Source organism: Tiliqua scincoides, chromosome 3, assembly GCF_035046505.1.
Source record: "Tiliqua scincoides isolate rTilSci1 chromosome 3, rTilSci1.hap2, whole genome shotgun sequence".
Classification (NCBI taxonomy): Eukaryota; Metazoa; Chordata; class Lepidosauria; order Squamata; family Scincidae; genus Tiliqua; species Tiliqua scincoides.
Genome location: NC_089823.1, coordinates 230,246,441 through 230,368,336, shown reverse-complemented (window position 1 = coordinate 230,368,336; position 121,896 = coordinate 230,246,441). Strand labels below are relative to the sequence as shown.

Genomic DNA, 121,896 nt, shown 5'->3' with positions numbered 1-121,896 from the left:
TATTCGCTTTCTAGCATGTGTGTTAAAAAGCCTGTTGCTCCTTCAAACCAAAAAGTTCAAACTGCTAGAATGTTCCTTATCTGTAGCACACAAAGGCTTGTTCATTCAAATGTATCAACATTGTTCTGCAGAGAGCATCTTTGGCAGGCTGCCCAGCTCTCACAATCGGCCTGACTTTAAAAAGGAAACCATTTTTTTCTCTCTAGTCCAACCTGCTTGGACATTTCTTCTTTACAACTTACCGAGAGATCAAAACCATGCTGCTTACATTTCAGGTAAGCATCCTATACCATAACTAACAGTCCTTTTACCCTGTATCACTGGTACTGCAGCCTCCTCTCCTGCAGCAGTTTTCCCTCAGGTCCTCCTCAGACTGAGCCCAAGTTTTACACATAACACTGTTTGTTCTCAGTTGTGCAAGACTTCTGTTTCCTGAAGGAAGCCATTTTGTCCTTTACAGCTTCTGAGACTGTTTGCTAATCACACTAGCTTGCTTCTGGAGGCGGCACCATTCCTAATTTGTGGCATGCATTCTAGCTGCTGTTACTGTGACTTTACATAATCTCCATGCCATTCTGGAGAAATTTGACCCTTTTGACTTTCCCACTCACTTTCCTTCTTCCCCACTCCCTTTCCTTTTCCACTCACTTTTTCCCTTTTTCCCACTCACTTTCATTTTTGAGCAGTTCGCTCTTTTGAAATGTGACTATGGACTTCCTTGGCATTTTTTCATCTACATCAATGTTAAACTTGGTTGAAATGTGGTCACTGTTTCCAGTTTGGATTAACAACATTTACAACTTGCACCAGGTCCTAGCACCACTCAGGATTAAGTTCAGTGTCAGTTCCCTCTGGTAGACTCCATCACCAGTGGCGGGCCTGGAGGGATGGGGGCAAAAGCCCCAGGCGCTGTGTCTGTGGGCCCTATGGGGGCAGCACCTCAGCGCCCACTGCAGTGACAGCTCCACCCACACCTGCACACCACTACTGCCATCTCTATCCATCCTCCAGAGCCATTCTGGGGGGCAGGCAAAGCCCAGCAGGACCTTACCCGTGGTGTTCCACAAGGCTTCTGGAGTGCCCTTAATAGTACTTTTAATGGCATTCCAGAAGCCTCAGATGGCTTTTGGAGAGCCGAAGGCAAGGACACTCAAGGCTCAGTGCAACCAAGTAAGTATTGAGGGGGGTAGCATACTGTAGACCTGGCCCAGGCAATACAGGTCCTTAATTGTCCATCAATAATTTTTAGATTATCTTGAAATTTGGCCTCTTGGTTGAAACTCAGCCATGCATTTTCCAGCCTGTGTGACAAACAGTGACATTTCTCTTCCATTTCATCAGTTTCTCTTGTATATCTTCCTGATTTCTTTCAAGATTATTCGCAGAGGTTTTTTTAGGAGGACATATTTTCTCTATATACTCGTGTGCTGCCCTACCTCCTCCTATTCACAGAACAGAAAGAGATTTAAAGCTTCCGCTTTCAGTTTGAATTAAATCACATTTTCATTTTATAGACAAACTGTGGGAACTGAGACTTTGAGCTGTGTTAAGCCTTGACAGGTCATAAGCTCTGCAGGTCTGCTCTGATTTCTTTAACTACTTGTCCTTGTACCCAGTTTGCTCTGTAATAGGTTTACTTTTGTGAAAATTGTGCACGTGTGAGACAGAGAGAACACCCACACTATCTTAAAATTATTTAAAATGGGCAGAGGAAACGTTAAAAAGAAGAACCAAAAAAACAGTAATTACTATCATTGGAGTATCAATAAGTTAATTTCATGCTTTTATGAGAACATAGAAAAGCATTAAGACATGATCCTACATTATTAACTGAAATCGATAAAGTCAGTTTTGCTGCCATTGTATGTTTAATTATCTTTTCCCATCTTGCTCCTGTACAATAACAGATAACCATTAGCAGAATTTCTTTGTTGTCTCTGTATATTTGCAGAAATGGAAGGGCCCTCAGATTTATTTGAAACCATATAATGTGCACTGAGACTTCATAGAATGATCTGGAATCTATCATACCTTTTCCCAGTGCTTTTTTTGTAAAAAAAAAAAAAGGTGCAAGAACTCACAACTTGTTAATCTTTTATTTATTTATTTATTTTTAAACCATTTTTATCCGAGAAATAAGTAATAAGATACAACTAGTAGTCAATAACCACACACACACATCCATCCATCCATCCATCCATCCATCCATCCCGTGTGAGCTCCCTGATAGCAAAAGCACTCCTGCTACAGCTGGAGTGAAACACCCCATTTATTTTAGGTGGGGAGGGGCTCCATTGGGCTATAGGAAACTCTCTCCATTGGGCTATAGGAAAGCCTATAGTTAAAGTGTTCATAACTAATATATAAGGTGTTGAGCCCAGCTGGTGGCCATCAGCGCCTCAAGTATTCCAAACACTTTGAGCCTAAGAGCTCTTATGGCTCAATGGCTAAAATGCTGGTCTGTGGGGTTCAAATCCCTACAAAGAGGATTTTTTTTTTTTGGGTGGGGAGGTGCTCCATGGCTGCAAAATATAAAGGTTGGTTGTCAGTTGCCAAAAGGGGGGCCAGTTGAGGCTGCAAAACTCCTCAAAGTTCAGTCCCAGGCAGGCTTTTTTTTTTACTTTTTTTTTTAAGTCCCAGGTAGGACTTAACCCACAGTTAAGCTCCTGGAGTGAGCCCCCTGCTGGAGGCTGTGGGTTAAGTCCTACCTGGGACTTAAAAAAAAAGCCATCAATGGACAGAGCAACAGAACTTAAATGGAAATGAGAAGAGGGGATTGGTTCAAGGTTTTGAATATGCCCAGTGGCATAGCTATTGGGGGGGAATGCAGTAAGTATTGCAGGTCCTGCAACCACCTTGTAAGTAGCCCCTCTCACTCACTGTCAGAGCCATTCTGGGCAGTGATGGCAACACAGTTGCCATCACTGCCCAGAATGGCTCCAATGGCAAGTGAGGAGGCCACTTACATGGCATGTTGCAGTGCCTACAATACGCATTGCACTACCCCCCCCCCGGGTAGCTATGGTACTGGATATGCCCTGAGACACTTGGCTGCCAAGGCATTCCCAGATTACAGTGATGGCATAAGGGACCTCCTGGCCTGAGATCCAATTTGTAGCTAGTGTAACAGAGAGAAATCTCAGTTACTACATAAAGAGAAACTGAAGGGGACTAGGAGAAACCATTCAGATTGTTATGGACAGGGGTGATGCATGCTTCTGTGTGACCTGACTCTGTTGCTCACTTCCACCTCTGTTCACACATGCTTGCTCATGCCCCTCCTATGGAGGGTGGGTGGGCAAATGAGTGGACATGCTTCAACCTCCCCTTCTTTTTATTTACACAGCATGCACCATGCAGCCTCCTCATCTATGCATCTTCTGTTTGGAACAAACAGGTGCAGGGGATGCTGGAAACCCAGCATGTGCACTGCAAGCAGAAGAGGTGTGGAGCAGGAAAGCTGCATGCAGTAATTTTCCTAAGCGTAGGGAAGGTGCAGGTGCTTGGTGCTTCATAAACATGTAGGTGGACAGCTCATCTGTCCACTGCATCTCCAAAGGTGCAGATCCACATGAACACTTTAGGTGCCCTTGTGATTGGCCACCCCAGCTACAAAATCAGACCAAGCTATAGAGGCTGCAGATAGCAGCATAACTTCAAAGGCACAAGTCTGTGAGACTACAATAGAAATTAGCACTGCTACTGGGAAGTCATGGGGCTAAGACCTCTAAGAGCTGAGCGGAGGCATGAGAGCAATGCAGCAATTTGAATGGCAGGGCTCATAATATCTCTGTCCTGCCTGTTTGTGATAGGAAAGAAAACCATCTCCCATGAGCGGTATGTGACATCTCAGAATTCATCACAGTTTTGTGGACAGGGTAAACAACAACTGACTCTCTCTTTTAATTGTAGTTTGACCTGTGTGGTTTGTTTTTTCTTCCTCCTGGCCAGCTGACAACCTTAGCAATGGCCCGTAAAGCTCTTACGCTTTCCTGACAAGAAAACCACTGTATCTTTTGTGGAACCGACTTGGTAATACAGACGCTGTGTGCGTTTTTTGTGTTGTAATGGGGGCTGCTGTCTTCCCAGCAGCCATAATTCTGTCTTTCCCAGAAGCAGAAGTGGTAACAGAGCACTTAGCAATTCAGGCTAGTTCCTGTTTCCTCTCCCGCCCCTGTATGTTGCCATCTGTTTTAGGTACTTTTGTGCATGAAGATGACCCTGGAGAATTCCAGTGCTGTTCTTCCCGGAGAATCTTCCTACAGTGTACTCCAAGTAAGGTTGCCAACTGATCAGCCTGCTGTCGACACCAAGGGAACTGTTGGGGGGAAAATCTCCTAGCCTGGCTCCTAGAAACTTGAGAATGGTGATGTTAGCAAGTCTACAAACACGTTTTGAACAAAGCATCCCCCAAACTTGCACAGTAGGGGCAAAACAGAGACAGTGATTTTCCAGGGTCTGATAAGAGGAAATAGGAACTGCCCCTGATAAATATAAACCATTGAAGCTTATGTCAAATCTCCCAATAGTTTGTTTGTAGAGTAAAGGGTTCCATCTGGGCTCTCAGCATGTCCACATTGTGGTGGGAGATGGTTTATTAATACATATATAGAGATTATATTTTCTGTGATGAAACTTGCAGAGAAATTCACCTTCACAGAACCCAAGCTTCTTGTTTTAATCCAAGCTGCTGCTGCAGCCAAAACTGTTATCTGTCAGGAGTAGAAGTATCCCATTGATATGCAGGGAGTGTTGCATGCATCTCCAAGCTGACAAGCTATTTTTAGCCTCAGATGTAGCTTAATATAGCAACGGAGCAGCTCAGTCCCTTTCTCATCTCGCCCCCTGAAGCCTTCAGATCTTTCTTTTTTTTAAACTGCAGATGGTACCTGAATGAAGGATGAAAACAGAGAAAGGTCATGATTGCACAATGTGAGAGTGTGCCTGCTTGAAATCTTGGTGATTTATTTATAAGTGAACTGTTTTGGGGAGGGTAAGATTGTAACCAAATGTTCTTCCTATTTCTGAATGATGGATGGATCTGCATGGCTAAATATTTAAAGCATCGCATGAACTGGAGATGTGCTTAATGCATTCCTGCATACAGAGAATGGTGCCTTACCTAAGCCGTCCTAACCTAACCCTTGCCATCCAACCCAGTACTGATAGTGGCTCTCTGGTAGATGACTTTCCTAGTTCTGTGGCCTGGAGATGCCAGGTTTTGAATCTGGCACCTTCTGCATGCCTTTTGTACATTTCTACAAATTTGTCACCTTTGTAAAATTAAGGGCCATCCTGGACATGGTATGGACATTGCATAAATGAAACTTCCAACATTCTTTTTCTTTTCCCAAAAGCAGCCACTGAGCAACCAATTTGGATCGGGGTGTGGTGTAGGAAGAATCTAGTCTTTCCCCCTACTATGCCACAGCATCAATCCATATCTGCCTCCCTGAAGCTATTAGCTGTACAGGGAAAAATTAGCTGTACAGGCAAAAAATTCAGCCTCTTGGTTTATCTGTCTGTGGCTAATAGTAGCTTCCATGTGTGTGTGAGTCAGGGAACCAGAGCAGGAGCAAAGGATTAAAAAAAAAACAAAAAACAACTCTCTGTGCTAGAGCCCTGATATCTCTCTCTCTCTCAGGAGCTGCTTTGGGGGAAAAGAGGCATCAGTCATAGACTTCTCATACCACATCTTGTTTGATCCAAATAGGCACACACCACTTATTTTCTCCATTGAGTTTTGAAAGTGAATGTCATGCTTGAGCATCCCATCCAGTGCTATACCATGTTAGAATGTGCCATCCAGTGAGGATTGCCAATTGATCCTGCTCCTGTGTCTTTAACAACAGCCAGACAGGCAACAATTTAGTTAGTAGACAGAGCTTTTTCTGACATGGAGACATGGTAGGAGAACCAATTACCTGCTACAGTCCAGGATTTTAGGCTGCAATCCTAACCACGCCTTCCTGAGAGTAAGCCCCATTGAACAAAATAGGACAAAGTGTGCTGTTAAAAGGATAGGTCTGTTTAAAAAGGTCATTGTTACTTGTACTTGTTGGCAGGGCTGGCCCAAGATCTCCTGACACCTGTGGTGGCATGCCAAAGGCTACCCCCTTCCCCAATGATGTGCCAGCCTCTGCTCCTCCCACTATGTTCAATATTCTAGCTCAGCACTCTCTCCTTGTACACATTTTCTTCTCCTCTCTATCCTCCTCTTCCTTTTCCAATCCAGGAAGTCAAAGGAGAAGGAAGAGCAGTGGAGGCAAGTTTGCTGTCAATCTGCTATATGAGGTGACCACTTTGGTTGGCTTCATGCATAGGTCAGCCCTGCCTGTTGGGGTGTATGTGTCTGCAATGTCTTTAACAGTGACACACAAAATGTTAGCAGGTGAAGCTTTTCCTGGCATGGAAACAAAGGGATAGGGAAAATGTCATCTAGTTCATATCTCCAAGTCAGACTTATTGAAGGTACAAGAGTAGGTCTAGTTATAAAAAGCTGGAACCCCAATTCATAGGTACAATAGACAAAGGGGTAGTTGCACATATGACTCCCTACTCAGTTTTTCCCTGAAGGACTATGGTGTTATCCAATTTTCCATATTACTGCTGAGCAGGAAGGGTCAGTCATAGAATTTTGATAATGCATCAATAGTGAGAGAAGTTAATAATAACTTATTTGTCAGGGGTGGGAAAAAGTGATGTATGATATGAGGACAGGAGAGGTAGTGTACTGTTGAGGAAAGGGGCAGAAGGGTTGAAAGCTAGAAAGCATGGCAGAAGGGTCAAGAAGAGATCAGAAAACCCTTACATATAGTTTGGTTATGGTGCTGTATAGAAGTGGGAAGAAATGAGTGCAGTAAATCTATTGGCATTAGTTGCAGCTTTCCTCCAGTGCCAAATATTTGCCACTGGGTGGAGACCCTGATTGGGACAACACCAGGTCCAATGGGTTAAATCCCCCTCCCTCACCCCCCCCCCAGTCTGGGCCACCCACCCACCCCCCTTATGGCATCTATTTATTCCCCATTCCATGCACAGAAAATCCAACAAGGGGTAGAGTCACATGACATGTTTAGGCTGCAGTCCTCTGCATTTTACTTGGAAATAAGTAATCCTATTAAAAATAATGGGACTTCCAGGTAAGTTTGCATATAGGATTCCACTGCCAATGTTTATTCCAAAGATCTAGCCAGGTATTTCTCTGCAAGTATCTCCTTCTAATAAATGCACAACTCTGGAGTCTTTAATTTGTACATCTGCTGTGCCCTTTCTTCCTTGTTTTGAAATCCTTGTTGTCTTTGATGGAGAAGCACTGTCATGTCAGTATCCCAATATGTTCTTCTTTGAAGACGCCACCACCCACCCTCTGTGGTGAGCAGCACATTCCACCGCCCCTGAGCACTCTGCTCTGCTGGTTATTTTTATCGCCTGCTGTTTCTCTGATGTGGGTGCCCCTCCATCGGGGCTGGTTGCTAGCCTTTTGGCTGTCCCAGACCATCTCTTTCTAACTTGGTGTTTGACGTCACTGCAGCTTTGAGGAGCATTTGTTATTTTCTATGTGACTGATAAAGCAAGGCTTTATAATAGAGCTTATCAAAGAACAAGGGCAGAAGTGACACAGTAGGAGTCTCAAGGGGATGCCAGCTTTGATGATTGAGAAAGAAGGAACTTTTCATCCACACGTGAATATTTTGAGAGGAGGCACACAGCTGTGTTACACGTGTGTCCTGGCCTCGTGGAGATTACTTGCTAAAACTCTAAAACTATAAGACCTGCTGCACAGTAATGGCAAAAGCAAATACAGCACTTCAACAATGGGCCACTTCGTATGGGGTGTTATCCTAACATCATAGGTTATCATGCATACACCCCTGCTAATTAACCCCTGCTAATTGGGTAAGAGGCACTTTTTCAAGTGGGTGCTCCTTTTTTTAGCAGGGGGAGAGTAACTGGCCCACCTCACCCCAGCACTGTCTGTTCTAGTGGCTGTCTGCTGGTATTCATTTGCATCTTTTTAGATTGTGAGCCCTTTTGGACAGGGACCCATTTAGTTATTTGATTTTTCTCTGTAAACCGCTTTGTGAACTTTTAGTTGAAAAGCGGTATATAAATACTGTTAATAATAATAAATAATAATACACATATAGCTGCAAATTTGAATGCTGGTCCAGCCATCAGCCTTGCCCTTCTTCCACCCTATTCAGCTGAATGCAGAGAATTCTTCCTCCATCCATAGATGGACATAAGAGCATAAGAACAGCCCTGCAGGATCAGGTCAAAGGCACACAGACAAGAGACCTGCATCCTGGTGTCCTCCCTTGCATTCTGAGGTAGTCTACTTCTAAAATTGCACATCCCCATCATGACTCATAACCGATGATGGACTTTACCTCCAGAAATCTGTCCAATCCCCTTTTAAAGGCCATCACCACATCCTGTGGCAAGGAGTTCCACAGTTTAATTACATGCTAGGTAAAGAAATATTTTCTTTTGTTCTAACTCTCCTGACACTTTGCACATGATGTGTATTTCTGTCAGGGAGACTCACAGGATCCCATTACTGTTTACATTTTGTCAATTGTTGAAGTTGTGGCTGTTTCAAGAGGATATTGGTAGTGGATGACAGCTGGTTATTTTTCACTATTATAGATATAGTGGGGATATTTTTGCTGATTAGTGTTTTTGTATAACTTGGTTTCTGTTCTTTCTATTTATCAGTTATGTGTTTTGAATTGTTTTTCATTTTTGTGCTGTTGATGACTTTCAATTTTCTTGTAAATAAAAAGGGGGTCATAATTTTTTTTTAAATAAACCAAGTGATTAAAAATAGGTTCATCCTTTTCCCTAAATAACCCATTCACCAAAACAGTGGCAAAACTGCTTCTGAGTTTGGTGGAAGTTTGGTATATCGGTAATGTTGGGAGGTGTGGTCTGGAAGTTTAAGCTGTTGCCCTGCCTGAAAAAGCTAAGCAGATCTGCTTATGGATGGGAGACCGAGAGACAAAGAAGCCACTGGTTTATTTGTGTGGAGGAGTATGGAGGAGTCAGCTGGAGGACATCTTTGAGAAGCTGATCTGAAACAAGGTTGCAGCTGCATGCAAGAGGCTTGGAAAATGCAAGAGTTGGCAGCTAGGATGATGATTGCACCGAAATGGTAGTTTCTATGAGGTTTCTCATGGAATAATGTTTGTAGAAATCTCATTAAAAATTTATTTATGTTCAACCTGCTATGTAAACCACTTTGAGTCTATTCAGAAAGGCAATATAGGTTGAGTCTCCTTATTCAGAGGGTTCTGGTTCCAGAACTCAAGTGGGTGGCAAAAATTGCATTAAAGCAAATCCGTTTTAAAAACAATGTCCCTTTGCTGGGCAATTTACTAACAGCCTTGCTGACATTTGTGATGTAAGACAGAGTCATTACGCAGACAAGCCATCATTCAGTCTCTCCCCAAGTGCTTAAAAAGGCTTCACTCTGAGCCAGGGACCCCTCCTTCACCCAGAGCCAAAGTGATTGCAGGTGCAACCTTGTTATACACGGATTTTTCATACATGGATTTGACTCAACAGGAATGGCCACTGCAAATGAGAAGGAATGTGCTGATCCCTGGAGAAGGGAAAAAATGCACCCCTTTAAAATGCTTTTCTTACTGTTGTAGAGATTTTTATCTCAGCATGATGAGAAGGGCCCTTTAAATTAAAGGAAAACAGTCCTTTACAATAGTTAGAAAGCAGCCAGCTGACAATCCATCAATCATTCTCTCTCCAAGTGACCCCCTCCCTTCCCCCTGAACCTATGAAAGAAAGATAATCCTCTCTAAGGGCCTGGAGAGAGACTGATTGTTGGATTGTCATCTTATGGCCCAATCCTATCCAATTTTCCAGTGCTAGTGCTGCTGTGCCAATGGGGGTATGCACTGCTTCCCATGTTAGCGAGGCAATCACATAGGTCTCCTCAAGGTATGGGAACATTTGTTTCCTTACCTCTGGGCTGCACTGCGGCTACACCAGTGCTAGAAAGTTGGATAGGATTGGGTCCTTAATGACTATCTTAACATCACAAAGGTCAGCAAAGCTGTTTTTAAATTACCTGAGCAAATGGCCTTTGTTCTTTAAACTGATTTGCTATAGTGCAGTTTTTGCCATCCACATGAGTTCTGGGAAGGGAACCCACTCAAATAATGAGACTCAACCTGTATCTTTCTTTTGCATGCTCAGGGGAAAGGCAGGGGTCGCTTGCCTTGGAGTGAAGCTGTTCTAAGTGTCTGAAGAGAGAATGATTGATGGATTGTCAGCCGGCTGCCCTCTCTCGCATAAACAAGGTTATTGTTAAATGACTTTTTTCCTTTAAGTTAAAGGGAACTTCATTGTGTTGAGATAAAACTGTGGGTGAAAAATCCTTGGATAATTAGGTTATATCTATATATAAATTCTGTAGTAAATAAATAATAAATGTCACAGGCGCTAGTCAATTGAGGCCACCCACAGCTGGCTTTTCCCTGTTCAAGTTCTGAACAGGAGCAGAACAAGTTTCTTCAGAGTTCAATGCAGGAAATAAAACAAACAAACAAGCAAAAAAAATCTGGACTGTGGTAAAGATGTATCCAAACAGACTCAACCATTCTACAGATCTGTCTTCACCAAAAGCCTATAATTTATTCCAGGTCCCAATTCAGTGCTATTCAGCATTGTGCCATTTGACAAGACATACATTTCTAAAATTTAAAGAGAGAGAGAGATATAACAAATGCAAGTCCAAAGGGAAGAAAGGCAAAGCTGTTCATATGTGACATTCCTACCAGGAAACACAGCACCATCCTCATTAACTGCATGGATATTCATGTATAATCCTATACTTAATTCTTAAAGCCAGCCATTCACTATGGCAACCGTTGGAGTTTGCCTGCACACCCACCCACCCACTCACACACCCCCACCCACCTTCCTGTTGCAGGAAAAGGGCTGCATTGCATCATATATACTTCCAGCAACTAAGAAGTGTTGGGGCATTTTTGAATTATTTGAGAGGTGGTGGCGGTGGCCAAGAGGTTTGAGCAGCATGAGGAAGGCCTCCTTAAGGAAGTGAGCAGGCAAAAGGAGAATTAGACATTACTCTCCTACTAACAACACCCCTTAAACATCTTTCTGAAACAACCGAAGCCCATTTAATTCCACCCTCCACTCCAAAAAAATTAGACTGCAGAAAAAGGTTGCTTCACTTTGTTTTGTGGGTGATGTAAGTTTCTAGGTTACAATCCAGAGTTTTGGTTTGCGTCTTTCAATCCCCCCTCATGCATCTGGAGATTCAACTTCTCCTGCCTTTCCCCCATTCCTTTAAACCCCTTCTCCCACCTGCCATGTGATACTCCCAAAGTCACTTGTCACTGTAGCAGGAAAAGGAGAGAATGCACTGGAGGACAGGAGTGAAAGACAGAAAAGGCTGTGGGCTGCCTTGTCCCCAGATCCAAAGTATGCATACAGTATATTTAAAAGTACACAGGGAGATCTCTGGTTTGGAATCCAGCAGACTTAGGGGTGATCGTGATAATCTTGATGCTGCTGCAGAGAATGAGATGTTGACATGTCTACTTGATGTTTCTATATTCTGAGAATTCTACTTGATGTTTCTATATACTCTTAGAATTCTCTCATTTTTATACTTAGGATGTGTATTGTATTTCATGCAGCTTAGGTGCAGTTTTTCAGACTTTCCAGTGCAGATTCAGCCTGAAGGACTCGCAATGATGGATGGGCTGTAGTCTACAGCAGACTGCATGCTTTGTATGTAGGAAATATCTGATTCAGTCTTTGGCAGCGTCTCCAGGTAGGGTGGGGAAGAACCCCCCCCCCCATCTGACCCCCTACAGAGCTGCTGGCAGTTACTGGGAGCTTCTACATGCGAAACTGTGATTAACCACTGAGCCATGGCCCCCTCCTCAGTTTACTTAGACAGCACCACACTTCATGCTCTTTCCAATCACTGGGCAAAAGAGCAACTTGCAGCAGAGATCCAGTGAAGGGCTATTTCCAACCTCATTGCTGGAAACACACCCATACTTTGTATATCAGAAGAGAAATTTGAAGATCTGGCCCAATATGTTGCTGTCTTCTTATCCAGAAACACACAAGTAAGGAGGTTTGTTTTTCTGACATAACGTCGAAGATGCACACTTATTTCTTTGGGGGGGGGGGGGAATTGGCATTGCTGACCAAGTCAGGAAAAATGATTTCTATTGTTAAGTTTTCAGTCCTGCCTTCCTTCCTTTTTGGGCTTCCTTTTTGTAAAGATTAAAGCTGGCAATGGAATATTTACTCCTTTTTCCTTATGTAAGCTCAGGCCGCTCCATCCAGAGAGAATTCCTGATGCTGATTTAGCAATGTGGTGGATTTCAGAAAGATTTTGAAATCTTTCCTAAACTACATTTTATTCCTTTTCACTTCCAATTTAGAAACTGTGTGCAAACCTGTTGTATTACACATGCTTAGGAGTGATCATTCCAGAAATTGTTTTAAACAAGCACCAAAGGTTAGAAGGGCTACCCTATCTCCCAAAAGCAATGCCCTATTATCATTAAACCATCTGTGATGTGTAATTACTGCCTTATGTTTTGTTTTTATTTTCTATATTTTTTTGTCAAGCTTCCATGCAGTCTGATAGATATGAATGGTGGACTAGAAATATAAAAATAAATAGACCCGATGGACATACTTAGAATCAAGAGAGCTAAAGAGTGATAAAACTGGATTTCTTTCCCACCCTCAGTTTTTCAGTGTGACCCTTCAGATTCCTGAGGATATGGTATGGGGGACACCAGAATGTGTGCATGAACCATCAGTTTGATTTCCAGTGTCACGCTGATGACTGATATGCTCAGATGTGGGGTTTGGGTTTTTTTCTTCTTGTGGTGAAGTTAAATCCAAGCTGACATTTTTTGGTGGATTTCTGTGGAATGAATATATTTGCCAGCTTTGAGAATATCATTAACTGTGGTAAAAACTTAATATTCAGATTTAACTTCTGCTTTTCAACTTGAAAGATTAGCAGTTATATCCTTCGGTGTTTCATATGATAATCAAGTTGTCAGGGAACAGGATTTTGTTAATGTAACTGTCATCTTGACAGGACTGAAAAAGAAAAGAGTCTTGAGTTACTCAGTATTTAAATAGATTAAGAAGTTAGTTTTAGCAGCAAAAAGTCAGCTATTCCTTCACAGCAAACCTTGTCTTCCTTTAGTTTTCGTCCACTGTATATATTTCTATGGCTGGGTTACTAGGACCAACCAATCAGGTCTTGTTTTGACCTGTTCATCAGCCCCCATCATTCCTTTGCCCTGCAAGTCACTCCCATTTTAGGTTGGTTGACAAGTGATAATGAACATAATATTACAGTCATTTTCACTTTATTGTAGTGTGAATGTGTGAAACTACTGTCATCTGTTGCTACATCACCCAGTCACTGCCTCTCATAATGTCAAGCCATCTAGCTATGGGTTTCAAGTTGGGAGGTGCTGGCTATTTGCTATCATCATGTTGTCTATTGCTTATATCAGTGATTTTCAACCAGTGTGCAGCAGGACTTTGATGTGTCCGAAACGTCTGCAGGTATGGCATAGGAGTTTGGAGCCCAGTGGTTGAAATTTTTTTTCAGGGTTCTGTGGTTCTGTTTCTAGGGCAACTGATTGTAGTAATAGACAGTTATCCTCCACCAGTGGAGGAAGAGGGACAGAAAATCTGTTACTACAGACAGTTCCTAGAAACAGTCACAGAACCCAGAAGAGTCTCCCAGAAGTCAGAAGTGACGTCACAAGAGGCAATGACCATAGAGAAGATCATAGAGTCAGCATGCTGACCTTGAAAATAATTGAAATACTGACTTATATGAAACCATTTACTTGTTGTTAGTGCCCTGTTCAGGGCTATTACTGACACTCATTATGAGAGACACTATCATAACCTGTAGAATGAAGCAGAGCTGTTTAGCCAGCATGATTTCTCCAAGTTCCAACAGGTGCAGGAGACTATTTTATATATGGTTTATAATATTTTTATAGCCATAAGCACCTGAGTGCTTGTTTAGGTGAGCCTTAGGTGAACCTAAACCTTAGGTGAACCTAAACCTCAGGATGTTTAGGTGCCTTAAATGGAGGTATAGGCTTAGGTGAACCTTAGGTATAGGCTTAGGTAAACCTTAGGTGAACCTAAACCTGAGGATGTTTAGGTGCCTTAAATGGAGGTATAGGCTTAGGTGAACCTTAGGTATAGGCTTAGGTAAACCTTAGGTGAACCCAAACCTGAGGATGTTTAGGTGCCTTAAATGGAGGTATAGGCTTTCCCTTCCTAGAGAGCCCTTTCATTACTTATTGTGTGAGTAATCTTACAATAATGCTTGCTGTTTAAATGGTTTCCTTTGTGCAGGATGTCCTTTTACCAGGTTCTCCATCAACAAGTTCCTTGTGCATGTGAACACTTGTGTTTCTGTGAGGTGGGCAGATGATATTGCCTCATGCTTCATGCATTGATAGGCTAGCTGTGTTCACATAGTGGGGCTTGTAGGCTCCCAGTCCAGGCTCCTCAGCATCATCAGATCCTTCCACAAGGACATGAAGGGCACTGTTGTCTTCGATGGCTCCACATCAGACCCCTTTGACATCCGAAGCGGAGTGAAGCAGGGCTGTGTTCTTGCACCAACCTTGTTTGGGATTTTCTTCGCTGTCCTGCTGAAGCAGGCCTTTGGAACTGCAACAGAAGGCATCTATCTCCAGACCAGATCAGATGGAAAGCTCTTCAACCTCTCCAGACTGAGAGCAAAATCCAAAGTCCAGCTGAAATGTCTGCGTGACTTCCTCTTTGCCGACGATGCAGCTGTCACTACCCACTCTGCCAAAGATCTCCAGCAGCTCATGGATCGTTTTAGCAAGGCCTGCCAAGATTTTGGACTGACGATCAGCCTAAAGAAAACACAGGTCATGGTTCAGGATGTGGACTCACCTCCCTGCATTACAATCTCTGCGCATGAACTGGAGGTGTCCATGACTTTGTGTACCTTGGCTCAACGATCTCCGACACTCTTTCTCTCGATACTGAGCTAAACAAACGCGTGGGTAAAGCAGATACCACGTTTTCCAGACTCACAAAGAGAGTCTGGTCCAACAAGAAGCTGACAGAACATACCAAGATCCAGGTCTACAGAGCTTGCGTCCTGAGTACACTTCTGTACTGCAGCGAGTCATGGACTCTCCGCTCACAACAGGAGAGGAAACTGAACGCTTTCCACATGCGCTGCCTCCGGCGCATTCTCGGCATCACCTGACAGGACAAAGTTCCAAACAACACAGTCCTGGAACGTGCTGGAATCCCTAGCATGTATGCACTGCTGAAACAGAGACGCCTGCGTTGGCTCGGTCATGTCGTGAGAATGGATGATGGCTGGATCCCAAAGGATCTCCTCTATGGAGAACTCGTGCAAGGAAAGTGCCCTACAGGTAGACCACAGCTGCGATACAAGGACATCTGCAAGAGGGATCTGAAGGCCTTAGGGATGGACCTCAACAAGTGGGAAACCCTGGCCTCTGAGTGGCCTGCTTGGAGGCAGGCTGTGCAGCATGGCCTTTCCCAGTTTGAAGAGACGCTTTGCCAACAGTCTGAGGCTAAGAGGCAAAGAAGGAAGGCCCATAGCCAGGGAGACAGACCAGGGACAGACTGCACTTGCTCCTGGTGTGGAAGGGATTGTCACTCCCGGATTGGCCTTTTCAGCCACACTAGACGCTGTGCCAGAACCACCTTTCAGAGCGCGATACCATAGTCTTTCGAGACTGAAGGTTGCTAATACAATACATGGTTAGTTGAATTTATGTGGTGGGATGGCAAGGGGGGGGGAGTTGTTCATCTGGGGCTCTCTATTGACTTGGATGAGTGCATTTATCTCACATCACACCTATCCTGTGGGTGTAACTTTGTACCAAAAGATGAGTTAGGAGGGAGGATAGGATTCTTCATACTAGTTATTCCAACTAGGGCCGCATCCCTGCTAAGCCCTTCCAACTCTGGCTTTTTTTCTTTCTTGTGCTGTTCCCTTGGCATCATGCTTGCATGGGTTGGCCTGGAGTGGCTCCATTGCAATGGCTTTGAGACATGGGCATGGATTCTCTGCACTGGGAAATGTGTTTTGCCTGTGCAAGTGGATTTGGTTGCAGCCCTGTCCCCATTCAGCTGGTGGAACTTGTTGAGAAGATCACACCACTTTTCTATCTTCTCTCCAGCTCTAATAATATCCATTGTCTGTCAAGTTTGGCTTTAAAAAAAGACCATAATTAAGGGAAATAAATGTAGTGTTAGCAACTGTTACCCTGCACATGCCCGATTTTGTCTGATCTTGGAAGCTAAGCAGGGTCAGGCCTGGTTAGTACTTGGATGGGAGACCGCCTGGGAATTGTGGGTGCTGTAGACTTATACCATAGTCTTTCGAGACTGAAGGTTGCCAACCTTTAAATGTAGTGTTGTGTGCTTGATATATCTGTTCTTGTAACAGAGTGCTGTAAATAAAATTCTGCTTTTTTGTCACACATTATTCCTGGTTTCTTAAAACAGGTATCTATGGCTAATGGGCCAGACAGCAGACGAAACAGCATAAACAGCAGCTGCAATGAATAACAAATGTCATATTTGAATCAGAGGAGTTCTGGTAACAATTACGCTCCTTGTTTTGGTGTTGGAGGCTGTGTTCATTCAGCCTGGGAAAGCAACAGGGTTAGGCAGCTGAGAGAGGAGTCAGAGAACAGGGATGGATGGTTGCTGATATATACTTCAAGCATTTGTACCCCACCCTCCAGCCAACAAGGATAGCAGCTTAAATAAAATCAAACACTGGAAAGTCAACAGAAGGTGTGGGGTGGGGAAGATATGTCCTGCTTGCTTTTTTTCTCTTTCTTCTCCTTCTCCTCATGGGGCAGTTGTGACATAATTGTTGCTTTGCTGGATCAGTCCAAAAGTCCATCCAGTCCAGCCGTCTAGGATTGTCTCTGTGGAGCACAAAAGTGGTGGATAATTATGATAGTAACCCCCTGCTGTTGGTTCCTAGCATCTGGTCATTAGGAAAGTTAACTGGACAGAGAACTACAATGGTGAGTGTGATGATCTGGTGAGGCCATTGAGGTCCCCTGGGTAGGGATGGAGGAGAAGCACAGAATTCATACACCTGACCTTCTCGCACACTCATGGGGTAACTATGACAGACATGTCATGCTGATATGGACATTCCCTCAAGGAGTATGTTGCTGCCACCAGGAAGAAAAAACTCAGAAAAGGGGGGTGGCCTCCCATGCTCTTCCTCCCATCTGTGTGTAGTTCAGTTACCAGAATTCCCTCATAATTCAAGTCAGGTACTAAAAGAGCAGCCACGGAGCTAATTGACCTGGCTGACCACAATATCTCTGCACCTTTTTACAAAAGGCCTTAAAGCATTTGCCACAGACAATCTATAGCAGGGGTGTCAAACATAAGGCCCGGGGGCCAGATGAGGCGCCACGGAAGCTTTTTATCTGGCCCTCATGCTCTCAGCTGCTGAGCAATGCCGAGGTGTTACTGCTGTAAGGGCAGCGCACTTGAAAATTGGGCTCTCTTATATCTTGAAATATGAGCAAGATTTGTGTATTTTCTCTTCTGTCATTTGCAGCTAATGAGTTCCTAAGTGAGAAAAATTGCTTATTTTTGGTTATGAACTGTTTAATGACATCACTTCCTCCTAATGACATCACTTCTGGCCCTCAGCAGATATCATGAATGCTGTTTGGCCCTCAATATGAAACGAGTTTGACACCCCTGATCTATAGAGAGCAAGGGGCACTAGTGATCTGCTCTAGAGCAGGGACGTGTGATGTGTGGGTGGCAGGTGAGGCAGAGCTGCCCCACTGGAATTCTTCTAAAAGTGCTGCCACTGTATGAGGTACACAACTAGCACTCAACCCATGCACCTCCATTTTGCTCTCACCACCTGGAAAGGCTCTGAAGAAGAGGAGGAGGGATTGCTTGCACGGCATGTTCAGGTACCTGCAAAAACTTTGTGCGCTTCTCTAGCTACGATACTGGATACAGCTTGTACAGGGATAGGCTGTGTGCAGAAGGCCTGATCAATGCACAGAGGTCAGAAGCAGTCACATAGCTAGAGGGGGTGCAAAGCACTAAATTTTGCAGGGAGTCTCCCCGCAGTGTGCAAGCTCCCCCCCCCCTCTTCAGAGCCATTCCAGGTGCTGGGAGCAAAACAGAGGTGGATGTCTTCTGGAAGCATTCCAGGGAAGCCTTCTGGGTGTGCACCTCCGATTTGCTCCTGCTGCCCAGAACAGCTCCGCACGCCACGGTGAGGCTCCCTGCAAAACTTAGTGCTTTGCACTCCCTCTAGCTATGCCACTGGTCAGAACTAGTGTGCCAATCCCATTTTTTTGTTGTCTGCACAGGGCACACAGTTTGCAAAAGACAAAAGAAGCCCAATGGGTGGCTAATTGCTACCCCTGTCAGTTTGGGGGTGAATCTGGTTCTAATTCCTCCAGTGCAACCATTTCAGGGGCAGTGAGTGGGAGCCCTGGGACTACGCCCTGCCAGCCAGACTAAGAGTGCCAGAGAAATCCTCCGGGCTGTGCATGCTCCTTGGAGGGAGCTACCCCAGCAGCAGCAGCCAGGAAAGCTTTCTCTTTAATGCCCTTGACGTCAGAGATGCGAAACCATAGCAACTGTCCATCACGTTGGATGGGCACACGAGGGAAGGGGGAAGTGGGAGAGGAACTGTTCCAGTTCAAGCGAGGCTTCGGAGTGGCTGCTGGGCACAATGGGCGCATTGATGTGCTGACATTCCGGGTGGATCCTTAGAGGAGGTGAACGCAGCAGCTGCCCAGTCCAGAGAACGGCCAATCTGGTAGGGATCCCCCCTTTCTCTATAGAGATGCGCTTTGGGATGGTTGGTGCTGCAGTTGCACTGCTGAGATGCAGTGGGTTGCAAGGAGCGGATGCCCTGTGTTGCATCAGGGAGTGAGGACCCCTGGAAACCCCCATCCGGATCGCCCCTTTTCCTTCTGCTGCCCCAGTTGAGGGGCAAGTGGCCAGCCTCAGGAGTGGTCTGTCCCCCCCCTCCATCCCCCCTTAACAAAAGAGGCAGGCGTGCCCCAGGCTGTGGCCAAAATCTGGCAACGCCCGTGGGTGGGGGTGGGGTGGGAAGCGCAGTTCCCTCTGATCTTTGGTAATGGGACCCCTCCCTCCCCCCCGCATTGATGATGCGAATATCTGTCTGCATTGCATGCAGTTGCGTAGCCAAAGGGGGGGCAACGATGCGAATATCTGCCTGCAGTGCATGCAGTGGCGCAGCTAGAGGGGGGCAAAGCATTGAGTTTGCAGGTAGCGTAGACAGAGGGGGGCAAAGCATTGAGTTTTGCAGGGAGCCTCACCGCAACGTGCAAGGGGCCCCTCCCCTTCGGAGCCATTTCAGGCGGGGGAGCAAAACGCTGCGGTGAGGCTTCCTGCAAAACTCAGTGCCTTGCCCCCCCTCTGTCTACGCCACCCATTGCATGCCTACAGGGTGTCTCCTCTTGCGAGCGCAAAAGGCGCTGTCCGCAGGCAGGATTGCTTGAAAGACACACCCAAGACCCACATCTCCCTGCCTCCCTCCCACTCCGGGACTTTCTCTGCAGCCTCCCGCGTTTCGCGGAAATCCCAGGGGCGGATCAGGGGACAAATGTGGGCGTGACACCGCTGGCACACTGCAGCACTGACTGGTTGTGGCCAGGCTGCATGTTGTTGATGATGGATTACAACCCTCGCCTCCCCCCCTTGTACTTCCTGGTTAGAAGGATGTTTTTGTCTTTCTTTCCCAAATTAGTTAGCAAATGTGTTTGTGGTGCTCAGAGCTTGAATAAAAGGTTGTCACTCATAATCATCTCCTGCCTGGTGGTGCATTGTGTTCATGTGTAGTACTACAACAAGTGGTTTCATATCCATGTGCCAATGAGCCAGCAAACACTTAGGTTTAGTACTGTAACTTGGATCATGCTTTTTTCCCCTTAATGTTTAGTCTTTCAGTTTTTATCTTATCCACTTGGCATCTATGCTCCAGTGCGTTTTAGACGGTGAAAGTCTGTTCATATCAACTTTCTCCGCCATTTCTATATGTGTCATGAATGAGGTTCTAAGCCAAATCTTAAGCCATTTCTGCCCAATGTTGCATTTATGCAATGGGGACCAAATGTGTGCATCTGTGGGCCAGGCAGAAATGGGTTAAGAAGAACCTCAGCCCATGATTTGCACGGAAACAGGTTTTTCACCAGTGGTTGCATATGCATTTCATGCGCAAAAAGGTGCTGCACAAGGCATGCATGTGTGTGTGTGGGAAACCTGCATCTATAAGGATGCACACATGGCTGGATCAGGTCTTCATGGGGTTCACCATTGACAATCACCTGAAGCTGCTTCTTTGTCCAGTCTCCAAATCGGTGCTAGGCTCCAGTGGAGCCAACAGTTTTTGACCACCTATTTGATAAGTCTCTGAGTGGTGGAATTCTGCTGTGCAGCAGTTTGTATGCAGACTGGAACTGTGGATTGACTGAGGCTATTGTATGGAAGCAAGTCCTGCTGAAAGAAAGGGATTTATTTCTAAGCTATGCTTTTAGGATTGAGACATTAGTCTAAGGCAGCGATTTTCAACCAGTGTGCCATAGCACATTGGTGTGTTGCAAATGTTCTGCAGGTGTGCCGCAGGAGTTTGGGGGAGGGTCATTTATTAGTAGGATCATTTGGATGTGTTAGCCCTCCCCCCCCCAACAACAGTGTGGTGTGCCTTGTCATTTGTCCAAAAAAAAGGTGGTGTGCCTTGACAATTTTAGCATCTTGCCCATGTGCTACGAGATGAATAAGGCTGGAAATCACTGATCTAAAGTATTGATCATTTTTTGTCTTTTTTGTACAACAGACCATAGTTGGTGGGTGCTCTTTTGGTATTGATAAGAATGAGAATCCTGTGTTCCAACTGCGGGTGATTAGAGCTTCCTGGAAGTTAGACATACATCACTCTTAGATTTTTTTTTCCTTGCTCCACTTATCAGATCCTAGCTCCAAAAGGCACAAGAGTGTTTTCTGTATAGTTAAAATTAAATGCATACATGGGTTTCTGAGACAGTAGGGCAATTAAATTTGCATTTTGCATCTAGTAAACAGATCAGACTTGCTGTCTGTAAATTCTTGTTGCCTGTAGGTGTCAAATGAGACCAACAAGTCAGGTTGCTTTTCAAAATGCAGAGATGTGCACGGCCAATATGGTGCCCTGCTCTGTGGATACATCGTGCACTCCTAGTACAATTCAGGCAATTTCCGCCATATTGGTTCTGGAGATTTCAGAATGCAAATTAGGTCGGGTTATTAAATTTCTATTTTTGAAGCTTCTCCAAAAGATGTTGCATTGTCTCGTGTACTATGTAGACAGAGGAGGAATCTTCTGTTGGATTTCTTAATATGATGAATACAAATGACAAAAGATCAGGGACATACTAGACAATTGTTTTATTGTTCAGTAAGGGCACAGTTGTTGTTGAGGCCATTGTGGTGGAGCATCTTTTACATCACTAGCATGCCTGTTGCAGAGAATAGCAATATTTTGTTGCTGGGGGGAAAATGTCATTTTTAGTGATGGGTGAGTTCCCTATGGCTCATGTCACACTGGTACAGAAAATGGGGGGGGGGGGGTACTTCCAAAAAATCAGAAATAGCTTGACTCAGTTTCCAAGCCAAACCAGCAGGCACCCACTCCCTTTTTCCTGTGTATCCACCTCACTTGATCCTCCAGATCTCTTCCTTTTAAACACCACTTACCCAGCTAGGACAGCAGAAGCAGCAGTGGAGGTCCAGCCAAGAGAAGGAGAGGGAAAACTGTTCTCTCCCTCCCTGCTCTGATGTGTTGGTACTACACCAAAAAGAAATGCTCCAATGGCCCTTGGGAAATGTAGCCATTACAATAGTCCTTGGGAAAATTACATTTCCCAAGAATGCTGGTGTGCTTCCTGGTGTGCTATCAGCATGGAGGGCAGAGTCCAGATCTTCTTCTTCCCCTCTTCTAGTGGCCAGAGTGCTGGCGCAGCCTCAGCTATGTTGCTTAAAAGGAAGGGGGATTGTAGAGTTGGATGGGCGTGTGGAAGTGTCAGGAAATCCTCTTCAATTCAGCTTTTAATCCAAATCAGAGAAGAATTCAGGTCTGCACAATGCTCCCTTTTTTGTTATGAGCCCCTAAAGCTTGTTTCAGGGCCTGGACCCAGCATGCTTTCCTGACATCACTCATAGTTTTCTCCCCAGCTTGTGCACCTATTGAAATAATAGAGTCTGCATGGAATGTAGTTTCCCATGCATCATGAGCGCCAATTGGATAGTGCTTCTGACTTCATTGGCAGTAAATGATGCAATCTCCCTTCTGATGCCTGTGCTACCATGTTGCCCTTAATCATTTTTATCCATTTTTTCCTTCCTTTTGTTGGCATCTGAGCACTGCCCCCAACATATGTCTCAAATGTGGGAGAACACATGAAGCATTTTAAAAAGAAAAAGTGTTCTAGTGAGACAACCCCCACTTCAATGTTTTGTGAGCATTTCCCCCCCCCCTTTGTCTCTGCCCCCACATCCCCTAATAAGTGCCTATAAAAAAAAAGACAGTCCAGTGGTTTGGATGAGTCCTCCCCGTATTTCAAATTCCAATCTTGCAGACCTTTATGATATTTTGAAATGCTTTGAGGCTTTAAACCAGCGATTTTCAACCTTTTACATCTCATGGCACACTGACAAGGCACTAAAATAGTCAAGGCACATCACCAGGTTTTTGACAACTGATAAGGCACACCATGCTGCCAGTGGGGGCTCACATCTCCCATTGGTCCTATTAACAAATGACCTCCCCCCAAATTTCTGTGGCACACCTGTGGACCACTCGTGGCACACCAGTGTGCCATGGCACAATGGTTGAAAATGGCTGCACTAAATTGTCAATGCACACCATTAGTTTTTTAACAATTGACAAGTACACTGCACTGATAACAGGCTCGCATTCCCCAGTGGCCCTACTAACAAATGATCCTCCCCAAATTCCTATGGCACACCTGCAGACCATCGACAGTACAACAGTGTGTCATGGCAGAGTGGTTGAAAATGGCTGCTTTAAGCCTTTCCTGGTCAATATAAGAACATAAGAACATAATATGTTGTTTTTATTACAGTTGTATGCATACAGTTGTATGCTACTCTATTTATTTAGTATATTTATTAATATTATTTACATACTGCTTTTCAACAAACAGTATTTCACAAAGAAGTTGATAGCAAAATAAATGGTTCCCTGTCTCCAAGTAGCTCACAATCTAAGAAAAAAGATGCAAGAGAGATCCCTGCAACAGCCACTGAAAAAGATGCCATGCTGGGGTGAAGAGGAACAATTGCTCTTCCCTTACTAAATATGAGGACACCACTTTAAAAAGGTGTTCCTTTGTCCAGTTAGAAGGGGCTTCCTCCAAGGAATGCAGGGCAGTGTACATAATCTGGTCTCTATATTTTATCCTCATAACAATCCTGTGAGGTAGAATAGGCTAAGAGAGTGTGACTAACCCAGGGCCACCCAGTAAGCTTTATACCTGACTGGAGATTTGAAATCCAACACTCAACCCAACAGTAGAAGAGTAAAAAAAATAACTTAAGCTTTTCCTTGAAGTCCTGCTTGTGGCTGCCTTAGCTCTTTAACTGTTTGATATTATGAAGTTATTGCTTGCTGTTCTAATGGTTTCTTTCCATAGCTTTATAAACCTCTGAAAAGTGGAAAAGCAGTATAAATAGATTTAATAAAAAAATATGCTAGCCTGAAGGCTCCAGTCCTATGCATACTTACCTTACTTCTAAGCAGCCAAGCACAGGATTGTTCTATCTTCAACCTTGTACAAAGCTCATGGTCAAGATGATAGAAAGGCAAATTTATCTCCTGATAACCACTGTCACACCTGAGTGATTGTTAACCAAGAACAAGGCATTAGTAAGAGCAGTAAAAAATCTAAATATACTGGCAACCAGTTTCATTGACTGACCTTGGTCTCCTGTTGTAGGAGAGGGAGAAAATCTTTTTTCAGGCCATTTTCTCCATACCATGCAAAATTTTCTAAGGTGATCTGGATTAATAAATGCAAAGTACAAGAGTGTATGGCAAAAGAAATGTAAGAAGGTGATACGGGAGGCCAAGTGAGACTATGAGGAACGCATGGCCAGCAACATTAAGGGGAATAATAAAAGCTTCTTCAAATATGTTAGAAGCAGGAAACCTGCCAGAGAAGCGGTTGGCCCTCTGTATGGTGAGGGAGGGAAAGGGGAGATAAAAGACTTGGAGATGGTAGAGAAATTAAATGAGTTCTTTGCATCTGTCTTCACGGCAGAAGACCTCTGCCCAAATACCACTGCCCAAACAGCCCCTCCCGACCAAGGAATTAAGTCAGATAGAGGTTGAAAGAGAAGATGTTTCAGACCTCATTGATAAATTAAAGATCAATAAGTCACCGGGCCCTGATGGCATCCACCCAAGAGTTATTAAGGAATTAAAGAATGAAGTTGCTGATCTCTTGACTAAGATATGCAACTTGTCCCTCAAAATGGCCATGGTGCCAGAGGACTGGAGGATAGCAAATGTCATACCAATCTTTAAAAAGGGAAAGAGGGGGGACCCAGGAAACTATAGGCCGGTCAGCCTAACATCTATACCGGGTAAGATGGTGGAATGCCTCATCAAAGATAGGATCTCAAAACACATAGACGAACAGGCCTTGTTGAGGGAGAATCAGCATGGCTTCTGTAAGGGTAAGTCTTACCTCACAAACCTTTTAGAATTCTTTGAAAGGGTCAACAGGCATGTGGATGCGGGAGAACCCATGGACTATATATATCTGACACAGTCCCTCACCAAAGGCTACTGAAAAAACTCCACAGTCAGAGAATTAGAGCGCAGGTCCTCTCCTGGACTGAGACCTGGTTGAAGACCAGGACACAGAGTGGGTGTAAATGGGCAATTTTCACAATGGAGAGAGGTGAAAAGCGGTGTGCCCCAAGGATCTGTCCTGGGACTGGTGCTTTTCAACCCTTTCATAAATGACCTGGAGACAGGGGTGAGCAGTGAGGTGGCAAAGTTTGCAGACGACACCAAACTTTCCAAGTGGTGAAGACCAGACGTGATTGTGGGGAGCTCCAGAAGGATCTCTCCAAACTGCGAGGCTGGGCAACAAAATGGCAGATGCGTTTCAATGTAAGTAAGTGTAAAGTCATGCACATTGGGGCAAAAAATCAAAACTTCACATATAGGCTAATGGGTTCTGAGCTGTCTGTGACAGCTCAGGAGAGAGATCTTGCGGTGGTGTTGGACAGGTCGATGAAAGTGTTGACCCAATGTGTGGCGGCAGTAAAGAAGGCCAATTCTATGCTTGGGATCATTAGAAAAGGTATTGAGAACAAAATGGCTAATATTGTAATGCTGTTGTACAAATTGATGGTAAGGCCACACCTGGAGTATTGTGTCTAGTTCTGGTTGCCACATCTCAAAAAGGACATAGTGGAAATGGAAAAGGTGCAAAAGAGAGCAACTAAGATGATTACGGGGCTGGGGCACCTTCCTTATGAGAAAAGGCTACGGCATTTGGGCCTAGAAAAGAGACGCCTGAGGGGGGACATGATTGAGACATACAAAATTATGCATGGGAAGGATAAAGTGGGTAGAGAGATGCTCTTTACACTCTCACATAACACCAGAACCAGGGGACATCCACTAAAATTGAGTGTTGGGAGGGTTAGGACAGACAAAAGAAAATATTTCTTTACTCAGCGTGTGGTTGGTCTGTGGAACTCCTTGCCACAGGATGTGGTGACGGCATCTGGCCTGGATGCCTTTAAAAGGGGATTGGACAAGTTTCTAGAGGAAAAATCCATTACGGATTACAAGCCATGATGCGTATGTGCAAGCTCCCGATTTTAGAAATGGGCTATGTCAGAATGCCAGATGCAAGGGAGTGCACCAGGATGCAGGTCTCTTGTTATCTGGAGCAGGTCTTGTGCTCCCTGGGGCATTTGGTGGGCCGCTATGAGATACAGGAAGCTGGACTAGATGGGCCTATGGCCTGATCCAGTGGGGCTGTTCTTATGTTCTTATGCTCTGTTCTTATGTATCTTTCCATTATCATGGTATTACCATGCTTTTTATCAATTAAAGGGAAGCGTGTTCAATGAAAGTGTAAGCAGTGTGTTACGCAAGAAAATACCATAGCATAATATGAACATAAGAGCCCTGCTGCACCAGGCCAAACGCCCATCTAGTCCAACTTCCTGTAACTCAGTGGCCCACAAAATGCTTCAGGGAGCACCAAAGACAGCAAGATACAACCTGCATCCTGGTTCCCTCTCCTGCATTTGGCATTCCAAGGTAGTCTGCTTTGAAAATCAGGAGCTTGCACATACCTATCATGACTTGTAACCTGTGATAGACTTTTCCTCCAGAAATTTGTCCAATCCCCTCTTAAAGGCATCTAGGCAAGATGCCATCACTACTTCCTGTGGCAAGGAGTTCCACAAACTAATCACACGCTGGGAAAAGAAATATTTTATTTTGTCTGTCCTAACTCAGTGTCCCGTGGTTCTGATGTTATGCAATTGATCCTATACGTCCTTACTCAGAAGTAAGCACCACTTCACTTCAGCAGGATATGCAGCACAACACTATGTGTATGTTGTGCGTATACTGGGAAAGTAAGATCTGCTGAGTAGAGCGACACCAAACTTTTCCGAGTGGTGAAGACCAGAAGTGATTGTGAGGAGCTCCAGAAGGATCTCTCCAGACTAGCAGAATGGGCAGCAAAATGGCAGATGCGCTTCAATGTCAGTAAGTGTAAAGTCATGCACATTGGGGCAAAAAATCAAAACTTTAGATATAGGCTGATGGGTTCTGAGCTGTCTGTGACAGATCAGGAGAGAGATCTTGGGGTGGTGGTGGACAGGTCGATGAAAGTGTCGACCCAATGTGCGGTGGCAGTGAAGAAGGCCAGTTCTATGCTTGGGATCATTAGGAAGGGTATTGAGAACAAAACGGCTAATATTATAATGCCGTTGTACAAATCTATGGTAAGGCCACACCTGGAGTATTGTGTCCAGTTCTGGTTGCCGCATCTCAAAAAAGACATAGTGGAAATGGAAAAGGTGCAAAAGAGAGCAACTAAGATTATTACGGGGCTGGGGCACCTTCCTTACGAGGAAAGGCTACGGCGTTTGGGCCTCTTTAGCCTAGAAAAGCCTGAGGGGGGGCATGATTGAGACATACAAAATTATGCAGGGGATGGACAGAGTGGATAGGGAGATGCTCTTTACACTCTCACATAACACCAGAACCAGGGGACATCCACTAAAATTGAGTGTTGGGAGAGTTAGAACAGACAAAAGAAAATATTTCTTTACTCAGTGTGTGGTCGGTCTGTGGAACTCCTTGCCACAGGATGTGGTGATGGTGTCTAGCCTGGACGTCTTTAAAAGGGGATTGGACAAGTTTCTGGAGGAAAAATCCATTATGGGGTACAAGCCATGATGTGTATGCGCAACCTCCTGATTTTAGAAATGGGTTATGTCAGAATGCCAGATGCAAGGGAGGGCACCAGGATGAGGTCTCTTGTTATCTGGTGTGTTCCCTGGGGCATTTGGTGGGCCGCTGTGAGATACAGGAAGCTGGACTAGATGGGCCTATGGCCTGATCCAGTGGGGCTGTTCTTGTTCTTATGAGCCTTGCAGCCTTGCTCTAATGTAAGCCCTGCATAGAAGTGCAACCAATTGTTTGCATATTTACCCAGAAGTGAGACCCTATTAACTTCAGTGGTGTTTACTTACAATTAAGTGTTCAAAATAATAATATTTAACATTTATTACATAGTGCTTTCCGAGTGTGCAAAGTCCATCATGTGTATTATCTTGATGGAATTCTTACAAGTAAAGAACGCTAAAGCATCTGGGGCTCTTCAGTCTTGGAAAAAAGTGCCTAAGGGGAGAGACATGATTGAGACGTACAAAATTATGCAGAGGATAGATAGGATGTTCTTTTCCCTCTCACATAACACCAGAACCAGGGGATATCCACAGTGTTGGGAGAGTTAGAACAGATAAAAGGAAATACTTCTTTACCCAGCACATAATTAATCTGTGGAACTCCTTGCCACAGGATATGTAGTGAAGGCATCTGGCCTAGATGCCTTTAAAAGGGAATTGGAAAGATTTCTGGAGGAAAAGTCCGTGCAAGGGAGTGGCAACAGAATGCAGGTCTCTTGTTGTCTGTATGCTCCTAGAGGCATCTGGTGGGCCACTGTGAGATACAGGAAGCTGGACTAGATGGGCTTTTGGCCTGATCCAGCAGAACTGTTCTTATGTTCTTATAACAACCCAGTACATTAAATATTATTATTCCCATATTGCAGATGGCTGAGGCTGAGAGTGGCTTGCCTATGGCTACCTAGTGAGCATTCATGGCAGAGGTAGAATTCAACTAGGAAAATCCTGATTCAATACTCAGTCACTAACAGTGCAATCCTATGCAGCACAATCCTACTAGAAGTAGGTCCCATTCTGTTAAGTGGTATTTACTCCTAGGTAAAAGTGCATAGGAATGCAGCCTTAGGGCCCAGTCCTGTCCAACTTTCCAGTACCATTCCCTTACCCTGAGGAGGTTTCCATGACTGCTCCTTTACTGCAGGCTGCAGTGCACACACCCTGTTCGCATGGCTGCATCAGTGCTGGAAAGTTGTATAGGATTGGGCCCATAGGGATAAAAAGAAGCAGGGTGACTAGATCTATGATATTTTATCAAACACAAGGCTGTCACTCAATTACTGTTTCCCCGAAAATAAGACCTAGTGTGTTTTTTGAGAATCGCTGAAATATAAGACCTACCCTGAAAATAAGACCTAGTTGTGATCAGGGCCCGGATGGGGGGGGGGCGCAGAAGCAGTCCTCGGGTGGGGGCGGGTGGACAACATGACCAGGAACGCTGCATTCCTGTGCATGCCACCTAGTGTACACCACCTAGAAAGTGCCTGCTGTGCTGCCTGAAGACACTGAGGAGGAGCTGAGGCGGGAAGCAGTAAGCTAGGCAACCCTGCCTAAAGGGCTCTGAGGCTCTCTGCACCTTCCAGGGAGTAAGTCCCATTAACGATAAAGGGACTGACTTCTGAGTAGGCAGGCAGGCAAGGATCCTCCTGGGTGCTGAGGGGATATTTTTGTGTGGTATATTTTTGTACATGAATAAATGTAGACTCTTGTACATGAATGACTGTGGATTGTTGTAAATAAAAAAAAATAAGACCTACCCTGAAAATAAGACCTAGTGTGTTTTTTTGAGCAAAAAAAGAAAAAAGACTGTCTTATTTTCTGGGAAACACGGTAAAAGAAATCTCAGTCAATCCTTTTTAAATTAATTGATTAAAGATTTCATAAACTTGCAGATGAGAAAAACTATGGTTCTAATGAAAAAAAATCATTGTCATTGGATCATGCATATATCTCAGTAGGCCTCATTTTGAAAGAGGCATGCTCCTTGCTCCTTTGCAGGGAGGAAATGCCCAAGATGACAGTTCTTGTAAGTACTTGCATCACACCATGCTGTAAGCATGGTACTTGATTGATAGGTGCACCTTTCAGATAGTCAATCAAAAATGTTTTTGAAGGCCCCAATACTAAACACACTTAAACAGTAGGACTTGCTTCTGAGTAAACATGCATAGGCTAATGTAGTGTTTCTCAATGAAATGTACTACTTCACATGGTCCACCTTTTTAAAGTACCACTGGAAGTAACTGAAGATATCATTGCCAGTTACTCCTAAGTTGGGAGGCCAGATGCTAAGTGACAAACACCAGTAGGAGGCTCAGGGTAGAAGGGAGAGCTTTTTCAAGTACAGAAAAGCATGCTTTGGAGCCTCCTACCACAAGGGTGACCAGATACAATGGAGGATGCAGTGCCCATACCTTTAACCATTGTATAAAAGAGGGAATTTTGGCAGATGTAGCTTTTTAAACCCTTCCATGCTGAGCTGCACCTGCTAAAATTCCCTCTTCTATACAGTGGTTAAAATTATAGGCGCTGTGTCCTCCTTTGCATCTGATCACCCTGCCTACCACTGTTTGTTGTGTTGCGTTCTTGGTCTTGCTAACAGGTGGCAGGTGTCCAGGGGTCCCATGAGTACCACCAGACACCACCTCAAGTATTACTGGTGGTACCTGTACCACTGGTTAAGAAACACTGAGCTAGGGCTGTAAGACTGGGCTGCAGCCCTCAGAGGTGGGGCAAAGCCTCAGAGCCCAATCTACACCTATCTACTCAGAAGTAAGTCCCATTATAGTCAAGAGAACTTACTCCCAGGAAAGCAGGGGTAGGATTGCAGCCTCAGTGAAGCCATAGAAGTCTTAGATCCACTGACCTCTGTGAGACAGTACAAGCCTATAGCCTGTCTACTCAGAAGTAAGTCCTATCATGTTTAATGGGGCTTACTCCCAGGGAAGTGTGTATGTGTGCACTATCTGGAAGTAAGAGTCTTTGTTTTGCTTCTGAGTGGATAGGAATAGAATTGGGCCCTTACTCTCAGGTAATGGGACGCATAAGACTGGTGACTCCAGCACCTCAGAGCATTAGCCCTAGGCGTGTCTACTCAGAAGTAAGCCCCACTTAAATGGGGCTTACTTAAATGAAGTAAGTAACTTAACTTAAGTAACTTACTTAAGGCGTGTCTACTCAGAAGTAAGCCCCACTTAAATGGGGCTTACTCCCAGGAAAGTGTGTATAGTGATTCACACTTATGTGGGAGTAAGTCTTACATTTTTTTTTATTTTTTACTTCTGATAGGAAGAAGATTAGGCTCTTACTCTTGAGTAGAGAGAGAAATAAGGCTGGCAACTCCAGTGCCTCAGAGTACCATCCCTAGGCATGTTTACTCAGATGTAAGCCCCATTGTGTTCAGAGTGTATGGGATTGCAGCCTCAGTTCCACTGACTTCTGTGAGACTTACAGCACAAGCCTGTAGCCTGTCTACTCAGAAGTAAGCCCCATTGTGTTCAATGATGCTTACTCCCAGGAAAGTGAGTACTGCATAGGACTGCCTGTTCACACTGTTGATTTACTTCTGAGTAGATAGGAGTAGGATTGGGCTGTTACTCCTGAGTAAAGGGAGGCTTAAGGCTGGCAAGTCCAGCGCCTTAGAGCACCATACCTAGGGGTGTCTACTCAGAAGTAAGCCCTATTGTGTTTGATGGGGCTTACTCCCAGGAAAGTGTGTCTAGGACTGCCTAGTCACACTATTGATTTACTTCTGAGTAGACGGGCAGGGCAGGGCTGGGCTCTTACTCCCGAGTAAAGGGAGGCTTATGGCTGGCAGCTCCAGCGCCACCCTTGGCATGTCTCCTCAGAAGTAAGCCCCACTGCGGTCAGGGGGGCTTACTCCCGGGCAAGTGCATCCAGGAGGGCGGGGCGGGGCGGGGCGGGGCAGCAAGAGGCCCCCCGAGGGAGGCAGCGGACCCCGCCCGACGGGGCCGGGAGCACAACAAGGCGGCCTGGGCGGCACCGCTGCGCGGGCGGGGCGGAGGGAGGTCTTCGTGCGCGCTGCCGCGGGCGGCGACGCCATTGGCTGCCGCGCGCCGGAGGGGTGAGTGGCATTCGTGAGGCCGCGCCCCTTCCCCTTCCCTCGGCTCTGTCGTGCGGAGCGGGAGGCCCCGTTCCTCGCTGTGAGGTAAAGCCCCGGTGGGGGAGGGGCGCGAGGCATTCCCGCCTTTTCTGGGGGGCGCCTGCTGCTGGGGCGGCTTCTTGGGGCGCAGAGCCTCCAAGGCGGGTGCGGTCCTCGCAGGCCGGCGGTGGCGGCAGCAGCAGCAGCGTCCGCTTCCTGGGGGAGGACCGGCACCCACCTGGGGGGGCGGTGTGGGTCGCGTGCTCTGCAGCCAGGGACGTGCTGTGAGTGGGGAGGCAGGTGAGGCAGAGCCTCCCCACTGTGGAAAGCCCCCAGCGGTGTAAGCTGAGGCACAGCCTCCCCACCAGCCTTCAAAAGCACCATCACCGTGTGTGGTGAGGCAGAGCCTCCCCTGCTGTGTAGGGTGAAGCAGTGCCTCCCCGCCAGAGTCCTTTGAAAAGTACCCCCCCCCCCGTGTGAGGCGAGGCAGAGCCTCCCACTGCCTCACCTCACAGGGCAGGGGAAGTTTTTGGAGGACAGTGGCATGGAGGCTCTGCCTCACCTCACAGGGTGGCAGTGCTTTTGAAGGATGATGGGGGGAGGCTCTGCCTCTCCGCCAGAGTCCTTTGAAAAGTGCCCCTACTGTGTGAGATGAGGCAGAGCCTCCCCACTTGAGTTGTTTGAAAAGTGCCCCCACCATGTGAGGTGAAGCAGAACCTCCCCACCATCCTTCGAAAGCACCGCCACTGGGTGAGGTGAGGTGAGGCAGAGCCTCCCCTCCAGGGTCCTTTGAAAAGCACCCCAACTGTGTGAGGTCTGGCAAGCCTCCCCGCTGGAGTCTTTCCAGAAGCGGTTCAGCTGTGTGAAGCACGGAAGTGCTCACAACCCACGTGCAAAGTGCACATCCCTAGTCTTGAATTAAGCCTGCTCCTTAATATCACATTCTATGTGATGTGTAGTTTGGTCTTTAAATGGCTCTATTTACAGTAGAACCTCCAAAGTTGACCATCTCTCTATAATGACCACCTCCTTAATTTGACCTAATTTTCTAGAGCCTTGGGTTTTTCTAGACCTAATTTTCTAGAGCCTTTCTCCTTCCCCCATGTTGACCACCCCCCTATGTTGACCAATTCCTCCAATCCCTTGGGTGGTCAACTTAAAGAGGTTCTACTGTATTTATTTATTTGAGGGTTTTATATCCCGCCTTTCCCATGCCAAAGCAAATGCCCAAGGTGGCTTTCAAAGCTCCATGGTAGGGTACAAATGAATTTATTACTATAATTGTTCTACGGGCAGGGCAGCTTGTAGAACCCTTCCCTTCCAGATGGAATTCTTCATGGTGTGGTCTTCACATCTGGTATCTGGGTATGTCTTCCGAGTTTCCAGCAGTTTCAGGTTGGCCAATCTGTAAACTGACTCCACTGTAGGATATTGATACAGAATAATCAAATTCTGCTCCTTCCAAGATGCTATGATGCATTAAGGCGTTTTATTTGTATCTGGTGGTTGAATTCTCTTTGCCTTTATGTGTAGAGTGATCTTTGTAAGGAAAGTTAAAGGCATGGTTTTAGAGTTCTTGTTTTGTTCTTAACTGTAGGTGGTCAAAAAAGAAGCCCTCACACTTTATTATTCTTTAGCTACCTTAATGCAGCATCCATTGGGTCATGCTCTCAAACGGCACGTTGATTAATTGGGAATCCATTTTTTGTGTCATACGTTTGGTGTGGGGGTGTTATGAGGTTATAAGTTTCCTTTAAGTTGCTGTGGAGAGAATAGATTTTAAGGATATTGGGCATACTTGCTTGATTGATAGGACAGTGGATGGGTGACTGGAAGAAGAGTCTTGCTTTGGCTGAAAGGGGATTCTCTTGGTTGAGAGCCTTGCTTCTCTCATCCCAAAGCCAGAAACAGGGAAACCTGTTGAGTGGCTATGTGTCACTGGGTGAAGAATGTATTTTTTTGTCAGGTGTACATGAGTGGGAGGCAGAAAAACAATCTCCACTTCTGTAAGTCTTTTTTAGGATTGGGTAGAAGTAGGTTTTGGCAGCAAAGCACGAGAAACCATGTGCCCATCAGAAGGCTTGTTAATATTCTGACAGTTATGGATGGGGTTTCACAAACACTGTCAGTCTTCTAGACATGGGTGATGTTGCAAGCCTGGTAAGGTCTGGCTGTGGGCAGTTGTGAACTGCCTTTGGTTTTCTGCACAGTTGACTGATGGTGAAGAGGTTGTTGCATGTATGTGGGAATGGGCACATACTTGGTGGTGGTAAGGACTGTGCTTAATTGTTAGTTTTTTGACATTTTAAAATGACATTTTAGCATTATAGTGTCTAGCCATGTCTACTTGAGAGAAGGTCCCATTGTGTTCAGTGGAGCCTTATAATCAGTATTAATTTGGGATTTGTTAGCTATTCCTGCCATAAAAGGTACACTATTCAGGTATGTGAATAGCCATAGCAATTGAATTCCTGCCTCCCCCAAACACATACCTCCTGACAATTCTTGGAAGATCCCATTTGCTGTGTCATCTAGGTCTGTCCCCTTACCAACTTGGCAGAGAGGAAAAAAGTGCTATTTGTTCATGTTTGGTGATTCAACTTTTGAAAATACCTAGTGAAAAATGTAGAAGATGTTGTGATGAGGAGGTGTCTCATTTCTAGGTCAGAGAATAGAAGATGGCTGGCCAGATATCAGCCTCGGTCCATTCTGTCTCCCCCCCCCCCCCGTGGTCCCATCAAATTTTAATTAAAATGATGTTAAAAAATCTCTTGCTCAGTTTCACTTGTAATTTTGCCTGTGTGGGCAAAGGATCACTGCTGATCTGTCTCTTGAGGAATTTCAGGAAACACATTTTAACCTCTGTTCCCTCCCCTCCATGAATGGCCATTTCATCTGAGTGTATGTGTCTTAATACCCTTGAGGTCCACTTTATTGTAGGGCCATTGTTCCATCCTCAAGACCAGGGGTGTCCAAACTTTTTGGCAGGAGGGCCACATCATCTCTCTGACACTGTGTTGGGGCTGGGGGGGGATTTACTTTTCAAATTTGAATAAATGTGGATAAATTTGCATAAATGTATATTTGAGATTGAATTTATATGAATGAATGAAGGTCTTGCAGTAGTTCAGAGGCCTATAAGAGGCCTTGCACAAAGCAAGGCTGGCCTTTCCTTTGCTGCCACTGCTGCATCACAGACATGAAACAGCAAGCAGTGGAGGGAGCACTCGTCCCACTGCTAACGCTGTGGCCCTCATGCTAAGAGCTGTTGCATTGGTCCAAAGTGGGCTTCAGCAAGTCTCCAGAGGGCCAGAGGCTTGTTGGAGACTGAGGGCTACCCGTGGGCCAGATTGGGGGTCCCCAAGGGCTGCAAATGGCCCCTGGGCTGGGGTTTGGGCACCCCTGCTCAAGACCATTACCAGGGCCAGTGGTTTTCCAGTGATGTTTCTATTTACTTGAGGTCCTATAGTCCTTTATGTTCAGTGCTAGTGTTGCTATGGCATATTGCTGAATGTTTGCTTTAGAGCTAGAAATGGAAAACATAATTAAATATGCAGACGCATTTGCATCTTAGAGTTTTGGGGTGAGTTTATGCTCAAACGTTATATTGATGGTACATATAGAGAATGACATCTCTACTGTATATGTTTTATCTGTGAGTCATAGCACACCAGTGTGCATTTGAGCACTTTTCACAGTTATACAGAATAGGATTTCAAATATTTACTAGCCTCCTGTCTTTTCTTCAGGAAGCTCAGACTGACTTACTTTCTTCTGGGTTATCCTATCTAGACAGTGATCAGGACTATGCCTGTATAAGCTTCAGCATTTATTTTATTGTTTTATTGAAATGTCTATCTTACCCTTAATCTAGGTAACCTCTCACCATACCTCAGATGGTGTTGGGGTAAATCCATGTGGGGTAAATCGATACCAGAGTTTTTGAGGAAGATCTCAAAATATAGGTAGTCATTTGGGAGAAGGCAGAAGGTTTTTACACATGGAAAACCTGCTTTGTAACTAGGAGTATTTTGGTGAATACTTGGAAGAGAACCAGCAGAAACAGATGAGGATCTAGTCACGGGAAATCAGATTTGGGTTGGCTATTCCAAGGAGATACAAAGTTAGGGTTCAGTGGAGCTGAGGTCACAACTGTCTACTAGATTAGGAATTGGCAAGCAAGTAACAGTCCAGGATTAGAGATGGGGAACCAGAAGAACTATATTGAAAGAAATTGAAATATGATGTGTTATAAGGAAGGTGATGGATGTGAATTGCTCCCCTTCAAGCTAACCTGTCTCAGTCATTGAGACAGGTGGGATGAGCCTAGTTTTATACAGATAGTTTGTAGTTATTTTATTCGAACAAAGGGATGGTGTGGTATGATGTCAGGTTCTTACTGCCTAATCCTGAGGTGGGTTTGACACCTTTGGTGCACACCTGCTTGTTTAGAGTGTTAAGGTGCCCAGAGACAGAGACCTCCTCTTCCTGATCAACTCATTAAGAAGCAAGGCGTTGCTGTCAAGATTTAGAGACCTCCTAGCTACAGGATTCTTCTAGCTACAGGATGCCTATTCTGCTCTTACAGGTGTAGTTGGAAGCTACTAATCCTTGAATGCATCAGGGACTGTAGCACTTGTATTCTGCCCTTGCTCCAGAGCGTTCGTAGTGGTTCTCCCATTTGATCCTTGCAACAATCCTGTGTGGTAACTTAGACTTAGGGGTAGTGACTGGCCCAAGGTTGCTCAGTGTCATGGCTAAGAGGGAAAATATTTAGGGGAAAGATGGGATTTTTCACTTTATATGTGACTTATGGTCTTAAAAATGTCTATAGTTTCTGGCTTGATACACCTTGACTTCATTTTGAGACAGTAGTTCAATTTAGTAACTTTTAATTTTTTACATTTTGGTGGCTTTTCACAACCTTTATAGAAACTAGTTCATTGCACAGCAGTTGCATAAGTGCTCCTCATTCTGTTGTACAGGATCCAGACTTCTTCCTTCAAAGAAGCACCTTAGCTTCAAAGAAGCACTTTAGCTTCAAGGACATCTCAGTTTTTCCAGAAATATAAAGTATTGGTTCTGAGCAAATGCAGTTTGTATGTTGACCAGAATCTGGTTGTGCAAATACCCATACCTTCTGATTTCGTGCTCAACCTCCTGAATGGATAATTGCAAGGGGCTGAGGCAGACAAGCCTCATGGCGAAGTCTGGAAAAAAACTTATTATTGGGTTTCCATTCCTGCCAGCTAATCAGACTTTGTCCTGAGCCAACTTTTGCTTGACTTGCTGCTGCGATAGCCAACCCTAGTCTTGACCTTGAAAGTAGCCTGTGCATGCCCCTACTTTGCAGACATTTCCTGTGCTATTATATATATATATATATATATATATATATATATATATATATATATATATATATATATATAAATAAAATAAAATAAAATAAAAATTGTGCTGAATATTGGAGGAACCACTCGCTGAACTGATATACAGAAATGACTTGCTATAGAGAACAATCTTCATATGGTTGCATTTAAAGCAGCCATGATGTGATTTGCAGCCCAATCCTACCTTAATACCCATGTGGCGATGCAGCATGCCGGAGTGGATTCCATTGTATCTTGTAGGAGATTGTTGGCTGCTGGCTGTCTCCTTGGGGTAAACCCCAGAAGCTGCAGTGGGTCAACTCAGACTTGCACAAGTGATAGCTCTGGTGCAAGTCCGTGTTCTGTGCAGGTGGTTTAGGCCTGGGAAGGGGTTTGGGTATGGTCTGCTTGCAGCTTCTGCAGGCTTCAGAATGGCCAAAAAGGCAAAAATAGCTAGTTTCTGTAGGGAAACTGCAAGTGTCGTTTTTAATTCCCTGTAAAGCATTAGGAGGCCTGGGAAAGTCCTCTGGGGCTGGGCCCAGGGAGCTCTGGTCCCCGTCCTCGGGTAGACCTGGCTCAACCTGGGTCTGGATATAAAATTCGCAAATAAACAGGTTCCACCTGTAAATTCAATGTGAATTTTTTTGAACTAGTGAAAATGTTCTGGAATGTAGGTTCACGCTCACTTCCTTTCTGTATTTTGTTTAAGTGTTACTGACTTTCTTTCTCTCACTGGTAGCTGTCTATCTCCTTGTAGATCTATCATGTGCTTTATAAGCCCATGTTACATATTAGACTTCAGCAAGTTGAGTCCTTACTGCATGGTGTTACTACACAAAACCTGTTGCCAGGCCTGCTGTGTCCAGGAAAGCTCCTGCCGTGTCTCTAGTTTCAGGAGAGGTATTACAAAAGGAACATCTGCTCATAACAGTGCTCCATTAGATACATTTGGAGTGATGCAAAAGTCATTAGTGTTTGTTGCAATCATAGTTCATTTGGAAGATTTATGTGTAACAGATTTGTTATGGCTATCTGCCAATCAGTTTTACAGTGCAGTAGCATTCAATTTATCAGTGGGAATGGACTGGAAATGAGAAAACAAAAGAGATAAATGAATATTCAGATATTGTAATAGGTATCTTATATGAGATGTTATTCAATAACATATGGTTTATTAGAATTGACACCTTTACAAATTTGGTAAAAGATTTGATTGTTAGCCCATTTTAATGCAGATGAAGCAGTTTTATGAATGGCTTCCTGAAGTAGTGTAGTCATTTCTCTTACTAACCAAGCTTTGCTCTTCTTCTCTCCCAAAACACAGATGCACCTAATTAATAATTTATACTTCTCTGTCCAGTAACAGAAACTCACACCTTTGGTGTGTATACCTATGAGTATACAGGTGTACACATTTGATCTCTGTTGCATCTATACTCAAAGAACCTGTGGAATGTTGTTAGTGGAAAGCATTGTCCCTGTATCCACAGATTCACTTATCTGTGGTTTGGGTTTGCATCCCCTGCTGCATGTACACTCTCTGGAGCTTCCTTGCCTCTGGAAGGACCTGTGAACCCAGCAGAGGCTGCAGGTATCCATCCATGGCCTCTGCCGGGCTCAGACAGCCCAGCAGTGTAAAAAATGCTACTTCTGGTTTCTCTGTGAAATTGGAAGTGGTGTTTTTAATGTGTTATAAGGCATTGGAAGGCCCAGGGAAGCCCTGGAGGCATTATAAACATCATTTTAGGTTTCACAGAGAAGCTGGAAGTAGTTGTTTTTTTTAAACTGTCAGGCTCAGTTTGAGCCTGGCAAAGGCCACAGATGGACATCCACAACCTCTGCTGGGCCCATAGAATCCTCCGAAGAAGAGGGAAGTGGAGCTCCCCTCGGCTCTGGAGGGTGGGAGGGAAACATTCGCCTATATTTGTGGTTTCACTTAACTGCGGGGGGTGGGGTGGGGTTCTGGAACAGAACCTCCATGACTACGGGGGCATGCCTGTAGTTTTTTTTCTCCTGCCAAAAATAAAGCATGCAAGGATTTTTCTTACCTTTGGTGAGTCTGTTTCATCGAAACAGGAATTGCAAGTTTTGCTTTTGATTTCAGTAGGAAGTGCCTTGCATGCACTCTTTTGTCTATTTATCTCCATAAACAACTTGTGCCGGACTACTTTGCAATAGTCTTGGTATTTCTGTTAGTTTAAAACAACTGCATAAATGTTCAGATAGCTAAGGGTAAGGAGAAGTAGTGAATGTTTAATTGGCTGTATAAGGTGGTGGCTACTACATCAAGGTTTTGGGCTTCAAGGTTAGGAGTCAGACTGCTCTCTGTATGCGAGTTGGACCAAGCTATGTGAGAAATTATCTGAGAAAGCTACTATAGTGACTAAAGAACTAAACTGTACTTGGAAAGTTGATTCAAATTCACCCATGTGAACTTGGTAGGTACTTTTGGGCACGTTCCTCTCTGCTTTAGTTCTCTAGCTGCAATATTGGTGGTATGCTATGTACAAAGCAGTTGTAGGAATTGTTGAAATAAAGGCCGGGATCCAAAGATCAATGTGGGCATTCCTAGTGTTTTCAGCTTGTCCAGTGGAATTTTTTTACCTTATTTCTTTCAAATAACAAAGCTCCATGCCATAATATAAATAACCCTTGAAACATCTTTGGAAAAAAGTTTTAATATATGAAATTGGGAGGTAGCTGTGTTTTAAAAAAACCACACCTCTAACCAACCCCCCAAACACTCAGAATCAGTTGTGTGAATTTTGTATCCCAGCAGATGTATACAAAGCTCTTTGAACAATGTAAAGTTCTGTAGAAATGCTAAATTTGCAGCAACTCTCACTCCCAAAGAAAAAAACCACCTAAAAGATTAGTAGTTTGGCTTTTCAGGTGTATGCTGTAGATCAGGGCTTCTCAAACTAGGTTGTCACAACGCCCCAGCCTGAGGGCCCTGGCCTCTGCCCCCTTAAGCTTTAAAAGTGAAAGCGAAGTGATCGCACTCCACTTCTGGTTTTGTGGAGGCGGGGCGCAATTGCTCCGCTCTCACTCTCAAAGCTTTGGGGAGTCCTATGAACAGTTGCACACGGCTCCCCGCACCCTGGGAGGCTGCAGCAGGGACTGGTAATTAAATGCCAGTCACTGCGCCCCCTTAGCAACGCGATCCTGGGGATTGTGTCGCTGCCTCCCCCTCCCCTGCAAGGAATTACTGCGGCTCAAACTCTCCCAGAGTTTGAGAACTGCTGCTGTAGATGGTTTCAAAGAGAGTTCTAAATATCTCTTTTGTGACTGATCTGTATCATGGTCCAAGTAACTTTTCCCATTCCACTGATTTACTCTGTTGCTTGTCTAAGGAGGAAAACTATTATGTAGTGTTCTTGTTTAATCTCCTTCCTGACCTAATGATACAGTTATGATTCACAGTTCAGTACTGTGAAGGATACAGGACTTGGTGTGTCTCTGGCTACCCCATACTTAGAGTATGTGACTATGACAAAAATCTGTTAGGTTCATGGCTAGATTGCTTGTTATCATAAGAACATAAGTTCTTCAGGGGCCTTGTGAGAACTTTTGAGTCATGTTGCTGTTTATAACAATAAGATTTCTCCTTGTCATGTTTATGATTCATTTAAATGTTATTTACAGGTTTGGAATATAAAGCGCATTTTCTAGTTTCCTTATTTGGGGTAAATTGTATCTTTTCAATCAGTTGTACTTTTAAACATTAATCCCACATTTGCATTTGCTAAAACTTACTTTGAAAGTAATAGGTCTACTTTTGCAAAGTAGATAAGTTTTGATTGTTATGAGGAATCATTGACCGAGGGCAGGTATAGTGCACCACTCACTTGAGGCCAGATTCCCTTTAGTTACGATGGTGGAGAGAGCAGTCTTATGTTCTCTCTCTTCCCCCTCTGGCACAATTTCTGATCTCTCCATGATTTAGCATGATTTCTGCCCCAGCACTAGATGTGATTCACATCTTAATGCTGATACTAGTTTGCAAATCCTGATTTGGAGGAAGATGATTAGCACCACATCTTTGCGTAACTGATTAAAACTGGCAAGGTGAATGGCTTCTCCCTGAAGAAGCGTGCAGCTCACCCTGATCTCTGAACCAGGTAGCACTGCATCTCTATTGGGCCATGATCTGTTTAATAATGGCTATCTCGAGAACTTTCCATGCTTCCTTGCAAAATTTCCTTAGCTTAATTGCGACCTAATCTAAATTGTTTCATCTGCAAAATGGAGTCGATTCCTCCTCCCTCAATCCCAGTCAAGAATGCCGTCTGTTCTTCAGGTCACAACATTGCAGAAAGCCTTTTGAATATACATAACATTTTCAGAATTTACTGTATCATACCAGTTCTTACATTTAGAGAGAAAGAGAGCGCATCATCATGAAACTAGGTTGAATAAATTTTGTGATTACAAGTGTTAAAATATTTTGGATTGTTTTAGGTTTGACTGTGCTATTACATAGTTTAACATATATTCAGTTATTTTACTTCTAATTCCAACCTCCAATTTCCCCTGATTCATGGAAGTATGATCTTGGCCCAGGACTATGTATGAGAATTTGCATTAATGTCTTCTCTTAAACAGGTTACTTGAATAGCTGTCTGAATGAGGTAATGCAAGTACCTTCGTGTGCGTTGTTGGAAGCTGTGTATTCAGTGTAGCAAACTCCTGAGTCTTGTGATTTGCTGGTGCACATGGGTAACAAGTTATACTGAAGTTGTCAGTGCCTCCTAGTTCATGAACTATGTTTGGCCATTCCACTGCACATAAAAGGAGTTTTGGTGCAACAGGCTTTCCCTGTTTGCTTTGGTATCAAGGGATCACTATTTACTTAATGACATTGTATGTCTTATTGAAATGAAAGGCCTTGCATGCACTGGAGGTCCTGCATAATGATAGAGTGAGCTTACATTGACAGTAAATCTTGGCTGGGGCAGTTATCACCAGGTTCATTACTAATTACAAAATTCCAGTGCCAAGACAACATTTTTAATTTTATCCATATTGGCTGCATGGTGAAATTAGGTATTAGTGTCTTTAAAAAGCTAATCTCTAAGGCTGCCAAAGAGAATTCCTGCCGCCTAATCTGTTTCAAAAAGAAAACGTTTGATTAGTTGTCCAATGTAAAGTCCACAACAATTGATCTTGTGTGTTGATGTGCTATAGCAAATTGCATTAGCATTGAAAGCAATGGCTGTTAACTTATTTTTGGATAATCAATGGTATATAAAAAGACAAGAGTTCTGTATTGTGCTTTCTGAGACATTACAGCTGTGTACTAAATGTCACAGCTGCATGATGATGCAAGCTCTCTTAATGTTGCTTCTAACGCAAGTTCCAGAATCATGTGGGTTGAAGAATGCTTTGGGGGCATCAAAAAAATGTGCTTTTACCAAACTGGCTGTAATCCAACAGCACACTGCTTCCTTTCAGATACATGACTGGTACTGCTGGATACATTTCTGCTGTTGTATCTCTAAACTGCTAGAGAATGTTAATTGCTTTGTCAAAGTTTTGTGGAAAGCAAATGAACAAGTGTTTCATAAGTATGACGCTCTTTATTCAGCGCACAGGATAATTGGGCTATCCACTCACCACTATCAGCAGCTGAACTGCAAAGTAACCCGTTGGAAGATGTGGCACTGCTGAAAGGACGGAACTAGAAGAGTCCCAATTATCATGCGAGCCATCCTTTTAGCAGTGCCATTTCTGCCAAGGCTCTGGGAGGGAGAGAAGGAAGGAGGCCTAAGAAGGCAACGAATGGTATAGGACGGGGTGTCACTTGTTTCCAACCAAGGGCCGAATAGCATTTATGATGCCTGCTGAGAGCCGGAAGTGATGTTATTAGGCAGGAAATGATGTAATTAAACAGGTCATAACCAAAAATAAGCACTTTTTCTCACTTAGAACCTCATTAGCTGCAAATGACAGAAGAGAAAATATGCAAATCTTGTCATATTTCAAGATATGGGAGAGCCCAATTTTCATGTGGACTGCCCTTTCAGAAGTAACACCTCAGCACTGCTTAGCAGATGGGAGCCTGAGGGCCAGATAAAAAGCTTCTGCGGGCCGCATCCGGCTCCTGGGCCTTATGTTTGACTCTCCTGGTATAGGAGAAGACAGACCAAGAGGGGTGAGAAAGGGAGATGTTGCTGAGGTTCTGGGAGAGTGCAGTTATCATGCAGGCTGCCTAATCAGCAGCACCTCCTCTGCGGAGGCATCACTTTGCACAACACCTCTCCACAGCTGAACTGTAAAGTGACACCTTGGCAGAAGTGGTGCTGCTGAGGGTCCTACATGTTAATAGGGCTTTCTCATATCTTGAAAATATGATCAAGATTTGCTTATTTTCTTTTCTGTCATTTGGTGCTAATGAGTCCCTAAGTGAGGAAAAAAGTGCTTATTCCTGGTCATACCCTGCTTAATGATGTCAGTTCCTGCTTAACGGCATCACTCACTAACAGCCCTCAGCAAGCACCGTGAGTGCTATTTGGCCCACTTTATAAAACAAGTTTGACACCCCTGTCCTGGAGCTTCTCCAGCCAGTGCCTGTCAAGCCTCTGCAGATCTCCAGTGAGGGAGAATCTGCCACCTCCTTTGGCAATCTGTTCTACTGCTGAAAAACCCTTACCATAAAGAATTTCTTCCTGATATCAAACCAAAATTGCCTCTCTTGCAGTTTGAACCCATTTGATCTAGCTCTACTCTCAGAGGCATTTAGAACAAATTTTTTCCTTCTTCCATATGACAGCCCTACAGGTATTTGGAGAACACTATAATATCCCCTCTCAGCCTTCTCTGCTCTTGGCTAAACATACCAAGTTCCTTCAACCTCTCCTCTTAGGACTTTATTCTCCAGTCCTCTGATCACTGCTGCTCTTCTCTGAACCTGCAGCAGTTTGGCTGCATCTTTCCTTATGTCAGGTGCCCTTAAGTGGACACAGTATTCCAGGTGAGGTTTGACCAACGCAGAGTGAAGCGAAACCATTGGGTCTTGTGACTTGGAAGCTATGGTTCTACTAATACAGGCTAAAATTGCCATTAGCCTTCTTTGCAGCTCCATCACACTGCTGATTTGTGTCCACCTTCTGATCCACTGTAATTTCAAGAGCCCTCTCGCATGTTGTGCTGACAAACTAGGCATCTCTCTATAACTGAATCTTTGGTTACTTCTGCTTGAGTGCAGAACATTGCATTTGTTCCTGTTGAACTTCATCCTGTTGATTTCAGCCCAGTTTTCCTTTCTGTCAAGGACTTCCTGAAAACTTATACTGTCTCCTGTTGAGTTTACTATTCCTCCCAGCTTATTTGCATGTGCACTACACAGAAGGGGTTGACAGTCAACAATCTACAGACAATCTTGTGTGTATGTGTCACAATCATATAATAAATCTTTAATCTGAGGAAGGATTTTGAGCCCTCTTGGCTTCTGAGACATGTTTGAAAATGTATCAAGCTCAACAGTATGAAACAAGTGTAAATTAGCCAGGTATCATTTTCAGTTCCAGTGAGCCAAGATTTTATCGATACTTATTGAATTTTAGAGTAATTGTTTCAGGGTAATCATTTCAAAATAAGATGTTACACATATAACAATGTATGCACTGATCATATTTTTTAAGTTATCTTTTAAGTTGGTGAAATGGATATGCAGACTATCGTATACAACTATAATAAAAGTTTGTTGTGCTCCTCTGTCTTGCTTTATTTCTAGTGTGTGATCTGAAGTGCTTAGTCATTTGCTCATTGCAGATCTTGGCTAGGAACATGGGCATACCCAGGCTTGCTTGAGTATCCTGTTTATTGTTCAAGTCATCTAAGACCCTCACAATGGAAGGGCAATGAGCAGAAGTATTTTTAAGACCAGGTTATGGAAATATATAAGACCAGGTTATGGAAATTAGCAAAATTTCCTCTCTTCATTTTTTAATTCCTGCTGTTTTTGTCTCTTTAATGTTTGCTTTTTAAAAAACCTTTTAATTGAAGTTTTTGTTGTAAGTCCCATTGGTAAACTGTGGTAAACATCCTTAAAGATTGTATCCTATGCATTTCTTCCATTTGTACAAGGAAGAGGAGATGCAGTTTCCCCCCTTCTGTTCTCTTCAGCTCTCCTGGTTATCTGTTCCAGATGGTCAAGGAACAGATATCTGTGTAGGTGGGTGTGTAAGGGTGCATGTGCCCAGGGGTCTGCAGGGGAAACTCCAAAGAGGAGTTCGGAGACAACTTGCCCCCCTTCTTCTTGCAGAAATGGAGCTGCTTCAGTAGGCAGAAGAAAAATTTAGGATTAACTCTATATAAAGATAGTCTACCTTATTTGCAAACTGTTGTCCAGGGATGGGTCTTGGTGCACTGTGATGAGTGTTCCTAGATGTTGTAGTAGAGCTGCAGTGAGAGAAACATGACTACAACACCCCCTGAAAGTGAATCCTCTGTTTTGGACCTTAAAGATCAAGGTTACCTAAGCCTCTTTCTTGTGTTTACTTTTGAGGGAACAAGGCTTGCTCTAACAGTAAAAGGATTTCCTCAGTTTTTCTTTTATTCAACTACGAAGAGGTTTGTGGATATACGTCTGATATTGTTTAGAAAGGCTATGGCTTCATACCAGTATGGCAACCACTCTCCATAATAAAACAAGCTCCATAGTGGAACATCTGTGCTTGGGTTGTTTGGCTGTTTTTAACTTTTGCACCTAGGGTGAAAAGATGGCAAAATAATTGGTTTGGATAAGTATGTTTGACTGTTTTCTTCACTTGAACATTAGGATTGTAGTAAAAATGAATTCTGTTATGGAAGTTAGAGAAACACCTGTGCTGCAAGCACTACAAAGCCACTCCTAATAATAATAATAATATAATAATATACAGTATTTATATACCGCCTTTCTTGGTCTTTATTCAAGACTTTATTCAAGGCGGTTTACACAGGCAGGCTTATTAAATCCACGCAGGGATTTTTACAAATTGAAAGAAGGTTCTCTCTTTCAAGAACCACCACATTCAAGATGATACACTCCGATCTGGTTTAACATTCTGGCCTCCATCCTCCCACGCTCCGAGCAGATGGAACAGCTCAGCTGCAGCTTGCCAGCTGCTTCAAGGTCGCACGGTGCCGGTGGCCTCGAACTGGCGACCTTGTGGATGTTAATCTTCAGGCAAATGGAGGCTCTACCCTCTAGACCAGACCTCCTGCCCCATATAAATGGGCACATGGGGGTGCTGTTTATATAGCATTCCCCCATATCCATGCTGGTGGGGGTGCAGAATGGAACTCCTGCGGATACGGGACCCCACCTGTATTTTAAAATTACACTTCATGTATGTATTTTTCATTCATGGTCCTATATGTTTCTAATTTTTAAAAAATTGTTTGTCCTGCCTTTCTACCTTAATATATGATGGTTGGTATGAAAGTAATGCCTCCTATTTTTTTCTTTCAAATCTGTTGCTGCATAATGTTGTGAATTTGATTGGGTGGTCACTAGATTGAATTCCTCACTGCAAAAGAAATCAATCACAACCCTTTATTTTATATGATGTCTGAGAAGTCCACCATTTTGAACCACTCGTGCAGCACACTGAGACACGTTGCACTGCCATTGCATATGGTGAAACTAAATCAATCTAATTTAGATCCATGCTCTTCTCCAAAATGTGTACAGTGACAATACCATTGACATCTTTATAGTCAGATGTTGGGCAAGATGCTTCAAGTGGAGAAATGAACATTGTTGACAAGTCTTGGTGCGGCCAGCCAGTAATGGCCATGACAGAAGACAAGAAGAGTTGAATTGACATACTCAAATTGTGGCTTCTGTGATAGAGTAAGGAATTGAATTTTGTACGGTCTGAAAAATCCACCATTTTGAACAGCTTGTGTGCCACACTCATGTGACATATCACATCTGCATATGGTGAAACACAGCAGGTGACCATCCAGTCAAACTGACAACATTATGCAGCACTGAAGAAAGAAAAAAAGAAAGTAGGAAAAAAGTAGAAGGCATTACTTTTGTACCAAACGTAGAATCTGCCGGGAGTTACTCTGCTGTCTTAACTGGATTTTGGAGGCAAACTATTTTCATCTGTGTGTGTAATTGAAAACTTGTTTAAGCCTGATTGTGTGCATTTTAACATGACTACAGGATTGCCTTAGGATTAAATGTTTAGCCACTTTTCCAAGGGCAATTGGTTACTTTGGAAACAAGTATTTAAAAAGTTCCTTTTAAAAATAATTTAAATTGAATTGTTTTTTGGAACTAAAGATTTCTTTTTGTGGGGACAGCTGTCTGTGTATGTGATTGAATGCAGCCTTATACATATTTAAGGCTGGGAGTAAGTCTCATACACTTCAAGTATTATCTGGAATACACCTTGATAAATGACCAAGTCATAGTTTAGTGCAGCTGTTAACATTAATCTGATTATATCAGGCCCAATTGTTGCTTTAAATTAGATTTATGACCTTCCATTGAAAATTAATGGTTATAGTGAAGAATGAGAAGGCTTTTTTTAATTCGAAAGGTTTTATAAAAGCAAGGATTATATTCAAAATTTTGGGTTGGCAGTTGACTGAAGTCATATCTATACTGCCTGAAGGGATACACAAGTAAGAATTTAGTTGAGCTTTTTCCAATGTTTCTACCATATTGCTGACCTGGTTAGTTTTTGGTGATTTGTTTTGGCTTCGTCTGCCAGGAGTTGGTATCATGGCTCTTCTACTCTGCTGCTGCATACCTTGAACTCCTGCTATTCGAACATAATGCTGTAAGGTGTTGTTTTGCCAACTCCCAGTCCAAGCTTTGCCTAGAAAACCTATGCCCACTTAAAGCTATTTAGCTCCCCTGTGTTTCCCAACAGTGGCCCTCATTCTGCACTGCAGTACTGTTGGATCCATCAGGGTAGCTCACCTGTTCAACCTGCAGTGTTCCTCCCCTCGCGTACCAGCAGCTTCCCAAGCCATCACAACAACTTGATTCTCTACAGGTCCTGGGAGTGACAGCCACACACCAATCTCCAGTGTCTCCAGCAGTCTGTCCCAGCAATCAGAAGTCCATTCACCCATCTGTTCGTTAGTCAGTTAGTCCATCAGTCAGTCAGCAGTAGTTCATCAGCCAGTCATTCATCCATCAGTTTAGTTCTCTCTCCTCCAAGCTCCTTCCTTCTGCTCTCTGTCTCTCCATTCCTTCTACTCCCACCAAACTCTCCTTTCTTCAAGAGCTGCTTTTATCCCTTAATAACCTGGTTGCCTCTTGTGGATGCAGCTGTGCAACACACCCACTGGTAGTTAGAGCCCTGGGATTAACCCTTTGCTTGCCTGCCAGAACAAAGGGCCACTGTTGACACCACACCCTATCTCCTTGAGGGAACTTGCACATTTCTGTTACAGGTAGAAAGTGTAATCTAGAGGTGAACCATAAGGTGGGTTGCAGGCCATAGGCAAGACTGTATTCTGCAAATTTCCAAATATACAGAATGTTATACAGAGGGGCAGGAGGTCTGGTCTAGAGGGAAGAGCCTCCATTAGCCCGATAACATCAGAAGGTTGCCAGTTCGAGGACACTGGCAGCTCCCTGAACGGCTGAGAATGGTGAGACCTTGAAGCAACTGACAAGCTGAGCTGAGTGATTCCACCTGCTCTTGGTGTGAGCAAGAAGCGTCTTGCCTGCCCTCCGTGTGAGAGAAGGAGCTGCTTGTCAGCCTGCCTGGGAGAACTGAAGGCCAGAAGTGAGACTAAACCAGGAAGATCCATCTGAAATGTTGTTGGTCCTTGAAAGAGACAGCCTCTACGTTTGTAAAAATCCCCTTGAGGAATTTAGAAATGCCTGCCTATGTAAACCACCTTGAATAAAGTCAGAGGAGTAATCTGATGACCAGAAAGGTGGTATATAAATACCTAGTTTTTGTTATTGTTATTATTATTGTTGTTGTTGTTGTTGTTGTTATTTTTTATTATTATTATTATATTATATTATATTATATTATATTATATTATATTATATTATATTATATATATTGGACACACAATTCATCTTCCCTGCATTTTAACTTAAAACAAACATGCTCCATGAGTAGTAAACCTAGGCTAAATTATGGGGGGCAAAAGCAAACTTAGGCTGATGGTGCAATTTGTGCAGAGCTCCTTTGGTGCAAAATTTGAATGTCTGACATGTTAATATTATTCACGGAATGCACATACCTTGAATGCGGCTCTGTGCACATATAGTGGCGTTTCCCTGCTTTAACACATTTTTATTATCTATATATTGAATAGGAAATATCATACAAAGTACATTCTTACCCAGTTTACTGTCTCAGAAAAATAATTGTGGCAGCAGCAAAAAAAACACCCCAAAGGCCTTCAAGTCTTCATCACGTGGAAAGAAAACAAGAATTCCCTGCAAAACATTAAAAAAAAGTTTGCTCATTGTTTGGGCATTAAAATCTTACTGCCTTTATCTTTCCTGGGGATATGTCTGAGATTCAAGGAGTGAACATATTCACACTACAGGAAGTTGACAGCCATTTATTCTAATAAATTTTAATTAAATTTTAATTTTATCTTGCTTGAGTTTTTAATTGACTTGAATTTTATTATCGTGATACTTGGTTGTTGGCCATCTTGTAAGACCATTGAAGTAGGATAGAAACTTGTCAAAATAAAGATTTGGTTTCCAGTAGCTCCTGTCTCCTAACTCTTATAGCTGTTCAGAATGCAACAGTGTGATTGTATTCATATTCAGTTGCCTAGTGTCTTCACCATTGGTTCTTTGCAAATCTTGAGGCTGAGTTCTTGCTGTGGTATCAGTTGATGCAGACATATTATATGACAGAATTTCTTCAGGATATTAATCTTAATTCTTTTAAAAAACAAAGTGGAGCTAAAGAACAGATGACGATGGAGGAACAATTGCTGCTTCCCATCATCCTTGTATTTTTCCCTTTCTGAAAGTTGTGTTGCTAGCAAAATGGCAAGGTATGTGAGCTGGAAAATCCCTGGTTGTACCTTTTTGCTTTGAAATTACCAGGTAACCTGAAGTAGCTCCATATTCTCTTGATGTCTTGCACCCCCAGTTACAACAACTTACCTTTTCAGTTTGTTGTATGGAATACCTCGACAATGGACATCAAGTGTGTGGAACCACTGAAATATGCTACAATGAATGAGAAGTATTTAAGATGAGCCCTGTTCATAATATTGTGTGGATTGCATCCACTTGATGCTCCAGTGAGTGTTGCCTCCTAAGCCTGGCAGATGTGCCTGCTAAACCCCATTTCCATGCCTACTAGGTGAGGGAGGGATTAGCAAATGCATAAGTGTGAAGCTTAGCAGGCACTGCTCTTGTTGCACCCCACTCCACATTGCATGATAGTGTTCGTGTGCTGTCAGTGTGAACTGGACCAGGGTATGTGATTGCTAATTGTGAAGGTTTGAGTACTAATTGTGGGGGTTGAAAGACATGAACAATACTTTTGTTTCATAAGTATTGAAACAATACATGTACATTTCATGTGTTACCTTTTTGACTTCTGAGATTTGGAAGGCAGTGAATATTGTATCCATAAAATTGAAACTTATAATTTTTTTTTCTTAGCAGACTTCCTTTCACCTGTACTGTAACAGTGGGAGAAAACATTCAAGAGGATGAGTGAACTGGAACAGTTACGGCAAGAGGCTGAACAGCTTCGGAATCAAATCAGAGTAAGGTGTTTTTTTTCCTCAACACATTAATCCTATGGATTAAAAACTGTTAAAAGCTGGTGGCCACAAAGATCTTGTACGGGAAGAGGGAGAAGAACATAAGAACAGCCCCACTGGATCAGGCCATAGGCCCATCTAGTCCAGCTTCCTGTATCTCACAGCGGCCCACCAAATGCCCCAGGGAACACACCAGATAACAAGAGACCTCATCCTGGTGCCCTCCCTTGCATCTGGCATTCTGACATAGCCCATTTCTAAAATCAGGAGGTTGCGCATAGAAAGAGCAGCAAGTGTTTTTTAATCTCTTTTCTCTACTTTCCTTCTGGGTTATTGCCTGAGAGTGGTGTTTCATCTTGAGAGGGGTTATTGAGGTCATTGGGGGAGAAGATGATTTGTTCATCTTTATCCTAGCACCATTAGTGATTTGTCTTGGGTTCAATATGTTAATCATGTTTATCACGTTGACTCCAAACCTTACTAGCCTCCATGCTAGTAAGGACTACTCAGGACTTACTAGCTCAGGACTGTATGGTAGGGTGTAGGTTGAGCAGGTTGAGTGTGGCAAAATAATCTCTTTAGTATTTGTTGCAGACTGAGGAGGGAAACGGTTCTCTGCCACTGTCATCCTTGAGAGCTCTGGTATAGTCAAATACCTGATCAGTTCTGGGGACAAGCTCACTTGGGTAGAAGTTGGAGATTTTACTCTTTGTGAATGTGACATTCTTAAATTTTTGTATTGGCAACCTTCAGTCTCGAAAGACTATGGTATCGCGCTCTGAAAGGTGGTTCTGGCACAGCGTCTAGTGTGGCTGAAAAGGCCAATCCGGGAGTGACAATCCCTTCCACACCGGGAGCAAGTGCAGTCTGTCCCTGGTCTGTCTCCCTGGCTATGGGCCTTCCTTCTTTGCCTCTTAGCCTCAGACTGTTGGCAAAGTGTCTCTTCAAACTGGGAAAGGCCATGCTGCACAGCCTGCCTCCAAGCGGGCCGCTCAGAGGCCAGGGTTTCCCACTTGTTGAGGTCCATCCCTAAGGCCTTCAGATCCCTCTTGCAGATGTCCTTGTATCGCAGCTGTGGTCTACCTGTAGGGCGCTTTCCTTGCACGAGTTCTCCATAGAGGAGATCCTTTGGGATCCGGCCATCATCCATTCTCACGACATGATCACATCATGATGGATCAATCATGATGGATCAATCAATGATGGACATCATGATGTCACGATGATGACATTCTTAAATAAACCTTTAGAAATAATATTTCCTGTCATAGAACGCTAGCACATGAAGAAGTTGACCATAATCCGTTTCCCTGGTTTTCACAATGGAGGGAAATAAGATGTGGAGTCCCTTAGGAATCTGTCTTGGGACCAGTGCACTTTAGCTTGTTCTTGTTGATCCAGAGTTGGGGGTAAACGGTGTGGGATTCAGGTTTGCTGATGTCACCAAACTATTCAAAGCAGATTGTGAAAAGCTCTGGAAGGATCTCTCTCCTAAACGAGTGCATGGAAAACCAAATGACAAATGTAGTTCAGCATCAGTAAGTGTAAAAGATGCACATAGGGTAAAAAAAAATCCCAACTTCACATGTACGCTGACGTCTGAGCTTTAAGTGACTAGCCAGGAAAAAGATCTTGCGGTTGTGATAGATTGCTCAATAAAAATGAGCCCCATATGTGGCAGCAGTGAAGAAGGCAACTTCTGTGTTAGGGGTCATTAGGAAAGATTAAGACTGCTTATATTTTCCCTATATAAGCCTGTGGTGTGGCCGCATACAGAATACAGTATTATATCTTGTTCTAGTCACCTCACCTCAAGAAAGATATGGTGGAGCTGGCAAAAGGTGCATAGAGCACAACCAAAATGATCAGAGGGTGGAGAACTTTCCTCATAAGGAAAGGCAACCAAGTTTGGGGCTTTTGTGTTTGAGAAAGGTGATTAAGAGGGGGGACCAAACTGATTCTTAAAAAATGTTCATGGTGTGGAGAGGGAGAGAGAAACAACGTTTTGCTCCCCATCTCACAATAATGGATTGTGGGGTCATCCAGTGAAGCTAATTAGGGAGGAAAATTAGGTAGAAACAAGGAAGTACTTCTTCACCCCACATAAAATTAAGCTGTGGAATTCCTTCCCACAAGATTGGTGATGGCCTCTAGCTTGGATGCCTTTAAAATGGGGGTGAGGGGTTTGAGCGAATTCGTAGAGATCATTGCTATCCATGGCTATATGCTTTTTCTGCATTTAATAACACTCCTTTGAATTGCCACTTGCAGGGGAGCAGTGGTGAAAGAGAAGTCTGCTTTTCTCTTCTGCTTATGGACTTTCCAGAGGCAGTTCATGGGCCACTATGGAAAAACAGGATACTGCTCTAGTTGGACCTTTGGCTTGATCCACCATGATGTTTCTCATGTTCCCTCCTACGCTATTTTTGTATATGTGGGGAGATTTTGTGTCCCCCTCCCCCCTTAAGGGAGCATTAAAACATATAACATTCCACTGCAGCCTGGAATGGCACAGTGGAACTTCTACCACTTGATTCTTTTGATTATAAAAATGACCAATCTATGGGTAGAATTCTTTCATGGTTTGATTGCTCATTGGCACCACATCTCAAAGACCCAAGGCAGTACTTTCCGTGATACCTCTTTGTTAAATTTGTTCTCACAAACCCAGAACCTGTTGATGGATTACTTACACCTACCATTCCTCAATGCATTTGACTTTCTCATGGAGTATGGCAACCAGATATGCGGAAAAAACACAAGCCCTCTAGTCATAATTCTGTGTTAGAGAATAGCTGGAACTGGTTTAGATATTTTTATGAATTCAATAAAGTGGATGCCAAGGATTAATGAACACTGTTCTGAGTTAAATGTCTGTTGTCTTGCCCTTGAGCTACTGATTGTGCAGGTGTTCAAAGATGGCCAGGCAATTTGGACCTTCTCGCTTTGTAAAAAACATTTAGTTCATAATAGTTCCCAAACTTTTTAGCACCAAGTCCCAATTTTTAAAATGACACTCTATCAGAACTCACCTAGCTTTTATGAGACTAAAAACAAAACAAATTTTTATTACCAGCTCAAGCCTTTTTAAAAAATTCTTTTTACTGTTTTGGTGGTGGTGGGGCATGTTCTGGAGCATTTGTTGAGCTCCATGTTCATTGAATTGGGGCTATTTTGGTGGCCCTTTACCTGGCCTTTAATAGGAGCTGAGGCACATTTGCCTGCTCTTGAGTAAACATGCATATGTGGCTCTGTTTTGCTTTCCATAGGCTCAGAGCATTTTCCCTGTCAGTTTGGGGGGGGGGGAGACTTTCTTCTGGAGTGTTTTTGGAGGGCCCGTGTTTATCAGATTAGGACAATTCTGGTGGTGTTGTGTTCTTCTTGTCCGCCCTTTGAAGTATGAGTAGGCAAATGTGCCTCAGTTCAAGTAAATGCACACATGCAGCTCAGTTTCATTTTTATAGCGCTCAATACATTTCCCTTGTCAACTGTCAGCTTGTCAGTTTCACAACCCACCAATAATCAGGTTGTGTCCCATGGTTTGGGAAAAACATTTTAAAGAACAATAGTAGATTTTTAGTGACCCCAAAGAATATAGGTTCAAATTGACTTGCAATATTGATTTTAATTACTTCTTTATAGACCAGGGGTGTCCAAACTTTTTGGTAGGAGGGCCACATCATCTCTCTGACACTGTGTCAGGGGCTGGGAAAAAAGAATTAAATTTACATTTCAAATTTGAATGAATTTACATACATTTACAAAAATGAATATTAGAGATGGAACTTTTATGAATGAATGAAGGTCTTGCAATAGCTCAGGGCCTGTAAAAGGCCTTGCACAAAGTAAGGCCGGCCTTTCTTTCACTGCTGCTGCGGCATCACACATGTGAAACAGCAAGTAGTGGAGGGAGCCCTTGTCCCACAGCTCACACAAGAGGTTGAACAGTCACCCTCATGCTGACAGCAGTTGTGTCGGGCCAGCATGAGCTCTAGCAAATATCCGGAGGGCCAAAGGCTCATTGGAGACTGGGGGCTCCCAGCGGGCCAGATAGGGAGTCCCTAAGGGCCACAAGTGGCCCCTGGGCTGGGGTTTGGGCACCCCTGTTAGAACATAAGAACAGCCCCACTGGATCAGGCCATAGGCCCATCTAGTCCAGCTTCCTGTATCTCATAGCGGCCCACCAAATGCCCCAGGGAACACACCAGATAACAAGAGACCTCATCCTGGTGCCCTCCCTTACATCTGGCATTCTGACATAGCCCATTTCTAAAATCAGGAGGTTGCGCATACACATCATGGCTTGTACCCCGTAATGGATTTTTCCTCCAGAAACTTGTCCAATCCCCTTTTAAAGGCATCCAGGCCAGATGCCGTCACCACATCCTGTGGCAAGCAGTTCCACAGACCAACCACACGCTGAGTAAAGAAATACTGTATTTTCTCTTGTCTGTTCTAACTCTCCCAACACTCAATTTTAGTGGATGTCCCCTGGTTCTGGTGTTATGTGAGAGTGTAAAGAGCATCTCCCTATCCACTCTGTCCATCCCCTGCATAATTTTGTATGTCTCAATCATGTCCCCCCTCAGGCATCTCTTTTCTAGGCTGAAGAGGCCCAAATGCCGTAGCCTTTCCTCGTAATGAAGGTGCCCCAGCCCCGTAATCATCTTAGTTGCTCTCTTTTGCACCTTTTCCATTTCCACTATGTCTTTTTTGAGATGCGGCGACCAGAACTAATGTTATAGACTAATGTCTTTTTTCTTTTCTTTTAAAGGATGCTAGAAAAGCATGTAGTGACACAACTCTTGCTCAGGTATGTGCTATGGTATGTTGTTCATCTCGGAGGGAAGTGTAAGACAATGTGATCCATTTCTAAGATTGAGAAAGTAGTGTAAATAAAAGAAAATTAGTATGAGATGCTTTATATCCTATTAACTGTATGCAGTTGATGAATAAAGTGAAAGGTTCTTAAGACACTTGAAATAAATTGGATATAATCCATGGGGAACTTCTGCTCAGGAGCCATTTGTTTCATTTCAAAAAGAGTCTGTGTAAAGAAATTCACTGTGAATTGTGCTTTTTGCCTAACAGAACTAATTGCTCAATTACTGTCATAATGCTGTCAGAAGTCTGTTATCACCAGGTAGTGGCTTTGAAATGCCTTTTTTAAGATGCCTCTAGACTGGAACCCTTTCACACTCGTCAGAATTAGTGTAGAGAATTCCTACTGTGTATCTCTGAAATATGCCCTAGAAATCCTTAGCAACATGCTGAAGTTCTGTGGCTGATGAATCAGCTTATGAAGTTTTTCCTTGAAAATAAAAAGTGTTGAAAACTGCTCGATTATTATTTAAAATATTTCTGTCTTTCCTCTCCAGTTAGACACCTAGGGAAAAATTGTGTGGGTGCTAGGCACTCTGATATTTAACTACTGAAATTAAGGACTCTTAGTTTTTATGGGTATCTTATTATTGCTGTTCTTGTATATTTTATTCTCTTATCCTGCTGGTTGTTCTTGAGCTATTAATTGTTTTTACCAATGTTTTAATGTTATGAATTGTTTTTATGATCTTAGTTGTTTTTCATTTTAGTTGTTATGAACTGTCTTATGTACTGTTAGTATCCTTTGTATATTTTATATGCTTTCGAAGTCACTTTGAGGCCCATCTGGGTGAAAAACAGTATAAAAATTGAATACATAAATTAAAAATAATATAACTATAACCCATTACCCCAATTCCAGGGCCATCAAAAGTGAAAAAGAAGAGGCTGATCTCTGTGCATTCTATGAGGAGTGTGGGTTGATGCAGATTGTTGGGACAGCACCCCCAGTGTCCATCTTTTGCTAGAGCTTTGGTTTTGTGGTTTGAAGATTTATTAGCAGAGGTCTCTGGCATGTTAGGGCCCAGTCCTGTCCAACTTGCTAGCACTGATATGGCTGTGCTGATCGGGTGTGGGCTGCATCCTGGAGTGTAGAAGCAGTGATGAAGGCCTCCTCAAGGTAACATTTACCTTGTTTCATTTACCTTGGGGCTGCATTGCAGCTGCATCGGCACTGGAAAGTTGGATAGGATTGGGCCGTTAGAGAAGCTGATAATAACCTAGTTCAGTGGTCTCCGAAGTTGGAACCGCTGTGCAGCGAAAAACCCTCCCTGGGGCAACTGGAGCTTACCATTCCCCTGGGAAGCCTGCTATCTTTGGTGCTGATCTCCCCCAAAGTTTGTGCTGCCCAGCCACTTCTGTGTTCTGCTGCCCTAGCAAGCTCTGGGCAGATGTGGTTGGGTAGCACAAACTTTGGGGGAGATCAGCACCAAAGATAGTAGGCTTCCCTGTGGAATGGTTATCTCTGTTCATGTGGGAGACAAATTTTAATGGACGCCGAGGTTTGGCACCTGCTGACCTAATTAGAGTTATTACCTGACACCACCAGCTCAAGGCCTTTATTCTCTTCAGCTGGAACTTCTAGCTCATGGTTTAAAACACTGATTCCAGTTCTAGATGAATCTACAAATATGATAATGATTATTTAAGTTTCACTTGTGAAATTTGCCCTCGTATTCAAGTACTCTGTGTCCTTACTGTGGCCAGGAGAAGGCTCTGAATGTTTTTTTCTTCTTCTTTTCTAGATCACTACAAGTCTTGATTCAGTGGGCCGAATTCAGATGCGCACAAGACGTACCCTGAGAGGCCATTTAGCCAAAATTTATGCCATGCATTGGGGAACTGACTCAAGGTTCGTACAAATAATTGATGCACAAGGTGGTGGGTTTTGCTTTAGGATCAGGATGCACTTTCCCTGCTTGGTCACATGAGTACCAGTATGGAAAAGCAGGTTAGAAATGTAGGATTGTATTCTAAGAAGCCATTGCACTTACAGGAAGTAGGAAATCTTAGTGATAAATACACCTGTAGTGATAAAACAATTGAGCAAACAAATCTGTTTGTGAAAAACCATTCATAGCCTTGAAGGCTTTCTTAGAGGTGCCAGAATGTGGTGGGGAGCACTTGACTGTACATTACAATTGCCTCAATGAAATGCTAGACTTGAATGCATACTATAAAAAGTTCTAGAAATTTTTAACTATGTTTATCCTTTTTTTTCCTCAGTAAGTCACAAAATCTTTGAGAATTCAACCTGTATTGAAGCATTAGATACCTGATATTTAAATAGATTTTGGAAGGTTACCATTCCATCTTCCAGTGTGACAAGGATGAGTTGTTTCATCCTGTTTAGGGATTAAACAATATAAATTTACAAGCCAGGTGGTCTTGTAAAGCCAGGTATCTTCATACCAAGAAGGTATAAACTGTGCTTCCCTCCCCACCAATAAACTCCAGATAATCTCAGTCAGGGGATAAATTTATCCCCACTGGAAAGGTGCCTGGGAATGCATCTTTCCTTTCTCCTATATGACTACCACTCACTTATGCGAGGAAAAAGGGAAACCCTGCATTTGGGAGCACCATAGCAGTGCAGAAAACTTGCCAGCCATCTTGAATGGTGGTTAGTGACCTAAGACAAGACTGAAGCCTTTGTGGAAGAGTGAGAAGCTTGGAGGTGTCATTTGTGAGCTTTGGAACCAGGCTGAGAGCGATGCAAAGTTAACTTGTTAACATGGTTTTGTGTGTGTGTGTTGTTTGTTGTGGTTATCCTTAGGCTACTGGTGAGCGCTTCCCAAGATGGAAAATTAATTATTTGGGATAGTTATACAACAAATAAGGTAGAGTTTTGTTCGTTTTTTAAATCAGTTTGGGCATTCTGATGTGCCTCTTGCTGGTGGGCCTTGCCTTTTGTTTCCACTGCTACTTTTTAAGCTTTTTTTTCTTTCTCTACCTGAAGCACTTTTTTTTTCTTGGCTCTTTCATTGTTCTGGGGTTTATTTTTTCTGCTCCAATATAATTCTTTATCTTGTTTTCATTTCTTTTTCTTTCTTTTTTTTTTGAAAACTAGCCTATTTACTCTAGCATCTCATTGTTTATTCCATTTCAATGCTCTTAACTGTGGCACACTTGCTTGGGGAAAGCAGACGATTGAGTCACTATAACGTTTCTCTGTTAACATGCTGTGCTGGAGCACTATGGGAATTTTAGCTTCCTTATTACAAACTGAAAAGGTGGAGCTTGCCAAAGAGCCATGTGGTGTGATACTTCATCCTTTATATGTTCCCCATGGAAGTGCAAAAGCTAAGTTCCCTATTGTGCACCAGTAATATTATTTGTACTGTAAGACAGATTTTTTTTTTAATGATGGACAATATCAATTGTGTCCCCCTGAAAGAAGGTTACCCTGCAGATGACAATCTTTGATATCACTTAGGGTCATGAGTACAAAACCAGGCATAGCCATGATTTGGCAGATCTGTCTGCTTTTTTCATTCTGATTTTTGGGCAGAGAAAGTGTGAGAATTAAATTTTTTTAAGGTCTGTAGTGACACACATGACAATCAGAAGTTGAAGAAAGTACAGGAGATGGGGCATTTAGTGTAAGGCAGTGGCAAATGCTGACAGTGTTGTTTGGGTAACATGTAATATTTATCAGTGTAATGTTGTGAAAGCACTCTTCTGTATTGCCCTTGTAGCTGTTCTGTGACGTATAGCTTATTGTGATTCTGTGTTCCATTGGTCTTTTGCAGACATTTGAAATTCCAGGACAAACCTTATAAAAGGGGGTACACATGGTGGATGGGATGACGCAGTTAAGCAATCTGCTCTAAAAGATGCTAGCTCCTTAGTGTCAGAGTGCTTTTTTATTTTAAAGGATTCTATTAATCACTGGACGAGGAAGTGAAGTTGTGGTTAAGGGATGCTTCCTGCCATCATCTCATTTTGCTGTTCTTCCACATGTCTGATTTGGATTTTCAAATTAAGTGTAGCATAGACTGTTGAGATTCTGTCTGAGAAACAGGTTGTTAATGCAGCTGACCAGCAAAGTTTGGATATGCCCGACTTATACAAGAAGCCAGGATCTTATAGTGTTCTTTTCCTCCCCCCCCCCCCAAGATGCATGCCATTCCTTTGAGATCTTCTTGGGTCATGACCTGTGCCTACGCACCATCTGGCAACTATGTGGCCTGTGGTGGATTGGACAACATCTGTTCGATATACAACCTGAAGACAAGAGAGGGCAATGTACGCGTGAGCAGAGAACTACCCGGCCATACCGGTCAGTTGCCTTTTGCTTCTGTTTCCTTTTTCTGATTTGTGTTGATAATCTTTCATAGGCCCTAACTAAACAGTCCAATTTCTGGCTCTCATAATTTTGTGTATTTGGTTTTTCCATGTGTTCCAGGAGCTATATAAATGTGACCAGGCAGTTTATATGCTGCACCAGAGAGGTGTGTGTGCATGTATGAGTTTGCACACAAGCATGCACATTTGGGAAGAGGAGAGAGCACTTAGTATTTTGAGCAAGTTATGCTAAAGGCGTAAGACAACAGTTCCCAAGCTTACCATGGGCATGGTGCCCTACTTTTGCGGCAGCCTCTTCCCAGCTCTCCTGGGGATCTACCATCTTGGATCATGCAAGGTCTCATGTGTTCTTGTGAGATCCAAGATGGCTGTTCCCAGGAGAGCTGGGAAGAAGGGTGCTACCATCTTGGATATTGTGAGAACTCACATGACACAAGATGGCAGCACCCAGGAGAACCAGGAAGGAGGCCACCAGCAACATCCTGTAGCGCCCTCAGATGCTGTGGCACACAGTTTGAGTATCGCTGCCTTAGGGAAGTGGTTGGGTGTGGGGGGCATCTGTTCTCAAGATAATTTCATTGTCAAGGAATTTCAAAGTGTGTTCCAAGAAAAGCTTAATTCTGCAGCATGAAATTTGCTCATTATTTGTTTTGCATAATTCTGCTTTTCTGATTCTAGGGAAATCACCCACAACTATATAAGCACTCTAACCTTGGATTCTGGATATCCTGCTTAGATTAGATGGAGTCCATGCTTGTCAGTACCTGCTGGGGAGAAGCCCTGCCAGCATTTGTATTTTGCAGTGCCTCCCCACTGTTAAAACATGCTGCTTTAATGTTCACACTTTAAAATGAACACTGTTTTAATGCACACCAAGTGGCAAACCCAGCCAACTGATCTGCATCATTTGGACCTAGTTTCACTTCTGGGTGGAAACCTTAATTCATATGTTTTGTTTAAAGCAAGGATGTTCAAACTCTGGTCGGGGGCTGGATCTGAGGTTCAGACAAACTTGTCCGACCTTACTGTTCCACTGGGCTGCCGTGTGTAGTCTTCCTAGATTGGGGGACAGGGACACTCTTGGCAGTTGTGTCTGCCCAGACATCCTGTTGCACAGCCTTCTGGGATGCCGGGCAACAGATGCGACTGCCCAGAACATCCCTGTCCCCTGCTCTAGGAGAACTACATGTGGCAACCCAGCAGAATTGTAAGATGCAGTCCGAACGGGGACGGCATTTTCACTGCACAGCAGTGGCAAGTTTGGCCACCACTGACTTAAAGCAATTGGCTGGCTGTCCTCTTCACTCGTCAGATCTTGTTGATAGAGCTTTATGCATAAAGTGCAGGGAAACTTAGGGGCGGCTTTTTGAAACGTACTCTAACATGTGGTGCAGTGTGACATAGATGTCACTGTGCCATGAAACTTTTAATCTGCCTGTTTGATCTCTTTGCTGGGTTCTGAAACTGGCCACTGGATCTAAAACCTGCCTTTGGAGCTTTCAGGGTTAAAAAAAAGTTTTGTTAATTTTTATAAAAAATGAAAACTAGAATTAGTAAGGTGCTGCATTTTTCATCTGATTTCAAACCTCATATGATGCACAACACTGCATGTATATTGGTTTGATGAAAGGGGAGCTTTTTTGAATGACGTTTGCTTTAACCTTTATACTTTTTCTGCATTTTAGGGTACTTGTCCTGTTGTCGCTTTCTAGATGATAACCAAATAGTCACAAGCTCAGGAGATACCACCTGGTAAGATTCATGAAGAGACTTGGATTATCCGTCTTTTGAGATTGTGCTAAAGCTGCCTAGGCCACATATTGAGTCTGTGTTCAGATCATTTTCTTTCACTTGCAGTGCTCTGTGGGATATTGAAACTGGCCAACAGACAACTTCTTTTACTGGACATACTGGAGATGTAATGAGTCTTTCTCTAAGTCCAGACATGAGTACCTTTGTTTCGGGTGCCTGCGATGCCTCGTCCAAGCTCTGGGATATTCGTGATGGAATGTGCAGACAGTCTTTCACAGGACACGTGTCTGACATCAATGCAGTGTGTGTAAGTGACTGATTTTTCACAAAGAACACATGGCAAAGGAGACAGTGAATTTGAATGAGCATGCACAAACACACATGAGAATACACACTACTTAGTGGAACTGTCATGGTACTGTGAAATATCTTCCAACAGCCTCGCCCTTGGAAGGATCAGTCATAGAATTTCGCCAGATGTCTGGGAGGGGAGGAGGGTACTGGTGGGCAAGATCTGCCTGGGCTGGCACAGAGGGCTGGCACAAGATCTGCCTGGGCTGGTGAAGGACCTGCCTGATCGGGCTTTCTGGATCTGCATACTTTGTAGTGTTTTAGTGTGGCCTTCAGGTGGCATCAGAGTCTTGGCAGGGGAAGGATTAGTATAGCACCCTACTTCGCTACCATTGCCAAGGCCCTCAGTTTTGCTTCTTTAGGCAGGGTGGCTTGGCCTCCTTAGCCAGTTTTCTCTTCCTTCCCTCAGCCTTGATGCAGCTGGCTTCCCTCATCATGGCATGAGTCAAGGGCTTTTCTACTGAGGCCTTCCTTGCCTAGCCATCTCTGCGCCACTCTGCCTCCGAAAGGGAGGCCCACTTGCTTCTTGGGGCCTCTGTTATTGCCTCTGGCTGCCCAGACAGCCACTCCATTCCCTAGGAAACCCCTGGCTGCAACAGGCACCCAAGACAGCTGCAGTGCAGTGGCTGCCAGGGCTCCATCCGGCTACGCAGGCACTAGAGGTGGTGTGACCTGGAACATACATACCTCAAAAGGAGGCAACACAGCCTCCACCAAGGCTCCGGTGGACCACCCAGGTTTTGGCAGCACTGCCTTGAGAGGTGGTATGGTTGCAGCTGCCCCTCCCCCACTGGCCACAGCAGCACTAATTGCACTTCAGGTGTTATTCTCTCTCCCTCCCCCCCCCGCTTCTGTTAGACAGTGCTGCCCCCTGACCTGCTGCATCACCCCTCATGGCTTGCCCCACTGGCTCCCTCTGAGATGGGCAAGTCCATTCATGGACAGTAGATTAGTGTCTGGGAGAGAAGGAAAAAGATCAGTTTGCCTGTGAGGAAGGAAGACCTCTCATTGGCCCCCTCCGGAGGGACATTTGGTGCTAATGAAGCAAGGGGGTCAATGAGGCCTTCTTCCTGTTGTGCCTTCCTCCCAGATCCAGTCAAGTTTCTCATAGGATCAAGTTAAACTTTTTACTGGAATGGAACCTCAAAGAATTAAAAAGTTGAAAAAGATTTTTTTCCATTAAGATATTTAACCTTTGACAGCAACTTGGGCTTGGCAAGTGTATTAAACGATAACATTTAACCCCTATTGAAGTCCAAGAATCTTGATGATTGTGTGAGATGCTATTATAATTTCAAAGTATAAATACTTTTAAAATCAATTAAAAGTTATTTTCATCCACTGTGAAGTTGGCTAGTCCAGTAAAGGAAATGGCCATTTGGAAAGGCAGTTCCAGAGTGTGCACTGTCTCTCCTTCTCCTTTTTGCTCCCACTACCCCACCCAACCCCCTGAGGCGTATCTGAGGTGTGACTCTTGCTTCTCCTTTTCATTCCAAGTTCTTTCCCAATGGCCACGCTTTTGCAACTGGCTCGGATGATGCCACCTGCCGTCTGTTTGATCTGCGAGCAGACCAGGAGCTCATGATGTATTCCCATGACAACATTATCTGTGGCATCACATCAGTAGCCTTCTCGAAGAGTGGCCGCCTCTTGTTGGCAGGTTATGATGACTTTAATTGCAATGTTTGGGACACCCTCAAGGGAGAACGAGCAGGTTAGTGGATGTACCCACTTGGAGAGGAAAAAGCTCCTTGGCTGTTAGCGCCTGGAAGCTGGAGGGCTGCCTCTGCACCTCGTAATTTCTGTAATGAATTCTAAGGACGCTGCTTAGCTATGAAATCTGCACCACCGTGTTTCTGTTGACCCAATTTCTGAATTAAACTAGCACTGGAAGCCGTAATGTAGAGGAAGCGGAAGGACTTGCAGTACTGACATGGGAGAGAAGCTGCACTTGGTGGTGGTGGGGAGATTGCAAGTGACGGGATGAAAGAAGTCAAAAGCCAAGTCTAAAGTGCAGAAATTGATGATTTGGTTGAATACCTCTCTTTATAAATAACTTTCTGCCAGGCTGGTCTGGGGTTTGGCCACTGCCTTGAAGCAGCATCAAATTTTGCTGCTCTGCCATGTGCACTTGCTGCCACTGCATTGTACACCCAGCAGTGTCGGTTTTTTCCCCAGTGCTGAAGGAAAAAAGCTGCTGCTATATCCAGTTGGCTGCTTAGGTATGCCACTGGAAGAGGGAAGCAGAGCCCGCTGCTCTCTTTACTTTGAGCTCTGGCACTACCTCATTCTTCCACACCATCATGTTTAAAATAATCAGGATGAGCAGAGCATGCTGGGAACACCTGCAGTGGGCTGGTGGAGGGCAGGCACAGAGGGCAGAATGCCCACCTTGCTGCTTGATGCAAGCATCTTGAGCTCCTGCCCTCTTCTCACCCTTCCTCAGTTGCATAAGCGCTAGAAATGCCATGGATGGACTACAGTACCCCTTCATACAAGGCATGTTATCAGAACATTGAGCTGCAGAATCTTCTGCTTGCGTAGTAGCAAATGGAAGTTTTGTTTGGAGGTGGGGTAGCTTTGTAAACGCATCCTGGTGGCTTTCAAGTCAGTGTCCAGGATCTTACCCACGGAACCACATTAACTAGGAGAGTTATTCTCTCGTAACAAATGGAGTGTTATAGGGAAGAGGCAATTTTGAATTCCCGCTGCAGTTGTGAAACAGATTGGGGGACTTCAGGGGCAAGCTCTTTCTCAGTTATCCTGCTTTTTCACTGGTTATTGTGGGGATATAATGGAAGAACTTCCATGTAAACCACTTCTTGGAGGAAGGAGAGGATGCAGATGGGGAAGCCTGTGTGTGTTTAGCCTTGGTTATAGCACACAGCCATGGGAATTGCTTGCCCCAGGAAATTTATTTGGTTCCCTCCCTGATAGCATTTTGCTACAGTCTGGTGACATTGTAATCCCAACAGGCCTTGGATTAAAGTACTGCCCGATTTTCACATTCTTGGCACTGTGTTTAAATTGTGCTTAGTAGCTTTATTTGCTGCTTTGTCTGTTAAATTATTTTTTGTGGGGGGGGGCAGGGGGTTGGCTACTTTGAGTATTTCAGTACTGAGCCAGAAAGATAAGGTGTAAATGATTTCATAAATAAACATGATTGCCTCTTTCTCTTCCTTTCCCCCCCCTCCCCAACCAGGTGTTCTTGCTGGCCATGACAACCGAGTCAGCTGCTTAGGAGTTACTGATGATGGCATGGCGGTTGCTACAGGGTCTTGGGACAGTTTTCTCAGAATCTGGAATTAATCTGGCAGCCAAAACACATAGACAGACACGCACACCTTCTCCACTGAGATCTGGAGAGATCAATGCTGCAGCCTATTGCTGTGAAATAACATTTCTACCTTGTATTTACAGGTGAAGTTTTTCTACTCACTGATTATTGCATAAATAGGCTTTCTGTAAATGAAGTTTAAAACAAAATACAAGTGAAGAAGTGGTGGGTGGGAGAAATCACTGACTTTTGGGGGTTTTTTGTTAAGGGGGGGAAGCACATGTATGATCGAAGCTAAAAGAGCCAGTCCGTTCTGTGTTTGGTGGTTTGGCTACATTGCCCTGGAGGGATTTCTGCTTGTGCCCAAGTTCTGCTAATTCTATACTTTTTTTTGTACATGACTCAATATACAATAGCAGCCAATCATGTAACATTTTGTCTGTAAGTAAAAAATGTTTGCATTTTTTTAAGAAATTGCATTTATATAGCTATACATTTAACCTGAGATGTGTCTCTTCCTTCTGAGTTCTGCAGTGGATCAACTAGATTGCTGTTTTAAAAGTGTGTTTAAAAAAAAATTGGTGAATTTGCTGTAGATAAAGTGTGAAATCGATGAGCTGTTTGTGGTTTTATGACCGAAGGTGTTTGAATTACTGCTTGATCTGTTTTTGTTTGGTTTTGTGTGTGTTTTTAAAAGGCCCTGATATTTCCTTGCAACTCCTAGCACCTTACTTGTTTGTTGACCTGTTGGTTTAAATGTGGGGTTTAATCCCTTAATGCTGGTGGATCCTGGTTAATTGGTTGGTGGGGGCGGCACCAAGGAGTTAAACAGGTCATAATATGCACCTCTTGAAATGGAGAATTTTTGGTGCCAGATTATGAGCTTCCTTTCATCAGTACCTAAAGTGAGTTGAGCAATAATAATTGCTGTTACTAAATGAATGGTGACTGATGGATTCTTTTTTAATGAGACAATTGTAAACTTGTTTCTCACCTACTGTAAAACCACTGGCCTGCTTGTCTGGAGTGAGATTTAATTTAGAGCCAACTCAAATTGTTAGCAAAAATGCTTGGTATCCTCCTCACTGTTTCAACATTGTTTTATATGTAGGGCGTAATCTGAATGCATGTCTCACGCTTGTATTAAAATTTCCCCAAATTTACAGAGGTTAATTATGTCAAGCAAAGACCTCCACCCCCCCCCCCCAAACATCTAGATCTGCATATACAGAGAGAGATTTCAAGTAGGGGTATGTTGTGCATGTCAGTCTTCTCACCTTGTGAATTCTTTGAGTCTTGTCAGGATGGTACCACATGCCACATCTGAATTGACTCTGTCCAGTTATCAGTCAGTCACTACAAGGATTAAAAAAAAAGCCTGGAAAGTTCATTCTAATACTGCCGGTTATGCAATAGGTTACTCAGACATTCCACAGCAGAACAGAGTTGCCTTTGATGCAAGCCTGATTAAAAAATTGTATTGCATGACAGCATTAGCTAGATGAGAATCCAGCTCCCCTTCTCTGTTGTCCCTCTTAAGAATTTTGGATCCCAGTTTTGAAAACCTGATCCAATAGTCGCTTTAGCTTTAGTCTTGTAATGGGGATTGCTGTTTATTAAAAAAGTGTAGCAGATAAACAGCTGCTGTATCTTGAATTCTCGGTCTGTTTAAACAAAGTTCATGCAGCAACAGCTCATAAGGATGGTCCTGTTCACAGAAAACTTGCAAGCTGTTTGTTTAGGTGGAAATAGCCTTTAAAAAAAAAAAGTCATTGTAATATGTTTTTGGTGCTGATGAAAATGTACCTGCATTTGTAGCAAATATTAAGTACATTTGACCTTAGGGAAAGTATTTTGGGGTTGGGGATGGATCCAGTCCTAATGTTGATGTATGTCCTCTTTCCACATTGTATAGGATGAAAGTTCATGTAATACATTGAAACAGATTTGTTGCTGAGCCATTTGCATTTGTCAAGTTTTGACCAAACTTTCCCCCCATTTTCTGCTGTTCCAGTTTGTCCATGTTTACACTGGTTCAAGTGCCAATTCATGTGCGAGATAGAGGGGATTTAGTACAGGTGCAGTCTTGTTATTTGTGAGTGTTCCATTCCCAGAACTGTGGATGGCAAAAATTGAACTAAAGCAAATCCATTTTTAAAAACTATGTCCTTTTGCTCAGTGATTTAAAAACAGCCTTGCTGACCTTTTGTAATGCACACAGAGGCAATCAGTTTCTCAGAAAGAATGGTGGAGGTGATAATGACTTGTATTCTTTCATGTGCTCAGGGGGAAGGAGGGGTCACTTGCCTGGGAGTGAGGCTGTTCTAAGTTCCTGGAGAGAGAATGATTGATGGATTGTCTACCAGCTGCCCTCTCCCCCATTATTGAGGCTACTTAAACTCTTTTTTCCTTTGATTTAAAGGGCCCTTCTCATCTGCTGAGATAAAACTGCAGGTAAAAAAATCAGTGGATAATTAGGTTATACCCGTAATTGCTAAAAATACCTAGTGCATCTGTATGTATGGAAAAAATGCATTTCTGAAGAAATGGTTATAGGCGTGCAAGGTCAAATTTACCAACTCCTAGTTGTATTTTTTCCACTTCATTTTAATGATTTGGTTCAGATCCATTATTGATATTGTCTGGCTCAGAGGATGTTATGGGCAGGCATTTTATTATCTTAATTTTTTTCTTTAGTTCAGAGCTGCCTCCAGGCAGTCATTCTGAACTTCATTGGAAACTTTCATACAAAAACAGCACCTCTCCTGAGTTTCTGTTGTAAATAAAACAAACCAAACAAAAACCTGTCATCTTTGGAGATAATCTTAAATTGTCACCCATCTGTAAAGAGGTGAACAGAAGACCTGATATTGAACCCTTTGCTAATAGTAGCAGAAGAACTTTGAAATGAAGGGTGGATGTTCTAACCAAACATGCACAGCCTTCAGGGGCTTCTTAAACATGCCAGGCATCCTGTAAAAATGGCTTCTGCTTTGTGCCAGGTGAAAAAGCAACATTGTGCAGCTGTTCAGCTTCTGGAATGAGACTCTCATGGGGTGAATACATGAAGAAACTATTTAGCATAAGGAATACTTCATTCAGATTGCTCATAGATGAACATGTAAGGCAGGGCGATCCAACTTCACAACAGCTGAGGGGCTGTACAACCCTGGTGTAACCCTCCCCCAATTGTGCAGGCGTACAAGTACAGGTATAACCTAATTATCCACGGATTTTTCACCCATGGTTTTATCTCATTTAGCAATGAGAATGGCCCTTTAAATTAAAGGATAAATGTCCTTTAACAATAACCTCATTAGTGTGAGAGAGGGCAGCCAGCTGACAGTCCATCAATCATTCTCTCTCCAGGCACTTAGAACAGCTTCACTCCAAGGCAAGGGACCCCTCCCTTCCCCCTGAGCATGTGAAAGAATGCTAAATGGCAGTGATCATCACCTCCTCCATCTCCCCCCCCCCCCCCCCGCAGATCCTGGTGAAGGGAGGGATTGCTGCTTTGGAGTGGAGCCTTTCTATGCCCCTGGAGAGAGACTGTTTGTCTGTTTGATGCATCACAAAGGTCAGCAAGGCTGTTCTTAAATCACTGAGCAAAAGGACTTTGTTTTTTAAATGGATTTGGTTTAATGCGATTTTTGCCATCCATCATTTTGAGTTCTCTCTTGCAAATAATGAGACTTAAACTGTAATTGGCTGTGACATGATTGCAGAAGGTGGTGATGGGTGTGATGGGGCTTTTTGATATCCCTGCTGTGCCAATCCTGCTTCTTGTCCTAAGAAGTTGGAACAGTGTTGTAGAGAGATTGAAATGCGTTGAAGTGGGAAGAGTCGGTGGGTAGTGGCTGCAGTGGCGCTTTTGAAGGCTGCCAAAAAGGGCCTCATAGAACTCATGTTGGACCACCCTGCTGTAAGGGGTGGCTGGATTCCTAGCTTGTACTGTCTCACAACTGTCCTGTATGCAGATGGAGAATTCACTGTTACACCAATAAGTTTTTTTTCATTTGAATCACTTGAGTAGCTATCCTGTGGATATAAATGATTATATAAGAAATGTTCCTTTTGAGAAGATTAGATTGAAAACTAGCTATCTTCTCTGCCCTTGATCTTGACTCATGCACTGGACTACTGGCTTTTTGGCATTGGATCCCAAGGTGCTCTTTTACTACTTATGCTTGGCTGTAGGCAACTGCACATTTGTGGCAATTTATTCTGTGTGTCTGTAACTTTTTGGTCCTGTAGCACAAAATGCACACCAGCAGCTATCTGCTTGGGCCGCCAGTTTTACCATGAATAGAACAGCTCTAAGAATGGTGGGGAATACTACTGGACCATACCTGTTGGTTTAGCTACCCATTAATCCTGATGTACAGATCACTGCTGTTCTAGCTCTGTTAATGCTGGTCACAACCCATTCAGCCCAATCAATGAGAGTTATGCAAAAGCAAAACTGTTTTCATTTGTTCAACCGTCCATTTGTTCTAGTGGAATTTGCTCTGAAATGGAAAGGAGTTACCGATGGCAACCTAATCACATTATATTGTAGTGGATTTTGAAACAGTACAGTATTTTAGTAGTAAGGTGTCAAAAGATTATTGCAAGACTAGTATATCTGAGAATCTAAAAACTTGAAAATTCATGTTCCTATTTGAGCATGCCCAATGTGTGATTTGAGAAGTGTCAGTGTTTGATCTTTTTCTTTGGCAGCTTCAGTTACTCAGTTGAACCTTTCATTTGGACACTGGAAATATGCGCCTGTCAACTATACAGATATTTGGATTATATCTGAACTGTTTGTCAGTGTTTGCCTGTCTTCTCCAAGACAGCCTTTAATTTTCCTCCCTCTGCGTTCTTGGTTGTTCTTGTACTGGTCTACATGTTGATCAGCATAGCATGATTTCCATCTCACATGCAGACTGTTTAGTACAACCTTCTTGAACCTTTTGTGGGTTTTGCCTATTGGTGGCTGTCAACAATGTGATGTGGAGAGTTAGGGGAACTTGTAGTTGGCAATCTCAAGTAAAGGTGAGAAAGATATCTTTTTTTTAGATCGACTGAGTTGGGGCCATCACTGGTAACCAGGGATGAGAGATGGCATGCTATGTGGATGCCGATCACTGATGATCGTAGACAACATTGTTTGAGATAAATTGTAACTGTTGGATTGTTTGCACCTGCTGGTTAACTCCAGGTCAGGCCTACCACAACAGCTTGAATTTTTCAGGGTTTGATTCTGCATGTTGGGCTTTCTTCTTTGGCACAGTGAAGTTGATATTGGATAGGAAGCAGTCTGTCCTCTACTCAAAAGCATCTCAATGGCAACTTGACCTGTTTCACCAGTATTTCCTATGTTGGAGAAGTGGGTGAAAAGTTGCAAGATCTTCATTGTGTTGAAGTGGGATTGAAAATGGTTGGGTGAAGCAGCTGCCCTCCACCTTGTAAGAGCATTCCTAGCATAACAGTTTATAGGAGTAACACAAGTGGTGTCAGAAGAAGACTCTGAAAGGTTTTTCTCCAAGTAGAAAAGTTGTATCACCTGGCAAAGCATCTTCCTGAAACATTGACTGTAATGTATTAAATTGGAGCACTTGATGTTATTTTTGAAGTAGCTTGTCAGCATAAAAGGTTCAGGTTGGCTTGGAATATAATGAAAACATTCTGAGAGAGAGAGAGAGAGAGAGAGAGAGAGAGAGAGAGAGAGAGAGAGTGTGTGTGTGTGTGTGTGTGTGTGAGAGAGAGAGAGAGAGAGAGAGAGAGAGAGAGAAGATTCTCTCGCCAGACTTTGGGTTGTGTTCTTTTTTCCAAATGTCAGTATGACTCTACCAGTAGGTGCAGTGGTTGGTATCTGGTAGCTTGTGTATTAGAGTGAATCACAAGGTAAAGCCTGGACTGATTGTGTCTCACAAGGTAAAGCCTGGACTGATTGTGTCCTAAGGCTGAAAACAGGCAACCATTTGACCTGGGGTGTCAAACATATCACATGTTGGCTGTCTGCATGGAGAAACATTCCCTTGGCAGGTTTTGGTCACATGATAAGCCAAGACAGGCTGATATTATAATGCCCTATATCAGTGGTTCCCAAACTGGTGGGTCATGACTCACCAGCCAGGGAAGCACTTGTCCCTACCCCTTTAAGAGGCGGGGAGGGGGAAGAGCAACATAATCCCCAGGCTTGTGTGCTGCTGGGGATGGGAGGGTGTGTTTTTGTTTTTACTTACCTGTAGCTTGTGCTGCAGTTTGGGGGGAGGGGTCTGGGGAGCCTTCTGCAGGGCTCTTGATGCCTGCAGAAGTCTTTAAACGGGTACTTACGGTTTTCACATAGAAACAGCAGTACCCGGTTTTTCTTTTTCTTTTCCTTTTGACATTTGCAGGCAAGGGGAGCCCTGTGGAGGGCTTCCCGGATCTTCCAGGACTGCAGCACTGGCTGCAGGTTAGTAACAAAACGCCCTCCCATCCCCGGCAGCAGTGCAAACCTGTGGATCAAATTGCTGCCTTCTCCCCTACACTTACTCCTTTGTAGAAGTTTAGGAGGCACTGCCCTATGTTGTTCAAATCTGTAATGTGACTGCATTTGGAATGCTGTGTCCAGTTCTGGCTGCCACACCCCGAGAAAATTGTAGAGCTGGAAAAGGTGCAGAAGAGGGCAGCCATAATGATTAGATGGCTGGAGCATCTTCCTCATGAGAAAAGGTTACAATGTTTGAGGCTCTTTCACTTGCAGAGGGAAGGCACTTAAGGAAAGATGCAGTTGAGACTTATAAAATTATGCATGGTATGGAAGCGGGGGGGGGGGGGGTTTCTACCTCTTTCACAATACTAGAATCAGAGTTCATCCAGTGAACCTGATTGGCAGGAGATGATACTTCACACAGCACAAAATTAGTCTGGAATTCATTGCCACAAGATGTGGTGATGGCCACTGACTTGAATGGCTTTAAAAAGGGATTGAACACATTCATGGAGGACAAGCTCCTGGCAATGGCTACGTGGTGGCTGTGTACTACCCTCCAGATTCCGCATCATTGTTCTTCTGAAGACCAGTTGCAGGGGTGCAATGGCAATAGAAAAGCATCCCTTTCTTTCTTCCTTACAGACTTCCCAGAGGCAGCTGGTGGACAATTGTGGAAAACAGGATGCTGAACTAGATGGGCCATTGGCCTTATCTGTCAGGGCTTTTCTTGGATTCTTAACTGTGGCTATACCATTACTTATTTGTGGTGGTGGTTGGAATATATAGATCCATTTCCCATGTGAGTAGGATCCAGAACTCTGGACATGCACTGGAGCTTTTTTGTATTTGCATCCTGTCCCCCCATCACCACTGCAGCCCCTCTTGAGAAAGGTGCTCCTGAAGGTTGTGGCAGGGGTTCTTGAGCAGCATTCATTGCAGCCCAAAGAGCAGCTTGCCTACTCCTCCTCCATGTATGTGCCAAAGCACTTTAAGTGCATGCCTAGGGCTTGTTGGATCCTGACCGTGGTAAGAAATGCCAGATGGCAGTTTCTGACCTTGGAAGCAGAGGATCTGTGTATACCCCTCCTACCTTAATCTGGCATGCATGCTGCCCAAATGACTTCTTCCACATTTGAGGCACTGCAGACCGGTCTTTTTCCTTTTTTAAAGATTATTGATTTGTGTAAAACACTTGCAAGACTGTTAAAAATGAAATGGTATGATGAGTATGTGAACAGTGTTACTAATGCCATTTAAATAAGATCTTTAAATGTGCCTGACTTCCTAGTGCCACACAATGTTAGGGTTTTGGCTAATATGGGCATCTTTGATATTTCAAGCCGTTTGTTTTTAAAAACCAAATGGTGCTCTATGGCTCCTTCTTGCTGCGACGTATCTGAATGTATGTCCTGCATCACCACCTGAAGAAGCTACATCTTGGTTCTCTACAGAAATGGATGCTCCTTCTTTTTTGCTTTTCCTAACACCTTGTTCCAGCCTCTTGCATCTGGAGTGCATGTGCGCATAATGCACACGTTACCGTCACTCGTTGCCAGCTTCTTCCAAGGAGAACCTTCCAAGTTTCCAGGTACCAAGTGATTCTGTGCTGCCTTTTTTTGGATTGTGTATTCAGAAAGTCTTACATTCTTATTTCACCTAATGAAAAACAAAGAACCCAGGGACTTGTGCCATTTGTTCTCCAACAGTGCTGTTGTATAGACTTCCCTGTGGAACAAAAATCACTTGCTATGAACTGTGTATAGTCTTTCCCCTCATGATGAATCTTTGTATTTGTACAGTGGCTCTGTGAAAGATGTTGCCCTGACTTGACATTGTAACCAATAAACTGCTTTTAACTAGGCGTTTTCTGACTGATAGCTTATTCTTCTCCTGCTACTCCCCTCTTCAGAAAAGTAGCTTTTTATGGAACATCCCAGGATGTATTTTCCTGTTGCAGTTCTTTTATACTAGATGACAGCACATTTTTTTAGGCTACATATTTTACTGCTCAGAGCTAAGTGTGGCCCTTTAAGCTTGCATGGGCTAACATGTGGAAGCTGTTCTGGAGAATAGAACATGTGTAAAACTGCTAGCAACTTCTGTGGCTTTATTCTCCCATGTGACATGCACTGACCAGTATCTCTGTCCATTTCATTTCTTACTGAATTGTATTCATTTGGGTATCTCACTACAAGACCATCAGAAGCCTTAACTAATGTGTATCTGTACAGCAAATGTAAGAAATAAACTTGATCAGATGTCCTCTGAGAATATTTCATTTCAAAAGTGTTGGCTCCCCAGATGATTCTGTCAACTTAAGATGGTACCATCCTAAATAACTGTCCTGCAGTCTCCATTACTGTATTTGCTGCCTCAACATAGCTGTTAGTCTAAACATCACTCCTCTGAAAACCATTTAATTTCTTTTAAGTGTCTACTTCTGCATTTAACCAGTTTTAATCTGTAAGAAAGATGATTTTGCATTTAAAATAGCATTACATGGAAAGATTGCCAATCTGGGACTCCACATACCAAACCCTAAAGACTTGAGCCAGGCAGTTCACTGTATCTGCAGGAGCTATACAACCACAGATTTATGCTAGAACATAGGCCTGTTAAATCTCCCTTGGCTTTGGACATGACAAGCTTTTTCTTGGCTGCTCCTATCCATTCCCTTTTGCCTAAAAGGATAAATGCACCAACTGTGTCTTGTTTCTGCATGTGCAGTATACTGCGGAACTAGAATGAATGCATGATAACCATGCAGCCATTTAGTTATTTGATTTTTCTCTGTAAACCGCTTTGTGAACTTTTAGTTGAAAAGCAGTATATAGTTAATAATAAATAACCTACTTATTTATTAAGATCTAGATTTACTTAAGAGTTGCAATCAGGACTGTCAAACATAATGCCTGTGGGCCAGATGTGGTTCCTGGAAGCAGTTTTTCATAAGAACATAAGAACAGCCCCACTGGATCAGGCCATAGGCCCATCTAGTCCAGCTTCCTGTATCTCACAGCGGCCCACCAAATGCCCCAGGGAGCACACCAGATAACAAGAGACCTCGTCCTGGTGCTCTCCCCTACATCTGGCATTCTGACTTAACCCATTCCTAAAATCAGGAGGTTGCGCATACACATCATGGCTTGTACCCCATAATGGATTTTTCCTCCAGAAACTCGTCCAATCCCCTTTTAAAGGCGTCTAGGCTAGACGCCAGCACCACATCCTGTGGCAAGGAGTTCCACAGACCGACCACGCGCTGAGTAAAGAAATATTTTCTTTTGTCTGTCCTAACCCGCCCAACACTCAATTTTAGTGGATGTCCCCTGGTTCTGGTATTATGTGAGAGTGTAAAGAGCATCTCCCTATCCACTCTGTCCATCCCCTGCATAATTTTGTATGTCTCAATCATGTCCCCCCTCAAGCGTCTCTTTTCTAGGCTGAAGAGGCCCAAACGCCGTAGCCTTTCCTCATAAGGAAGGTGCCCCAGCCCCGTAATCAGCTTAGTCGCTCTCTTTTGCACCTTTTCCATTTCCACTATGTCTTTTTTGAGATGCGGCGACCAGAACTGGACACAATACTCCAGGTGTGGCCTTACCATCGATTTGTACAACGGCATTATAATATTAGCCGTTTTGTTCTCAATACCCTTCCTAATGATCCCAAGCATAGAATTGGCCTTCTTCACTGCCGCCGCACATTGGGTCGACACTTTCATCGACCTGTCCACCACCACCCCAAGATCTCTCTCCTGATCTGTCACAGACAGCTCAGAACCCATCAGCCTATATCTAAAGTTTTGATTTTTAAGTTTTTCCAGCCCTTGTTATAGGTGAATTCTTATCTTGAAATTATGAACAAGATTTGCACATTTTCTCTTCTCTCATTTGCAGCTAACGAGTTTATGTGAGAACAAAATGCTTATTTCTGGCTATCATCTGCTTAATGGATGTCACTTCTGGCCCTCAGCAGACACCATGAATGCTATTCTGCCCACTATATGACAGCCCTGCTTCAGCATGACCATTCGTACTGAAAAACTAGAGCTATATACAGATCAACTAAACAGCTGACTAATGAATGAAGTGTTGTGTTATAGCTTCTATAAAAAGGTGCTGGTATGGGGTTTGCCAATTTTAAGTGTCTACAAAAACCATAGCTATAGCCACCAAACATTTGTACAAAATCTCAAATGGTTTTGGAAAACATAATCACTACCAGTTCATCTAATTTCTGAACAGTGCGTCATAAAGTTAAAATTTTGCTGGCTGCAATAATGAATTTCCCCCTTTCAGAATAAGGGTGGAAGAGCCACATTAAACACTAACTCTAATAGAGCTACTCCAGTGCACTTAAAATTATTCAATCTCATTTGTTGCCAAATAAAAAAAACTCCTGCAATCCAGCAATAATTTTATTAGCCCTTGGTGAGAAGTGATCTCGTTATCAAATATCACTACAGGAAAAGCTCTCACATCTATTTCAGTGTTGAAAACATGCATATTTTCAAGTCATCTGTCCCTTAAAACATTTGTATGAATGATGCACACCCTCAAAAATATTCATAAAAAAGTATTCGTAGATTAGAACGTACTGTCTTGAGGTGTTACTTGCACCATACCAGAGTGTGAGTGAAACGCCTACAATTTATTTTGTAGAGTTTCATCTAAAGATGGTCATAGGAAGATGTCAAAGGTTGAAAGACTCCCTTGATTATATTGACCATTATGGTCACTGTTTATGTTCACCATAGTGGAAGACTGAAAAAGCAAAGGCTGTTCAGCAGTCTCCTTAACTGTTAGAGGGTTAGCCTATGAGGGTCAGTCAAAGTCAGGACTAGCTCAGGATTGTAACCTAGAGGCAGTTTCAGATGTAAGAAAAGAGCCGGAGGGAGATGAGCCAATTGTGCATCCCCCCCCCAATTAGGAGGTCTTTTTATATATTTCTGGGTGTTTACAGAATGTTAGACTGCATGCCTGAAATTAAATACCACATTTAGACTTAGAAAGAGGGCTACTCATTTAGAACATAATGCCATATGTTTTACAGTACTTTTATTCCAGCTTCCCACACACTTAGGACAGTTCAGCTTTCAAGATTCAACCACTGTTTGGGAAAAGGATAGGTCCTATGCTCTGCTATCATTCAAGAACCCGCCAAAGGTACTTTTCAAAAAGCAGCCATTGACCACTGCCAAATTCTGGACAAAGAAGGGTGCTTGCTACCCAATAAGGGAGGTCTATTTGTGAGGACATTAAACTTACATACCATCATCTTTCAAGTAGTATTAGAAACCCACAGTTGCACCTTATACCCGGCCAAATTGATGTTGCAGCAGTCACAAATTTTAAAAATTGTCACCATGCTATACTACTTATACCTTCTTGAAGTATATACTTCACCACACCATTCTTATCTGTAACAGTGGCCCTTAAAAAAACCCAGCATTCCCACCAGAGAATTCCAGCAAACACATAACTCATACACAGGACCAGGACAGACATACTCTTTCAATTCCCTTTCTGGATGCCAGAAAGGAGGCTGTCATTTGGGGCAAACACTAATACAAAATTATAGTTTGCTAATTTATTCTTTTTACAGCCCCAAATAATTTTATATTATGCAGTAAATATAAATGTCTCTCACTTTTACAAAAGTTGCAAAACGGCTAAATGGATGGTAATACTGCTTTGCTCCCACAGCTCTCAGGCACAGTTCATTATCTAAGCATCAAAAGGAGCCAGGTAGCACCGGGCAAGTCGAATAAAAGGGACTTCAAAAATTCATGTGATGTGAGGGTATGAAAAATCATTTGTATCATCTTGCCAATACTAGCTAGAACTTCAAGCAAGAACACCAGAACACACAGTGCTTGTTTTCTTCATTTTTTCTTCTGGAGAAAATCCTTTGTGAAACAGTCAAATTCATTTTCAAGGTGAACAGCTTTTTTCCTACAAAACAAAGAAAAAGTTGGATACCTTCATAAATCTATGCAGGACCCTAGCAATAGAAAAAAACAATAGTACTGACACCTGCTCAACAGTAAGCAGGACATGTGGGGACCCACCTAAGTGTAATACTCTTCACACAGAGGCTACCAAAGAAATCCTGATACAGGATGGCAGTTGTTCCTTATTTCTTCCACCCAGAGCAGTTCACACAACACAAAATAAAAAGGGTTGTACCCAAACTGCTCATGCAGATAAGTGCAGACACAAGGGATCTTCTCCCCTGCTCTGAGCCCCGTTACTCCAAAAAGCTGCTTCAGAGGCAACCTTTGGAAATGGTGTGGGATGTGGAGGTGGGAAATCCCTGCCAGCTGGATGGAAGTGCCTTTTAATCTCCTTCACTCAACTCAGGCTGTTTGGAGGGCTGGGGGGGGGGTTGTGGAAGATGTGTTGTGCGAGCACTCGTTTGGATGCAACCCAATTTAAATGCAACAGAAGAATAGTACAGGGCACAATCCTAACCCCTTAAGTCAGTGCTTTCCAGCACTGGCATAGCAGTGCCAATGGGACATGTGCTGCATCTTGCAGTTGGGTGTCACTCACAGAAGCCTCCTCAAAGTAAGGGAATGTTTGTTCCCTTACCTCGGAGCTGCATTATGTTAGTGCTGGAAAGCACTGACATAAGGGGTTAGGATTGCGCCCTAATTAAGGTTGTCACTACTTAGATTTATTAAGCATAAATACGGTGCTAAATACGTGAGAACCACTGATCTAAAGAGATGTATGGCTGCCTTGCATGCATTTTAAATGCGCGTGTACACACAATAATGTACAAAAAACTGACCACTATAATTAGACACAGCAGTACACACATGGTACCTCGTAAGACTAATAAGCAAAAAAACAGATACTTACAATCTAAAAAAGGAGAAACAAAGGAAATGTCAAGATTTTACAGGCATTAACACTAAGGCCATGGTATGTTACACAGTAGATGATGGTTCAAGCAGCTACTACCAAAATGCTGTTCTTGTTATGTATAAAAAACCATCTCTTGTCAGCAGCCAAATCCCTCTAGTTCTCAATGCCTTATCGAAAGAAAGGCAAGCAGACAGGGCTAGATACCCAACAAGCGTATGTATAAGGATGTGGACTTGTCAAACATGCTTGTGCAGATGTATGCATCACACAGGCACATGAGCTCCCTCCCATATATTCAGGCAGGAAGACACATTTTGTACTGTGTCATGTGAAAAGGAACTCTTAATCAAAAGACTAGAGGAAGTGGTGACTCAGCACACAACCATGATTTCATGATGCCCAAAAGCACTTGTTGGTGCAACAAGCATGAACTAGCTCATGGTGTCTCAATATGCAGCCCATGAGGTCCTTTGGTGGCCCCCGAAAGCCCCGTTGCAACCCCCGTACTGCCTTCTTCCACTTCAGGGGCTTATCTCCCTGCTGCGCCTTTCCAGCATTTCCTTCCCCAATGGAAAAACCAGAACAGTGCAGCAGGGAGATTAAAAAGCCCTGCCACACACCATCACCTCTGTGGCTTTTGTCTGCCAAATGACTTTGGCAGGTCAGAACATGGAAGTAATTGACAGTGACATCACTGCCAATTACTTCTGGGTCAGTACGACTGAGGTTATGCCAGAGTCACATGGCTCCCCCTAGGTGCTAGGACAGTTCTGAACTAGCTGTTTGAGCTGGTTGCTGCTGGGTCTTGATCTCCTAGTGCCTGTAGATGAGCAGAAGTGGCTTTCTCGGTAGCTGCTTACCGGAGTTGCTTGGAATTGCTCTGGATCTTTTCTAACTGATCAATTTCTTTGGACAATCTTGCAATCTCTCCCTCCAGGCTTCTTTCAGTGATATCAACTTGTTGGCACAGACGAGCAAAAGTTGTGGCCATTTCCCTAAAACAGAAAGGTATAAAATCCAGATCAGTTTGTTCCACTGTCCAACTGAGCAGCTGCAACAAGAAGGACCCCCCTTCAATCTCCTAGTGCCTGCAGATGTAGTAAGGCCACTTCTGGAGTATTGGGTCCAGTTCTGGTAACCACATCTCAATAACTACTGGAACTGAAAAGAGTGACCAAAATGTTAAGGGAGGTGCCCCAGCCCACTAATGAGAAAAGGCTACAGTGTTTGGGGCTCGTTAGTCTTCACGTACCACCCTTCCTTCAAGGAGCTCAGGGCCGTGTACATGGTTCCCTCCCTCCTTTTTTCTTCACAACAACCCTATGAGGTAGGTGAGGTTAAGAGATAGTGACTGGACCAAGGTCACTCAGGAAGCTTCATGGCTGAGCGGGAATTTGAACCTGGGTCTTCCAGGTCTAATTCCCAAACCTCTACATCATCCATGGTCCTCAGTATTCAAAATGGAAACATGTGTCAATGCCCAGAGCCATCTTTCAGTAATGTGGCACAGATTTACGGCCATAGCTCAAAGGTTGAGGTGGGACACTCCATAAAAGGAACACTCCATCTTTCCTCAGGGCACTGGCTAGAGCAGTGTTTCTCAACACTTGTCCTCCACCATACTACTTCATATGGTTTGTGTATTCGAAATACAACCAGAAGTAACTGGTGATGACATCTCCAGTTACTTCTGTGCTGGGAGACCGGATATGATGTGACAAACACCAGTTAAGAGGCTCAGAGTGAATGGGAGGGCTTTTTCAAGCATGAAAAAGCATGCTTTGGAGCTCTGCCTGCTGAGCCAAGTTTCCTCCTGCAGTTTGTTGTGTCACATTCCTTGTCAGTCTGCCAGGAGGCAGTGCCCAGGGGTTCTAAAAGTGCCAGACACCATCTTAAGTACCACTGGTGGTGGGACCCGTACCTCTGGTTGAGAAACACTGGGCTAGAGCAGTGAAAGACAAACTTACTGTTGCACCTGATGACTGCAATTGGCACTCGTAAAGCTGACAATCATCTGTAGTTTTTCTGTAGTGTAGTTGACAAACTGCTGCTTGAAGGCTCGCTCTTTTGCTTTGGTTGTCCACATGAGCCTCTCATAGAGATACAGCAACCCATACATACTCACAGTCAGGGAGATGACCTTCCAGCCAACTGTTCTCCAGACCTGGGAATGAGAATTGCGTCACTCAGACACAAGAATGGAAGCATTTGCTAGCCAGGAGCATTTTGTTATGACATCTTGGACCAAGTTAAAATGAAGACAAATTTAAATGGGTCATTTAAAAATCAGCAAGACAAAGGCCATATTAAAGCACAGGTTTTCCATTTTATTATTGAGGTACTTCCTAAATAAAACACACTAATGTGTTAAAACCATAAAAACGTAGATTTAAAACTTCACAGAGATTTTATACAACCTCAGAGAGTACACTGCGTCTCGGTAGTATAAGCTCCCAGTATTAAGCTATAATATATAAATAGGGGGACTCTTATATCATATGACAACTACCGAATGTGTTCCAAGGAGTTGGTACTCACCACTCCTCCAACAACAAGAACAGTCATGGAGGTCCGGGATGTTAGTGATGCTAGATTTGTTACTAAAGAGACCATGAGTTCATCCTGCGATGCATTCTCTGGGGTCAAGGCAGGAGCAGTAGTGGTGCATGGAGTTGAGGCTAGAGACCTGGGGATCTAGAAGAGAAGAATGCAAGCCCTGAAGCAATTGGAGACCACAGGGGAGAAATCTTAACTCTAAGTCAGAATTTTGTGGTAGGTGTACTAACACTCAACAGGGGAAATCAGATGCATAAGACTATTACAGGGAGGGGCTGTACTCAAATAGGGTCTTTCTTTTTGAAAGATTCCTAATACTCACCCCTGCTAATTGGACAGAGGCACCTTTTCAAGTGGTGTCCTCTTATATTTATCAGGGGGAGAGCAACTGTACGTATTCCCCCTGGCATGGCGTCTTTTCCAGCGATTGTTGCTGGTGTCTCTTGTTTGTTTTTAGAGTGTGAGCCCTTTGCAGATAAGAAACCATTTAATGATTCATTTCTATGTAAACCATGTTGTGAACTACTGCAGTTTGTTGAAAAGCAGTATAGAAATATTCTTTATGTTATTTCTGTATCCAGACTGCCCAAATTCATCAAGAAAAGTTGAATTAAGCAACTTGCATACAAAATTAACTTTGAAGAATCCCTCTTATTTTGAATACTTTATTCTGCTATTTAATCAACTTGTAGCTCATCCCACCCCATCAGATCAGAATGCAACCTTCTCCTCTCTGGTCTTCTGTTGGCTTGGCTATTCCCATCCAGGATTCTACCAGCAAAATAATTTATCTCTCATTACTCTGATCATGTTATGCCCCTCCTCAAATCCATGCACTGGCTTCCTGTCCATGCCTCTATCTAGACAAGTTTCTGGTTCTCATCTCCAAAGCCCTCCATGATCTGGCCCCTTCTTCTCTGCTCTCATATCCAGCTAGTGCTTGCGTTCTTTGCTCCTCAGAGTGCTGAAAGTATCCGGCTTCCTCCAAGGGCACTGCCCATCCCCCCTTGCTGACGCTTCCATCTGGAACTCTTCCTCTGATCACCTGTGGGATTCCTGTCCCTCTTAGCTCCTTCAAATCTCTCCCAAAACCCACCTTCTCTGTGAAGTCTTTGACATTATGCCCTAATCCCTCTACCTTCCTGCAACTTATCCAAAGCACATGCACATGTTCTACTGTGAAGTGTCAAACACATTGATTGAGCTATATAAATAAATAACTTATGTATATAAGATTCCCTGTCACTTTAGTTTTGAAGACAGCCGTGAATACATACAAATCAGCCACAGGTATAGAGCTGTCCCAAGGGAAAGCTGCAAAGAAAACCCCTGTGCAAAAATAAGTTCCTTGTTCACACTGGAGATGCTACCTGTATGTGGAGGATCAGGATCTCTCACTATAAACAGCAACAAAAGCTTAAGCCAGCAGAACAGTGGTTCCCAACCGATGGTCTGAGAGACCCTGAGGTCTACAAGGTCTCAGAAAAAGACAGCTTTCAAACACCTCCAGTGTCTCACTGAGCAAGTGCTCCCCCACAAACCACCAGAGGGCACAGAATGGAGCAGCCACTGCCACCACTTGAGTGCCAGCTGTGGATGTCCCTTCTCTGCCCTCTCCAGTAGTCTGTTGGGCAGCGCTTACTCAGGAGATGGACTACCAGAGAGGGTAGTCCGGACTCCCCCACAGACTGCCAGAGAGGGTGGAAAATGAACTGCCTGCAGCTGCAGCTGGCATCTTGCTGAGGACTCTCCCACGGACTACCAAATTTAATTGTATTTTTGTGTGTGCAGGGGGTGGGGGTGGGGACTGCATGTAGTTCATGGTAATTCCATTTTCCCCCCTCATCCTAAACATTGGGAACCACTGCTCTAGAAAATGCTGCTAAGGCACTTACAGCAAGAGTTGGCTCTGTCATGCCTAGAAGAAGCCTGTGAGCATTTTTAGGACCCAAAAACCGATTGACAAGGACTGTCCAGCCCATGGAGAATCGAAATGTGATGTCCTCTTGGAAATCTGAGCACAGGCTGTGACAGTTCAAATCATAGCTGAGGTCGAACTTCCTGCATGAAGTTAGCAAGTGAAGTTTATTCTGAAAATCAGAAGGCAGCAATGGCTTCAGGTTTTCTACAAAAGAAAAGTGGATGAAGCAAGATTAAACTGATTTCAAAAACCCTAGTTGCTCATGGTATTCAGCACAAGATCATTCCAGGTACAGTTGTTAAATGGCATAAAATAAGCATATATACACCTACCCGTATACACATTTTAAAGCCAAATCAGTTCCTGTGGTAAACTGCAGTGATTTTCTGAAAACAATCCAATCCGAAACCCAACTGAGATGCAATGCTAAACCATAGCTTAGTGCTACATGAGCTTAAGGCAGTCACGGACTCAGGCTTCCCACCTGAACATGAGCGTGAAGGAGAATGAAAGTTTTCACTTTAACACAATTTGTTCTTATGCATTACATACAGACTAGGGGGAACTGCATAATTAGTACAAGAGGATTTAAAACCAAGGCTTGATCTAATGCTGGCTGGTTATACTGGTGTTCCCCAAGGTCATACACAATGCAGAACTGTGGCATGTTCATTAAACTGGAAGTTTTCATTTTTTCCTCTGATGTGCACAAGAAAGGGGAGGGAACACTAAAGCTTCCAGTTGAATTCATTAAACTAAACTATAGTTTAAATGTTAAGTCTGAACTGTGCCTGTGTGCATACCCCTTTACACAGAAAGGAAAGCTGTTCTGTGGAAGCAACACACACAGGGGCTTCAGGGATGACGTGGCAGAGAAAACCTAAACCAACACCTGGTGATCTCAACCCGACTCCTTGCTCCTAAATTCCCCACTCACATGGAATATGATTTCTGTATATTTTGCACAGAGGCCACTATCTGAACCACTGTGTGCATACATGGCAGAAGTCCCAGACATCTGACATGTGTTCAATAGTCAATATTCTATTTCGGTTAATTCTGTTTAATTGAAGTGCAGGAGATACACCTCTGAATGTGTGTACTTAGGCTGGGTGCCTGTCTGGAGAGCAAAATTCCAGGCCAGTAATGTAGCTATTTATCACAAAACCATAGAACCGAAAGGCACCTACAAGATCATCTAGTCCAACCCCCTGCCTGCAGCAGGAAATCCTCCTAGAGCATCTCCAGCAGGTCCTGTTGAGCCTCTGCTTGAAGATCTCCAGTGAGGGAGAATCCACCACCTCCCTGCCTGTCAAACTGCCCTGGTCACCAAGAATTTCTTTCTGATGTCCAGCCAGAATTTCTTCTCTTGAAGTTTGTACCCATCTAGTTCTAGTAGATCTAGTTCTACTATCAGCTGAGAACAAAATTGTTCCTTCGCCCAGTTGGCAGCCTTTCAGATATCTGAAGAGAGCTTTTAGCCTTCTCTTCACCAGACAAACATACCAAGTTCCCTGACTTTTCCTCATAGGGTTTGTTCTCCAGCTCTCTGATAATCCCCATTGCTCTTCTGTGAACCCGTTCCAGTCTGACTGCATCTTTCTTAAAGTATAGGTGCCCAGAACAGGACACAGTACTCTAATGTGACCAATGTGGAGTAAAGTGGAACTGTATGGGTAACACCAGGTCTCAATGAACAGATTTCAGATACGATTCCAAAACAGGAGAGAAAACCAGGGGCTGGTTTGTATAGCAAACTTGTTTACAGTTTTCTACTCGTCTACTTGCTCACAGGCTCAGTCTATCCAAGACCCTTTGAATGTATGAACTCGCACTAAGGGTAGACATGCCACTGACATGAACTCACACTTGGGGTAGACATGCCACTATGAACTCGCAGGTTGGGGTAGACATGCCACTGTCTCGACCTGCATAGTTGTGGCAACTCGCAATAGGCCATTACATTAAGACACATGCTTATTCATAATGCAGAGGCATCCATGATCACCTCCATATGACCCAGAAGGCTGACCATCCGCATGAACCAGATCAGCCTGAACAAATTTAGCAGCCTTTTGTGGAGGACAAAATGGAAAGACGGAGGTCCCAAAAGAACCACAGACCCAAAGAACAGAGAAAAACAAAGTTAAGGCAGACCATGAATGAACTGGCTATTTACCAGCCAAACTAGGCAATACAGGACTGTGATCAAAACTTGGCATATGTCTGAGATTCTTCAAAAGTGGATATCTACAGAGTGCCCTGTCATCTGAGAAAACTTCAGCTCTAAAGAACTGTAACAAATATAGGACCTATATATCTTCAACTAATATGCAAGACAGAGAAAAGGGGAACAGAATCAAGGCATTCCTCAGCATAAACGTTACCAATCATTTCCTGTTGTGACTTATACATTGATTGGTTGACTTCGCTGGAGCAACGGTCAGCCAGGTTTCTTCCCAAACCGTCTTCTATGTGCTTGTTGAGCTCCTAACATTTAACAGAGAAAACAGAAAGTAAGAGCTAAACTAGCCAGCTTGTGTAAACCAAACCAACAAAGTAGGCCCAAGCAATAGTGTAATATAGGATACAGTTATTCTCAGGGGTTCTGTTCCATGACCACCTGCAGATAATGAAACCCATGGATGATGAAATCTGCAGGTCTCAGGTCCCTCTAATCCTTTGGAGGCAACAGGAGCTGTGTTCCCAGAACACCTTCTAAGGGGGATGCCCTCCTGAAATAAAGTGACCTACTAAGGCAGGGGTGCTCAATCGGTGGATCGCGATCTACCGGTAGATCGCGAGGCAAAATGAGTAGATCTCGGAGTGCCGACCCCCCCTTCAGGTGCCTCTGGGAGGAAACGCCGGGAGTAAGGCCCATTGTACTCAATGGGGCTTACTCCCAGGTAAGTGTGGCTAGGATTGCAGCCTCACAGCCTAATCCTAGGCATGTCTAGTCAGGAGTAAGTCCTGTTATACTCAGTGGGGCTCAAGGTACACCAACATACATTGTACACATAAATGTTATATGTTATGATGGCGCGAACATTGTAAAAAAAAACTCTGGTAGATCTCCAGGCCTTGCTGGGTTTCAAAGTAGCTCTCGAGCCAAAAAAGTGTGAGCACCCCTGTTCTAAGGCCTCCCGAAGGCGTTCTGCGTTCTGCACTTCTTTCACAGGTGGGATGCTGAGCTTTTAAGAGTCCAGTCCAATGGCTTCCTACTCAGAAGTAAGCCCCACTGTAGTCAATGGGGCTTACTCCCAGGAAACTATGGATCATTTTGTTTGTGTTGGCTGGAGCAGGAGAGCCTGCACCATGGGGGGGTGGGGGTGGAATTCGGCAAACATTCCCTGGGTTTTGTAAAGCAATCCCCTCTGTTGCTACTGCCCATGTGTGCGTGTGTGAGAGAGAGAGAGCGCTCCACCTTGCTGCATGTGTTCTGGCTACAGAGGTTTTCCGCCCCCCTCTTCAGCCTCTTTGCTGGCTCAGGGGCTCCAAGAGTGTTACTGTTCCTTGGCAAGGGGAACCTCTTCCATGGCTCCAGGGCTATTTCCCTGCCTGGGCGAGGCGGAGCCTTTTTGCAGTGTTTTGGGCTGCCTGGAAACTGAGTGAGAAGCCAGCGAAGGGCAAAGGTGTGTGTGACTTTCAGTTCCCCCACCCCATTGAGACAAATCCGCAGATAAAAAAATCTGGATAAATAGGTTGCACCTGTACTTTCTGTTTTAGCCATTATTATAAGCCATTCCGAGTCCTTATAAGGTGGGTGGAATATACATTTTTTAACATGTAGAAAACACATGTGATCTTTGGATCATTTCAGGTTGAAAGGCAAAGTAAAAGTACTGTAAATAAATAAACAAACTTCAGTGGTACTGCATAAGTTACATGGGTAAAATTCAGTATCTCTCGGATGGAGAGGTGCATACAGACATGCACATCCCTGGCAAAATGGGATGTTTAGCACACATGCTAAGGAGTGCCTGCGAGGTATCTTTCTACTTCCACAAAAGACTGTTTTTCTTCTTTTAATTTTTATTGATAATTGCTCTTTTCAAGAATAAGTTACTCAGGATGATTGGCTTTATTATGATCCCAGAATTCTGGTAGCATTTTATAAATATGTGAGCTTTCAGAGCCCTGAAAAAACAGCCAAGTACGTCCCTCAGGCATCTCAACCCATTCTGGATACTATATTTAATTAACAGACATTAATGTCAATTAAGTGTTCTAAACAAAACTCAGGTAACATAGAAGACTACAGAAGAGATCAATTGTAAAAAGTTGAGAAAACCAAACAAGCAGGTTTGCACAGATGGCAAAACTTACACTTTTATATAACTTCAAAACTTGTGGGGATGGGTGAAAGTCAGAGGAAAATTCATCTACAAGAACAGAAAGCCGACAAATTTCATCCATCATGGCAGAAGACACCTGGAAAAGACGGGATGTACAGAAGACAAGATCAACATGAAAAGTTGATTAGGGAAACTAATGTTCTTTGGAAGATGCTGATGCTTTGGGCATTTTTCTTGGCCCCCATTATAAACGGGATTTAAAATAATGCTGCAAATGATCAAATTACATACTCATAATTACATACTCATAACTAGAGGCAGTGTAAAATGATTTAATTTTTTCATGGATGGCAGTGTTATCCAAAAAAGGGCTGAAAGCAGCGTTATGTGTTTTTATTCCAAATCAATATTTTAATCAATTTTAAAACATTTTTATCCAGTGTATTCACTGTCATAAGATTAGAAGCAGTCTAAAACACTTTCATTGGGGGGGATTTTAGTGTTATCCAAAAAAAATTGCTGAAAGTGGTGCTACGTGTTTTTATTCAAAAATTACATTTTAATCAATTTTAAAGCACTTTTATCAGTTTTAATCACTGTAATATAGATAGCAGACAAAGTCACAGGCTTAATAAGCATAAAATACCATCCCTATACACACAGAATAATGACACAAGAAAGATAAATGCAAACGTAAAACAGGCCACTTTGTTTAAACTTAAGGTTCAACACAGCTGGCTACAGTGATCAATTTTACAATATAGCATGCCAGATTGAACATTGCACTGAATTGCTTAAAAAAAGGTTTGAAACTGCAGAGGAAAAAATACCATAGCAACTTGAAGCAAATAAATTGAACATTGCATTGAACTGCTAAAAAATAAAAAACCATGTCTAAAACTGCAAAAAAGCATTTGGACTTTTAAAAACCTTCCAAAACAAATACAAAACTCCAGAACCAGGGCTTAAAGAATCTCAGGACTGACTCCCCAGTTTTCCTCTATAGCCTTCCCCCCACCCACCCTTACTTAGCACAGCGGCAGAGGAGAGCCCCTTCCTCCCTTGCTGGCAGATACCACACAGCAAGTTTAAACTCTGACATATCCACTTACTGCAATAGTATTGAACTGCTTTTTAAAAAAACTGCAGATCAAAAAATTTGTACTTTATATACCTTCTAAGAATAACACAGAAGCACTGTAACTCAGCTTCTGCTCACTGCAGCTTAAGGTTTCAAAAGGCTCCTTAGGTTTGGGAGTTTAGGAATTATTATTATTATTATTATTATTATTATTATTATTATTATTATTAACAGTATTTATATACCGCTTTTCAACTAAAAGTTCACAAAGCGGTTTACAAAGAAAAATCAAATAACTAAATGGCTGCCTGTCCCAAAAGGGCTCACAATCTAAAAAGATGCAAAAAAAAAAAACCCAAAACAAAACATGCTTAGTAGGACCATAAAGAGGCTGTGGAGATAGCCTAAGATAAGGTGTTAATTTGTTGCTTGGAAACTGCCTGTAATCACTCAAAATGTTCAGCAGAGGATTAGTAGGCAGTTTAAAGGGTTAATTTCAGGTTATTTTGTGGATTCAGCAGAATATCACATTTTGTGTCTTAAAGAACCCAATTTCCTGTTATAGCATTGTTATTTCTCAATTACCATTTTGGACTGCCCCTATCCATAACATATGAAGCTACCTCGCTGTCATGAATATGTAACTGAGGAACGACAAAAGAAGCTGACCCAGGTGAGCGTTAGGAAATAATAGAGATAGCCAGTTAGCTTTATTATTTTATGCTGATATGTTCCTAGAAGTTTTATGCCTCTAGCATTTGCTGCCTTTTGTAACTTTTTGTAATCCTATGTACTTAATAAAGTAAAAATCCTTTTTACCATGTTGGTTCATTGTCTGTTGGGGACAAAGGTTCAGAATCCTGCCTAGCCGTTCAGCAAGCTACCAAAAATCCTCATTGTGGACTAGAAACTTGAGGACTGAGACCTTAAGTAAAGGAAGTGCTCAGTGCCTACAAGGGATATAGTTAAGCCTAGAGGGTCTCAGTTTCCCTGGACTGGGGCACTGGCTCTTACAGGGTGGTGGCAGTACTACCGAACAGGGATCTTTGAGGGCTCTAGGGTTCAGAACCAACAACTCTGAGCACCTCAAAACCCTGGGAGTGAGCTCAAGCTCACACTTGCACAGTCAGAGGCCACTGATCTGTTTAGCCCCATATGGTCTACTCCGACTAGTGGCTGCTCTCCAAGGGCACAAGTCCTTCCCAGCCATACTACACAAGATATGTTAACTAGAGATTCCACAAACTTAACCAGGGATCTTCAGCACACAAAACATATGCGCTAATTTCTTAGGTATGGCCAGCCACCATCCTTACAACAACCCTGTAAAGTAGGTTAGTAACATATGTCATATTACCGATATGACATGGGGCTAAGCCTGAGAGACACTGGTCTGCCTAAGATAACTCAGTGAGTTCCAGCTCAAAGTTCACATTCTCAACCACTCTCATCTATAATAACTTAATTGAGTGCTCTTCAGCTCCACTAGGCGTGGCAGTGATTCCAGTAGCATACAACATTAAAGCTCCAAAGTCCATTGGGGCTACCCTAAGATGGTACAGTATTTGCATTAAATATGTCAAAACCTGTTGCTTTGGAAGGGTACACAGGATTTGAGCATTTATGAAGTAGTGATCTGTGAATTAAAGATACAGGAGTCTTGACTGGAATGTCCTAGATATGCTTGCAACTTACCTTGTTTGCTACCTCCTCTGTCACTTCTTTGATTTTCTTCTTAACATCGTCTGTCAAAAGATTGAGCTGGTTTCGAACAAACTCCAGCCTGTCCTTCTGATCCTCTCGCTCTTCCATAGAATGGACTCTAAGATAGTGGAAAGGCAGCCATCAACCCCTGAACTCCAGTTAATTGCAGAAACACAATGGCAGAAAGAAACTGAGCACTATGTTGCTGCTGGCAGCACCTTGGTTGAGGAGAATATAAGTATAACCAGACCCAAGGACATAAAGCAGACTTTAACCCATATCACTTAAAATCCTCAGAGGATTCCTTTAACACTACAAAAGAACCAAATACTACCACCTTTCCTGGTATGACCAGATGCAAAAGAAGATGCTTCTCCTGTACAGTTATGCAGAAGACAGTACTTCAGCAGGTGCAGTTTTTCTGCCTACTGCATGGTAGGTCTTCATCTTCTGCACAACTATGGAAAGCACAGAAGCTTTACCTTTCTCTGCATGGTTCTACCTTTCTACTTCACTTTAGTTTTTAAAGTCTAAGTAATGCAGTAAAAAACTGTTTGATGCCACAAACACCTGCAGTATCAATGAACCTTGGTTGTTTCTCAAAGCTGTTGCAGAAAATCTTCAACTGAGCAGGAAGGGAAGAGAATTGGGGTGTAGCTGTGGGGCAGGCTCAGTATTCCCTGGGGCTGGCCACAGAAAGGAAGCAACTCAATCCAGTTCCAACAGCCAGAGAAAGATGATTAAACCACTTCTCTGAGCTGGATACAGCAGCCTATCTGTAGACTGGAAAAAAGGTCTGGCATAGGATGATCATGCATAAAATCTTTTTACAAAAGGATCTAGGGTGGACACAACATAAATGCTTCCTAGTCCAGTCCCTGGTCATGTCTTTCTGCAGAAGAACCTGGCTTCTCATGGATAGAGAGCTTTCTTAGGGTGTGGACCAATGGATGATGACAAACAGGGATAGCAACTACAGAATCAAAGGCCCTTAATTTGTCTCTAGGTAGGTGTAAACAAAGTTCATAAAAACTATTTTGTTATTTCTCATACAGCATGTCAGATGCAGAGCCGACATCTGTGAAGCATATTTTTCCCTGCAGAAGATGATTTTGGCACAAACCAAATCTATCAGTGATTACAAATATGGACAGCATTCTCATCCCGCTTTGCCATGTTTAAGGCACATAACATTATTTCAGTGATTTTCACAATAGCCCTATAAGGAAGGAATGTATTTTTCCCATATTGTGGATGGGAACCTGTAGCAAGAGAGCAGAGAGAGGAGGACAACTTGCCTAAGGCTACTGAATAAGCACACAGCAGAAGAAAAACCCTGAACCAGATACTTCCTGATTTATAGCTCAGCTTCTTAGCACTGCACTCACTCTCAACCTGAAGTAGAGAAGTTTGCCCCTCTTCAACACAGCATTGGTAACTACAGCAGTTTCCATCTGTTACTACAGATGCTGGTGCTTGAGTTTGTGGGGTCCAGACAGACAATGAGTTGGCTAGGCAATATGGACACTACTTTCAAACAGCTCTGAACTTTTGAAGCCTGAATAAATCTGAATGTGTATGCGCAACCTCCTGATTTTAGAAATGGGTTATGTCAGAATGCCAGATGCAAGGGAGGGCACCAGGATGAGGTCTCTTGTTATCTGGTGTGCTCCCTGGGGCATTTGGTGGGCTGCTGTGAGATACAGGAAGCTGGACTAAATGGGCCTATGGCCAGATCCAGTGGGGCTGTTCTTATGTTCTTATGAAGAGGAGGATCAGTAGGAAGAGTCTCAAATGCAACAGAGGTGTTTGAAGGGACAATCAAAACAACATGAAGACAAAGCATCAGAAGCCCTATACTCAACTCTTGCCACCACTGAGCTAAGGACTCTTGATAAAGGAGGAAAAGGTCAGCACCCCCTGCCCCCACACCTCTTTCTAGCTTAGTTGAACAAGGAGAACACAACAGAAGTGGCCTACCTTTGGTTGGCTGCAGCCACGTTTATGGCATCCATAATGTTTTTCACTGTATCTAGGATCTGTTTAGCTCTGATAGTGTGCTGCTCAAACTTGGTTTTCACAGCTGACTGCGAGATACACTCCTGCGTGGGGCCCAAGTCACAACACATTACTGCAATTCCATAAGCAACACACACAGGAATTTCTAGGTCAGGAAGCACTTTGCTGCTATTTATTAAAACTTAAGAACCCAAAGCAAACAGCAATGAAAGTGAAACACATAAAAGTAAAAAGAAACACATAGAAACTAGAAAAAAATCACTATAGCAGTAAGTTGGTGCTCTCCCTTAGGGTCCAGCTACAGTAATGTGTAAAACACAAAAGAAAGAGTCTGTTCTAAAACCAATAATGATGATTCATATACATACATTTGATGTTACCCATTCATTCAGAATTTCACACACTGAACATCTATTGCTACTTCATGCTAAGGGGCACTTCACACATTATGTTTTTAGGGTAGCTTAACACACCTTAACACACCTGAAAAATTGTAATGTGTGATTGCAATCAACATATACTACTCTACAGGTACATTTATGAGGGAAATATGAGCAGCTTCATTTCCATGCCAGCACCAGTTGTCTCATCCCTATAGTATATGAAGTGACCCTAAATGCACATCAAGGAAGTACATGGCAAAATTCTGGCAGCTTTGGGTGTTAATAACATCATGCATGAATACAGGAATGTGAATAAGTCATGCCTCTTAAATCTGTGGCATATCAGTAAAGCAAAGCCTTGCTGGTGTTGTGGGATGCTGGAACACATGCATATCCCAAGGCCTGATCTGAAGGCACATGACACAATCACCATGCTAATGTTAAGGAGGCCAGGATCTGGACAGTGCCTGAATGGGAGACCAATTTAGGCTGCCTTGAGTTCTATATACATTAATTTCCCCACAAGGAAGATGCTAGAATCATTCTTGCATTGCTAGTGTGAAATGGGCAAGGAGGAATCTTCGTAGGCACAACTTTGCTGCTGATCACAGAACATGTTCTTTAGCCTGGGTATCTGTTAGCTCCTGTAGAATTTATTTTAAAAGATTGATATTCCACCCTCCTGCCCCCAAAATGGAGAGCCCAGGGCTGCTTTAAAATCTTACCTTCCATCTAAAGTAAGTTGCTAGTCCTGATGGTTGCAAGAAAGAAGCAAATGACTAAAAAAGGGGGAATTTTAGCTTAAGGATGAAGGCACAATCCACCACAAGGTTAGCCAGAAATGAATGTCTCACTGCTCTGTTTTTTCAGGTATGCGTCTCTTGAGCACTGTAAAATCATACTGAATTTCTATGGACCTGTCTTCCTCTCTCTCTTCTTCCTACCCCTCAAGCTATGGACACAAGTGACAGATGCTGGAAAACTGCCACTTCATACATTACATTTTTAGCATGTTATCTATTAGGCAATAGTCCCATTCTACACTCTCAACTGATGGTAAAAAGAAAACAAAAAGAATGAGAAAGTATAGCTAAAAGGAACTCTTTGCTCCTCGATGAAGCAGATCTAGAAATCAGCAATGAAAAAGCAAGAGTTTCATGATAACAGCACATTGTTAGAGCTAGACAGGATGTGTAGGAGAGACATACTCCAGACAAGTGGATAGGCAGAAGGGAAAAGGGTTATCTCTCACCCCACGCACTATACAACCAGAAAATCTGTAGCAGAAAACTATAAGAAGTAAACAAGTTAGTAAGGTTTCTTAGAAAGAGACAAAAACCACAAAGCAGTAAGTATATGATTCAAGTAAGTCCACTCACCAACACTATGCAAACTGCTACTGGGTCAGACCATTGGTCCATTATGCCCAGTTCTGTCTACTCCAACTGCTGGTAAGGGACTTTCCCAGCCTTCCTACCAGAGATCCTTTAAAGTGAAGATGCCAGGGACTGTTCCCAGGATCTTCTGCATGCAAAGTTTGCACTCCACTATTGAACTATGGCTCCCACAATATCCCTTGGCTTATCCCAACCTTCCTTTTTACCCACTCTATAATTGGTTCATCCAGTCCAGGATTGTCTGCAACATTTGGTTACAGTTCTCCAGTATCTTGGGCCTTCCCCAGCTCTGCCTGATATCCTAAATGAAGGTGCAAGGGACTGAACTAGGACCTTCTGCAAGCAAGGAACATGCTCTACCAGTGAGCTATTGCTATGGGGAGTAATGTACATGTTTTAGTACAGTAACTGAAAATGTCACCTCACAATTCAAGCACAATAACCAGCTTGTTGGCAAGGGATTATATAATAGCATAGTTCTTATAAGTGAAATTTCTTGTCAGGAATCTATATCTACATATCTAAAACTCAGTACATCTCCTTCTTCAGTTCAGCGTCAAGGCTTCAGTTTAGTGGTGTAGCCACAAGGAAGGGTGGTGTGGTTAAGTACTTCAGGCACTGCAAAGCATCATGTAAGAGGCCCCTCCCACTTGCCTTTGGAGTCATTCCAGGCAGTGATGCTGCACAGAATGGCTCCAATAGCAAGTGGGAGGGGTCACTTACACATTGCTTTGCACAGCCTGCAGTGCTTAACCACGCCACCTCTAGGCTTCAATTCCAGTGCAGTTGGACAGCTTACTGGGAATGCTGCTTCCCAGGACTCTCAGGAATATCCACGTGACCCTCATTTGGGCTGCAACTCTCCTCTGTTGTGTAATTAAGGTAATCAAATGTTTCTAGAAAATGAAGTTTAGCCTTTTTTGCAGCTACAGCAACTACATCTGCTTTGTGTCAAAATTTCACACCCTTCATGCCTCTCCAAAAAAAAGACAGACAACAGATTTATGCAAAAAGGACAGATGTGCATTAACTTACTAACTTGTATAACTGAATTTGGTAAAGGAATTTGAGCTCTCTCAACAGAGCACTTAGCTACATGCTTCCAAGTCAGGAAAGATTCTCCAGTTCTGTTCCTCTTTACTTCCTTTCATGTTAGAAACATGATTTGGCTCTATAGGCCTAAGTGAACATTATTCACTCTCTGTGACCAGGTTTGATCAAAGGTTGATATCCTGACTAGTGACTCCACTGTCAGAAGCTCCCTCAGCAACAATTTTGCTTGCACCAGGACCCCTTGCACAAGCAGAACATTCCTTCCATTCCTGAGAGAAGCTGCCAATGGTGGAAGGGCTAGCTGAGATGCTACTCAAGAAGCACACTTTGTTACCTGGCTCTCTTCTTTGTTCCCTTTATCGCAGCAAGGATGACCAAACGGGAGATGTTGCAGTTATTTAGAATGCAGAATTTCTGCAGACTTTCTGGGTTTCGTTTTCAAGGGATAGAGGAACCCTTATGATCAAGTTTCTCCATGGCAAAAGAAGGAGGAAAAGATTGTGCAAACCTATTTGAGTCTAAAGCCCACTCTAAGGCCTGGTGTATAATACAATCAAGTGTGGTGGTGGTAGAGATTGTGACTTTTCAAACTGTGGATGAGGATGCCATTTTTGAATACTTTTCCCATGTAAAGTCTCCATGCAAGCAGAACTAGCACATCATAGAAAGAAGTTCTTGCTCAACCCATTTCCTGTTGCGCTAGTTATAGTCCTATGGGGAATTTTTCTAGAGATGGGAGCACTCAGCAAGTGCTCACCTGAAGCCAGAGGTGGGTTAGTCAATTCTACAACCCCAAAACTCCACCACCTGAAGCTGCTGCATGTGTAAACCAGGCCTGAGTCTCTTTTTGGAACAAACCTAAAATGAGAGCAAGGAGCATAATTTTCAAAGAAGCCCAGTGGATCAAGAAGCAGTTTTAAAAAAAACACATGCAGTTTTATTACTTTAGCTAATTTACTTGGTGTAAATTAAATTAATTGGTGTAATTTGAGGGTTGACTGAAACACTGCAGACTCAATCCAGGTGCCATCATGATGAACTTAGCTGTGGAGATACTGCATGTGATAATAGTAGTGCCATCAGTTATTTTTGGGTGGCTTCCATAGGGAGGGAGTAACATTTGAATTGGGCCTGACATGGGAAAGAGTCTCTGTCACATTCATTATTTTTTAAAAACAAGCAGAATTGCTGTAGCTTCTTAGGAAGTTTACCTCAAATATTTTCTCAAAGCACTGAAACTCTTGAAAACGTGTCTGAAATCCTTCAGCAAGTGCTCCACCTGCAAAGCACAAAAAAGTTTCTTAAACCATGAGCCAAATATCTACTTCTAGATTTTAAGGCTTCTAAAAAGAGACGAACCTTCCAGGAAACTTCACCCAATTAGGAAGAACACCTGATGCGTAATACTCACCTCCCTCGGGCATGCCCTGGGCTCTCTGCCTCCTAGCACTGAGGACTTCCTTGGCTGAAACAAAAAAGATCCTGTTCTGGGCTTCTGAAGGATCAACGACTTTGAGTTCATCTACTAAGAATGTCAGACAACGTTCCATATGCTGTTTTCGAACCTGCAGGAAAACAGCAAAACCACATTAAGACAGTGTCAACCTGTCATCAAGCAACTGAGAGAAAGACATGGTCAGAACTATAAAAATATAGCTAGTGGAACTGAGTGTTACAAGAAACACAGAACAGTCAGAGAAAATAGGACTTGTGTCAAGTTCTTTGAAGCCCCCCACTCCACTTTAAAAGGGGATTGGACAAGTTTCTGGAGGAAAAATCCATTACGGGTTACAAGCCATAATGGGTATGTGCAACCTCTGGATTTTAGAAATGGGCTATGTCAGAATGCAAGACGCAAGGGAGGGCACCAGGATGCAGGTCTCTTGTTGTCTTGTGTGCTCACTGAGGCATCTGGCAGGCCACTGTGAGATACAGGAAGCTGGACTAGATGGGCCTATGGCCTGATCCAGCGGGGCTGTTATGTTCTTATAATGTGTAATAAAACTTCCTCTAAGCAAACAGATGTCATCACATTGTGCAGTTCCACACTACCAGTAACATGGAGTGGAAAATGCAATGCAAAGAAAGAAGTGAGCTTTGCTGCACTTTATGAAGCAGAAGAAAGTGACACAGGGTTAGAGTAACTGAATTTTCCAAGGTCTATTTGTTCTCAGTGAACTGACATAGAATTTAGTGTTGGCCTCAGATGTTTCAATGATCAGAAAAGGGCTACACCCAGTGGCGTCACTAGGATTTGCGTCACCCAGTATTGGAAGCCTGTGCGTCACCCCATGCAGCGGGTGGGGCAACACCCCAGGTGGTGGGCGTGGTGATATACCATCACCCTGCCCCCACTAGTTTTTTTAAAGTACCTTTTGATAGAATACAGGTATGTCAATGTGGTTTGTTTCATTGCATTCTGCATGAAATTACGCATTGATTGATATATAACATGATGGTCTTATTCCTCCAAACTCTGATTTTAGTGATTTTGAAAACTTGTGGAATCACACACACACCCCGTGTCAACTTACTAACACCTTATTGCAGCAGTTTTCAAATGTTTAGCACTGGGACCCACTTTTTAGAATGACAATCTGTCCAGTACCCACTGGAAGTGATGTCATGGCCAGAAGTGACATCATCAAGCAATTAAAATAAATAATTATAAATTAAAATAAAAGAAATAATTAAATAAGGGGGAGCCAGTCCTGTTACACCAAGTGAATCTACTCTGAAGTAAGTCCCATTAGAGTCAATGGGGCTTACTCAGGAAAGTGTGGGTAGGATTGGGCTGTGAGGGAAACTTTGCAAGTGCAAAATAGAAATCTTTCCCCTTACCAGTTCAAGCCTCCTTGTTGGTCCTTTCTAGTGGGTGAGGCTGCCTTCTGGGGCTTTTGTTGCGCTCCAGTCCCATCGGATCGGGACCATTCTGGTGTCCTCACATTCCCCTTTGCCTGGCCTGACCACCAGCCAAGGCACATCTGCCTACTTGTGAGGCTGCTTCGCTTCCCATAGGGTTCTATACACCAACAACTGGGGGAGGGGGGGACCTGGGTGTTTTTGGGGGCTGCATTCATTGGATTAGGACCATTCTGAGTTCTCTCAGCCTGCCCTTTTCGATGGAGCAAGGCAAGGTTGCCTACTCACAAGTAAACAGCACCGTGGCTTCCTTTCCCTTCCCATAGAGCTGAATACACTCGCAGCTGGGAGAGAGAACCTCCTTCTCGGGTGTTTTTTGGGGGCTGCACTCACTGGATCAGGACCATTCTAACATCCTTGGAGCCTCTCAGCCTACCCTTTCCATTGGACTAAGGCGCCTACTCACAAGTAAACACAGTCACGTGGTTTCGCTTGCTTTCCATAGGGCTGAATAGGGACCTCCTTCTCGGGTGTTTTTCTGGGGCTGCATTTACTGGATCAGGACCATTGTGGTGTCTTTGGATTCCTCCCAGCCTGCCCTTTCCGATGCACTAAGGCATGTTCGCCTACTTTCACTTTCTATAGGGCTCCATGCATTTTTTTGGCCATAACTTTTGAATGAAAGGAGCAATTCCAATTCTGTTTTTTGCATTGCACTCCGCTGGTCATTCCACATCCAACGGTGTATGGCAGGACACAGCAGCTCCTAGCGTCACGATTTTATTGCATCATCCCCCCAGGGCGCGTCACCCAGCGCGACCCGCACCCCCCTGGCTACACCTGATTTTGTTTGTGTGTACGGTTCCCCCCTTACCCAAAACGTGTTGAGTCAGAGCTTTTATTTCCTACACCAATGCTATACAAATTTCTCTAGTGTGATCTGAGCACCAAAATGGTACCTCATCAGGATAAAATGCATTTTTACTTAGAGCCAGGGCTTTTTTTCTAATGAACGCGGGGGGACGGAGTTCCGGCACCTTTTTGCAGGGGCCCCTCCCCTTCGGAGGCATTCCGGGGGGGGAGCAAAACAGAGGCATTCACTGGGTGGGTGCTGGGGGGTGCAGGGTGGGCGGGCGCCTGGCCCCTGCCTGACCGTGCAACGACCCCCTCCCGCCCCCATCCCCAAGCTCTCGCCTGAGCCCAGCCTGCCTCCCCTCCCCCTGTGCTCTGCTTCCCCACACAGCTTCCAAGCCGGTGGAGGGCGCAGGGGACACGCGCCAACGCCGAGGGGGAGGACAGACAGGCAGCCAGGGAGACGGGCTGCGGCACCCACAGAACGCCCAGGTACTGGCTTGGCGGAGGAGGAGGGGAAGGAAGCTTGCTGGTGCAGCCCCTGTGCCAATTTGCAGCATGAGCCTAGGTGTGTCTACTCAGAAGTAAGTCTCATTGTGCTCAATGGGGCTTGCTCCTGGGAAAGTGTGCAAAGCCTTGCAGCCTGAGAGCCCAAGCCTATGCATGTCTACTCAGAAGTAAGTTCCATTGTGTTCAAAGGGGCTTACTCCCGGGAAAGTGTCATAGCCTTGCAGCCCGAGTAGACAGGCAGAGGAGGGGCTCTGAGGCTGCAGTCCTCTCCACACCTTCCTGGGAGGAAGCCCCACTGCCTCTAGTGGGACTGACTTCTGAGGAGACAGCCATAGGCTTTGGCTCTGAGGCTGCAGTCCTCTCCACACTTTCTTGGGAGGAAGCCCCATTGACTCTAATGGGACTGACTTCTGAGGAGACAGGCACAGGATTGGGCCCTGAGGCTGCCATCCTATCCACAGTAAGCCCCATTCACTAAAGTGGACTTCTGAGTAGACATGCACAGGATTGGGCTCTTAGGCTGCAATCCTAGGCACTTTCCTGGGAGTAAGCTCCATTGACTAGAACAAGACTTACTTCAGAGTAGACATACCTAGGACTGGGCTCTTAATCCTGGCAGAGTTATATATCTGCACCCATTTTCAGATGCTAAGGGCAGGTGAAAAGGGATTCTACGTGTGTACAATGTCCTGTCCAGCCTTGCCAGAGATCCTCCTCATCCTTCCCCCACAAGCATGCCCTCCACCAGCCAGCGTTTGCAGCTCCTCTCTAGCAATGCACAGCAGCTGCTCAGGGCAGCAGAGAACATACAATTGCATGCCAAGCGCCTTCCCAAAGACACAGAGTATCCTGATACCTGAATTAAACCATATTTAATCGCTTGTTTGCAAATGTAGCTATTTCTATGTGTACCAAAGGACCCCTCTCGTGTAAGAATTCCTTTTTTGTTCTTACTCCCACAGTTGCTTAGAGTAATTTTACTACATGGAACTCATGTAAGCCATTTTTTGGAATCCATTCACTGCTTCCTCTCCTGGAAGTAGTGCCACACTACATACTACACGCTACAAGTGCACCTGTACAGTATTTTTCCCCATGTGTAGAAGAAGTAGCTAGGGGGAAGGAGATGTGGAGATTGACAGCCCAATCCTATGCATGTCTACGCAGAAGTAAGTTCATCTTTAGGGGGGAAGCACATAAATATTTTATTTCTCCAATTAAAAATGGTTTATAAATAAATAAATAAATAAATAAATAAATAAATAAATAAATGATCAGCAAATTGTGAGTTCCTGCACCTTTTCTTTTACAAAAAAAGCACTGCTTAGAGCCTACAATGCAATGCACTTGCTCAACAGCACAAATGTGACTTCTAGTCACAGGGAATAGGAACTCTTGGAACCTGTTAACAGTTCCCACTATATACTCGAGGTACAGAGATTAGTTTGAACCATGTGCTATACGTTTTAGACATGTGGAGAAAAAAAAAGATACACAAAGTAATGAACTGATATGCAGCTGCCTTCTACTGAGTCAAACTCTCAGCCCACCTAGCTTAGCTACATATCATCTACAATGACTGGCAGCAGCTCTCCTGAGTTCCAGATAAGGACCCTAGTCCTACCTGGAGGTGCTAAGGATTGAGGCAGGGTGCTTATGCATACAAAACATGTGCTCTACCACTCAGCTACAGCCCCATTTCTCTCCATCTCTTCTATCTTGCCTTTCTTTGCACCATCTCAATGGCCACTTAAACTGGCGTGAAAAGCAAACCAGGGATATGACATCCAAAATTAGTTATTTTCTTGAATGCTGATGTCTCACTCAACTTTGGGGTCCCCTTCAAAACAAGGCAACAATTGACACTCACATCCTCCATGTACTCAGGCTCTGATGCAGAGGCATCCCAACGATTATTCAGAATGAAGATATTTGGTTTAGAAAGCCTTTCATTTACTTTGTGAAAAAAGTGTTTTTCCTAAAAGAAGATGAAGTTTAGAAAGGGTAAGAATCAAGACCAAAACAAAAAAACTATGGAATTAACTAGGACACATTAACTGAGAGATCACATAACATATTGAATGCAAATGTAAAAAGTGAAAAATGCGCAAAATGAACATTCAAGCTAAAGTTAAAACGCTTCACCCAGATGTATTTCTTTGGTTTTTTAATCCCACCTTTCCTTCAAAAAGCTGAAGAGGCATAAATGGTTCTCCAGTCCATTTTTATTCCGACAACCACCTTTTGAGATAGGGTAAACAGAGTATGTGACTGACCCAAAGTCATCCCATGAGCTTCATGGCTGAGTAGGAATTTAAACCTGTTATCTCCCTGATCTAAGTCAATGCTTACATCCTTCCCAAACATTAGAAACAAAAAGAAACCCACAGAAGCAAAAAAAAGAAAAAGAAAAAAAGGACTGTTATGTCAAGAGCTGGTGCAGTATAAGAGGCTAAGCAGCAAAGCCTACAGGTCTCAAGTTCAAATCTCACCTCAGTCATCAACTCATCAGTCTGCACACATTACTCTCCCTGCAGGGTTGCAAACAGGAACAGCACCCTTGGGGCAAAAAGCACCCTCACTTCTATCATGTTTAGGCTATCATAACAGAGATCAGCATGTAGTAATTAACTTGTCAGCAACTTCAGAAACAGGGAGCAGCAGCACAGCTTGATGTAGCTTAACAGGAACTATCCATATAATGAGCCTCCAAGTTAGAGTAGAAAAGAAAATACTACATCATAGAGATAGTAGTTTTAGCAGCACACCACCTTGTCAAGAGCAACAAGTGGGGCAGCTTTAAATGCGTAGTGAAATAAACCCCACCCCTAATTTGCGATTTCAAGAATCAGACATGCCGCCAGCAGACTGACAACTCAAGCATTGTTCTTTGACACATACTAATCAAGTCATTCAGTAATTCATTTCCTGGAATCTTCCAAGAACTCCAAGTCACCTCTGACTTACACTTTTTAACTACCAAGCTGCTAAATATTTGACACACAGACCTCGATTCCCACTGCTTTTCCAAGCAAGGATACCCATTTCCAAGGTGTGCAGTGGTCACTGGATTTTGTTTTGTTTTTGGTGGGCGGTGGTTGGCTAAAATCCAAAAGTTCAGAAAAATAGCAAGCAGTCTTGTAATTTCTCTAATTCCCGACTTTGTAAGTTCTTGCATGAAAATACAATAGTGGCAACCCCTTTATTACTAACGCTTTTGTCAGGAGAGATAATAACTCAACACTGCTGTTCAATTTACTTGGACATGCATTTCCAATTTAGCATATGTTTATATACATTGCCTTGGAGGAAGACAAACTTCTAGCCATTTTAGTGTCAAAGAAAGTGCCATTTGTGTTTGGTTTAAATTAAAAACACAAAGCTCTGAAACATCTACAAATGTAACAAAATACTGAACAAAGCTGTCTTCTCTGTTTAATAAAAACATTTGATGTACCACTTTTCAACATAAGGTAACAAAGATATTTAGACAGTGGCTATGCTGCAGGAGGATGGCCCATAAGCTCAGTGCATGCAAGCAGTCTTCCATTCACTTCTGAACATGCTCTACCTTCAAGTCTCTGGATCTACTTTCAGCTCTAACTTCACGCCCTGTTGTCCAATTGCATTAAAAGTTGAAACAAAAACAGGAAGCCCTTAAAGGCAGACTCCCTCAGGACAAGAATGTTAAACTTTGAACTGGATGACATTTATTTATTTATTTATACAGGACATTCAGCTTTCTTAATATCTGACAAGTCCTGTTCTCTTTCAGGATCTTCTATGTGGTCATACCAGGGATGCCAGTTCCCCCCCACCCTGATGGCCTTCTGCTATAGTGTTGCCTTCATTTTTTGCAATCTGTAGAACTGATAGCTTTAGTTGTCCTGCTTTTTATTATTATTTTGGGGCTGCTGTTTTTAATTTACCATTGTAGTGTATTTTTTCCTGTGTTTCATTGTCAGCCACTTTGGGCATCTTGCTATGGACAGATAGGATATAATTATAATAAAATCTACACTACCTTAGTCTACCCCACATGGCTCTTGCAAGAATTAAAAAAAAATAATTCATTGAATTCTGCTCCGAGATCTTTGGAAATAAAAAGGATACAAAGGAGGAAATACTGTATATTCAAATACGAATTAAGAACAAGACTTACTGTATTCATGAGAGTTGACTCTGAATTAGCAACTAGAACAAAGACGTCTGCATCCAAACAGAATTTGTCAATCCAGCTGTCTAGTTCTGTCGTGACATCAGTGCCTGGGCTATGGGGGGGGGCAGAAAAAAGTTTTTCCTATTTAGAAATATGAAAATGCAAGAATTTGGACAGGACAAAAGAATAATGGCATTTGTCAAAATTCACCTTCTGGTTTGCTTCTTGAACTCAGTTCAGAACATCTGCAACAGAAGTAGCCAATGCCACAAAGAAGCAGCTAATGCAACTGCATCATAAGTTTGGTTTCAGACAGACAAGTCTCCATCACAAAGAAGCCTCATGAGTACAGCAGTACTAAAGTAGGCTTATGCATAAGTAGCTACGCCATAATAAATTAGCAAGATTTTAAGATGCCATACAGGGCTCTTACAGTGCAACCTGATGCATGTTTACTTAGAAGAAACTTTCATTTTATTCAGTGGGATTTAGTCTCAGGTAAGTGTGCATAGGATTACAGCCTTAACCTGTTACAGCAAACACCTTTGGAATTAATTACAAACATTAATTACAAACTCCTTCGGAATTAATGTCTTTCCAGAAATGTTTCACTCCCAAGCTTCTGTCAAGTAGCAGTCTTCCTTCCTGAGTCACCTGGCTAGGCCACTGTAAAAGCTAGGCAGAGGTAACACAGAAATGATTACTTGGTGAAACATTTCTTTACTAGTTTTGTTCTGTAAGCACAAGTTTCAGTGCAGTCAAGTGCAAGATTGCTTTTTAAAGCTCAATCAAAGGATTTCCTCTCCCAGCTATAATCCAGACAGACTGCATGCAGTGGATTAGCATTTAGAAGGAAGAGTCATGGCCAACAGGGCAACTGTGCATTGGAAAGGAAAATCCAAAAGGTATGTTGCAACATCTTTTATAAGCTGCATAGTCATACCTGTCCATTAACACCAAGTCGTCTCTCAAAAGGGCGCACTTGGCCTTTGGCCAAAACACATGGACCAGGCAGCCAGCCTCTAAATCTTTATCCATATGTAGGGCATGGGCAAGCTGATTAACTGTCTGTAAAGAAATTAACACATTAGGAAAAGGTCAGCACATGCTAAGGCTTTATGACAACTTACAAAGAAGTCGCTTGTTCTGCTTAGACTGTAATGAAATGAATGAATGAAAATTCATTGGCTGCTGTTCAACTTTTATTGAGACAGATTATCAGTTCTCATGACCATAGGAAAAAAGTTATTTCTCCCCTTATTTAGCATTCTTCTAACTTTTCCATCTACATATTATTCTTACTTTTCCATCTGCATATTGTTCCCAAGTATCCAAATTCTTACCTTTACTCTTTTTCCTTTTCCTAACTCTAAATTCTAAAAGCACAAGTTGGAATCACCTCTCTCTCTCTCTCTCTCTCTCTCTCACACACACACACACACACAGGTTAATTAGGTTATCCCTTTATGGCTTAGGGTCAGTGTATGGAAGAGACAGCCTCCTTCTGAACATTTTGGCCTGTCCCCTAAGATAATCTAAGAGGACCTTCCTACAAGTGTCACCCCAGCACAAGTCAAGGAGGCAGCAGCAAGAAACAGGGCTTTCTATGTGGTAGTAGTGTAATTATAGCAGTGCAATCCTTCAATGATTAAGAATGGCTTTCTCTCTAGTGTTGATCTGGCAGAGTTTTCACAGACTTTTTTATTTAGAATAGCATTTGGTTCTTGAGGGTGGGTGGGCTGTTGAGGCCGTTATGCAGTGGTTCACAAACTGGTGGGTTGCAACCCACCAGCCTGAGAACCACTGTCATTGCTCCTTTATGGGGCAGGAAAAGGGGCAAGGCAGCAACAAGATCCCAGGATCGCACTGCTGTGGGAGACATAGGGTTTTTTTTTTGTAACTTACCATAGTCCCTGCCAGCACTGGGGTGGGGTGCAGGGAGCCCTGCAGAGCCTATAAACACTGGAAAAAATGCAGTCACAACCCGGTTTCATGATAACAACCTGGAAGTGGAGCTCAGCAGGGCTCCCCGCACAACACCCCGGATGCCAGCAGGGACCATGGTGAGTTACAATAAACTCACCTATGTCCCCTGCAGCAGTACGATCCTGGGGATTGTGTTGCTGCTTTCCACCCCACCTCCTCAAAGACTTATCCCACTCCTCAAGTTTCCAGAGACTGTGAGAACCAGTGCATTATAGGACACTTTGTTTTTACTGCTGTTTTTAGTGGTTGTTTTAATGTTGGTTTTCTACTTTAATGTCCTTCCTATTGCTCTTTATGCTGCTACTGATTTTCATTTACGTTATGCACTGTGTATTCTGCCTTCTGCTGGGTTGTGCTACTGTTGTGAGTTTATTTTATTTGGTGTATTTTGTTTTTTACTTTATATTTTAATCTTTGTATATTTACTATTTATTACTGATATTCTTAGCCACCTTGAATGCCATCGGGGAAAGGTTGGACAGAAATCTTTTAAACAAACATGTTTTATGCATATTTACATAGTTTATTTGTATTTTCTAAATGAGTTATTTTCTCCCTTCCAGATGCCTTCATTTTACCATCTGTCAAAACAAAACACACTATTCTGTGTTACAGACAATGAGATCATCTTCATATATAAAACACACACACACAAGCTCTTTTGCCAACTACTTCTGAAGACCTAGTTTTGTGGATGCTAGGAAAAAAAGAACACCTGAAAAAAGGAATAGGTGAGCTATTTATGTATGTGACAAGAATATGTACAACTGAACTGGCTTTGACCCGTTTAATTAGGTTTTCAGAAGCCAGCTTATTTGCCACAGGACTGCCATACCTTGACACTCTTCTTCTCATCTGAGCCTTCAGTCATGAGATAAGCCTTATCACCCTCTGTTCCTGCCACACTGAGAAAACAGTTGGTTGTGTGTCCAATACCACTGGGGAGCACTTTGTCCCATAACATTGCATTGATTACTGAACTTTTGCCACTGCTGGTTCTAGAGGGGAAGAGTAAAATGTCAACATAAGAACAGCCCCACTGGATCAGGCCATATGCCCATCTAGTCCAGCTTCCTGTATCTCACAGCAGCCCACCAAATGCCCCAGGGAGCACACCAGATAACAAGAGACCTGCATCCTGGTGCCCTCCCTTGCATCTGACATAGCCCATTTCTAAAACCAGGAGGTTGGACATACCTATCTTGCTTTAAATTTGTGACTTTATTCTGGAAGATGAGAACAGCACACTAAAAGACTCGGAGGCCAGAAACTCTAAATTCTGCACCATGAGAAGATGAATTATGTGACCAGCATACCACCTGCAAATTCTACATTTGCATAATTTCTTACTCTGCATACTTTATTCTACTGTTTGTACTCTTTTGCATTTTTATTCAAGCTTTGGTAGTCATGGGAATGGCAAGAAACAAGGCAGGGCACTGAAGACCCACTTCCAACCACCAAAATTCTTCTTCAGTAATTCTGATATTAACCCATACATTTTCAAGCATATCTGTGCAACCTGAAGGGTAGAAACTTGCTTTTATTTTTAAATGCAAGCACAGTTTTTCTAGAAGTCAAATTATGTGCCCAGTTACACATTATGCATTTTTTCCTATGTTTTGGCAAAATCATTAAACATGCAGAGTCCCATTATATATTATTATATTATAATAACAGAACTGCCTTACTTGGTCCATTTAACTCAGTATTTTCAATGTCAACTGGCAGTGACTCTTCAGAGGTTCATACTGGGACCTTTCCCAACCCTACCCAGAAATGTCAGGGATTTTCCACAGTGGCACTCTACAATGAGCTGTCCCTCTCCCCCTCAGTCTCCCACCTTCAATTTTTTCTTGTTGCTTACAATTACTGTACCTGTTGCAAGTTGCCTTGAGGACTTTCACTGAAATGTGGATTTAAATCCCCTAAATAAATAGATAATGATATTGACCTACTTTAAAAGAATCGTTGTAAGAATTGCTGAGCTAATGCATGCATAGTGCAGAAAGAACTACAGCTATGAAAAAGGGTAGTAGTGGAAAGGGTACAAAGGAGATTTGTATAAGCCAAGAGGAAAGTAGTGCCAGAATGCCATAGGAGCCATAGTTCAGTACTAAAGCATATGTTTTGCATGTAGAAAATTCCAGGTTCAGCTGCTGGTCTCTCCAGTTAAAAACGTCACAGGTAGTGGGGGGGGGGGGCTGAACTCTTCCTGAGGCCTTGGAGAGCTATTGCCAATCACAGCAGATTAACACTGGGTTCAGTGAACCAATGGTCTGACATCCCATAAAGAAGTTTCATAGTTTCGTATGCTCAGAACACTCAATGGCACATGTCTAGATTAGAGAGGTTCCTGGTGAACTGAGCCCTGAAATGACATACTGGTGCAGTATAGCAGCTCAGGGGTTAAGCTGTGAACTGAGACTTCCCCAGTTTGAATCTCAACTCTGTCACAAGCAAAACTGATGGCCTTAGGTAAGCAACTCCCCCCTTCAGTCTTGGTTCCCCAACAATATGAAAATGACAGGACTGTTGTAAGGATTGCATCAAGTTTACATGTGAAACACATTGCCTGCTCAGAAAACGCTATGTAAATCCACTATGCAAACCCTAATTATTCCTTTTCCAGAGAATAATAATTTAATCCCTTACCTGCCAAAAAAAGCTACTTTCATGTGTCTTCGAGCAAGTACCTCACCAATGATGGCCAGCTTACTTTTATATGCCTGGATTTCTGCCAGTTCATCCTCAGTGGCTATATGACCAAATTCTGGATTTTTGTTGGTTTCTGCAATCAAAACGAAACAGTCACATGCAGTGAAAACCAGACCGTTTCCTACAGAAATTGTTTCTCAATGTGTCAACTGGGGTCAATAAATGCAATTTTGAGGAACCAGCCCCAGAAAGTCTATTTGCATCAAGCTTGTTGCGCTGCTTTATGTTAACTGCATTATTTCTGCAAGTAACCTAGCGACCAAATTCAACTATGTCAGAGATTAGCTGATTAATCTTGACCCATTAAAACACAGACCTAAATGTGATCATGTGTTAGATTCAGACTTCTTTTACAGTTGCTCAGAAAGTGAAAAGGAGTTGAAAGTTTTGCCTCTTCTGGTTTGATTACAAAATGCAAGCAATTACCACAAACGGCTTGCTATCCATACCGTCTGCTACACTCACTTTCTCCTCCTAATCCTCCAATTCCAGTATAAGATCAATGTGGTAGTGCAGAATGCTACTGTTTCTCCTCCCCTAAATAAATACTCAAGACGGAGTGGGGAGATTTCACTGAAGATAGAGATATCACTGTAGGTATAGAAAAACATTTATCCCTTTAGCTATTCTTACATAACTGGCCTGTCTCAAGAGCTCAAAATGACACAAAGTTCTTGTCTGAAAGCTGATCTTGAGCTCCTTCCCCAGTGCTGAAATATTTAATTTTGTATTTTTTTAAGATATCACCAACTTTATTCCCTATTTGCTTGATAAACTACACGTCACTTGCCAACTACTCATCCAGTTTGCACCTACATTTGAAATCACTTTGAGTGAAGGCAAAAACTTAGGTCTTCAAATTTGTATGTCAAACTATCTTGGCATTCAATTGCCTACTATAAAGCTGCCCAGCTCTTCTGTGTCAACAGAGCAGCTAACCAATGACACCAGAGGGGCTGCAATACCTTGCCTGCCTAGGGGAACCAGAACAGTTCAGCAAATGGCATTAAGGTAAATAGAGCAGGTAGAGATGTCAGAAGTCAAGTAGGACATATAATGAAGAAATCCTGTTTGTACTGAGGGGCTTTTTTCTAGTTTTACAAGGCATGATGTATACCACCAACAATTATTCTTTGTCAATCTTCTCTCCCCTAAGCTAACTTGTAAAGCTGTTCCCTGTATCAGCAGGGGATGTGTTCCTGGCCTCTCCTGAAGATACAAGAAACTGTGGATACAGGGGAACCCTATGTCTGTGCTCATCACCATCATTTATGATGTTTATAGTTGCACGAAACAATTGTGTACTTGCTTTAACCAGATGCTATAAGCAAAAGGTTTATAGCAAGACAAGCCTACAGCTAAAGGGATGACCCAGTGAATGTGTTTCCTGTTAACATTTGCTGAGTTGTCTCCTCTAGCTGCAGGTTGCCTGCCTGCTTTACAGCCTTAACCAGATGCAAGTGCAACTATAAACAAAGTTAATGGACATGGGAGGGCGACGCGACAGGAGACTGGATTAGCGGATACAATACACAGGAATGCCTGAACTAACACTATCCCTGTCAAATTCATCATAGTCAGAATAAAAACCCATTATGGATTGTACAATATCCATACTGAACCTGCCATTACAATGAAATATTCCAATTACCTAACCACTACTATGAGAGAAAGTATGATTCTCAGCTTCTTCTCACTTCTCCAAAAATTTGTTTCAAAAACACACATACACCAATTAAAACTACCTTCAACAAAATGTGTTCCTTCAGTAACATAATCCAACAGCTGTTCAAAAATGGCAGTAATCTTTTTCTTAGCCAGCACGAAGTGTTTCAGCGGGGAGGAATTTGCGTCTGCCATTATTCAACTAAAAAAATAAATTATACAGAGTACAATTGATATTTAGCTTCCAAAACATGCAAGTCAAAATACTACAAAGCAACGCATCTGTTTTAGTAAGTTATGTGCACTGTTTCAGGAGAGGAAATGTGTCTGGACAGATGCCCCAAACCAGAGAGAAGGGTTCCATATACTTCCACATTGCTTTGAACTCGGTACAAAGATGCCTTCTTTTGGGGGCGAGTCAAGTAGTACAGCAGGAGATAACACAGCTTGGATGGATTACGTCCAATTTTACCTTTTCCAATGGCGTTTACTGTAGGAAATGTGTTCATACATTTTTTTGAGTAGAAAACTCCAAAACACAGTTCGTATACAGTATAAGGGGGTTCTGGTAGAAAACTACTTCAAGTGCTTCAAACTACCAAGGACATTTCCAACAAAAGCATGAAATGCCAAAAGATGTTCAATATGACAGACATCTGAGACTTCATCTTTAGAAATGACAGGGAATTCCATATAGGAAACAAGAACTGAATTTCTACTCTTCCCAGTCATGATTGCCTTTTTTATTACAAATAAATCTATATGTTCAACTCACATTTGAGTCATATACATTAGAATCTTCACAAATATATTATTCCTAAATGCTGTTCCCATATTTAACAAAACTCATTTTTAGATGGTTATTTGAATATCTTGAAACTAACATATTAGTAGCCTGAAACTACCTTCATCTTTCCTCTTACTAAACATTTCAAAGACAGAAACTGACCAGTACCAAGACAGTAGGTAGCTTCTTCCAATGGAAAAGACAACCAAAAGCACACAAGCAGCACACAACAGAATCTAGTAATATGTCTCATCTCTGTGTTGCAATAATGACCTAGAAAAACGCTGGGTGTGTAACCTGTGGCAGCTGGCCTTATGCCAGTTTTCTGTAATATATGAAATATGAGCTACCTAACTAGGGTGCGTAAAACATTTATAATGGGTCAATTCCTGTCTGCAGTGGTCAGCCCCGATGCTTACAGTCCCCAAATCTCACAAGTTTCAACTTAAACGAATTCCAACTTAGCAGATTCATGCTGGAGCCTCTCTTTGAAGTTATTAATATTTTTATACTGCTTTTCAACAAAAGTAGTTCACAAAGCAAAACAAATCAAGAGATGACTTCCTATCCCCAAAGGGCTCACAGTCTAAAGACTGTGAAAGAAGGAGAGGTACCAACAACAATCACTGGAAAAGATACCATGCTGGTGTGAAGTGAGACAGTAACTCTCCCCCTGCTAACTATAAAAGGACACTAGTTTAAAATGTGCCTCTTTGCAATTAGCAGTGCCAATTCCAGTGTATCTGTTGAAGTCAAGCTACTAGTCTTCAAGGTGCCAGAAGGTTCTTCAAAGTTTTTTTCCAGCAACTAGAGGAGAGGAGAGGATGGTTATGTAAGGTTAACAGATACAGATGGAGTTAAAGTGCCCATACCTTTAACCACTGTATAGAAAAGGGAATTCTGGAAGGTAACACTCAATATGGGAAGGTTTTAAAAGCTGCACCTGCCCAAATTGCCTCTTCTATACAATGGTTAAAGAAATACACAGCGATTTTAAGCCTTTGTCATTTTAAGCCTTTGTCATTTCATGGCACACTGACAAGGCACTAAAATTGTCAAGGCATCATTAACAATGATGTCAATGACATCATTGCCAGTTACTTCTAGGTTTCAAAAGCATAAGAGCTTCCGAGGTCAGTAAGAGACTCAGGGCAGATCAGAGAGCTTTTTCTTGCACTTGAAAACTGAACTAGAGCTCTGTCAGCCAGCCCTGCTGGATCAGGCCAGAGATAGCTTCTGAGGTAGCTCTAGCTTCCTATTGCGTTGGAAGCTCCTACCGTGACCTCACTGCTGGGTGCTATATGTACCACATAAAAGCACCACAGGATCAGGCCAAGGTCCCATCTAGTCCAGCTAGACTAGTGGTACCTCACAGTGGCACCAGATGCCTCAGGGGGCACACAAAACAAGAGACCTGCATCCTGGTGCTCTCCCTCACATCTGCCATTCTGAGATAACCCACTTCTAAGATCAGGAGATTGCACATACACCCACCATGGCTTGTAACCCATGATGGACTTTTCCTCCAGAAATTTGTCCAATCCCCTTTAAAAGACATGCAGGCCAAAAGCCACCACCCTATCTTGTGGCAAGGAGTTCCACAGACTAATCACAAGCTGGGTAAAGAAATATTTTCTTTGGTCTATCCTAACTCTCCTGACACTCAATTTCAGCGGCTGTGCCCTGGTTCTGGTATTGTGTGAGAGAGAAAAGAAAATCCCTCTACCCACCACCATCCCCACATCCTGAGGCAAAGAGTTCCACAGACTAAGTACATGGTGGATAAAGAAATATTTGCTTTTGTCTGTCCTGGCTCTCCAACACTCAGTGGCTTTCCCCTCGCTGTGGTGTGAGAGGGAGAACACCCCCCTGTTCACCCATCACCAGTCCTGTGGCGGGGAGTTCCACAGACACTCGGTTTCAGTGGCTGTGCCCTGGTACTGGTGTTGTGGGAGAGAGAAGGAGCATCCCCCGTCCACTCCATCACCATATCCTGTGGCAAGGAGTTCCACAGACCCGCCGCACACCTGGGAAAGGAAGGTGTTCCTGCGCCGGCCCCGCGCACTGCCCCTGGCCGCCCTGCGGTGGCGGCCTCCCAGCTAGCCCGGGTGCGGTGGGATGCCCCGAGGGCCTGCCTGCGCCGGGCGAAGGAGGCGCCCTCGGGTCGGGGACAGGCTGCAGCCGGGGCGGCGAGGCGAGGCTCCCCCCCGGGCGCCGCCACCGCCGCTCCTCCTCAGAGCGGTGACCACACAGCCCCTCCCCCCACGGGGCAGCACAGGTCGCCCCTTCACGCCGGACCTGCCCGCAAGGCTCCTTCACGCGCTCCCTCGCAGGCTCTCAGCCAACCAGCAGGAGGGAGGCCCCGCTTCCGCCGCCACTCCCCCCGCCTTCCACCATCTTCGGCCACGGGACGGCCCCCCACGTCACTCCCTTTGTGCGCGCGCCGACTCCTCTCTGCGCATGCGCCAAGCGCCCACCTTGTCCCCCCTATGCTCAGTCGTCGTAAGGGGTTCCGGTCGTGTCCAGTCAGCACTTCCGGTTCTCATTTGGCGGCCACCGCCGCCATGTGCGGGGCAAAGGCTTGCGGTCGTGAGCGTTGGGCTCCTGGCAGAACGATCCTAAGCGCACAGCCGCAATGACATCACTTCCGGTTCTTACTGGACGACCACCACCGCCACGTGGGGGACAAAAGCCTACACTAGACTCTGAGGCCTACTCACAGAACAAGCCTGTACTGGGCACCTGTGCTGGAGAGTAAGGCTGCAACCCTCTTACCTGGGAGTAAGCCCCATTGACTACAATGGGGCTTACTTCTGAGTAGACAGGCGAAGGGTTGGGCTCTGAGGCTGCAGACCTATTCACACCTACCTGGGAGTAAGCCCCATTGACTAGAATGGGGCTTACTTCTGAGTAGACATGCGTAGGGTTTGGCTGAGGCTGCAGCCCTATTCACACCTACCTGGGAGTAAGCCCCATTGACTAGAATGGGGCTTACTTCTGAGTTGGCATAGGGTTGGGCTCTGAGGCTGCAGCCCTATCCACTTACCTGGGAGTAATCACACTGACTTTAATGGGACTTACTTCTGAGCAGAACAGCATAGGATTGGGCTGAGGCTGCAGCCCTATCCACACTTATGATAACAATATGCCCAGCTCACAATATGGAAATATCCCAAGATGCCCAGTTCACCCATAAGGCTCTTCCCTGACCAAAAAGCTATCCCTCTCAGAGAACCAGTTACACCTCCAAGGGTGAACAGAAAGGTCCTAGACAAGGGCAATCAACAAACGAGGATAAAAAGGTTAGGGTAAAAGGGATGAGTCAGAGTGCCAGACCCCCTCTAACGGATATCTCTGTAAACAAACTGCTGATGTGTATTGAATTGCCATCCTCAGATCAACATCCTATACTGATAACATGCCAAATGTTGTTTTGGGTGTCTGCCTGTATGTTATTCTTCCCTATAAAACCTGCATTATTGTAATCCTTCGGGGCCCTCCAAGTGTGTGGGGGGCCGTTTGCAAACAGTAAACGTTAAGAAGTTCTTTGAATTCTCCTGTCGCCTGTTTGATTGCCTCTCCAAAATCCAAAGAACCGTGTGTGTGTGTGTGTTCATTCGGGGACACTTACGTGGGAGTAAGCCCCACTGACTACAATGGGACTTACTTCTGAGTAGACATGCACAGGATTGGGCTCTAAATCCAACTGACTTCAGTGGGTCTTACACCCAAGTAAACCTGTAAGGATTGAAGTTTCAGCTGAATCCACTACACCACAAAAACAGTTGACTGCTGCTACAGCCACAAAGTATAATGGTCTGAGAGGAAGTGGACTTGACTTTTAATGGCAAGGGCAAAATTAAACCTGGAATATGTGAAACAAAAGGTGCCTCAAGGAGAGGCTAGTACTGTGTGCATGAGGAACGAACTTATATGGGGAGCAGGGACATGCAGTGGGTGGAGAGGCAGGTGAGGCAGAGCCTCCTCTCCAGCGTCCTCCCACAACCCACGCACACTCACATCCCACAGCGTGTGGGTTCTGTGTGCTTGCACACTTCACACAGCAGTGGTGCTTTTCCAAGGAATCTGGTGGGGTGGGGAGGCTCTGACTCACCTCACACAAGGGCAGCATTGCTTTCTGAAGGACTCATGTGGAGAGGCCCTGCCTCCCCACCCACTGCACATCCCTAGTAGGGAGTAGTTTTTTTTAAAACTAGTTACTTTCCTGCATGTGGGAAACCTAGTAACTAGTTTTAAAACTAGTTACTTTCCTGCATGTGGAAACCTCCCCTGGTCTTCAAAATGAGTGGTTCAGGAGTCATTTTGGACATAAAGATACCCCAATTCTAGCACTTAGCTTCATCTTATAAGTACAAGAAAGGACTCCTCTGGCCAAAGCTCTTTTATTGTGGCAGTTGGTTTCAGGGAGTCAATACAAGTGCGACCTGGTATCCACTGATTTGACTCACCACTGATACCAGGAGTCCACCTTTAAATGCCTTATAACAAGGAAAAAAAAAATCCAATTTTCTATCTTCATGCTGTTAAATTATAATTTTATTCATTATTCACCCCATCTAGTGGCTGAATGTGGTATAGTAACACTTTACGAGTTACCTGTGGTTAAATGAAGTATTATTCTGCTGTGTATACTTTAAATTGCCTCAGGTTCCCTCTTCTCTATACCAGCTGAAGCAGAATACAGGTCATAATTTTAGTAAAGAAAAACAGATATAAAATCTCAAGTATTGGTGGCTCTGGATTAACAGACCAGCAATGTAACAAAAGGTTATATTTCCATGTTTGGTTTCCCTCATGAAGGTGACTATTGCCTACTACCTCATGTTTTACCTTTCCTGATCTATGGGCCTGTTGCCTGATGACATCATGTACTTTGAGCTTTGTAATCAAAACAAAATGCCTTATTATTATTATTAACAGTATTTATATACCGCTTTTCAACTAAAAGTTCACAAAGCGGTTTACAGAGAAAAATCAAATAACTAAATGGCTCCCTGTCTCAAAAGGGCTCACAATCTAAAAAGATGCAAATGAATACCAGCAGACAGACACTAGAACAGACACTGCTGGGGTGAGGTGGGCCAGTTACTCTCCCCCTGCTAAAAAAAAAGAAGCACGCACTTGAAAAAGTGCCTCTTACCCAATTAGCAGGGGTTAGAGAAGGGGTTAGACACCCAAGAGAAGGTGTCTCTTATGTATACACCTTCAAAGAGATTTGTGTAGTTCATGTTCACAGACAAAATACTGTTCATTTTGAGGGAGGGTTCAAAGATAAAGTCTGCAATTCTATGTACACTTACTAGGAGCAGCTGTTGAACAGTGGAACTTGTGAGATTTCATGCATAAGAGCATGCTACACATTAACAATATTTCTTGCATTTTTCTAAATTATTTAAGGTTTAGTCTGAAATTTTACTGAAACATACCAAAATTCAAGGAGCTGTAAATGCATTTGTTTCCTTTCAAATGTACAAGATCAGCACACAGCAATTTGCATATTTTCATAGTAAACTAGTACATTTGTCAAGGTTGTTTGTGACACCATATGCTTGTCTGCAAACATGAGTTTTGCATTGTGCAATGTGTGAGCCCCTAGTACCTTAAGCAACTCTTGATACTCCCTTCTTAAAAACCTGAGTGGAGGAAGGAACCTGTCTCACATGAAGTTGATTCTATTAAACCACTCTTAAAAACTTAGGCAGGGCTTGCTATTGTAACCTAAAATTTACCTTCCAGTAAGTTACACTTATTGGATGTGTTCCAGCTCAAACAAGTCGGCAAGGCAGAACTTGCTTAGAGGTTATTTTTCAAATTTACTGAGATCTACACAGTTAAAGATGAACACACTTTCATTTAAGTTCTCAAACTCCAGTTCTTGAAATTCTAAAAACTAGTGTTTTTATTTTAAAAATGTATATCCTGACTGGTGGAAGTATATCTTGCACTTTCCCTTCTTTTTCAATTAGAAACCTGAATTTTTGAGACCTTTCTGGCTGAAGCCCCAGCATTGCCCTGAGTGCCAATACATACAAATTCCACTCTGCCAAAATTAAATATGAATATTGTATGTTGAATGAATGTTTATCACCCAAATTTAAATGGTAGATTTGGAAATTATTTCAACATTTATACACAATAATAGCTTCCAGAACATGCTTTCCTTTAGTGCTAATTTCTTACAGCATTGATAGCCACTGCAGCTAATGGGAGCAGTGTATTCTGGGTACTGAATGCCAATCAGCACTGGGGCACATTCTGGGCATTGCAGCCAATCAGCTTCAGTTTCCTGCTTCATAAGAAGCAGTCTCTGATAGTAATGTTCCACAAAGTTTTGGGGGAATGTATCCCCTGTGCTCTCTAAAGCAAGACTATATAATGTTCTCAGCCAACAGAGCAGCACCTGAAGCTATTTAGAACACACACCTTCAAATCCATTCAGCTCCCTTTTGCTTAATCACAATAGTAATATAAACACAATGATGTACAAGTTTATCTGGATTCTTATGTTTATTTCCCTTCATAAGTACAAAAGAACTTTGTTATTTTGTCTTCAGACATTAATTGTACATGCCATTACATGTTAACAGGTTCAACACAACTGCTTCAAGATATGCTGATGTGCTTTCTGTTATCTGCAGAAATCCCAGAAGCTTGTGAATCAAAAAATGCAGACAATGAACAATCTATTGCACTTAAGTTCTTATCACTGCACTTAACCTGTGAGCAGCTGAAGTGAGGCTGAAACATTTGGGGGCACTCATGAGTCTTGCCTGACTTGGCTGCAGCCTGATCACACTACAGTGTTGTACCACTGCATAGTCAATACAATGTACCAGGTTCCATTGTGGTCAGGGTTAATTATTGAAAATGAACATACATCACAAATATGGGAACTGTCCCTCTCCCAGTGATCCAAGGGAGTTAGAAAAGGGTGAAAAAGATTCTTCTGTGATTTGACCTCAGATTGCACAAGTAGAAATGACATTTTAATTCCTGTTCTAGGATGAAGTCAAGCCGTTTCATGCATCTGAAGATGTCTCAAGAGATCCTTTTCATTACCAAATCTCATCATGCAATCTGTGCACTTATGGGGCAGTTCAGTGGAATGCCTGAAATCCAAATGAATTTTAAGGTCTCCAATCTGCCCTGTGGAATATTCACAATATTGACACAAATAAATCCCCTCAGACATGTGAGTGTTCAAATGTTTGCAGTACTCCAGCATGCCTGAGAACCCCTTCCCACAATCATCACAAACATGGGGGAATATTTTGGTGTGCTCAATTGCTACGTGCCTGTTGACGTTGGTGTGAAGTCTGCTACGGAAGCCACATACTTGACACACAAAGAAGTTTTTGCACTTGTCAAAGCTAATTTTATTGACCAGGCTGTATTGCCCTTGCTGCTGCCTGCTGTGGTAGCTGTCGCTCAGTTCAATCAGTCGGCCAGCATGCTCATTCACTACGTGGCTGTGCAAGTCCTCTGGGTCACTGGTTTCATGCTCACAAAACTGGCACAAGTATTGCTCATCACAGCTGTGCTCCTGAAAGTGAAGGTACAGCTCGCTGCTGGAGGAGAATTGGACGTCACACTGCTCACACCAATACAGGTGGTCACTGAAATGAGTGTCTGCGATGTGCTGGCTCAGGTTTTCAAACATCACTGTTTTGTAATCACAGTACTTGCAGATGTATGGATCTTCTTCATGGATTTTTAAGTGTTCAATAAGCACCTTTTTGGAAGAGAAGTTCTCTTTACATACGCGGCATATGTTACCTTCAGAACATGGTTTATGCTTCAGAACAACATGCTGCTTCAAATCTGAAAAGTACTTGCTGTTAAAGGCGCATCGATCACATTTGTACAAGCCACTGCTATTTGCTCGCAGCAAAGGCCACTTTGGCTGGATGGTGACATTCAGAGGGGAGTTTTTCTCCAGCACCTTGCAGCTTTCAACTGGAACATCATCAGTATCCTCTGCTTCAAGTTTCTCTGGGGAAACGGTCTGAGTTTCTATATCATGGACCTCCACGGCCTGGACTTCAGTAGTGGAAATTTCTACAGTCTGGATATCCAAAGGTTTCTCCTCTTCAGTTAAGCTGTCACTGAAGACAGGCGATTCACACATATCTTTATAAATCCCGTTATTGGCTGGTTTATCTACAAGAAGATTATAAAAGATATGCTACACCAACATTTTAAAAAGTTACAGCTTCCAGTGGAGTTCTCACCCCTTTGAACAGTTTTTAAAATGAGCGTGTTAGTCATTATCAAAGTCCAGTAGACCTTGTGCTAGCTTTGTATCGGCCAGATATTGGTTCAAATCCCACTTTAGTTATGGCCAAGGTTAACTATGCTCAGCCTCTTCATCTCCCTACCTGTAGGGAAGCGGTATATAAGGAAATAATAGAGGTGATATGAGGATAAATGACTGGAATCCTACAGCTACCTACTTACTAAATACTACATGCCTTAATAGCAATTTTCCAAAAGAAAAAAGCTATTTCCTTTAGGTCACTACTACTACAATCCTAGGCACACTTACCTGAAAGTGACACTGACAAAACCCTGCACGTTTACTTAGAAGTCCCACTTACTTTATTTACAGTTCTATCTTCTCTTTCTGCCAAGAAGTTTAGGACACTGTACATGCCTCCTCTCCCCCCATTTTATCTATTCAATAACATGTGAAGAAGGATAAGATGGAGCAGAGAGAGAGAGGGAAACTAAATGGTCTATGGTCATGTAGTAGCCTTGCCTGAATGGGGATTTGAACCCAAGACTCTCTTGTTCAAGGCCAAACTAACTACCATACTAGCTATCAGCTTGAAAGGTCTTAACATTCACTAAGAATCTTAAGTGAATCACTAAGAATCACTAAGAATACTAATCTTAAGAATCACTAAGAATACTGACCTCTTCAAATCAGTATTGCTTGATCTTTTCTTTACTCACTCAACATTTTTACTGAGAAGGAAACAAACTGGTGCCCAGACAAGTGCATCTTTAGCACAGCCATCTTTCAATTACCTTTCTTTTTTGGGTCTGTAAAGTGTGACCCTATGACATTAGATGGAGCCCCAGTCCACTGAGAAGTTCCAGCATGCACTGGGCTGCCATCTTCATCAGTATCTGTGGCGTGAATTCTACCTGTTGAGAAAAGGTGAGTTTTGGTATACTTGTCCTAATACAGTTCATATATTTGCAATAATGTTAAATCGTATACTATTTGGGGTTTATTTTACATTCCTTCTGGGACGGTAGGTAACTGTTATTAAAAAAGGTGAAATATCTTCCTGCTTTATGGCAGCAAAGTTCTATATTATGGAAATAATATGCTTTATAGTGGGTTTTGTTTGTTAAAATGTGGTTAGCTAAAACATTTTCTTAGTGGATATTTGCACATCTGCCATGCAACACTATTGCAAATTTTTTAAAAGGCATCACAAAGAAAAGTCTCACAAGCAAAAAAAAAAAAATCAAAACTCACAACTCACAGCTCTGCCTCCCTGCCAAAGAAGGAAGGTTCTAATATGGCCCTCCCACTCCGTTCCTCAGTTCAAACAGAAATTCTCAGCATTCAAAGTAGGCTCAAAAGCACTGTCCTCTAACTCCCAGTGCATAATAACATTATATTCACAAGATTTTACATGCCCAATTGTTTATTCTTACATTTTTGAGCCACATGAATTCCTGGAACAGGTTCCATTATCTATAAGATCTTTGAACAGATCTTATATTCTAACAACCATTTCAAATCAGTCAAGACCAACTACATTAAAGTTGGTAAAAGCTTTGCCACCTGTTTCATTAAAACAAAATTTTATCTCTACAGAAGCAAAACATTTTTTTAAAAAAATGCTTCCAAAAGTATCATCTCTTCCTAAATTCCACTCTGTCAATGACATAAAGGCCTGATTTTGTTGTTTGGTGCGACAATTGTGAGCCTCTGGCTTGCTGGTTCCTGCGCTCCTTTGTGTGCAGAAAACTCCATCAACGTATACTCCAAACATGCACCTAAATGAAGATGTCACCTTACCTTGATTATCCAAAACTTTCAAGTCTAGCTGTTTCATAGAACACACACTGTAACAATGATCGGAAAAAATGCCACTGTTGTCTATGTATTTGGGTACACCTGAAGAATCTAGAAAATTAGAAAGACAGATTCATCAACTCACATACCTAAGGCAAAAAACATAAAACCTTTCTGTGTATGCGTAAGAATACTGCACTGGTAACTAAGAGTAAGTTTATCACTTGGACAGCTACTTATATTTCCAAAACATGGCAGTTATCCAAAATATCCAAAAACTACTAATTATTTTCTTAAGATTAGCAAAGGAACAGCCCAAATCTATAGGCCATTTACAACAGCAGACCCTGCAATCTGCTGTCATATGTGACCAAGTGATGGCGCAAATGTTGCTCCGTTATTGCCTGTGATGAAGCTGTCTGCTGAAACAGCCAGAGGCTCCAAGTGCATGCCAGAGCCACCTGGACACTCTGCTGGTCCAGGTAAGGTGGCAGAGAGGGTGATACATAAGTCAACTGGGGGGGGGGGGTTTCAAGGGCAGGAGGGGGAGGAACTCAGTGGTAGTTTCATGCACCAAATCTTATCCCCCTTTATGGCCTGACTTACCCCCCTTCCGCTCCTCAGATTTACACCAGCAAAATACTTGATGTGCATCCAAAGAGAGCCACCGGAGATCCAGTGGCCTACAGGAAGGTGAATAAATGATATTTTTACTCGCCTCTTGCTGTCTACCTGAATGCCCCTCCACCAAGCATGAAGCGTGTGCTCCATTGGCACAGCTGCATGGGCCATAAATCACACAAATATTGTGGAAGGAGGATTCCCAGCCCTCTGGCTCATCCAATGTTTTCTTCATTCTCACTTCCATGGAAGCTCCTTCCTATCACATCACATTATTTAAAAGTGGCAGCTTAAATAACGTTTCTCACTGTGCTAGCACATTCATTTGAAAAGCAGTGCTGCTACCATCAAGTGGAGCAAAACTGTTGCCACCTTGCTTCTATGCAATGGACGAACAGTGCTACTTACACAAACGCTCTAGGCCAGTGATGGCAAACCACCACCAACAAATTGCAACAAGCTGGAATGACACCTATCAGCTGGCCTCACACGATGCCTGCTGATTTTCTGGCCACGGAAAGCAGGGAACTCCTTTGGAGTGCTTTTATCAGCACTCAAAGGAGC

The 121,896-nt window shown here is 43.3% G+C and overlaps 3 protein-coding genes across 12 annotated transcripts in view; 1 reads left to right on the top strand and 2 right to left on the bottom strand.

The window, feature by feature from the left end:
- The first annotated feature begins 223 nt into the window (after positions 1-223).
- Positions 224-67,550, top strand: GNB4 (G protein subunit beta 4). Of its 8 annotated transcripts, none has more exons than XM_066619483.1 (11): positions 224-275; positions 10,219-10,322; positions 50,699-50,805; positions 55,577-55,615; positions 57,429-57,535; positions 58,460-58,523; positions 59,803-59,965; positions 61,677-61,743; positions 61,849-62,050; positions 63,592-63,808; positions 65,297-67,550. In XM_066619483.1, exons 3-11 carry the CDS (start codon positions 50,749-50,751, stop codon positions 65,401-65,403), a joined length of 1,023 nt encoding a protein of 340 aa, XP_066475580.1. In that variant the 5' UTR covers positions 224-275; positions 10,219-10,322; positions 50,699-50,748; the 3' UTR covers positions 65,404-67,550. The 8 variants fall into 8 exon arrangements, with proteins under 8 accessions (XP_066475580.1, XP_066475581.1, XP_066475584.1 ...); XM_066619484.1 differs by lacking the exon at positions 224-275 and adding an exon at positions 4,752-4,916; XM_066619487.1 differs by lacking the exons at positions 224-275; positions 10,219-10,322 and adding an exon at positions 4,752-4,916 and having other exon boundaries at positions 50,702-50,805.
- Positions 67,551-76,235: 8,685 nt separating this feature from the next.
- Positions 76,236-113,073, bottom strand: MFN1 (mitofusin 1). Of its 2 annotated transcripts, none has more exons than XM_066619608.1 (18): positions 112,953-113,073; positions 109,948-110,069; positions 108,140-108,275; positions 106,320-106,482; positions 104,442-104,566; positions 103,502-103,610; positions 101,210-101,317; positions 96,527-96,680; positions 96,327-96,394; positions 92,244-92,365; positions 90,255-90,381; positions 87,510-87,614; positions 85,571-85,673; positions 83,158-83,387; positions 81,245-81,400; positions 80,674-80,870; positions 79,567-79,701; positions 76,236-77,788 (listed from the first exon to the last, which is right to left on the bottom strand). In XM_066619608.1, the coding sequence occupies exons 2-18, from the start codon at positions 110,060-110,062 to the stop codon at positions 77,719-77,721; spliced, it is 2,223 nt and encodes a 740-aa protein (XP_066475705.1). In that variant the 5' UTR covers positions 110,063-110,069; positions 112,953-113,073; the 3' UTR covers positions 76,236-77,718. The 2 variants fall into 2 exon arrangements, with proteins under 2 accessions (XP_066475705.1, XP_066475706.1); XM_066619609.1 differs by lacking the exon at positions 112,953-113,073 and adding an exon at positions 112,682-112,887.
- Positions 113,074-117,163: 4,090 nt separating this feature from the next.
- ZNF639 (zinc finger protein 639) overlaps positions 117,164-121,896 on the bottom strand; it is a 12,989-nt gene continuing 8,256 nt past the window's right edge. The window contains exons 4-6 of one of the 2 annotated variants that reach the window (XM_066620885.1): positions 120,715-120,822; positions 119,706-119,825; positions 117,164-118,835 (exon numbers count right to left, since the gene is read on the bottom strand). In XM_066620885.1, the coding sequence (XP_066476982.1) occupies positions 117,685-118,835; positions 119,706-119,825; positions 120,715-120,822 (1,379 nt within the window). In that variant the 3' untranslated portion in view covers positions 117,164-117,684. The remainder of the gene's footprint in view (positions 118,836-119,705; positions 119,826-120,714; positions 120,823-121,896) is intronic. The other variant, XM_066620886.1, reaches the window with a different exon arrangement.

Bases quoted from the DNA above. Each gene is read 5' to 3' on its own strand.
- GNB4 (XM_066619483.1), top strand. From the start codon at position 50,749: ATGAGTGAACTGGAACAGTTACGGCAAGAGGCTGAACAGCTTCGGAAT. The intron at 62,051-63,591 runs GTAAGTGACTGA...TTTCATTCCAAG, and splicing joins CTGACATCAATGCAGTGTGT to TTCTTTCCCAATGGCCACGC. The intron at 63,809-65,296 runs GTTAGTGGATGT...CTCCCCAACCAG, and splicing joins CCTCAAGGGAGAACGAGCAG to GTGTTCTTGCTGGCCATGAC.
- MFN1 (XM_066619608.1), bottom strand. From the start codon at position 110,062: ATGGCAGACGCAAATTCCTCCCCGCTGAAACACTTCGTGCTGGCTAAG. The intron at 108,276-109,947 runs GTAGTTTTAATT...TTTTGATTGCAG, and splicing joins AGGAACACATTTTGTTGAAG to AAACCAACAAAAATCCAGAA. The intron at 103,611-104,441 runs GTATGACTATGC...CCCCCCCCATAG, and splicing joins GACTTGGTGTTAATGGACAG to CCCAGGCACTGATGTCACGA.